Source organism: Arvicola amphibius, chromosome 8 (genome assembly GCF_903992535.2).
Source record: "Arvicola amphibius chromosome 8, mArvAmp1.2, whole genome shotgun sequence".
NCBI lineage: Eukaryota > Metazoa > Chordata > Mammalia > Rodentia > Cricetidae > Arvicola > Arvicola amphibius.
In genome coordinates, this window is record NC_052054.1 from 74,247,798 (window position 1) to 74,391,463 (window position 143,666).

Genomic DNA, 143,666 nt, shown 5'->3' on the forward strand with positions numbered 1-143,666 from the left:
ATGCTGTTGTATCACCCCACGTGACACATGAGAGCCCTACTGTAGAAGAGAACATCCTGGATTCTCGGGCTATTCAGTTCATACATTTTACTTCCATACATATTATAAACTTCACACAGAGACAGGGCCATAAAGATGGCTCAGAGGTTAAGAGCACTTGCTGATCTTCTAAAGGACCTGAATTTTATTCCCAGCACCTACATTGTGTCTCACAACTGCTTCCAACTCCAGTCTCGGGGAACCTGATAGCATGCATGTGGCACACAGATGTACATGCAGGCGAACATACATACACGTGTAATTGAAGGCTTTTAAAAAACAGACTTATCCATTCATAAGTGCATCTCTCACCCCTCATCAAAGAAGCTCCTTTTTGCAATAATCAAAGATCATTACAGAAAGACAAAACTAGTCAAATGTAGAGATCAGCTCACTGTGGGCTGCCTGTCCCCGGTAAATAAACTTACAAAATAACCAAACAAATTCTCTGAGGTTCCAGGAACATCACAGAAACACTGCAAGAGCCAGAGGACCAGACAACTGCTTCAAGATAATCTCCTTTAGAAGAAGCGGAGAAAGAAGAGGAGCAGGGAGAGGAAACAACTTTGAGATTTCATCTTAATCCAACCAGAATTGTCGAGATTAATAAAGCAGATGACAGCAGACACTGGCAAGGATTCAGGACACTACTCAGAGCTGATGGGAGTGTAGACTGGAACAGCCACTATGGGAATCACTGTGGAGGTTCTTCACAAGCTGAAAGTAGATTGGACAAAAGACTCCAGCTCCACCACTCATGGGCATATCCCCAGGACACAGCATCTTACTACAGAGATACTTGCTCATCCATGTCCATTGCTGCTTTATTCATAACAGCCGGAAATTGGAAATAGCCAAGATGCCCATCGAGCGATAATGAAAATGTGGTTCATTTACAATGGAATAGTATTTGTCTATAGAGAAACATGAAACTACAAAATGATCAGGTAAGTATATGGAAGTAGAAATGATCATCCAGAGCAGACCCAGAAAGACACTGCATGTTTTCTCTTCTATGTGGCTTTTACACTTTCAATATTGGTATTTCATTTAGAACACCCACAGAGTTTAAGTAGCTGGTAAGGGATGGAGTGGGGAATCTTTCAGGGATGGGGACATAGCACATAGTGCTATAAGAAGTAAGTGGGAATTAGAACAAGAGGATTAAATAGGGAAGGGGTGACAGCAAAGAGTAGAGGGGGAATGAGAGGAAGGATAACTAAAACTGAAGGCCTTATGAAAAGCCACATAGAATCCTACTACTGTTGAAGTGTCCTAAAACATATACATGGATTAAAGGAGTTTAAATGGCATTGCCATATAAGGAGGAAGACAACACCCAAACAGGCATCATACGCCACCCTTCTAAACCCCCAGATCAAGAAGCTACATCTTCTTGAGCTGGCTCAATAGGTCCCATAGACTGTCCCACCCCAAACATCACAATCTATTTCCAATGCCATTGGTTGCCTTTCACAACTTGACGGATTTTATGATTTAAAAATGCTGGCGAGTCCCAGGCGGCAGCTGACAGTGGCGGGAAATGCTGGCGGGTCCCTGGTGGCCAGCAGTAGGCAGGCCGGCCCACAGAGCAGCCAGTCCCAGGCAGACTCACGGGTCGGGGAGAGCCACCCAAGCGGGCGGGTGTGAGCGGGCGGGTGTGAGCAGGCGGGTGTGAGCAGGCGGGTGTGAGCAGGCTGGTCCCAGCTGCTGGCTCCAAGGTCCCGGGTGGGGCGGGCTGCTTGCCATGACGACTGAGCAGGTTCCCAACAGCAAACGGCCGTGGGTAGGGACATGTAACAGATACATTGTATGGATCAGAACTGGACATTTATTACTTAAGAGGAGAGAGGAGAGAGAGAAGAGAGAGAGAGAGAGAGTAGGGAAAGAAGGAGAAGAGAAAGGAGAGAGACAGAGAGAAGGGCCTGAGAGACAAAGAGACAAACGCCCAAGGGACAGAGAGAGATTCAAGATGGCCCAGCAGGGCAGGGGTTGCCGGGAGTGGGCATGGCTTGCCTCTTAAAGAGCCAAAACCATAACAACGGTAAACCCGTATTGCTGAAGACACCACATTCTCAGGGTACAGAAGAACATGGAGCAATCTAGCTGGTACTCATCTGGAAGCCTCACCCCAACTTACTAGTGTTCACAGTGCTAGAAGGTTCTATGCATGCTACTGGAGGAGAAGAGCAATCATCAATTTCACCCAGCTATGAGCCCTGAGAGTTACAGTAATGACCCCCTGCAAGATATGCCCACTGGCGCAATAGTGGCACTAATGTCGGGGGAGTAACCAAGCACATTTTTAAAATTTGGATTTAAGGCCCACTCTGCGTGCGTGTGTGCGTGTGTGTGTCTGTGTGTGTGTGTGTGTGTGTGTGTGTGTGTGTGTGGTATCTTTCTCCTTTACCTCTCTTCTGGAACAACCATAGACACAGACGAGAGAAACAGAGAGAAGGTCCGACTATGACTTGAGATCCAGAGGAGGATGCAGAACAGGTAGAGAAGACAGTAAAGCAGGGATCTGATAACACAGGACACAGCTTTTAGGAGACGTGTCCGTGGAGTCCTGAGTCTCTCTGACTGAGGTGGTCACTCTCTCCCTGTCTTGTTCTGCCTATGTACCTCAATGTCTGAGAGCCTTTTTCTGCCCCTTAGGGTATAGTGCTCTCTGTTTCCCTTTCTCTCCATCCTTCAACTCCCCAATCCCCTCACCCTCATTCCCGCCTTCCTTTCTCCTCTGCATCTCTGTCCTTTCTCCATCCTCTGACCTCAAGGACTGAGATGTTCCTAGTATGTAACTGGTGTCTGGCAGGAAGGGATCTGTCTCCTTTATCATGATAAGCCTGTATCCTGCCCATCTCAGCAGGACTCGGGGGCCCTAACACCCTGTTGTGTGGTGAATGTCTTCACACTGTTGCCTCTTTCTCTGTTAAAATGAGCAAACAAGAGCTTGCAGCAGCAAACAAGTCTGTGTTACTGACAGTCCTGATTTGGGTGGGGGTGGATAAAACAGAAGTGGGGAGGTGAAATAGAGACAAGCTGTTTCTGAGTTTAAAAGTCAAGGCTTCCAGAAATTGGCACACACAAACTCCTCTGGCCCCATGGGGGAAGACCAGCAATACACCTGACCTTCGCACACTCATGAGCTTGGCAAGACATCACCATAGACTTTATGAACCTACAACCTAGTTCTTACTGGGCAGCTCGGGACCTCATTCTACCCCCAGAGAGCATAGTGATTAAACCTTTTACGTATTACATGTGAAAAACAAATGTTTCCAAAGATCAACCTACATTCATATCTGAGCAACTTGTTATACATTAACAGAGTATAACCAAGCAAGAAATTTTTCTCAGCCAGTTCTTTTGCTGGCAGGCTGCATTTTAGTGTTACAAGGAAAAGATTGATCGTTTTATTATTTAACTCAAAAGGTAATTTTATTAAAAAAATCTTATAAGAATCACAAATCTAGACGTTTATATATGAAAACAGCCACTATTACTTTAAGTCCTCAGGTTGTATACCCATTTGTCAACAGATTTTTAATAAATCATATCAGGAAGCTGAGGACGGAAATGGGTACAAGTAATTAATCATCACCTTTGATCATGAACCCATCCTAGCAAGAAAGGTTCATCAGCGAGCAATAGCCAGGCTGCCACTGTTTTTCTTCCCTGACCTCAGTTAGTGCCTTGTGTATGTTTCTAAACTTTAAAGTGCTCCCCAAGATTTTCTACAGCAAAGCCATAAACATAAATATCTTAACCTAACTTTACTAACAATCTACATGTCTAGATTCTTTCCAAGCATGGTAATTGAATCATTAATCTGTCCCGGCAGCAGTGCTTGGGAAAAGTCGATAATTATTATTGTAAATATCAGTAATGCCCAGTGAGGGGCTAGGAAACTCCTGAGAGTGTTCATACAACCCATAGATTATTAAGGACATGGTGACTGTCAGGGAAACAAGCAGATCTGTGCTCAACAACAGCATGAGGTCCTCAGGACACACAGTCCTAGGGCTCTGCTTCGCCAAGGCTCTCCCAGCCTGTTTACACTGACCCCCATGTTGTAATCCAGACATTCCAGAGCTGTTTGCTGTTTCTCTCCCATGGTTTCCTGACACTGCAACCCCAATTTCAAGGGATCCAATCCTCTCTTCTGACCTCCAAAGGACAAGAACATATACATGGTATAGGTCCAAACTATACAAACATAAATGCACCAAACTCTCAAATACATAAACTATTTACTCAAAGTTAAGAGCTAGAAGTAGTACCACACACCTGTAGTCCCAGAAATTGGGAGGCTGAAGAATTGCTGCAAGTTTACAACCAGTCTGGACTACAAAACAAAAACCTGTCTCAAAATCAAAACAAAAGCATAGAGAATGGGATGATGTAGATCTGAAGTAGAGCCACTACCTAGAATCCCCCAGTGAGGGTCTGGGGTGTGGCTCAATGGTAGAGCCCCTGCCTAGAATCCCCCAGTGAGGGGCTGGGGTGTGACTCAGTGGTAGAGCCTCTGCCTATAATCCCCCAATGAGGGGCTCGGGTGTGGCTCAGTGGTAGAGCCCCTGCCTAGGATGTGTCACCTGTGGGTTCAATCCTCACTACTGATTTTTTAAGCAGAATGAGAATACAAAATGAAAGCACAAGCTCTCTCCTGAGGGTAAGATCTACAACCTAGAGGCAAATATGATTTAGGGTTTCATTTGTGTCCTTCTTAATCCTGTCTAAGTAAATATACACATGAATATTTCAACTAGTTATTCTGTATGCATGTTTACGCGTGTGGGGTACATGGGTCTGTACATATGAACATTATATGGAGGCCAGGGGTTGACCTCAGGTGTCTTCCTCAACTACTTCTCACCTCATATCTGGTGCCACATTTGCCACAGCGCAGACCCATTACCAGATGCTAACACCATGTTCCTGAACTCCCCAACCGTAATCCAATAACTTCTGGTATGATAAGCATACATCTAAACACCCTGGATAGGGCCACCAGCAACAGACCAAAGGAACAACTCCACCTAGTTTAGCTTGGTGAACCAATGAGTTTACCGGGGTGACTTACAGGCAGATAGATGAGTTATTGACAGCAGCGTGGAGAACAACTGCAGCACTAAAATGTCCACCCCAGCACTGACTCCGGGAAGCCGCACCCCCGGAGCTCTACACGGGCTGCAGGTGGCTCCACAAAGAGTCTCCTCCGGCAGCAACTGTTTGCTGCTTCTATAACTTTGGCTAGGGGCTTTGTGACTCTGACAACTTTTGGAGCATCTTGGGTGTAGTAAGTTTCAGTAGCTTTGGGCATCTTCGTTCCATAAACCTTCCTCCAGGAGCGTTTGAATTCAGAGGCAAACACTATTCAGCAAGCTCCACCTTTTTCTGTGACCCCCTCCTTCCCAACTTCCCCTTAGTCTCCTCAGATCCCTACTTCCATGGTCAGCAGGGAACTGAGCGTGTCCTAAAGAGTCTCTGTTTCCTGTCTATCTCTTTCCTTCACCAACATGTTGTGGCACTTCTCACCCACCTCTTTGCTGCCTCCTGGGACTCTGGATCTACAGCCCCACTGTGGTGGTTTGGAAACTTAGGAAACAACCTTCCTCAAGACCCAGAAATACCACTTTTGGGTATATATCCAAAGGATGTTCAATCGTGCCACAAGGCCATGTGCTCAGCTATGTTCATAACAGCATTGTTTGTTATAGCCAGAACCTGCAAACAACCTAAATGCCCCTCAACTGAAGAATTGATAAGGAAAATATGGTACATTTACACAATGGAGTACTACACAGCAGAAAAAAATAACGACATCTTGAATTTTGCAGGCAAATGGATGGAGCTAGAAAACATCATGTTGAGTGAGGTAACTCATACCCAGAGAGACAATTATCACATGTACTCACTTATAGATGATTTTTAAACATAAAGCAAAGAAAGCCAGCCCAAAAATCACAATCTCAGAGAACCTAGACAACAATGAGGACCCTAAGAGAGACTTACATAGATCTAATCTATATGGGAAGTAGAAAGTAGAAAAAGACAAGATCTCCTGAGTAAATTGGGAGCATGGGGACCTTCGGAGAGGGTTTAAGGGGAGGGGAGAGGCAGGGAGAGGAGCAGAGAACAATTTAGAGCTCAATAAAAAAATCAATAAAAAAGAAAATAAAAAAATAAAAATAGTCGTCCCTATTGCAACAATCCCATTTACTTGAACAAGTATCACAGGCAGACACATGAATGGGGATATGAACTCACAATGCTGCCTCTTCCCGTCCTTGGCTGAGATGCCAGGGTCATCAGGCACAGTGACATATCAATATCAGGACAAAAGCACAGTGAACTGCATAAATGCTTGTGCCTTCAAACATGGAAACAGTTGGTCCATGAGGTCTAGGAAGACAAGAGAAAGTCTCCCTGGTTGAAATTCATGGATAGTTGTGTTTAGACAGTAATAGACATACTAGGAACAGCCTAAATGGAAGATGCTGTCTAGTCAGTTATACAGCAGGCCTAGACTGGCACAAGCCAGGAAGTCCCCATGCTGGGGGAAGGCTGTCTAGAAGAAAAAGAAAGGAATGACATGACAACCAAGCTAACCATACTGAAGCTTATCTCTTGCCCAGAAGTTGTGGTATTAGTAGTGGTTATGTAAGAAGTAATAAGTAATAAAACTTGGAAGGCTGGAGCTTACCTCACTGCAAACATTAAAAAAAAAAGAAAATGCCCCCAAGGGAGCACCACTATTAGAAGGTGTGGCCTTGTTGGAGTGGGTGTGGCCTTGTTAGAGGAAGTGCGTCACTGTGTGGGTAGGCTTTGAGGTCTCCTTTGCTCAAGCTATGCTCAGTGTTACAGTTCAGATCACTTCCTGTTTCCTATGGGTCAAAACACAGGACTCTCAGCTTCTTCTCCAGCACCATGTCTGCCTGCACGCCACCATGTCACACCGTGATAATGGACTAAACCTCTAAAAATGTAAGCCACCCCAATTAAACGTTTTCCTTTATAAGAGTCGCTGTGGCCACCGTGTCTCTTCATAGCAACAGAAACTCTACAAGCCATCTATCATTGAAGTTTATTCTGCAGGTCAGGGAGACCCAAGCCCACCTCCCATGCTAATGCCAACCTCCATCTGGCTGGGACCTGGCTGTAGCACAAAGGCTGCAAAGGATCTGCACCCTGTTTTCATAGGTGATATTTGGGGATGGGTCCTTCCCTCCCACATCCACTGTCTATGAAAGAATACGATCCCAGCAGAGCCATCCAAGGCACCAGCCATTTATCTCTTTACATAGACGAGTGATCTCCTGCTGGGAACAGATCACTGGGAACAGAACCAAGATGACTGAGTGCTAGGCACAGCTATCTGAATGAGACCAACTCCATACAGAGCGAACAACAGGTGCAAAAACCCAGCCCCACTGATTGAGTCCGGAGAGAGCCAGAGGGTCAGGGTTGCTGGCACAAAGTGAATGTGCGTGGGCACCAGGGCAATGGAGAATGGATTGGTCGTAGAGACTGGAGCATGGCTTGGAGAAGATATTTGACTGAATATGGGTTTTGGTTTAGGGCGCTAGGCGTCGAACCCAGGGCCTCACAAAGTTCAGTAGGTACCACTGAGCTACGTGCCCATACCTGATTTGCATTTGTTCTGGTAAAGTTAGAGTTTTTCTTTTTGTGGTGGTTGGTGGCGGGGCAGGTGCTGAGGCAGCGTCTTACATATTACATAACCCAGTCTTATCCTCAAACTCATGTAACAGAGGATGACCTTGAACTTCTGTTTATACTTCTTCCACCTCCCAAGCTCTAGGACCAAAGGCAGAAGCCACCACATCTAGTTCACGCCATGCTGGAGATGAAACCTGGGCTTCAGGTGCACTGGACAAGCGCTGCTGAAAACTAAGTTACATCCCTAGCGCGGTTACTTTGCTTCTGAGAATGAGTCTTGCTCTGTAGCCCAGGCTGGCCCTGACAGCACCAACACTCTTCTTCCTTTCTTTTCCTTTCTTTTTGTTCCCTCCCTCCCTCCCTCCCTCCCTCCCTCCCTCTCTCTCTCTCTCTCTCTCTCTCTCTCTCTCTCTCTCTCTCTCTCTCTCTCTCTCTCTCTGTTTTTCAAGAAAGGGCTTCATCTCTGAAACAGTCCTGTCTGTCCTGGAACTCACTCTGTAGACCAGGTTGGCCTTGAACTCAGAGAGTTACCTACCTCTGGCTCCCAAGTGCTGGGATTAAAAGTGTGTGCCGCCACCACTGTCCAGATGCCAGCACCAACCCTCTTTTGATTTATGTTTTAGAGAGAATCTTTGATCTCTCTGTGCCCAGGGAACTGAAGGTACATGCAGAAGAAGAACCCCATAGTCACTCCTAATGTCTCCCTGAGACCCACCCCCTGAACCCCACTGAAGCTAGGTGCCAGGTCGTGGCTCCCACACATGTTCTTGCTGTGAGCCAAGGAATGTTCAGAGACACAACTTGACCCTGCCTCTTATGTAACTCAGTTGCCTAGCAAAGGGCACCTGGCACAGGACGTGACTTGGAAACCAGTTTCATAACATCTGCACTCTGCTGGCCCCTGTCGGCCGTGACTTTATTGCAGGAATGACTTTTAGATTGTCTTCCTGCCTTGGCTTTAATTACTGACAATCCATCTTTCAAAATAATCCCAGTGTGGCCAATTATACAGCCCCTAGTTAGTGCAGTCTAGTTTGATTTTACACCGTGTGTTCTCTTTAAGGAAAAGCGGGGCTGTGAACTTGGAAGAGTTCACAAGCAGGCCGCGTCTTAGAAGCACAGGCTCTCCCAGGACACAGAGAGCCCACCTTTAGTAACTGTTCATTCTGGGCCAGATGACGCGGAAAATGTTTTGTGGTCATCCGATCCTGGGATTGTTTTCATGTTTTTATTTTGTGTTCCAATTATTTATTGTGTGCTAAGGTTACAGGCAGAGATCAGAGGACAAACTGGACTCTACGCTCTCCTTTCACTGTGTGTTCCGAGGGCTCGAACTCAGGGAGTCAGACTTGGCAGCAAGCGCCCACACCCACTGAGCCATCCCGTCAGCCCCTTTCCATCATGTTTAAGAGATCAGTTCTCAGACTGCGTGTTACAGACGCAGAGCGTGAGGTCAGAAAGCAGGGAAGTCAGATTGTGTAAGGCCTTGTCACAGTTCTGCGCCGGGTCTTGCTTTGCTGAGGGCTAGCCTTTTAAAACTCCAGAGACCACTGTGGAGAGACACTAGCATTTCTAGCACCGAGGATGAGTCAGGGGGAGCAAGAGTTCAAGATTACCCTTGGCTATGAAGCAAGTTCTAAATCATCCTGGGCTACATGAAACCCCATCTAAAAATAAATAACCATTGACAGAAAATGCCTTGTTCTCACGGTTGTTTGGAAACAGACAACAACCAAGATAAGGGGTGCCACAGATCTCAGAAAGAAAAGAGGGTACACAGGCGATGGTGAAGGCTGAAACGGTGGGAACACCTAGGGGAAGCCTCCCTGACAAGGGGAGGAACGGAATGAGGACCTAAGGGACGTGACGGTGGGAAAGTATTCTTTGAGGGAAAGTGTTCTGTGAAGAATGAACAGCCCGCACAAAGGCCCTGAGATGAGGGCCAGAGCTGTGGTGCGTGCAGGATCCAGGCTGGACTTGAGTGGCAGGGAGAAGAAGGGAGGGGTGAGACAGACAGAAGGACTCAGGACCTCTATCAGTCATCGAGTAGTAGGCTGCAGGGTGTAGACATCAACGGGGTCCCTCAGACTGCAGAACCCACTTTTGTTTTTAAGATGAGGGTCTCATGGGGCCCACACTAGCCCCAAACTTGCTATGTAGCTAAGGATGGTTTTGAACTCCTGCTTCTGTTTCTCAAATGCTGGGATCACAACAAGAGCCCCCAAGCCCTGCTTACAGGTGCAGGGTTTCATCCACGGTAGACGAGCATTCTCCCAGCAGAGCCCCAGCCCCAGCCCTGGAGCTCAGTGTCACTACAGCTCATTTTGTCTTCCAAACAACCCAGCAAAAGGCCCTCTTCACCCTGTGTAAACACCGTACCACACGCGCAGAGTGTTTGCCCACACAGTGTGTGGCCACTATCCTGAAATTGCTAGAGGTGGGTAATGTCACCCTGCTTAGAATTCCAGGGGACAGTTCTGGGAGGGGGAGGAACAGTGACTCATCATATACTTGCTGCCAAGTTCACGCAACAAAGGTAAGAAGAGGAAAGAACAAAGGTGGGGGCCTCTGTGTTGATGTTCCTATGGGCGGGTCTCCTTGGAACAGTCTTTGGAGAGTAGATAAACACCCCAGACAATAAACCTTTAATCTGCTGGGGAATTTATCTTGGAGCAAAGCCTTGAGGTCAGAATTGTACTCTGGGCTCGTCCACACTACCTGAGGCTGACTGGACTGCGCCATGTTATCTTCCAAAAGACTTCAGCCGTCACTCCTTGCCTTCCTAGGAGGACACTATGCTTTAAGAGGTCTCGTTCCCAAGAGGGCCATGTCCTGGAAGTTTGGTCCCCAGTGTAATGGTATTGAAAGATGGGAGACCTTTGGGAGACAGTTAGGAGAGAGCCTAGCATGGTGGTACAACTCTGTAGCCCAAGGACAGGGATGTCAGAGGCAAGAGGACCATCCATGAAGTTGAAGCCAGCTAGGGCTGCATAGTAAAACCCCATCCAATAACAGGCAGGAAAGCAAGGAAGACAGTTCAGTTACAAGCAGGTTCAGTTCCCAGTCCCTACACAAGTTTTCTCACTACCTCCTGTAACTCCAGCTCCAGAAGATCAAATGCCCTCTTCTAGCCTCTAAGGGCACTTGCACTCACTTGCATACACATGCACACACAAGCATGGGCATGCACGCGCACGCGCACGCACACACACACACACACACACACACACACACGAATAACTTAAAACAAGAAGCTGGAGAGCTGGCTCAGCGGTTAAGAGCACTGGCTGCTCTTACAGAAAACCCAGCTTCAGTTCTCAGCTCCCACATGATAGTTCACAGCATCCATAACTCCAGTTTCAGGGGATCCCGTGCCCTCTTCTGACTTCCTAGAAAACCAGGCATGCACACAGTGTGCATAATATATGCAGCAACACACACACATAAACTAAAACAAGAAGACCTAATAAAATATAAATAACTAAATCTTAGAGAGAGGAGGAGACAAGTAGAGGAAGAGAGTCTCTTGAGTTAGCACAGCAGTGGAGTGGCTGTGCAGAGTGGGGCTATGGTTGGCTCCCTTGTCACCAACCAGCTCTCAACCTGCACTTGAGGGGACTTGAAGTGTCCTTGACACCAAACCTGTGGAGACCACATGTGACTCAGCTACCTACTGGAGTCTATTCTGACTTATAAGTCAATTGAGTCTCAGCTTGCCTGTTTCAGTCTCCCTGAAGAGCTGGGAGAATGTTCTGATTAAGCCCATGGGATAAAGCATTTTGCCCATGAGAAATAACACATTATCTTAGAAAACACAGGCTGGTGAATGCCAGCTGAAGGCATATCCAGATAGAAAGAGAAACTACTTGCTGCTAGCAGGACTCACATGATAGACGCGAGCCTGCTTGCACTTTTCTCCCAAGGACAGTGCAGGGAGGCAGTTATCTGATAATGCTGCTCTTTGTTCAGCCTTCTGCCTTTAATCTGTGTAAAAGCAAGTTCTGAAATAAACTCTGGGCTGGGCAGTATTTGCTGACAGACCTCCCGAATCTGTCCTGTGTTTGTCTCAGTTCCTTTCAATCTGCCATTTCCTCAACCTTGTGCCCACTTCCAGGTACCCTGGCTGATTTGATGGAGCAGGTGCAGGCTCCAGCACACCCTCACAGTCTGACCAGCTGTGTTGTGCTTTGGTTTCGTGCACAATATATTAACTGATTCCTTTTTGGTTGGGTGTGAACTGAAAAAGCTTCTGCTGTAAATTGAAATACAACGTTGGAACCTCAGTTTCTGAGAGAGGGAGAAACGGAAGGATGGAAAGAGAGAAAGAGGGAGAAGAATATACATGAGAATGAATCAGGTCATGGCAGCTCCCACCTTCAAAACCAGAATAATAACGGAGCGTGGTGGCCTATATCTATAGTCCCAGCACTGAGAAGGCTACCGCAGGAGAATTGACTTAAGTTAAAGACCAGCTAAACTACATCGTGAGTCCAAGGCCTTGTATCAAAGACAAGCAGAGGGGAGATGGCTTAGTGATTAAGAGTGTGCACTCCCCTTCCAGAAGGCCTGAGCTGGGTTCTCAGCAACCATGCCTGGCAGCTCACAGCTGCCTGTAACTCCAGCTCCAGGAGATCTGGTGCCCTCTTCTGCCCTCTATAGGCACCTGCACACAGGTGCATATACACATTAATAAAAAAATACACACACCGACACATTAATAAAAAAATAAATACTTTTGAAAGACAGCAGGAAGAAAGGAAAGACAAAGGAGAAGAAGGCGGAAAAGATAAGTGTTTCTCTCAGGAGACTAAATTAGGCCTCTCGGGGCTGGATTACTTGTTGCAGAAACAGGCTGTCATAACGCAAGGCTACCCCAGAGGTCTGGCCTCTTCCCCACACACCCACTTGCTACTTTCTCATATTCTCCCATGGTGTGGAGGACTATGTTATGACATGCCATCATATGATTGAGACCTTGGCGTGTCGTGTGGTGTTCCATCACAGCAATAGTAACCCAGAATAAGATCACAGGATCATGCATGTGACCTATGATGGTCTGGCAGCAAAGAGTCAGGAGCATTTTCTACATAAAATTTTAGATTTGCCTATATAGACAGACTTGCATATATATATATATGTCTAGTGTGTGTGTGTGTGTGTGTGTGTGTGTGTGTGTGCACGCACGCACGCGCACAGATGCAAATCTTTATGAATGGTTTTTTTTTTTTTTTTTTGGTTTTTCGAGACAGGGTTTCTCTGCAGCTTTTTTAGAGCCTGTCCTGGAGCTAGCTCTTGTAGACCAGGCTGGTCTCGAACTCACAGAGATCTGCCTGCCTCTGCTTCCCGAGTGCTGGGATTAAAGGCATGCACCACCACCGCCCGGCTTTATGAATGTTTTTTAACTGTTCCTGTTTGAATCTGCTGACACAGAAAATACAAGTATGGGTTGGTGACTCGTCCAGAAAGCACATGACCCAGCAGCAGGGAAGAAGAGAAAACAGGAAGAATGGGCTCAGGGGGTGGAGCTTGTCTCCTTTTCAACATTGAACAGCTGGGAACCAAGGGAAGGTGATATACTGAGGTGAGGCAGGGGTTGTGGTCAGGGATTGTGGATAGGCAATCCATGGTCATCCACATGCATTATTACAGCTTCGAGAGGGCTGTGCAACCTCCTGACTCTGAGGAAATAGAAGACAGAACCATGCCGTTCTGGGAAGAAAGACTGAGTGCCCATTCAATCCAGAAGGCCCTACATAATATACTCTTCCACTTAGGAGACTCGCTGAGGTTTTGACTTGGGGGAAGGGAGATTCTGCTATTTCCTGATATCTCATTTATTTGTGGTGGAAGTGGGGATGATACCTGCCATAGCATGCAGGTGGAGGTCAAAAGACAGCTAGCTACAGAAATTGTTTCTCTCCTTTGACCATGAGAGTCCCAGGGATCCAACTCAGGTTGTCAGGCTTGGTTGCAGGTGCCCCTACCCATTGAACCATCTCACAAGGCCCTGTTTGACTTTGTTTTGAGACAAGGTTTGTTGTATATTTCTGCCTGGTCTGGAACTCATTATGGAGTTCAGGTTGAGCTGAAACCCACAGCAAGCCTCCTGCCTCAGCCTCCCAAGTGCTGCCACCACAGATGTGCATGCCCACTCCTGTCTGAGACTCGCTGTGTAAGTGGGTCAAAGTGTTCACTTAGCCTTCTAGAAGCACTGTGTGGGTGGAACTGCTACAGGGTGGAAAGCCGACAGGAGGCAACTTTCCTTTGTAAATAGCAAAGGTGTGTGCAAATGAGAAATATAGCTGAGATCATGGGACACCAAGTGTCCTGTTTGCTGTCCACTTGGGCCTCTACCCTCTCAGGATCCCAGGAGGCTGTTGTGCATAAAATGTCTGAACTCCCTGCCCTCAGCCTCAGGTCAGGCTTGCCGGGAGGGTCCTCCACAAGCTCTTATGTTTGGACACTTGGCCTCAAGCTGGTGTTATTGCTTTGGGAACTTGTGGGACCTTTAGTGTCCCATGTCTCTCTTTGCTTTCTGATTGTTCCATCCTGGTAGATGTAACCAGCTGTCAATGCTCTTATGCCACACACTACTCTGGAGCTACCTGGCTAGCATACATACCTTCTCCACCATGGTGGACTGAGGATTGACCTCAGCAGCAAAGCACCTGACTAGAATCCCCCAGTGAGGGGCTGGGGTGTGGCTCAGTGGTAGAGCCCCTGCCTAGAATCCCCCAGTGAGGGCTGGGGTGTGGCTCAGTGGTAAAGCATTCATCTAGTATGTTCAAGGCTCTAGGTTCATTTCCCAACGTGGAATGATAAAAGAAGATCTCCCAACCTTGACGACATCTGAATCTTGAACTTTGATCTCCAGAAGATGAGCCAATATTTCTGTGATTGCCACCCAATCAGTGGCAGTTTGCTGAAGCAATTTTGAGACAGAGCTAGAGAGTTATCCCAGGTTATCCCACTCAGCACTCACACACATTCCTTCACTATTCCACAAGCACTTATGTTATCTCTTGCCTTTGGGGAGCTTATATCTAGTGAAATATGTATGCAAATGCAGGTTACACATAGGAAGAGTCATGAGATCATTGAGAGGCAGTACACACTTTGGATTTCAACACCTGAGAGGCAGAGGCAGGTAGATCCCAGTGAAGTCAAGACCAGCCCAGTCTACACACATGTTCCATGCCAGGGCTGGGCAGTGAGACCCTGTCTCAAAGAGAGAAGAAAGGTCATGAGAGGAAACAGAGAAGGCAACAAAGGAGAGAGGAGACCAAACCTGCCACCACCTGGACCTGAACCTTGGACCTTGCCTCTAGAATTATGGGAAGAAACTTTTTTAGTTTCTGAGCCACTGTGATATTTGGTAATGGTGGCATGAGCGAACACTGTACCATGACACATACCTCATTCCCATAGTGGAAGTATCCATGACTCTCACTGACCATGACCAAGGTCCAATTTCTTTTTCTCTTTTGGTTTGGTTTGGGACAAGATCTCTCAAACTTACTATGTAGCTAAGGATAATCCCAAATATGTGACCTTTCTGCCTCCACCTCCAAAGCACTGGGATTCAGGCTCACACTACCACACCCAATTTAGAGGTCTAATTTCTTACCATACCATTTAGTACAAGCTGACTATCTCTAACCCCAAAATTCAAAGTACCCCCAAAACTGAAGCTTCTTAAGTTCTGACAGAAGGCCTCAAGTGAGTAATTCCACATGTAGCTGCATATTATTGATCATGTTTAAGAAATGGATATAAGTAAAATATTGCATAAGATTATCTTCAACCAGGCAGTGGTGGCGCATGCCTTTAATCCCAGCACTCGGAAGGCAGAAGATAATGATCTCTGTGAGCTAGAGGCCAGCCTGGTCTATAGAGCAAGTTACAAGACAGACAGAGCCATTACACAGAGAAACCCTGTCTCAAGAAAACAACAAAAAAGAGATTATTTTCAGGCTATCTATAAATATATGTGGAACATAATAAGTTTAGAAATGAGCCTCATCTCCCAAACATCTCATCATGTGTGTGCAAATTTTATAAAATCCAGATAAACAGGTGGCTATATTTGTTACTTCAGACAGATCTAAGTCCTATGAGAAAAACAAAGCTAAACCAGAGGGCAGAGAGAAGGTGCTTGTGTAGTACAAATTCTAATTAGTCTTAATAATAAAACCCGGAGTCAGAAATGGGGATTAATGCTAAAGATCAGAGAAGCAGAGCAGCCAACCACTAGTTCTTACCTCTACCGAATTCTCAGATCAAAGGAGCGATCCTGTCCCTAACACTCCTCAAACTAAAAGCCCAGAGCTCCTGTCTCCTCCCGCTTTATATTCCTTTCTCCGCCCAGCCATATCACTTCTGTCTCCACCTCCCTAGTGCTGGGATCAAAGGTGTGAACTCTGTTTCTCCTTTAGGCTAATTCAGACTCACATAGCCCAGGGTGGCCTTGAACTCACAGAGATCCTTCTGCCTCTGTCTCTCCACCGCCTGGGCTCTATGGCTAACTAGTGCAGCTAGCTCTGCACTCTGATCTTCAGGCAAGCTTTATTTGTTACAGCATAAACAAAATATCACCACACACATCTGAGCTTCAGACGGGCATGAAGCTGACCTGTCAGCAACAGCCCAGATACACCAAGGTCACAAGATAAAATACCTGGGGACTGGATACCATAGGTGACCTGTAGGGGCCAGATTATACAGGCCCATATTCCTACATTGTCAGAATTCTGAGCGACCTCCAAGGCACAGTTTGCACCTTCCACACAGAAGGTGGTCACCTAGCCTTTGATAGTGAGACAACCTGACACCATCCTAAGCAAGTGGTCAGGATATGCTAATGTCCTTCTGCTCCTTCTATGGTGGAGGAGTTCTTTTTGTTTGTGTGTTGCTTTTATTGGTTAATGAATAAAGAAACTGCTTTGGGCCTGATAGGGTAGAACTTAGGTAGGCAGAAAAGACAACTGAATTCTGGGAGGAAAAAAGAAGAGTCAGGAGAGAGAAGCCATGGATCTTCTGCTGGTTAGAATCTTCAGTAAGCCCCTGCCACGTGGTGATACACAGATTAATGGAGATGGGTTAAACTAATATGTAAGAGTTAGCCAATAAAAAGTTAGAGCTAATGGTCAAACAGTGTTTTAATTAATACAGTTTCTGCGTGGTTATTTCAGGTGTAAGCTAGCCGGGCGGCCGGGACAAACTAGGAACCCTCTTCCCTACAACATGTCCATTGTAATTTAGGAGGTCACCTGGGGAAGAGGTGTTTTTCAGTCTATGTAACAGAAGAGGCATAGGTATGGATGTGACTTATGTCATTCTCCCTGCTACCTAGGAAGCAGAATACTAATGGAACTTCCCCCTCAGTTTATGTTTTGATATAAAAACTGTTTGGAGAATAAATGCAGGTGATCATCAGGATTTGAATGAACCCTGAGACTCTCTCTCTCTATATTGTAACTGCACCTCAATTATTCCCACGCCTCCACTCTGGTATGAGAAATGGTTTATGTCTGGGCTGGTCCTCAACAGTGACCCACCAATGTCACCAATAAAACTCTTATCCCAAAAATCAAAGGGTGGAAACGTGATCAGACATGCTTTTTTTGCTTTTAAGACAGGGCCCTGGGAACCAAAGAGATGGCACAGCAGTTGAGATCTGGTACTACTCTTAAAGAGAACCAAAGTTTGATTCCCAGTGCATACATGTGGCAGGTTTCAGCTGCCTACAACTCCATTTCCTGGGGACTCTAATGCTTCTAGCCTCTGTGGGCACCTGCATTCACATGAGCATGCATACATGCACATACAGACATCATAATAATAATAATAATAATAATTATTTTAAAAGTGGATTATGCAACGATGATTAAAGAAGAGGTCATGAATTTGAGATGGTGAGGGGAAATGGGAGGAATTGGAGGGGGAGTGAGGCAGGGTGATGGAGACAGTGCTCATGTATGAAATGCTAATACTTCAGAGGCATTGACAGAGGCATGCCTGTATTATCTATATGAGTTCAAGGTCAGACTAATGTATGTAGTAACTTCCAGGATAGCCAAGGCTACACAGTGAGACCTTGTCTCTACAATAAAGCAATAAAGGAACAACAATAAAAAATAAACCAATAGGGATTGGGTAAATAGCTCAGTGATTAAATGCATTTGATGAAAAGTTTTTGTGGCCCAATAAACCTCTCCACTGATGCAGTCAGACCAAATCAAACTGAATTAGAAAAAGCCCAGGTTTGATGGATATCATTGCTCCCAGGTGGCCTTCCAGCCTCCCAGAGAGGAGACAAGGAAGGAAGACTGGAAAACCACATTTGTTCTCTGGGAGGCAGTTTAAATACCCTGTGGGGATGGTCTTGAGCATCTCTGGGGAGGGGTCACCATTTGGTGGGCTTTCTTGGAGGAAGAGTCTGGACTGAGGCAATTCCCAGGGGAGAAGCTTGGGATGGAACTCCCAAACATTTATTCATGCAGAGGTGCCAGGATTGGTCCCTAACACCAACATCAGGTCACTAAAAACATCTACAACTCTGGTTCTAGGGAATCTGATGCCCTCTTCTGGCCTCCACTGGTAATGCATGGGTGTGGCACACAAACACATATACACATAAATAAAAATAAATATTTTTATGACAGGCCTTCACTATGTAGCTTAGGCTGGATCTGAACTCAGCTGTCCTATCTTAGCTCCAGAATACTGAAACTAAAGCCATGTGCTGCCACACCGTGCCCTGTGGTGTTTGTGGTGGTCAGCCAGGCTTCATGAACAAAGGGTCACAGACTGAGTGCCTTCAGCAACAGGAATCACTGTCTCATGACTATGGAGGACAGAGGTACTGAGGAGTTCCTGCAGACTCCCACAGCTAACCAGACTACAGAGTATTAGCACCGAGCCTTGATCTGCCTTTTGTGGCTGCTACCTTTTGTCTCCAGTGCCTTCTGTTTAAAGTGTGTAAATCTTATTTGAGTTTCCTAAAGGGTCTAAGCCTATGCAAAACTTGGTTGAAGAAGGAATTGGCAAACCAAGATGTCTCTTAACTGGAAAACTGCATTGGCATTGTCTCTTTGGGGAGCTTGGATAAGAGGTGTGGGTAGAGGGAAACTGACTTGCTGAAGGTGTGACCTGTATAACAAACTGAAAAATGGCAGTGAATCAGTCTGCCAGAGGCTCGTCCCTCCGCAGCTGGAAAGGTTAAAAAATCATCCATAGGGTATCTCTGTGTCTTATTTCCACAGACCCATGTGAACCCACACCTGATGTATACCTAAAGGTACACAAAGAAATAAAATTTGGCAAGTGGACATATTTTATTTAACAGGATTTGGAAAGTTAAAGTATATTCATCATACCATTGATACATACTCTGGATTTCAGTGCACATCTGCCTTAAGTTCTGAAAACGCTGATTCTGTAATTACATGTTTATTAGAAACAATGGCTGCAACGGGCTTGCTGATAAAAATTGAAACTGATAATGCCCCATTGGAACCCAGAATAAGTGTCATTGGTATGATAAGCATATTTTAATTTTATAAATTCTGCTGAACGAAATACATTCTTTGCCAAATTTCATTCCTTTGTGTACATTTAGGATTAGTTCCAGACAAGGTGTAGCCCAGGGGAAAGCTCCCAGATGATAGTCTTGGATAGTACTGACTATAGAGAGCCATACTTGAGAGGTTATATTTAGAGATTAAAATGCATTTCCCATACAAACAGGAACTCTTTGTACTCCCAAAGTATAAATGTTACTCTCTTTACCCTCCTCCATTGGCTGAGCAGGACCTCAGTTATCATAAGGACCAGGCATCCAAGATGTATTAACTACCACAGGAATATCCATATCTCCCCCAACTTACTGCTAAGTTAATTGGAGGATTAGGAATAAAGACCCAGTATCTATAGTTGGCCCTGTTATTTATATAGTTATCACAGATAGCATGCCAAGGAACAGATTTGTAGCATTCTTCAGATATCCCAGGTGGGAGGGTTAGCTGTCTGTTTCATAAGCCTTCTGTATCCTTTTCCCCCAGAGGCATGTCATTAATCTCACCAACCAAAGCATCCAAGAGGCTCTTGCTCACACGGGATTTTTATCAGCTTCGATAGGATCCACAATCTTTTACGTCCTGTGGAAACATAAGCCCCATCTTAACACTCTCCCTAGACCCCATAAAAATATTACATCTTTGTAATATAATGCCTGACCCAATTCAGCAGGGTTTTTTTTTCCCAAAATCCATTGTTTAGCAGCTATAGTGGTATATTCTTTGTGTTTTAATAAACAAAGCCTGCCTGAAGGGTCAGTGCAAAGCAGCCACATAGGCCAGGCAGTGGCTGCACATGCCTTTAATCCCAGCAGCCACACTGTTTAACCATAGAGGCCTGGTGGTGGTGGGGCACACCTTTAATCCCAGCACTAGAAAGAAATATAAAGCAGGATGAGACAGGAACCCACTCTTTCAATCTGAAGATTTCAAAAAGGCCTCTAGTGGCTTGCCTGCTTAATCCCTTATTAACCTTAAATTTTCTAAATGTTAATAAAACAGAGACAACAGCATCAGAAAGGCATTGGACCAAGGAAAAATTGCTGATTTAAATCAACCTGTGTACTACAAGGATGTCGTGACATCTGCTTGGAGAATGGGAGAAGTGTTACGATGGGGTCAAGTGTTACAATAATCCAGGCAGTACCCTGTTATGCTTATGTTTCCACAGGAGATAATAAATAGCGGATCCCATCAAAGTTGATAAAAATTCAGCGTGAGCAAGAGAAATCTCTCTGAGGCTGCAGCTGCAGAGATGCCTGTGCAAAAGAGACACAGGAGACCTTTGGAGCAAACAACTAAGCCTCCCACCTGAGGACAGCTGCGGAATTTGTGGCATGGTGCGGGACAATTCTGTATTCTGTCAATTATGCTTTAAATAAACACTGATTGGCCAGCAGCCAGGCACGGTGGGACAACCAGATAGGAAGTAGAGGTGGGGCAAAGAGAACAGGAGAATTCGGGGAAGGAGGAAGTCCATTCCTCCACAGTCCTGTCCAGACACCAAGAAGGAAGATGTGACTTGCCCTGCCAAAAAAGGTACTGAGTCATGTGGCTAATGTATACTAGAATAAAGGGCTAATGTAAGTTATAAGAGTTAAGTATATAGTATACTGAGCTAATGGGCCAATCAGTTTATAACTTAGCATCTATAGTGGTATATTCTTTGTGTTTTAATAAATAAAGCCTGCCTGAAGGTCAGTGCAAAGCAGCCACAATCTCTGTGTGATTCTCTTTGGGATTTACCAGCTGTGGGAACTGGGCAGGACAGAAATCCCAACAAGCAGGCCACCATGTTACAAATGGTGCCATCGTGTGGACAACTGCATCCACATAAAGCCTGAGACAGCTTGGGACATAATTCTAGAACAAAGTAACAGCATTACATATAGTTTCTAGGTAACAGCAATTTCTCGGATCTGCTCTGCTTGCTAGAGGCAAGCACTCTCATTTAAGAGAGGCTTCCTGACTCAGTTTTAGCTGCAAAACCTTGCAGCTCTTTTAAGATATCCTGCCACGAAACACTTAAATGGTGTTGATGAAAAGTTGACCGCATGCTTTTTGGTTTTCAGCTATAGTAAGAAAAAAGGTGTGCCATTTTAAAATGCCAGCTCTCTGGCCTATCCTGCCAGGGCAAACTCTCTTTCAATCGGGCAGTCCGACTACAGAGCATTTGAATGTGGTTTGTGAGCACACTGCTGCAGCTTGCTTGCTGGCAGGGACCTTGAAACGCCATAGAGTTGTGGCAATAAACATGGCTATAGCCGGTACCTCTACCATAAGGCTGGAATCGCAGAAAGCTAAGGAATGTGCTGGATCCAGCCATCAAAGCCATTGGCTTTAATCCTACCCATATTGCTTGGTAAATTAAAGACTCATTTAGTTGGAAAAAAGAGAGATATACAGTAAAGAAAGATTCAAAGGAAAAAAAAACCTCTAAATGGTTTACTATGTGTTAAAAATATATGCTGGCTTGGGAGAGAAAAGAAAAAGGTTAAAGTCCTTAAAATTAAAAAGAAGAGTAGTTGGGTGTGGTGGTACACACCTTTAATCCCAACACTTGGGAGGTAGAAGTAGTCAGACCTCCGTGAGTTCAACGTGTGGTGGCATATGCCTTTAATCCCAAAATTTGGGAGACAAAAGCAAACAGACCTATGTGAGTTCAAGGTGTGGTGGCATACACCTTTAATCCCAGCACTTGGGAGGCAGAGACAGGCAGATCTCTGTGAGTTCAAGGACAGCCTGGTCTACAGAGTGAGTTCCAGGTCAAAGATACACGGAGAACCTGTCTCAAAAAATAAAATAGAGGTTTTAAAAGCCACGTAAAGATGAAAAATACACAGAGAATCTTGATAGTGTATGTTATTATGCTCTCTTTGAATTGTTTGAATGCTGAGGAATGAGCAACAGCTGCTAGAAGATATTTGCTTATAAATGCTGCAGAATTAATCCAAAATAGGTATTTTGAAAACACCTTGACTTCAAAATTGAAGTCAAAAGGTATATTACTTTGGAGAAGAAGTTTTGCTTTTGTTTCCACAGGAAATGAGAGGCTGTGGATACATTCTGAGTTAAGAAAAATCAGGTTTGATCAAGGAAGACCACCTGAGAAATATCCAGAAGGAACAGATGGCCCAGATGTCAGAGTTCTACATCCAGAACAGGTTCAAGACTGCTGCCTGAGATGATCAAGCCTCACAGGATACTTCAGTCAGGACTTGATCATAATTCTAAATTTTCTTTAGGTCCCCCTAAGATTATCAGTGCCCCCAACCAGCAGGAAGTAGCCTGGAAAACTACTCCCACATTCCCAAAAAATGGACTATGGATATTTTCTTTTTTTTTAAAGAGGGGGAAATGGTGTGGGACAATTCTGTATTCTGTCAATTATGTTTTAAGTAAACACTGATTGGCCAGTAGCCAGGAAGGAAGTAGAGGTGAAACAACCAGACAGGAAGTAGAGGTGGGGCAATGAGAACAGGAGAATTCTGGGAAGGAGGAAGCCCATTCCTCCACAGTCCTGTCCAGACACCAAGAAGGAAGATGTTACCTGCCTGAAAAAGGTACCAAGTCATATGGCTAACATATACTAGAATGGGCTAATCTAAGTTATAAGAGCTAGTAAGAAGCCTGAGCTAATGGGCCAATCAGTTCATAACATATAGATCTCGGTGTGATTCTCTTTGGCATTTACCAGCTGTGGGAACTGGGCAGGACAGAAACCCCAACACGCAGGCCACCATGTTACAGTGGCAAAGGTGAGGCAATTCTTCACATAACTCACAAGCCTCTAAATGCTACAAATTTATTTCTTGCCATGCTTTCCGTGGAAATGGTGCAGGTTGAAGAGATGGATCATAATTATTGGGTTTTTATTTCCAATCCTCCAATTAACGCATCAGTGAGTGGGGGGGATGTGGATATCCCTGTAGTGGTTAATGAATCTTCATGGCTACCTGGTCCAGACAACAGAGGTCCTTCTCAGCCAACGGAGGAAGGTAGAATGATTGACAATTACACTGTGGGAGTAAAAGGAATTCCTATTGCATGGGAAATGGAATACAGTGCCTAAATATAACCTCTCAAATATGGCTATCCATAGTAATACTATCCATGATTATCATAAGTTTTATGTGCTTCAAGAATCTGGCTTCAAAGGACACATTAAGGCTACTAGTTCCATAAATCTATTGTTCTGTGAGATGAGGGTGCACTGGCAACAGTGTAAGAGTGAGAAGCCTTGCTGGGCATGAGTCTGGGACCTCTGAGGGAATAGGCAAGAACCAGAAACCCAGGACTAAATGGTTTCAGCTCGGAATTCTACAAGATTTTCAAAGAAGAACTAATTCTGATACTCCTCAAATTGTTCCACACAACAGAAACAGAAGGAACATAGCCAAACTCGTTTTAAGAGGCTACAATTACCCTGATACCCAAACCACATAAAGACATTACTAAGAAAGAGTATTACAGACCAGTCTCACTCATGAACATTGATGCTAAAATACTGGCAAATTGAATCCAAGAACACATCAGAACCATCATCCACCATGATCAAGTCAGCTTCATCCCAGAAATGAAGGAATGGTTCAACATACGAAAATCTGTCTATATAATCTACATATAAACAAACTGAAAAATAAAAAACAACATGATCATCTCATTAGATGCCAGAAAAGCTTTTGACAAAATACAACATCCCTTCATGATAAAGGTCTTGGAGAGTGCAGGGATACAAGGAACACACCTAAACATAATAAAGGCAATATACAGCAAGCCAATAGCCAAAGTCAAACTAAATGGAGAGAAACTCACAGCAATCCCACTGAAATCAGGAATGAGACAAGGTTGTCCACTCTCTCCATATCTATTCAATATAGTTCTTGAGGTCCTAGCTAGAGCAATAAGACACCAAAGGGGAATACAAATCAGAAAAGAAGTCAAATTCTCACTACTTCTGATGGTATGATAGTTTACATAAGTGACCCCAAAAGTTCTACCAAAAAACTTCTACAACTCAGAAACACTTTCAGTAATGTAGCAGGATACAAGATGAACTCAAAAAAATCAGTAGCCCTCCTTTACACAGATAGTAAATGGGCTAAGAGAGAAATCAGTGAAACATCATCCTTCACAATAGCCACATATAGCATAAAATATCTCAGAGTAACTCTAACCAAACAAGTGGAAGACTTGTATGACATGAACTTTAACTCTTTGAAGAAAGAAATGGAAGAAGACACCAGAAAGTGGAAAGATCTCCCAATCTCCCATGCTGTTGGGTAGGCAGAATTAACATAGGAAAAATGGCAATCTTACCAAAAGCAATCTACAGATTTAATGCAATGCCCATCAAAATCCTTGCAAAATTTTTCAGAGACCTCAAAAGAATGACACTCAACTTCATATGGAAAAGCAAAAAAACCCAGAACAGCCAAAACAATCTTGTACAATAATAGAATTTCTGGAGGCCTCACAATCCCTAACTTCAAACTCTACTACAGAGCTACAGTACTGAAAACAGCCTGATATTGGCATAAGAACAGACAGGAGGACCAATGGAACCAAATAGAAGACCTGGATATTAATCCACATGCTTTTAAACACCTGATTTTTGACAGAAGCAAAAAAAATCAAATGGAAAAAAAGAAAGCATATTTAACAAATGGTGCTGGCATAACTGGATTATCAACATGTAGAAGAATGAAAATATATCCATTATCGATGCCATGCACAAAACTCAAATCCAAATGGATCAAAGACCTCAACATAAAGCCAGCCACACCGAACCTCGTAGAAGAGAATGTGGGAAGTACACTTGAATTCATTAGCACAAGAGATCACTTCCTAAATATAACCAAGTACTACAAACACTGAGAGAAACAATTAATAAATGGGACCTCCTGAAACTGAAAAGCTTCTGTAAAGCAAAGGACACAGTCAACAAGACAAAACGACAGCCTACAGAATGGGAAAAGATCTTCACTAACCCCACATCAGACAGAGGTCTAGTCTCCAAAATATACAAAGAACTCAAGAAATTGGACACCAAAAGAACACATAATCCAAAATAAAAATGGAGTACAGACCTAAGCAGAGAACTCTCAACAGAGAAATCTAAAATGGCTGAAAAACACTTAAGGAAATGCTCAACATCTTTAGTCAACAGAGAAATGCAAATTAAAACAACTCTGAGATTCCATCTTATGCCTGTAAGAACAGCCAAGATCAAAAGCACTGATGACAACTTATGCTGGAGAGGTTGTGGAGAAAAAGGAACACTTCTGCATTGCTGGTGGGAATACAAGCTGGTATAACCCCTTTGGATATCAGTGTGATGATTTCTCAGAAAATTAGTAAACAACCTTCCTCGAGACTCAGCAATACCACTTTTGGGTCTATACCCAAAGGATGCTCAATCATGCCACAAGGACATGTACTCTACTATGTTCATAGCAGCATTGTTTGTCATAGCCAGAACCTGGAAACAACCTAAATGCCCCTCAACCGAAGGATCGATAAGGAAAATGTGGTACATTTACACAATGGAATACTACACAGCAGAAAAAATAACATCTTGAAATTTTCAGGCAAATGGATGGAGCTAGAAAACATCATTTGAATGAGGTAACCCAGACCCAGAAAGACAATTATCATATTACTTACTCATAAGTGGCTTTTAGACATAAAGCAAATTCTTCTTTTCAATTTCTTTACAATAAAGTTTTAATTTAAAAAAAAAAAAGAGAAGCCTCAAGTGCTAATTAGTATCTCCCAAGGATGCCTCATTGACTGGAATCCTTATGGCTCCCCTCAAGGAAAATATTCTCTGAGTTAAGACGGCAGCTGTATAGTTTGAATAGAACTTTAGGAATTAGTTCCTCCACTAATGAACCTATCTGAAGGCATGGAGTTGGAATGTCAAGTCCTCTCCTGCAATCTGCCATCTAGATTCAAACTAACTTGTGGAAACCGGCAAGTGCCTTCCACCCTCTTAAGGCATGGGAGGGAAAATTAAACAGTAAAGATGATAAATATACTTCTGTCTTTTAGACAAATCAAATCCAGCCTTTGATGGCATGTGTACCATTACCTTACATGCTAATGAAGGGGCTTGTACAATGGCACCCGAATAATTACAGCATCACTTGTGAATGCTGTACCCTTCATAACTGTGTTAATTCTAGTATGTCCTTAAACTTAACCTCTGAAAATTTATGCATTCTTAGAGCAAGGCCAGCAATCTGAATACCGGTAAAGTTGCCGAGGCCATGGCAAGACTTACTTACCTGTGATGATCCTGGTACAGAAGCTCGCTGAGGGAATATTAAAAAAGAACATGCCAAATGGTTGGACTGGTTATGGCAGTTATTACGGGAATATTGCATTAACTGCTGCTACTACAACAGTTGGAGTGGTGTTTCATGAAGAAATGCAAGCTGCTGAGTTCTTCGGAGACTGGCTGATGGAGGAGGGTCATCTGTCTATGTGTTACTTTCATTAGTTAATTAATAAAAACTGCTTGGCCTGATAGGTCAGAACAAAGGTAGACGGGGAAAACAGAACAATGCTGGGAAGAAGGGAAGTGAGGCAGTAGCCATGACTCTCCTCTTTGATACAGAGGCAGGCTAGAATCTTTCCAGGTAAGTCACCACCTCGTGGTGCTACACAGGTTATTAGAAATGGGTTAATCAAGGTGTGAGAATTAGCCGATAAGAGGCTGGGACTAATGGGCCAAGCAGTGTTTAAAAGAATACAATTTGTGTGTTGTTATTTCGGGTGTAAAGCTAGCCATGTGGGAGCTGGGTGGCGGGATACAGCCCGCCACTCCCTCTACAACTGGCATGAGCATTCTACAGAACTTTGGACTCAGCAAAATAAAATAGTGAGATAGTCAATGAAATAGAGATTTGAGACAAGCTTTTATACTGTTGGGAGATCAGTTAGAAATATTAAAAGAGCAGATAAAATTAAATGTGATTGGGATGCAACATCCTATTGTATTACACCTTTAACACCCAATAATAGCAAGTATGACTGCAGAACGGTTATAAGCACTTGACGGGTCACTCTAATTCTTCTCAAATGCTTTATGATTTACAGCAAGAAATTAAGGAGACTTTTACAAAAAGGTCACCTGATACAACAGGAATGGATACTACGGAAAGCCTTGCAGATACCACAGCCTCATTTAACCTTGTGAATCACTTTAATCGATTTCTTGTTTTAGGAAGTGTTATTCTTGTTCTAGCAATGTTAACTTTATTGGCTTTAAACTGTTTGGGCTTACTTGCATAAGACATTAAAACAAAGATAGAGAAAAGGATGCATAATTTCCAGTATAATTAATTGTAGCATATACAAAAGGGGGATATGTTAGGGGATTTCCTCACTTCTACACCTGGCTTGATTCTGGAGTCTTGGCACCTAGCCTTAACTGTTAACTTTTGTCTCTAGTATCTTCTGTTTGAAGGATCTAAATCTTATCTGAGATTTCCTAAAGGTTGAAAGTCTATGCAAAAGCTGGTTGCAGGAGGCAAGACGTCTCTTAACAGAAAATTTGCATTGGCATTGTCTCTTTGCGGCGGGGGGGGGGGGGGGCACCAAGATAAGACGTTTTGGTATATGGAAAATGATGTGCTGAAGGTGTGAACTGTGTAACAATACAAAGGCCCTTTGTGGATTGGAGAAATGGCTCAGTGGTTAAGAGCACTACCTACTCCTTTGGAGGTCCTGAGTTCAATTCCCAGCAACCACATGGTGGCTCACAACCACCTATAACGGTATCTGATGCCTTCTTCTGTCATGCTGGCATACATGCAAATAAAGCACTCATATGCAGAAAGAAATATTTTTTAAAAGGCCCTTTGCAACGTGTCATTTTTTACTCTAACCCCACATTGGAAGGCCAAAATGTTTTCTTTTTTTTTTTAAATTACTCTTTAGCTTTTTGGGGGGCCCACTACCCAGCTCCTAAAAAAAAAAAAAAAAAAAAATCACACACAAGGAGACTTATTCTTACTTATGAATGACTGGCCTTAGCTTGGCTCGTTTCTTGCCAGCTTTTCTTAACTTCAATCATCCCTGACTTCCTTTTGTCTCTGAGTTTTACCTTATCTCTAGATATCTCGCTTTCACTCTAACTGCCTGGCTGGCCCGGTGGCTGGGCCCTGATGTCCTGCGCTTTGTTCTATCTTGCTGCTCTTCCCCCTCCTCCAGATTTCTCCTTCTATGTATCCTCTCTGCCTGCCAGACCTGCCTATTCTTTCTCCTGCTTCGCTATTGGCCATTCAGTTCGTTATTAGATCATCAGGTGTTTTAGACAGGTAAAGAATCACAGCTTCACAGAGTTAAACAAATGTAACATAAACAAAAGCAACACATCTTTACATCATTAAACAAATTTTCCACAAAAAGCAACACAGCTTAAAACAGTATTCTACAACATTAAAGTGGCAGTGAGTTGGCCGGCCATAGGCTGGCCTGCAGCTGACAAGGCTAAATTCATCCTTAGAGTGCCTCTGTGTCTTCTTCTCACGGACCCGCATGAACCCACACCTGATAAAACAGGGAGGTTCAGAATAAAGGTGCCCAGTGCAACTACTCGATTAGAATCAGGACACACTATTTTGTGCCAGCCGGGACAACTGGTGACATTTAAATAAGCTATTTTGGCTGTACAGTGTTGTGTATCAATATCCGACTTGGTTGAATATTATATTACAGCTGCTTAAGGAAAACACACTTAGTATTTGAAGTAAGGGATGAGACATCTGAACAGTTGTATACGTAGGTTTCTTTAAAAACACACATCTAGCTTTCACACTTTATATACCCTGACCGACATGCATAGCTAATTCTGCCTCTCCTCGCTGGATGCTTGCAGAGTTACCACTGGACTGCAAAATAGAAAGTCCATTTGCCAGCCAGCCAATTACGAAACAACGATGCCATGAACATCTTACATACGGTTATGGCTGACACCAATTTACCTTTGATGATCAGAGATGCATTATGGGTACAGCCTTTTTCATTGCAACCCTCCATACTGCATGAAAAAAAGAACCCACAGGATAAGTCCTTAGCTACAGGAAAGTCTTAGTCAGCAGTTTTATTTTCCACATCTTTAGGCTTTGGTGAAAACAGTGCCCACTGTTAGAGAGAGCGAAGTCAGCACTTGGTGAGTGCTGGTTCACCACCTGGTACCTTTTGGCGCACAGTACACTGAAGGATGATTGCTGATATTCATTCAGTCTTGCCAAGATGACCACTGCCTGTATTTCTTCCCTAAAGATGAGTTCTAGTTATTATATAGATGAGTTCTGATATTATCGTTTTAATGGAGTAGATGGACATATCCACAAAAGTTAAGGAAGTACCCTGCTCTGGAGCCAAGGCAGGCCACAAATCTATCATCTTCCAGCCTCGGCCTCCTGAACACTGGTTCACAGGCATCAACCACACCAGCTCTGCTGCTTTCTTTAGGTATGGATTTTCTTATGGTTTTGAAGGCGGGTACCACGACTGAAGCCTTTCCCACATGTCACATCTGTGCGGCTTCTCTCCAGTGTGAACTCTCTGGTGTGTTTGAAGACTTGAGAGCTGACTGAAGCCCTCCCCACACTCCTCACACTTGAAGAGGTTCTCCTTCATGTGAATAATCATATGGACTCGAAGCTTTGAGGGGAAACGGAAGGCCTTTCCACACTCCTCACATTTGTGAGGTTTCTTTCCCATATGATCCCTCTGATGGTGGCGAAGGTCCGTGCTCGTGTCAAAGAATTTCCCACACTCCTGACATCTGAAAGGTTTCTCTTCAGCGTGGTATCTCTGATGGTAGGTAAACTGAGAACTGTATATGAAGCCCTTTCCACACACATCACACTTGTATGGCTTCTCCCCAGTGTGGATTCTGTGATGGTAATGGAGGCCAGAGGAGCGACTGAAGCCTTTCCCACATATATCACACTTGTATGGTTTCTCTCCAGTGTGAACTCTCTGGTGAGCTTGAAGACGCGAGCGCTGGCTGAAGCCCTTCCCACACTCCTCACACTTGAAGAGTTTCTCCTTCATGTGAATGCTCTGATGGACTCGAAGATTGGAGGGCAGACTGAAGGCCTTTCCACACTCCTTACATTTGTGAGGTTTCTCTCCTGTGTGCATCCTTTGATGGTGGCGAAGTTCTGTGCTCCTGCCAAAGCCTTTCCCACACTCCTGACATTTGTAGGGTTTCTCTCCAGTGTGGCATCTCTGATGGTAGATAAACTGAGAACTGTACCTAAAGCTCTTTCCACACACATCACACTTGTATGGCTTCTCCCCAGTGTGGATTCTCTGGTGGGAATGAAGGCCAAATAAGCGACTGAAGCCCTTCCCACACACCTCGCACTGGTGTGGCTTTTCTCCAGTGTGAACTTGCTGGTGTACCTGATAATCAATGAGCTGACTAAAGCTCTTATCACACTCTTCACACTTGTAGAGTTTCTTCTCTGAGTGGACTCTCTGAGAAGCGTGATCTGACCCGCAATTGAAGCCTTTCCCACACTCCCGACTCTTAGACAGTTTCTTTCCAGTGTGTGTTACTTGGTGTTGTTTAAGATTTGAACTATAGCGGAAGCCCTTCCCACACACTTCACATTTGTATGATTTCTCTCCAGTATGAACTCTCTGGTGGGCGCGAAGCCTCGAGGACCGACTGTACCCCTTCCCACAAGTTTCACATTTGAATTGCTTCTCTTCAGTATGGCTATTCTGATGGACTCGAAGGTTGGAATCCTGGTGGCAGCCTTCCCCATATTCCTTACGCATACAGGGCTTCTCTCCAGTGTGAGCATGGGAATGGACATGAAGATCTGCATTTCGGGCGAAGCCTTTCCCACACCCCTCACACTTGTAAGGTTTCTCTCCCGTGTGAGATGTGCAGTGAATGATGAGACCCTTGCTACTGCTGAATCTCTTCCCACAGCTCTCACATCTGTAGGGCTTCTGTCCCTTGTTGCTTTTAAGCTGCTTACAAAGCGATGATTTCTTCCTCGAATCTGCAAACACACAAAGGTCACACTTCACACAGACTGGCTTGTTTCTGCTCTGGTTCAGTGAATTATGCAGACACCTATTTTGGCAATAATTATGAGTTCTTGAGACTGAAAAGTCTTCATGCTCAAGGCAGCTGGAGCTATCTCCTTCGTGATTCCCTGTATTGCCATTGTTGTCAGAAACCAGAATGGAATCGTCTTTCAGTGGTTGAGAACGCCTCCTCTGAAAACACCTGGTCGATTCCCACGCAACCTGTTTCCAGATGCGCCAGCAAGACAGCTCTTCCTGGGCAAGGTGTGTTAGTGCACGTCGACCAGCAGTCACCGACTCATGTTCACTCCTGCTGCCTGTAAGAAAGCAGTCGTAGAGATGAGGACAGATTATGGGAGAAGGCCATACTAAGGGCATGGGTGAGACCAAATCCAGGCAGGGCAAAGGTCACCCTGTCCTTACAACATCACTTGTCCTTTCCTCAGGTCTTCCTGGATGTGGAGCAAGGGTGACTCGCAGTGCTGGGTGGAACCCATTTACAGACTCTGTCTGGTGTGTACCATCAGTGCTACAAGAGATGGCGCAGTGCTTAAAAGCACTTGCTGATCTTCCAGAGGACCTGAGTTTGGGTTCTGGTACCTACATTAATGAACTTACAATTCCCTGTAATTCCAGCTACAGGGAGTCTAGCTCCACGCACACCATATGCATGGGGCATACAAACACCAACATTTTTTTAAAATTTAAAAATGAAGAAACACAAAACAAAACCACGAGCGCCGTGGGCACAAAGACTACCCACGCACCCATGCTCTCACACACAATGACATCAGCTAACAGTGTGCTCACCTTTTTCCTTAGAACTTATGCAAATGGGACTCTTTCAAATTTCAGTTACAAAAGCTTCAAACTTTGTTAGGCCAGTGGGCAGGAGTAACAACACGAATACACTATGGAGCGGACCTGGGAAACCAGTAGCATGGGTTCTCACCAGGATATCTACTCCTCTGGGCTTCCGTTTCCTTCAGCCAAAGCTTTTCTTCTGCTTCCAGTAGAGGCACCACATGTGCTTTGGGGGGAAAATGCCCTAAGAAAAGACAAAACAAATAATTTAAGGTGAACACAAAATTGAAGCATGTTTTTGTATAAATTACAAAGTCCTCAGCACCTGTGTAATAAATTTTAGAAATGTTTTTATCACAAATTGTACTGAGAAGCCAAGGGCTTGGCAGAAACAACTCAGAGGCTAACTGCACTTGCTATTAGCATGAGGACTGAGATCGGCCCCCAGCACCCATGGGAACAGGCCATGCATGGTCTCCTGATGGCACATAGTATCTCTGGCGCTTTGGGGGTACACAGGATGATCACTGGGGCTTGCTGGCTGACAGCCACAGGTTTGGGATGAACTGTGCCTCAAAGAAATAAGTCAGACAGAGATAAAGGAGGACACCTGATGACCGCCATGTGCACACAGGCACCAAACACACCAAGATTTGAAGGGAACTTCAAAAGTTAAAAGAAATCAAGGTCATGGCTATGCATGTATGACAGAATCTGTTCCATCATGTCTTAACCTTCTCCCACATCCCTCACTGGAAACCTCCAGGCTCTGCTGCAGGAGGTCCTCCAGAACAGATTCTGACATCCTATCCTCATCTCGTCTATTGTAAAGAAAAATCTATGCCAAGCAGTGGTGGCACATGCCTTTAATCACAGCACTCAGGCGGAAGAAGCAGGCAGATCTCTGTGAGCGCGAAGCCAGCTTGGTCTACAAAGCGAGTGACAGGACAGCCAGGGCTACACAGAGAAACCCTGTCTCTAAAGAAAAAAAAGAAACAACTACTACTACATTGTACCATGCTTGTTTCTTTACCTATTAATGGATCACAGGCAAAATTAGAAAGACAGAGTACAGGGCTGAGGCATGACTCAGTAGCAGAGCACCTGCTTAGAATCTCCCAGAGAAGGGACTGGGTGTGGCTCAGTGGTAGAGCCCCCGCCTAGAATCCCCCTGTGAGGAGCTGGTCATGTGGCTCAGTGGTAGAGCCCCTGCCTAGAATCCCCAAGTGAGGAGCTGGGGGCGTGGCTTAGTGGTAGAGTCCTCCGCCGAGAATCCCCCAGTGAGGAGCTGGTCATGTGGCTCAGTGGTAGAGCCCCCACCTAGAATCCCCCAGTGAGGGGCTGGGATGTGGCTCAGTGGTAGAGCCCCTGCCTAGAATCCCCCAGTGAGGGGCTGGGGGCGTGGCTCAGTGGCAGAGCCCCTGCCTAGAATCCCCCAAAGTAAGGGACTGAGGATGTCAATCAGTGGGACTACACTTGCCTAGAGGTCACCGGAAAGCTGGGAACGTGGCTCAACAGCAGATTCCTACCTAACATACACAAGACCCTGTATTCTAGTCTCAGAAAAATCCACAGTATTGAGCTAAGCTGCTCATTTGTGGTTCATATGAAACAGAGTGTGTTGTCCGTCATCTGTCTCTCCCCCCCCTCCCCCCGGCAGTATATGGACACTCTGGATGGTTGATTATCCTGCTGTGGGAGCTGTCTTGTGCCTGGCTACTAACTGCTAAATGTTAGTAGCAGCCATCCCTGAACTGTGAGAAATATGTCTGCTGTGGAATAATTCTTCTGTTCACTGTGAATACATATTACTCTCATTGGTTAATAAAGAAGCTGACTGGCCTATAGCAAGGCACAATAATGTTAGGCGGGACAATCAGAGGATTCTGGAATGAAGAAGGGCGGAATCAAGGAGAAGTCAGTCAGCTGTGGAGGAAGCAAGACATATAGAAAATGAGGTAACAAGCCATAAGCTATGTGGCAAAGCATAGGAAAGAAATAAGGGTTAATTTAAATGTAAGAGTTAGGTAGTAACGAGCCTGGGCTATTGGCCAAGCACTTATAATATTAAGCCTCTGTGTGGTAATTTGAAAGTGGCTCCAGGGACAAGAAAACTCCACCTGTTAACATGAGTCCAGACATTGCCGAATGTTCTCTAACAGAAAATCTAGCTGAGAATCAGCGGTTTAAAAAGATTTTGACTGAGAAGAAACATCAGAAAAGTCTTTTTTGTCCTAGGAAATCTGTTCAAATGGTCCAGAGCCTTGGGCATCTGAGGACAGAGAGTCTCTGGGAGGCTGAGGTTCGGTGTCACAGGACACCTGTCCTCACCCACAGCAACCAGGTTCTTGAAGTTCTCCAGCATCACGTCTTTGTACAGCTTCCTCTGTGTGAGGCTCAGCAGCCCCACTTCTTCTGTAGTAAACACCAATGCCAAATCCTTGAATGTCACCGCCTCCTGTGACATCAAACAAAAGTAACTTTGATCCAGCTCCCATGGAAGAGGAGAAGCAGAGAGGACACGGTCACACGGGTGCTGCAACTCAGAGGGGTCCAAGCAGACTGAGCCAATAGTTGTTTCGCACTCACACCCTTCCCCAACAATAGTCTAAAGTGACTCTGCTACTCCTCCCTGTGTGTGTGTGTGTATGTGTGTGTGTGTGTGTGTGTGTGTGTGTGTGTTTTCTTCCTTGCGGGTGAGGTGAGAAAGGGTCCCCTACAGCCCAGGTTGTACTCAAATTCAGTATCACAGAAGATGAATAACCTTGAACCTCTGTTCCTCCTGGCTTTACCCACCGCACTCGAAATCTGGCCATGCACGCCAGGCCTGGTTTTTATTTTGACCATGCATGCCAGGCCTGGTTTTTATTTTAGCCATGCATGCCAAGCCTGGTTTATATAATGCTAGAGATCTAAGCAAGCACTCTATCCAGCTCCAGCCCCACAAATAGCTATAGCAACCAAAGTAACAAGTTATTTTTCTCAACAATTTTGTAAATCAGTAATAAACGGTAACACACAGAGCACCAAATTCATACTCAAAAATCTGTTGTTTTCTAGAACACCTCAGCCCCCCCAAAAAGACAAAACGGCATATAAAATTACTAAGAAATGCCTGACCTGAAATTCAGCCATTTTCTCTTGTTCCTTTGGAGGAAGGTCACTGTCCTGAGAAGGCATAACTAAGGAAAGATGGAGAAGCCATGAAACAAATGTCAGAAATGTCATTAGCCCAGTTGAAACACTGACCCTCCTGCTTCCATACACACACCACCACACACAGCTCAGAAACCAGAAGCACACACCGGATTTCAGCTACTAGCAAACCCTCAGCTCATCTGGGTAGTGAACAACCTATACTACCAACCTCCTTATTGCTACCGTAGAGTTTCAGATTCTGGGAATGGGGGACATGAGAGCCAGGAAAACAATGTACAGCTGATGAGCGAATGAATGATAGGAAATAAAGGGGGAAAGTAGGATCCAAGTGCCTGGCTCCGTTTCTGGAAGTACTGCTTACAATCTCCACAGGGGGTTAGAAAACCTTTGTGTCTCACTTTTACCACAGCATCATTTCTGCCTTCCTCACGGGGCCGCCGAGAACTAAATGAAGAGGGGATGGAGATTTGAGTTGCTGGCTGCAAAGGACCTGGGTTCTGTTTCCAGCACCTACACAGCAGTTCACAAGTGTGTGCAATTCAATCCAAGGGTCCAACACCCTCTGTTGGCCTCTGCGGGTACCAGGTACACACATTGTATACACATTTAGATTCAGGCAAAGTACTTACGTACGTAAAACAATATAAAAATAAATCAAAATGTTTTTAAAGACTAGGAAATCCCTTTTCTTATGAGAAAAAAGCAGATATTTTGCAACATAAACTATATATACAGTGTGCTCCTATGAAAGTCACCTTTAATTTCTAAAAAGCCTAATTCTGACCTAAAATATCTTAACTAAATATTTTTACCCTAGAGTAATATTTTATTGACACTGGTATCTAAAAGGCATCATTTTATTAGCTAAACAAAAATGAAGTAAACAGATATGAACCTGAAAAAAAAATGGACTTTAAGAGGTTATGGGAAAACAACATGCATCTATTTAGTACCTTTGGTGTTTTGTTTCCTTGGAGACATTAGCTTAGCATCTTGGCTGGCCTGAAATTAGTTATGTAGACCAAAAAAGCCATAAAGTCAAAGAAATTGACCTGCTTCTACCTCCCCAGTCCTGTGATCAAAGGCTTTCACCATGACATCGGGCCACTTATAACGACAAAGTATGACTGTGGTTCTGATAAAAGTCAGGCCTGTAACCTAAGCCCCTAAGACACAATTTAAAACAAGAAAGACACTGTTGGGAGGTTGGGAAGTTAGCTCAGTGATAGACTAATTTGCCTCACGAACACAAGGCCTTGGATTCAGACCTCACTGACAGTTAAAAAGACATTGTCAAATTTTAAGTATCTTTGTATTCTCTGTGTCTTTCAGAATGAGAATACATGCTGATTCAGTTTTATATTTTTGCAATAAGTAGCCACCCCCCATTTTCCCAGTGTGTATGATGTGCATGTGTATGGATATTTTAGCATGTGTGTATAGCGGGAATCTAGCAGAGTCATTGTATCTAGGGTAACATTAGAATGTAACAGCTGTTTCTCACTGGGTCTAGGGTAGGAGTAGAATGTACTAGTGCTTGTTGGAGGTTCCTAGACCTTGAGGAAACTATTGTAGAGCACAGGCATTGTTTTCTGTGGTTTATGGAGTTGGTTTTCCATGTGTTGCATGACTGTGGTCTCCAGACTATCCAGGCACACCTGGAGCAAGTTGAATTACTGGGTACTGCAAACGGTGCACAATAAGGACTAATGCTGCAGGGGTCTGATGATTTCCTTCAGGGAGCAGAAGTAGATCAAAGGGACCCTGGTATGAGGAATTTGTTGTAATCCAAACACAACCTTTGTGTGTCAATTAACAAATATACTTCTGAACAGAGGTTTGAGGTCAAGTTCACAAAAACTATTCCTCCCTGAGGCCAGCAAGCCTAAAATTACATTCTGGAGTGACTCTCCTTGGAACACCCCACAACATACAACACCCAGCATGTATAGGCACCCATGGATGTGGAGGCCTGAGGCTGAAGTCAGGAATCAACCTTCCTTTTCCATCTCATTCATTCATTGAGAGGTAGGGTCTCTCAATCAAACCCAGAGCTTACTGATAAGGGCACTCTGGCTAGGCAGTTTGCTCTGGGGATCCCATCTCAGCTGCCTAAGGCTAAGCTCACCTGACATTTACATGGGTTTCCTGCGATCTAAATAGTCCTGGATCACTTTAACCCTGGAACCACCTCCCCTGCCCTAGATACCAGTTTGTATAAGAATGACACAGAAAACATAAATTCCAAACCAACTGACAGTAACTAAAAGGGATAAAACTAAGGCATGAAAGGTGAACAAGAGGCAATGCTGGACCTGGCAAGTTAAAAACATATATACATGGGGCTGGAGAGATGGCTCAGCGGTTAAGGGCACTGACCATTCTTCTAAAAGTCCTAGGTTCGATTCTGAGCAACCACATGGTGGCTCATAACCGTACATAATGAGATCTGGTGCCCTCTTTTGCCTGCAGGTGTACATAATAAATAAATCTTTTAACATGTATATATAAAGATGTATGTAATACAGAGGGGGAGGTTATTTTCCTAATCATTCAATTTAAGAAGTGGCTTTGTACTTGAACTCAAGTAATTCTAATATAAATACGTATCGACGAGACGTTTTAACGAGTAGACTGATCACAGGCTTAAAAAGAAATGCCAGCTGTATTCTTTCTAATTACACAAGGCCCTACTAAACGAAGTGTGGAGACTCACCTGTAATCCCAGCACTGGGGAGGTGGAAACAGAAAGATGACAAGTAAGAGGTCGTCTTTGGCTGCACAGTGAGTTTGAGACCACCTAGGTTACATAAGAGCCTTCCCGGGGGGGGGGGGGGGGAGGCAATGAGAGAGGCTGGAGAGGTGGCTCCGACATAAGAGCAGTTTGAGACCACCTAGGTTACATAAGAGCCTGCCTCAGGAGGGGGGGGGGGACAATGGGAGAGGCTGGAGAGGTGGCTCCGGCGTTAAGAGCACTTGCAGACCTTCCAGAAGGGCAGAGTTAGTCTCCAGCACCCATGTCAGCACTACAACCGTCTGGAACTCTCTTTCCTGCTCCACCCCCCCCACCAACACGCACCAAAAAAAAAAAAAAAAACAACGCCTGGAACCCGTGCTCTAGGGATCAGATGGCCCCTACTACTAGCTTCCTCAAGCACCTGTGCGTTCTCTCTCTCTCTCTCTCTCTCTCTCTCTCTCTCTCTCTCTCTCTCTCTCCCCCCCACCCCCGAAACACGCACTAAAAAAAAAATTAACAGATTAAATGTGATCATGTTTCTGGTGGCCCGATGAACTGAAGGGACACCCCAACAGGAAAGCGCCTTTGGCGCAGTACCTGGGGCAGTGACGGCTGTAACAAGTTCCCGCCTCCTTGGAGATGCTTTAGGGAAAGGATGCGGGGAGACTTTCCTGAGGGAAGTGAGGGATGGCTCTCGTCACGGGGCTCCCAGGAGGAGGACGCCCGAGGACACGGTTGGGACCAAATAAAAACAGGCTGGCTAATACGTCCCCGTTAGATCCTAACTGCGCAGCAACCCAGCATCAACGGGAGATGCTGAGAGGCGGAGAGGGGGGGGTGAGAATTGAACTTCCGGTTTCGCACTTCCGGTTTCCAGGAGCGCCGTTTCGCAGGCTAAAAAGACTTGAAAGGGGCCGAGATGGATGCGGGATGCACTCGCCTTCCTCGTCCGAAAGAAGACAGCGGCCTTGCTCTCCATCGGCGGACACGGCTTGACTTGTTCTAGCGCCTGAACTGCACTTCCCAGAAGCCATTGGGAAAAAAAGCGCCCACCCTCCCCGAAGAGTTTTGGGACACACTTCCCAGAATTCCCCCAGTGCAAGGAAGGACTTCTGGGAGCTTTCGGACTACAGCTCCCAGAAGTCCCTTCATCTTCCGATCACTTTATCCGCCTCACATAGAAAGAACGTAGACCCTTGGGATAAGTGTTGGTCATTCCCTAACTATTAGGTAGTTTGTATTGTTTTGGCGGTCACAAAATACCTGACAAAAATTACATTACAAGAGGTTATGTTTGTTGAGGGGGCGGGGTGTAGGGACCGGCCAAGTTTTAAAGGGACATCAGTTCATCGTGGTTCGAAAGGCGCGTTGGGAACAGCTCTGTCTTGGGCATCTGTAAATGCAGTCTCCCACTTGGTGACTGGTCCGAGAAGCAGAGAAGGAAAGCCAGCACCAGAAGCGAAGGTCTGCCCTCGAGGCCCCATTTCCAAAGTTTCGATAACTTGGGATCAAGTGTCCCATACATGAGTCTGGAGCCATTTCCCATCTACTCCATACTGTACCGAAGAATCCATGGCGCAGTATGGAGCATCTTGCTACTGCCAGGCTAACAAAATTCACCATCAGAAAGGATGATTGAATCTATAAAGCATAATGCAAGCAAAACACAAAATCCAAGAAGACGGGGCCCAACTTGACAACAACGGATGGGGGAAAGGAGAGATAGTAACCATAACAAGACCAAGTGGATACTGCAGTTGATTGCCTTTCTGTTTCGTCCACACTGGGGATTGTACCCAGGATCTGGCATGCTAGAAAACACTGACACATCCCCGGGCCCAAAGAGAGTGTTGCCGTTTTAAAGGCTGTTAGGGTACCTGTTCCAAACAAACATCTCAAGCTTCAAATGTACTTCCCCTCTCCTTGCTTAAAAAAAAAAAAAAATCTTTTCAGTACTCAGCAGGAGGTTCATGCCAATCCAGCAGCCCTTTTCCTTTTATAACAGACACTATGACACTTCCAAAATGCCCTGGTAAGTCACCCTTCCCAAAGTTCTTGTGACACTCGACGAGGTCAGGGTTGCAACCAAAGCCTTCTCAGGTAAATAAGCCTGGAAACACTAGGATGTGAGGAGCAGAAACACTAACCTGAATACAATAATTATACTTTTTTTTTGAAAAATTAAAAGAATTCACACAGGCCAGTGAAATGATTCAGTGGGCAAAGGTGCTTACCACCAAGTCTGACATCCTGAGTTTGATCCCTGGCTCCCCACATGATGGAAAAAGGGAACCGGCTCCCAAAAGATGCCTTCCGCTCTTGACACATATGCTATGGCACGCCTCAACTGGCATGTGTGTGTCCCCAAACACATTAAATTGTCTTTGAAATAAGTTTTACTTATGTTTATGAACTCTTTGCCTACATGCATGTATGTGCACCATATATTGGATCTTCTGGAACTAAGGTTAAAAATGATTGTGAACCCCCGGGCGGTGGTGGCGCACACCTTTAATCCCAGTACTTGGGAGGCAGAGGCAGGAGGATCTCTGTGAGTTCGAGGCCAGCCTGGTCTACAAGAGCTAGTTCCAGGACAGGTTCCAAAGCTACAGAGAAACCTTGTCTCCAAAAAGAAAAACAAAATGGTTGTAAACCACCATGAGTTCTGGGAATTGGATCCTTTGCAAGAGCAACAAGTGCTCTTCCTACTAAGCCATCTCCGGGTCTAAACTGTTTTAAAATGTAACTGAAAGCAACAAAGAATGCACAGGACGCGAATCTTTCAAAACATTATTTTACAGAATGTTTTTCCTGAATGGATTCCCTGATGTTTTTGCCATCTCTTGTGCTCTTAGAAGCCCTATCACTGCTGTGGATTCGGTGATGAATTAAAAGATTTGACCGCCAACCAAAGCTCTTACCGCAAACCTCACACTTGTAAGGTTTCTCTCCTGTGTGTACTCTCTGATGAGACTGTAGTTGTGAAGAGCGGCTAAAGACCTTCCCACACACGTCACATTTGTATGGCTTCTCTCCAGTGTGGACGCGCAGATGGACTTGAAGATTTGAATTCAGGGTGTAGCCTTTCCCACACACAGTACAAACATATGATTTCTCTCCGGTGTGTATGCCCTGATGGGCCTGGAGACTCGAAGGGCGACTAAACTCTTTCCCACAGTCCACACACTTATAGGGCTTTTCTCCGGTGTGGACTCTCTGATGAATGTAAAGATTTGAGCTACAAATGAAGCTCTTCCCGCACTCCTCGCATCTGTAGGGTTTCTCACCTGTGTGTACTCTCTGATGGGACCGAAGGTGTGAATTCCGACTGAAGCTCTTGCCGCACGCGTCACATTTGAACGGCTTCTCCCCGGTGTGGAGTCGCTGGTGGTCCTGAAGGTGGGAGGCCTGGCTGAAGGCACTCCCACACGCCTCACAGACATACGGCCTTTCCCTGGTGTGGACTTTGAAATGGACATTAAGTGCAGATCTACAGCGGAAGAGCTTCCCGCATCGCTCACATTCGTACGACTTCACCGCCGCTGCAGGGACCTCCTGAGGGATGTGTGGATGCGGATCACGGCCAAGTCCCTGATGTCTTTCTCTCGTGTGACCTCCCTGACGAACACAACCATCTGCGCTATATCGGAAACCTTTCCCACATTCCACACATGTGCAAGACTTCTCTCCCGGGTCTGACCGTTTGTGAGGGTCAAAGCTGGAGAAATCAGTATTTTTCTGTCCAGCGTAAATGGTTCTATTCTGATCAAAGGTTGCCGCCTTTCTGTTCTCTCTCACACAACCACTGGGGCTGTGACCATCTTTACTTTTGTGTACTCTGTGATCACTGAGGGAACGTGAAATCCGACCTACAGAGTCCATATCCTGTTTACTCTGACCCCGTTCACTTCTTGTGGAAATCGGTTGGTATCCATTCTTAGGACTCTGTGGCTCAGTCAGGAAAATTTTCTGCCAAGAACCCTGGGTTCTCAACGTTGGAAGTGGGAGCCTTCCAGTATCAGCAGGAACCTTTGCCTTATGACTCTGGGTATAGTTCTCATCTTCAGAAACGTGAGCAGATGACCATCGCCCGCCCCAGCAGGGGGAGTCACCCTGTAATTGCGTGCTAGTCACCACGGAGTCCTGACACCTGGTTAAGTCGTCCATGACCCGCTGCCAGATGTGCCAGCAGGAAAGGGCTTCACGGGACCGTCCATCTTGGACAGCCCTCAACTCGCTCTGACTGTTAATTCCTATGAAGACAGAGATAAAGAGAAGTGAAACCGTTTACACTTCAGGGTTTCACACTCAGGACACAACACTAGACTGTAATGCAATTCAAGAGGATTCTTCACCTTCCCTTTTTTATTACTAATGAAGTTCTCTGCTTTAAATACTGACAGAAACCAAGATATAGCCTACTGAGTTCCCAGCTATTAAGAGCTAATAAAACCGGGGCTGGAGAGATGGCTCAGCAGTTAAGAGCACTGGCCACTCTTCTAGAGGACATGGGTTCATCCACGGCAGCTCACAGCTGTCTGTAACTCCAGTCACAGGCAATCTGACCCCCTCTTCTGGCCTCCGTGGGCACTGAACATACATATGATAAACATAAATGCATGTAGGCAAAAACCCATACAGATAAAACAATAATTTAAATTTTAAAAGAGAGAACTAATAAAAGTCATTCAAATCAATTACCGACATACTTCCTGAAATTTTTTTCTTTTTAAAATTATGTATCTTTCCTATCACATGACAGTGTCAATAAGAAGGAACATTTTATGGTGCTCAGTTTTCCAGTCACTACCTAGATTCCTGCCTGGCATGTGTTCTGGCAAAGTATGTACAGGTGGCTCCTTGGTTCACTCTAACTCCAAACCCAAATCACACAAGCCAAGGGCATTTTAAAGTAAATAGATGAAAGTGATCTGGATCCAAGTTTGGCTAAGAACTTGCAAAGCTTTGTCTGGGGTGGGGGTACATGGTGGGAGTGCCGAGGATTCAATCAAAGGCCAAAGGACACACCGAAGCCAAAGGGAGCATGAAGAGCGATCCCCCAATGCTCACGGAGGCATCTGGTCCGCCTCTGCTTTCACTTTCCCAGGAGTTCAAATTCAGAGGCAGCGAGGACTGTCATCATCGTGTGGGAGCAGGAAAACAGTGCTTTGGAGTTATCCAAGCGTGGTGGTGGTGGTGGTGCTGCACACTTTTGATCCCCAGCGTTCAGGAGGCAGAGTCAGGCAGATCCCTGCAAGTTTGAGGTCAGCCTGATCTACAGAGTTCCAGCCTACCAAGGCTGCAAGTGAGACCCTGTTCTCAACCAAAAGTCTTCCAACTTGATAAATGCAGTATATCAGGGAATTTGGAACTAAAATAACTTGTGGTAAACATTCAGAAGAAGTAGGAGACAAACTACCAGAGAACCACTACAAGCAGTAATGGCATCACTAAACTACTGGAGATGTGTGTGTGTGTGTGTGTGTGTGTGTGTGTGTGCATTATATCTAATTTATTATAGATTTCAGTATATATTATATATTTAATTTCCCCCATACATCTGTTGGGCTAACAATGGAATATTCATTTCTTACTGTAGATGTGAACTCTGGAGGAATCTAATGGATTGCAGCTGGGCAAACCTCTTAAAGACAAAGTTCACTCTGGCTACTTTCTTAGACTTCTCCGACATAAGGAATAAGGAGACAGAATTTTATTTTTCCTATGGATAAAGCCTAAGAACTAATCATGGGAATTCAAGATGACAACAGAACTCAGTGGTAGAGCGCTTGTCTGGCATGCACAAGGCCCGAGGTTTGATGCCAGTGCTGGGGGTGGCGGCGGTTAAAGCCATATTGAAACATGATTTACTATTGAAGTGAAGCTACAACTGCTCAAACCACGTCACAGAGAAATCTTACTCAGGCTCGTCCTCTCCACAGAGCTACAAGTCCTTTAAGACATGCGTGAGTCAGCCCGAGCGAGCCCACACTCCTGAGACGGCAGAACGAGGCTAGGGATTAATCTGAAGACGAGTTCCACAAGAATGTCGCAATGACCTCGGACCAAGTCTGGACATTCGGACAGCATGACAGCGGCAACAGTGACAGTGAACAGCAAGTCCTGTGGATGAGTCACGTAGGACTTCGCCTAAATTTCTCTCCCTCTTTGCTGCCCTCTTCATTAGAGGCTTCACTCCTCTATGTGCAATTTATCTCACTTGAAAAGCTGATGCTCTGCAAAATCACAGATGTCAAAAGGGTGTGCTAGAGCAAAACTGCAGTGGGAACTTCAGTAGCAACTGAGTCGTCACCAATACAATGAGAATAGTGTCTTTCGAAACTTCTACACAACAGCCCAGTGAAGAAATACCGTTTATTCCGTGACCCTCCCATCATTAACATACACTGAGTGACCTTTAAGCTCCCATCACTTCTGCTCCCTCCTCACTGGCTCTACACCTCCTCACGCACCTGGCCAGCTTTCCATACAACGTGGTCATTTTCTCCGAGAAAAGCTAGTGTTTTCTATTTCATTAATTGCCATTTCAGGTGCTGGAGAGACGGCCCAGTGGTGGAGACCACCTGTTGCTCTTCCAAAGGACCAGCGTTTGATTTCCAGCACCCACACCTGCCTAACTCCAGCTCCAGGGGATTCAATGCCCTTTTCTGGCCTCTGAGGACTCTCACACCAAGGTGTCTCTCTCTCTCTCTCTCACACACACACACACACACACATATAAAAATAAATATCTTTAAGAAATCATCAGTAGAGGGGCTGGAGAGATGGGCCAGCAGTTAAGAGCACTTGCTGCTTTACCAGAGGACCCCAAGTTCAGTTCCCAGCACCCACATCCCGTACCTCACAACCACCCATAGCTGCCGATACCCTCTTCTAGCCTAGGCGGGTACCCACATTGATGTACACATACACAGAACAAGATGTAATAATTTTTAAAAATAATAAAATGTGGGGCTAGAGAGATGACTCAGTTGTTAAGAGCACTGGTTGCTCTTCCAAAGGACCCAGGGTCAGTTCTCAACACCCACATGGTGGCTCACAACCATCTGTGACTCGTTTCAAAAGACCCAAGACCCTCTACTGGCTTCCACAGGCACCACAGGAATGAGCAAATTCAGAGAACCATTCTGAGAGCCCCAAAGCTTCCTCCCAACTCCAAGGCCACAAAGATATGTGCTAGAAAGCATCCGTTCTCACCCACTGAGAGCAGGTTCCTAAAATTCTCCACCATCACCTCTTGGTACAGCTTCCTCTGGGAGGAGTCCAGCAGCTTCAGCTCCTCCTCAGTGAAGGCCACAGCCACATCCTTGAATGTCACCGCCTCCTACAAGAAGCACAAGTGACCTCAATCTTACAACCAACCACTGTTAGCACTGTGAGCAGCATCTGTCCCAGGGGAAGCTCAGAAAGACTCAGGAAGTTCTAAAGTAAGGTTTCTTGAGATTCCGGAAATAAACAACTCAAAAGTCTCAGGAAGTCCTTGAAACTGGCCAGATGCACAAAGCCCCTCTGGTAACAGGGTGAGTAGTAAGGACTGCTGAGGGCAATCAGATCAGCAGAGTTTTCCGGAAGGGACACCTCTACCTCCTGAGGTGTCTGCAGGTCGTAAAGTTCCAGGTGAGTGTGGCATCACAGTCCTGGGGGTAACCCCAAGAAACTCACTGACTCACCTACTTGAACTTGGGTGGGATTGTTACTTGATTCTGTCATGGATTCCCTACTTGGGGTGAAAAGATGTTTGTTTGTGTCTCCCCAGGAAAAGGATCAACACCAATGTCCATTAGAGACACAATGGCCCTGAGAAGGCAGGGAGGAGTTAAACGAACCGGGACAAACGGGCACCTGGCACATCCTAAGGACCTCAAATGCTTTCATACATCCTATTTTTAAAATCACGTTATTCATTTAGTGTGTGTGAGTGCGCCCACGTGCGGTGTCACACAGGAATGTGTGTGGCATAGTGCTTGTGTGAAAGCGAGTGACTCGTGGAAGTCAGTTCTCTGCTTCCACCATGGGGGTCCTGGGGATCAAACTGAGGTCTTCAGGCTTGGAGGCAAGCACCGTGACCCCTGCACCATTTTGTCTGAGGATTACCTCAGCACTCTGAGGGCGGAAATGGCAAGCTCTCCTTACCTTGTGAGTGCTCATCATTTAGTGTTCCTTCCAGGAGGTGCAGAGCCTAAGCAGGCAGAAAGAGGAAACGAGAGAGGTCAGAGGTCAGAGCCAGCATGCCACTGACCACAAGGCTGACCCTTGTCAGACAGTCAGGTGCATGTTCCTCCCACGTATGACATGTACTCCTCTCAGGAAAACATCTCAGAACAGTGTGCCCAACCACGACATTAGATTTCCTTATACTAATTTTGCAATTTTCTCTAAGTTTTAAATTACAAGAAAAAAATATTTTTTTGATACAGGGTTTCTCTGTGTAACAGTCCTGACTGTCCTGGAACTCGCTTTAATGATCAGAAATTGTCAGAGTCGCAGCTGGTAGTAATGGTGATGACAGTACCCATGAAAAAACCTTTAAAGCTAATAATCCACAGTGGCCAGTAGTCAGTCTTCCCACTCCTGGAGGAAGTACTGTAGGACGAGAAGGCAAGGAATCCACCCCCCAGAGCCCACAGTGAATGGTGCTCTGTGAATTCTAGTTTGACCCTACACACACCAGCGCCTTCTGCTCCTTGGGAGTCTGTAGTAAGATATGACTGTTGACAGTATTTATTTTTTTAATCCCAGCACTCAGGAGGCAGAGGCAGGAGGTGAGTTCGAGGCCAGCCAGAGATACACAGAGAAACCCTGTCTCAATGGAAAAATAAAAAGAAAAAAGAAAAAAAGAAAGGAAGGAAGGAAGGAAGGAAGGAAGGAAGAAAGAAAGAAAGAAAGAAAGAAAGAAAGAAAGAAAGAAAGAAAGAAAGAAAGAGAAAGAAATGCCTGCAGGAATCCAGTTAGGTGGGCAGGGCTCCCCAGGTAAGGCCAGGGCTGCCAGTTCGGGGTGAGTTTCTCAACTGCTGCAGGGGAGAGCCAGTCCCCTGGAACACGGACACCACTAAAGAGAAACTTACCCAAGAATCTGACAGAACCATGCTAAAACAGTCACCATTCCATTCACAGGCTAGAGCAGGAACAAGTTTTTTCTTTACATAAGTCTGTATTTTCCAACATTTCCATGTCTGCACGGTAAACATTATTTGGGAAGAGTGGGAAAGATGAAACACGCTTTTTGCAAACCCTACCATGAGGAACTGGGGCTTCATTGGTAGAGCTTGCTGGGCAAGCAAGGGGACCCAAGTTCCGTGTCGGTGGCACAAGTTTGTAAAGCCAGTGCTGAGAAGAGCAGCTAATAGCATTATCTTCCCTGCTTGTCGGCCAGCCAGTCAGCCTCACCTAAATTGGGCAAGGTGGGCAAGACACCCACAAGGTGACTCGGTGGGTAAAGGCGTTTTGCCACCAAACCAGACTGAGTCTGAGCCCCAGGACCCACACGGTGGAAGGTGAGCAGCATCTCCCCAAACCGGGCCTCTAATCCCCACATGCACACCACACTCCCATGCCCCCCTCCCCATAAATGTTAAATGGAAAAAAGGGGGCAGGGTTTGGCTCCTGGGGAAGCCGAGTTGATCTGCAGTGTCCACACACACAAATATACAAACCCTGCTCTAATTCCCACATGCACACCACAACTCGCGTGCCCCCCCATAAGTGTTAAATGGGGTAAAAAGGGGCGGGGGGTGGCTCTTGGGGAAGCAGAGTCGATCTGCAGTGTCCACACAGAAATATACAAACCCTGCTCTCAAGACCCCTGCGAGACTGCTCTAATCCATTTTCACGTGACACTGGCCAGTTTCCTCTGGGAGCGTGGACCAAAAAGACTGAGCAGTCAGCGTGAGTTCACACAGCCTAGCTTCTGAGGCCAGTCTCCCTACGAGTCGGTGACTTCCTTTGCGTAAACTAACATCTAATTACAGTCATGTACAAGTGTAAGACCCCCCCCCACACACACACACACACCCTCTAGAGTCAATATTACTCACCTGGGGGCTCCGCACGGTGCTTTTTGGGAAATCAGGACTGCGGGCAAACTGAAAACAGTGAAATTGCAAAATTCCATCTCGTGGTTCACGCCCCTCTACCTGCGGCAAGCAGCCAGCTACCTATAAGGTTCATAGGTGGGGACAGCCCAGAGCTTGCGGGCTCACAGAAGCCATGAATTGGAATATTACAATGGTCTCCATGACACCCAAATGCCAGAAAGTTTTTAAGCATTTTATGATCCATTTTTTTTTTCCTTTACATAGTCTACTAGGAAGGTCTAACTTCTCTTTTGCAGAACAGCCAGAAAATGCAGAAGGATCAGCTACAGCGGAAGAAGCAGAGCCAGCTGCGGAGCAGAAGAGAGGCGGGTGCAATGGGGGGGGGGGGGCTATAGGCGGGGAGAGGGGGCAGAGGGCGGGGAGGGGGCTGTAGGCAGAGAGAGGGAGTTGCAGGCGGGGAGAGGGGGCTACAGGCGAGGAGAGGGAGGCTATAGAGAGAAGAGAGGGGCTGCAGGCGGGGATGGGGGTGCAGGCAGGCAGAGGGGGCCTGCAGGCAGGGAGGTAGGCTGCGGGCGGGGAGAGGGGGGTTGAGGGCGGGAAGGGGGACTGGGATGGGAAGAGGAGGCTGCAGGCGAGGAGTGGGTGGCTGCGGGTGGGGAAAGGGGCCTACAGGAGGGAAAAGGAGGCTGTGAGCAGAGAGAAAGGGCTTGCGGGCGGGGAGAAAGGGCCTGCGGGTGGGGAGAAGGTGGCTGCGGGTGGGGAGAGAGGGCTTCAGGCAGGGAGGGGGGCGCTGCGGGCGGGGAGAGGAAGGCTGCAGGCCGGGAGAAGGGGCTGCGGACGGGGAGAAGGGAGATGCAGGCAGAGAGGGGGGCGGCGAGCAGGGAGAAGGGGGCTGCGAGCAGGGAAGGGGGCTGCAGATAGGGAGAGGGGCTACTGAAGCGGCTTGCACCGAGGGCCCGCAGACCCGGGTACGCCCCGTCCCACGGAATGCCGCGGCTCCTTACCTTTCAAACTTCACTTCTTCCTTGTCTCCCCAAATGCTTTTGGGAACTGTCGATCTCAAAAGCATCTAGGGGACATTCTAGAGGTCCCCTGGCTAAAATAACTCAAACCCAGGGGGACAGATGGCTAACAAGCCAATCTGAAGCTGACGAGTTCCCATAATTCCGCGTGGAGAAACTGTGGCGCCGGCTCTGTGGTAACGGAAGTGAGGATGCAGAGGCACAGACGCAGTCCCAGAAGGCTGGCGGAGGACCGCCCTCCTGCATCGAATTTCTCTCTTGATTTTCATTCCTTAAACTCCCTAAGAAAGTCCTGGGTAAAATATCTTCACATGGTAATATGTGTACCTTGAAAGTGCATAACTCCAGTTCCGGTTCCAGAGGACCCGTCGCCTTCTGGCCTCCTCGAGCACTGCAGGAATGTACGTGATGCACAGACATAATGCAGGCAAAACATCGATACAAATAAAATCTTTTTAAAAACTAAAAATGTACAAAATAAACCCTATTTATCTATTGGTGTGCTCATGCATGTGTTAGACATGTGCGTGCTACAGCACAAGCGAGGAAGTCATAGGGCAACTTCCAGGAGAAAATTCTCTCCTTGCACCATGAGAGTCCCGGGGATCCAACTGCCTTGTCAGGCTGGGCAGTAGGGGCCTTTTCCTGCTGAGTCATCTTGCCAGCCCTGGGAAATAACCAACCTTCAAAAATGGGCAAAGATTCAAACATGGGTTCAGCGATTCAAATAGGAATGTCACTATAGCAGACAAGGACATGTAAAGACAAATCTTTTTAAAAAAAAAAAAAAAAAAGAAAAGAAATGGATATAATCAAAATGAGCTAGCACCACAAGCTTGTTAGACGAAAAAAAAAAAAAAATGGAACAAAAACAAAAGAAAATGTTAGCATCCCAAGTGTCGGTGAGCAGAACCTAACTGTCCCACACTGATGGTGAGGATGCAGAATGGACAGCTATGCTCAAAAGCTCTGGTTTTAGCAGTGTTAAATATGTTTCTCACCATTCATCAACATAGTAATAATTCTAAGTCTGAATGAAGGCAAAGGAAATCCTAAGTTGATAAGGAAATGGTTTTCAATTGTTTATAACTGCCTGCCCCCATTACCAAACCTGAAAACCCAAACAAATGTGGTCTATCCATACAAAAGAATACTATTCAGCAATGAAAAGGAATGTCCAAGGCCTAGAGACTGAAGGCGGTGGTAAAACACTTGCTTATGTATGCAGTCATATGTTCAATCCTCAGTAAGCACACCCCCCATCCACACAAAATGGATGGCTTAAAGAATTATACAAGTAACTGGGCGGTGGTGGCGCACGCCTTTAATCTCAGCACCCAGGAGGCAGGGGCAGATGGATCTCTGTGAGTTCAAGCCCAGCCTGGTCTACAGAGAGAGTTCCAGGACAGCTAGTGCTGTGGAAATTCCTTCTGCTCCTTCAGCCAATAGCCTTGAAGATACCAGCCCACCTGGGTGTGGTCTCTTATCCTATAAATGCAGCTGTAAAGCCTGCACTGGTTCTCTTGCTTCCAGCTCTCACTTCTGGCTGCTAGACCATTCGTGCAGAGGACTGTGATCTAGGACAGTGATCTGTAAGTCTCCCCTAAATAAATAACCCTTTATTATATGTAATTCTGAACTAGTGTGGGATTATTTTGTATCTTCCGCCATCACAGCTAGAACTGTTACACAAAGAAGCCCTGTCTCGGAAAAAATAAAAAAAAAAATTATACAAGTGAAAGAAGCTAGCTGCAACAGGCCACACAGGATAGGGTTCTGTTTATGACATTTTTGGGAAAAAATGGACAATACAGAAATCGCCAAGGGCAAAAGAGGGAGACGACCTCAGCGAGGATGCTAAACTGAGATGTCTAGGTGGGAGCCACCCCACAGTAAACATCTGCCAAGCCCACCATGACATAACAAAGTCAGCCTTACTGCCTATATTACCATTAAAAGCATTTTATTGAAACTCCATATTTACCTCTTACCTCACTGTGTGTTCTTTTAATCTTGAATGAATGCTGAGTTTTGTCAAATATTTTCTGAATAAATCAAGAGGTCAGACTCTACATCAACACCCTGCACCTATATGAGCCCTGAGAACGGCTGTGATTTGCATCTGCAGCTCAGAAGCTGGAAAGCTTGTTGGACTGAAGGTGGGGCTGACTGGGAATGCCACGGGCACATTTCTGTTGACTAGAAACACACAGCTGATGATGATGGCCACAGAAGTGTAGACACTTGTCAAAATTCAGGAAGCAATGAAATTGAGGTCTGTGTATGTGTGACGACCTACAAAGATATTTCAGTGAGCCGGGTGGTGGTGGCGCACGCCTTTAATCCCAGCACTCGGGAGGCAGAGGCAGGCGGATCTCTGTGAGTTCGAGACCAGCCTGGTCTACAAGAGCTAGTTCCAGGACAGGCTCCAAAGCTACAGAGAAACCCTGTCTCGAAAAACAAAACAAAACAAAACAAAAAAAAAGATATTTCAGTGAAGGACAAGAATGCCGAAATTCTGACCACAATCCCCTGATTGCTGAAGCCACCAATGTACAAAGCCCTTCAGTTTGATAGACATTGGTACACAGGTTCCACGGGGTTGGGAAATTGGTCTGTGTGTATAACTAAAATGTCCTTCAAGCCTCCTAGGAACAATTTTACAGAAACTTTATTCAGAGATAGATTGGATAAAAAATTTCAAATGACTGCTCTTCTCAAAGCTGACTTAAGAGTTACTGAAGGCAGGAGGTGTCTCGGGCATTGCTTATGTACAGAGGCACACAATGTAGGTGGACACCTCAAATGTTTACTGTTAATCAGGAAGAAATGTATTTCAGAACAGTTTCAATAAGTGATACTTTATTAATGGTGAAAGCAGATTTGCATAGTAACACTGTGGACCACTTTCTGTTAAGGAGCTACGCGGCTGGTTAAAACCACGCTGGCTGGGCACCCAGCACAATCTGCAGCTAAACTCGTCTGACACTTAAGTGTGAGGGGTGAGAAGAGGAAAATAGTGTAAGTAAACAATTATGCTTCTGTACGAGCAGAAAATGTGCGCACAGTAAGAAGCACTGCGATTGATAGCAACGTCGGCCCTGAGCAGAGGGACTTCAGGCAGCCTGCGGGCACTGTGTGTGGTGACAGGGAGGTGCCAGGGCTCGCGCTGTGAGTCGCGGCTTGGGTAAGAGCTGCCAGAAGCCCATCAGATTTATTAGCTGTTGAATTCTGAGGTTTTGGCCACTGGGTATATAGAAAGCTTGTAGTGTTTATAGAAACACCTTGTGGCCACCACATTCAGTGGCGGTAACCAGCAGCTTAAGAAATTTTGCTCCTGTCAAACAGACCTGGTCCCTTCTGTCCTAGGATATTTAGAAACCTCCGGATGACACTCCACCTTTGTGCGGTTACTGTAGCAGTGTGTTAAAGATCAAGGTTCTGAATGAAGTCTGCATGGCTCCAACATACAGGCTTCTTTGCTCTGTGGTCTCCTAATTGTTGTTGAAACACCGACCCTTTTATGATACAACTCCTCTGTCTCCCACGACTGCTCTAAGAACTGGAACGTTTCGGCTTCCATCTGTAATATCAAATCATAAAACCTTATAGAGTGTGTTTCCTCGGGGTGTCCTCTGGTGCGGGGAAATCCCTGTGGCCCTCATCGTCAGTATGGACTCGCTGGTGAATCACGAGGCTTGAGCTCCAGCTGAAGCCTTTCCCGCAGGCCTCGCACTTGTACGGTTTCTCTCCAGTGTGAACCCTCTGGTGGGCTTTGAGGTACGAGCTCCAGCTGAAACCTTTCCCACACGCCTCGCACTTGTACGGTTTCTCGCCAGTGTGGATCCTGTGGTGGTCATGGAGGTAGGACCTCTGCCGGAAGCGTTTGCCACACACGTCGCATCGGTAAGGTTTTTCTCCTGTGTGGACTCCGCGATGAGCTAGAAAATTGGAGGCCCGACAGAAGCCTCTCCCGCACTCCTGGCACTGATAGGGTCTTTCTCCGGTGTGGGACCTCTGGTGGGCTTGAAGATGTGACTCTACCGTGAAGCCCTTCCCACACTCTGCACACTGGTACGGTTTCTCTTCGCTGTGAACTCTCTGGTGGACTTGGAGAATTGAGACGCGACTGAAGGCTTTGCCACACGTCTCGCATTTGTAGGGTTTCTCTCCGGTATGGATTCTACAGTGAACGTTCAGATCTGAACTCCGACTGAAGCTCTTCCCACACGTGCTACATTTGTAGGGTTTCTCGCCGGTGTGGCCTCTCTGGTGGGCCAGAAGGTGCGAGGCCTGGCTGAAGCCTTTCCCACACTCCTCACAGATGTAGGGCTTTTCGCCCGTGTGGACTCTCACATGATTGTTAAATTCTGAGCTGTGACAGAAGCCCTTCCAACAAGCATCGCACTGATAGGGCTTGTTTCCAGTGTGGCCTCGCTGATGGTCCAGAAGCGTCGAGGCCCGAGTGAAGCCCTTCCCACACTCCTCACATTTGTACGGCTTCTCTCCCGTGTGCCTTACTTGGTGAGCTTGAAGACCCGACAGGCGGCAGAAGGAGTAGCCACACTTCTCACATTTGTACCGCCTCTCTCCCACGTGGGTTTGCCCATTCACGCCGAGATGACAGTCCCAGCTAGCGTCTTCCCCATTCACTCCCTTTTTAGAAGGATCTTCACCACCATTCATTCCGCAGTGGGGCTGAAGCCGCGAATTCCGACCGGAATGTTTACTGAAGCCGGCTTCTTCACACTGGACATCATCCTGTTTCCCCAAAGGAGAGCCAGTTTCTCCAGCGTTCCCCATGCAGTCTCGACCCTGGGTTAACTCCCTTGTAACTTGGTGCCAGATTCGTGAGCAGAAAAGCTCCTCTTGCGGCAGGTACCTCCATCCTACCTCCTGAAGCAACTCCATCTCATTTAGATTCCTGGCTCCTAAAAGCATAAAGAGAGTTCAGAGAGAGGTAGGGTGTGTGAATGAATGCTCTGTTGGCTGGAGTCGGAGTTACATAGTTAAGACCTCTGCCTAAGGCTTCACTGGACCAGAGGATGGTCCCCTTCCCTTTAGCATCCTGTATCTGTCATCTCACCTCCACACCCTAGAAGCCAGGGGTCAGTGCATGAGTCTCCCATTCATCACATAATAATGAGAACCATCAAGGGCCCTAGAGAGCATCACAGGAGAGTGACAAGTTAACACTCTGTTCTCACTGGAGCAAGGAAAGGATTCCCATCAGAAAACAAACAAAAAAAAAAACAGGGTTTTTTTTTCCCCTGAACATGGTAGTGCACACTTTTAATCCCAGCTTTTGGGAGGCAGAGGCTGGCAGATCTCTGTGAGTTCAAGGCCAGCCTGGTCTATGGAGTCAGTTCCAGACAGGTTCCAAAGCTACAGAGAAACCTTAGAAAGAAAGAAAAAGAAGGAAAGAAAGAAAGAGAGAGAGAGAGAGAGAGAGAGAGAGAGAGAGGAAGGGAGGAAGGGAGGGAGGGAGGGAGGAAGGAAGGAAGGAAGGAAGGAAGAGAAGGAAGGACAAGAAAAGAAAGGATGGAAAGAAAGAAAGGGAGGAGAGAGGTGGATGGCCAATCGCTAACCATCCCTACGTTCCTGGACCATGCACCATGCCCATCTTTTTACAGAGATGGTCTTGCCTTGCAAAGGGAGGATCACAGAATCCTGTGGAATCTTTTCTGAGAAAGGGTCTTAGGCACCCCAGGCTTGGCCTTTTTACACATTTTCAGACAGTCTACCAAATTTCCTCTGATGGGCTTTGAAAATGCCGTCTGAGTAGCAGAGATTACAGGGTTGGGAATTATCAACAGGTCTTGCTACATCTTATCTGTTTTAAAAAAAAAAAAAAAACGCAAGATGCAGTTTTAAGATGTTCGGAATTGGGCCACTTCTGGTGACATGCCTATGATCCCAGTATCTGGGATGCAAAGACAGGAGGCTGATGCAAGTTTGAAGCCAGTCTAGTCCTGTCAAGGGCGATAGAGTGAAGACGATAATGAACAAGCTGAGCGTGGTGGCCAGGGCCTGTAATTCTACCGCGTAGGAGGAGGAAGATGGGTCACACATTCAAGGCCAGCCTCGGCTACACAGTGAGTCTGAGACCTCTCTGGATTCCTCCTAGGACAGTGTCTCGAAAAACAAAAGCAAACAACAGAAAAGGGAAAATTAAGTTATTGGGAAATGAGAAAAATTTAGCTGCCACTAAAGACTTACATCAACTGGAGAGGTGGCTCAATGGATAAGAGTCCTGGCTGTTCTTCCAGAGGACCTGAGCTCAGTTCCCAGCACCCACATGGCAGCTCACAACCATCTAACTCCAGGCCCAGATCTGATGCCATGTTCTGACCTCTGCTAGTACTAAGCATGCACTTGGTGCACAGACATACATGCTGGCAAGCCATGTATACACACAAAAAAAATTTAAATTAATATTTACATGATTAGTGTCCCTTTAAATTGATACTTCATCGCCCCCTGGATGCAGAAATATGAGGAAAATAATGTATATGCGCAGTGGTGGAACATGGCACAATATCCTTTCTTTGATTTAATCACCATATTTATTTAATAAGCATTTTTTCTTAATTTTTTTTCTAAAGTTGTCTTTATTTTTTTAATGACCTTTAGGAGCTTGGAGAGATGGCTCAGGGATTAAGAACACTGGCTGCTTTTCCAGAGGACCTGGGTTTGATTCCTTCCACCTGCAAGGCTGCTCACAGCCATCTGTAACTCCAGTTCCAGGGGAATCTGATGCCCTCTGCTGGCCTTAGAGGGTACTGCATCTACCTGATGCACAGATACACAAGCAAAACAACCAAGCACATTACGTAATAAAACATTTTTTTTAAATGACCTTCAAGGAGCTGAAGAGATGACTGACAGCTAAGCGTGTTCTTCAATTCCCAGCACCGACTTGAGGCAGCACAACCGCTTGTAACTCCAGCTCCGAGGGCGCTGGCCTCAGGTGCACAGACTCTCACACATAAACATACTTCATACAAACAAACCTTAAAGCTGAGCTTCGAAAGAAACGTTAAAAAAAAAACAAACTGTGCTCCCGAGAATTTTTTTTAATTTATTTATTTATTATGTATACAATATTCTGTCTGTATGCCTGCAGGCCATAAGAGGGCACCAGACCTCATTACAGATGGTTGTGAGCCACCATGTGGTTGCTGGGAATTGAACTCAGGACCTTTGGAAGAGCAGGCAATGCTCTTAACCTCTGAGCCATCTCTCCAGCCCATCCCGAGAATTTTTTAACAGAAACATTGCGTCCTCTTTGTGGGAGGTTGGAAATCAAACTCCACACAGTTCTACCTATTGCATGGCCAACTGTGTTTTGTTATACAGACAGGGAGTTAGCAGGTGACCTTTGTCAGTACTAAAGCAGGGTCTTGGTTGGCATGTGACTTTTGTCAGTGCTAAAGGACAGGGTCTCAGTGGTGTTCTTTATTGGCCTGGAACTTGGTAGTAGATCAGGCTAGCCTCCGACTCACAGAGAGCCCTTAGCCCGATGGCTTCCCTGCCTGTTTCACCAGAAGGACTCTCCAGTGCTAGCAGGGTGACCACAGAGGCACGTCCAGAGGAGCCCAGAAAGGACAGAGGACAAATCATGCTCCAGAAATGGACCCTGGGACTCCATGGGTTAGTTCTGAAACTTCATTCTCTCTCCCTGTGTGTTTAAAAAAACACTTTTAAAAGTGTTTTTTTTTTTAAAGAAATCAGTAGACTCAGGAAAAACACTGTGTCAGAAAACAAACAGTAAAAATGATGGATGGCAGGAAATAGTCCTGCCGGCCACACCGCTGAGCTCCACACTAAGGGTTGGGGCCCCAGGACTTATGTTTAGTGGTTGGTGGTGAGCACTGACAGAACTGGAATATTTCAGAGGTGTTCTGTGCACTGGGAAGGTAGTGTTGTTGAAATTCTTCAGGCTATATTCACTCACAAATATCTATACACACACATGTACTCATACTGCCTTAAGGAAATAGAAAGGTAGGGAGGGAGATAGATAGATAGATAGATAGATAGATAGATAGATAGATAGATAGATAGATAGATAGATAGATAGATGAGGAAGATAGGTAGATAAATAGGTAGGTATATAAGAGAGAGAGAGAGAGAGAGAGAGAGAGAGAGAGAGAGAGAGAGAGGAAAGAAGGGCAGAAGATAGATGAGGAAGGTAGGTAGGTAGGTAGATAGATAGATAGATAGATGGATGTTAAAGTTCATTATCTGATCACTGTAGTCTCCAGCTGCTGTAACAAAACATTATAGGCATAAATCCTGGGTTTAGGTCTCAGCACTACAAAATAATAAGTAAAATAATAATAATATAAAACCCCTAGGTGTTTTATATTATGTGGTGTGTGGTGTGTGTGCATGTGTGAGAGAGAGAAAGAGGGAGAGAGAGAGAGAGAGAGAGAGAGACTTAATTTTTGGCAATCTGAGCAATAAATACAAGGCCTCGTGTATGCTAAGCACATCTGTACTGCTAACACCCAGGCCTTAAGATGTTTTTATTCACTCAAGAGACAGTAAGAGGTGGATCTCTGCGAATTCGAGGCCAGACTAGTATTTAGCAAGTTCTAGGTTGGCCAGGGCTAAATAGTGAGATCCTATCTCAAGGGGAAAATTATTACTTAATACACACATAAACCAAAAAATTTAAAAATGTACAGGATGTAATAATTCTTCAGTCAAACAGCTGAATTGTTTAGGTGAAAAATTCTGCAGTGTTGGCACATCCCTGGAAAAGACGGGGTGCATCCTGAGTTCTAGCACATAGCCTGCCATTTCTGCACACATGCTGCATGCTGCACATGATCATTTCTGAATGTGGCATTTTTGTGCCGTCTAGAATGTGTGTCAGATCCTTCCTGTCAGGGTCTGTTTCTCGCTGTAAATGGCATCAACTGGCCCCTGATTTAAACTGAACGCCACCTTCCCTAATGTGTGTTGTTTAGTAAAACTGTGTTCCTCCCCACCCCCACAAGGTCTCACTATGGCTAGTAGGTTTCTCCTATGGCATTTACTTCTTTCTGTAGACAACAAAGACAGGGCCGTACAGACAGTATTTTTCAATAAGACTAAACAACAGGCGATATTCTTCCCTGAGGCTTCTGGAACGGTGGCCCTGAAGCAAAGACGAACTTGAAGGCTACGTGTTTCTGCTACTACTTCTAAAACTACTTCTGTCCTCATGTGAAAGGCAGAGGTCACTTTAGGGTCCTGACTAAGAAGAGGCCTTTTAAAAGCCTGGGATGCCGCTCCGTGGCAGCAGCCTTGCCCAGTATGAACAAGGCCTTGGGTCCATCCTCAGCACTGCCCTAATGAACTGGAAAGCCCCCAACCCCACTGAGTGTGACTCACTACAAACACCCATAGGAAAGTCACAGGGAAAGACATGTGCTCTAAGGTGCGTGAAACCCTGGCCCCAGGGAAAAAGCATCAGGGAAGCCATCAGGTCATGCAGTTGCTGGAGTGACACACGAGGGCCACATGATATGGGTAAGGACCAGACTCAAGTCCTCTGCAAGAGTAGCAGGGGCTCATTTCTCCAGACCAGGTTTCAGTTGTTTATAAACCACTTATGCCCAGGGTTTATAGTGGTGTTGCTGCTGTTGTTATTCTTATTATTCTTATTATTATTATTATTATTATTTGTTTCGCAGCTGGAGACTACAGTGCTCAGATAATGAACATTAACATCTTTCTATCTACTACCTATCCACCTACCTACCTACCTATTTATCTATCTATCCATTTATCTATCTGCAAAGGCACCTAGAAAATTAGAATAAGACAGCCTATAAAGTTGTCTCGACAATAAAATACTGAAAAAAAACCCAAAAAACTATTCTAAGCTGAGCAGTGGTGGCGCATGCCTGTAATCCCAGCACTCAGGAGGCAAAGGCAGAACGATCTCTTGAGTTCTAGACTAGCCTGGTCTACAGAATTAGTTCCAGGCCAGCCAGACCTACACAGAGAAACCCTGTCTTAAAAAATCAAACAACAACAAAAAAAAAACCTATTCTAGCCTATGGTTTGAGTATACATTTTTAAGTTTACCAACCTTCATGTATCCCCCTGACTAGCTGAAGAAAATCTATGTAACCATTATTAACTCATTCATTGACTCAACACACATTCATGGTGCAGCTACCCCCCCCCCCCCCACACACACACAGGTCTGTTCTGGGCACTGAGCATAAAGCAATGGAAGCAACCAGTTTCTCCTCTCCTGATTCCATACTGCAGTGGGAGCACAGTGAGACAAATGCATGGCAGAAGTGCACACAGTGACCACTGGTTGGACAGAAAACAAAACAGGGCAAGGGAAGGGAAGAGGACCAAGGAGGCCCCTGGCATGGTGTTAGAGCTGAGAAGAGACCAGCATGATCCCAGGGAGGGGTCAGGAGGACTTCAGGTTAAGAACACTCTTGACAGTTTAAGAGTAGGCAAGGAGGCAGGAGCACGGGTGGATACGGCGAGGAGACCAGCACGAGAATGACTGCTGGGAAGGAAACTCCAGGCCACGTTTGCATAGGTATGGGAGGGGAATCGACAAATGGGACACTCTATTCCACTTAAAATATCCAGACTTAAGCCGGGCAGCGGTGGCGCACGCCTTTAATCCCAGCACTCGGGAGGCAGAGGCAGGAGGATCTCTGAGTTCGAGGCCAGCCTGGTCTACAAGAGCTAGTTCCAGGACAGGCTCTAGAAACTACAGGGAAACCCTGCCTCGAAAAACCAAAAAAAAAAAAAAAAAAAAAAAATTAGTAAAATATCCAGACTTGATGTCTCCAAGTAATAGGTGACGTAGGTACAGCAGTCACAGATAGCCGTGATGTGGCTCAAGTCCAAAGGAGTCGTGGGAGCACAGAAGTAAGGGCGAGAGGGCAGCATAGCACTAGTGGCACAAACCCCGACAAGGCCCCTGCGGCCTTGGCACAGACCCACAGTGGCGCCAACACTGTGTCCAAGATGACAAGCAGGACAGACTTGGAGCCTCGGGTCCCCACCTGCAGAGCCCCCACTCTGGCTGGCCATCTTCACAATTCAGAGCTTATGTTCTGTCTGGGTGGATGGGTGGTCCGAGGCTCTATGGAGAGGATTATTTCAAAGTAACTCTTGGGGGCTGGAGAGATGGCTCAGCGGTTATGAGCACTTACTGCTCTTGCAGAGGACCCATGTTCCGTTCCCAGCACCACACTGGGTGGCTTGCTACAGCCAGTAACTCCAGCTCCAGTAGATATAGTACCCTCTCCGGCCTCCATGGGTACCCTCAGATACACGCACAAATAATAAACCTTAGTATGATAAAGTAAATTCATGAGCAGGTCGGCAAGATGATTCAGAAGGTAAAAGCACTTGGGGCCAAGGCTAATGACCTGAGTTCCATTCCTGGGACCCACATGGTGGCAGGAGACAGTTTTGTAATGACACCGACAAATTGTCCTCTAATTTCCATAAGCGTATTGTGGTACACATGTATATGCACACACCCTCCACAGTACATATATACATATAAGCAGACACTACACACACACATACCACATTCTATACACACGCCACACACACACACCATATATATCACACACATATCACATACACTGCACACACACACACACACACACCATGCACACCAGACACACACATACCACATACACCAAACACACACATCACACATCACACACATACACACACACACACACACACACACACACACACACACCAGTATGCATTTTCCAGACTTGCTGATTTGGTCTGTTTTTGTTTTTGAGACAACAGTTTCGAGTCTGAGGATTCATGGAGTCAGGACTGTCCCTTGGGTCTGGCATTGGTAGAGGCACTGCCCTGAGGGCTTTTATCTTCTTTACAGATGTGAGAGCTGAGACTTGCAGCCTTCCGCCATCTTCCTCCACTGCACTCTCCTTGCTGAGCCCCCACCCCCGGCAATCTCCGTAGCAACTGATGCTGCTATGGCAAACTCTTTGATGTTTCTTTTAGACCAGCGCCTTTACATTGTAATCAGTTATCGCTGGAATGTCTCTGCCTTAGGACAGTTGTGCCCAGCCTGTGGACGGTGAATATGGCCCAACGTATTTGTAGATAGCAACGTTGTTTCAGTGTCTGAAGTTTGGACACCTCTAGCTGCTCTGACACGATACCTGAGACTCAGTGACTTATGAAGAATAGAATTATTAACAACCTCCACAGGAGCAGGTAAAGGGAGCCACTGCTGAGGGAGCAGGCCCGAGCCAGAAACCTCTGCGTGACCGGGTGTGAATCAGCGACCTCCACTGAAGCAGGCCCAAGGCAGCAACCTCAGCAGAAGCAGATTCAAGCAAGCAGCCACTGTGGGAGCAGGCCCCAATGATCCCCAGTACTACAGAGCCACCCCAGGGAGCACTGAGAGACCCCAGGAACACAGAGTGACCTTCGGGGTGACTGGAACCATGGCCCTGACTGCACCACGAGGAGCAACCATTGGCACCTGGAAGATTGATCGCCAGAGACGCAGACAGTCCCAGCTACACCAACCAGAGGAAAGGTGGGTAGACAAGGTAAGAACACACGCAACACCACAAAGAGCAACACGACACCAACAAAAACTAGTGGCCCTGCAACAGCAAGACTTGAATAACCAAATATAGATGAAGCAGAAGAAAATGACCTAAAAAAATCACTTTTGGAGACAACAGTTTCACTCTATGCCCCAGGCTAGTCTCAAACTCCAAGTGATCCTCAGGCCTTTGCCCTGCTTTCCAATATTCTAGTTGTGTCATAACAAAAGAAATACATTTTGTGTAAAAGACACAAAAGATGCAGACATTAGCATAAACTATTACAAAGTTTCCCTTTTCACCAGGATGGGTGGCGCTAGCCTGTAATCCCAGCATTTGGGAGGCTAAGGCATGAGGGTTATAGGTTCAAAGCCTGTCTGGGAAACTGTGAGTGCAAGGCCAGCCTGGCCATGTTAGGGAGCCCTTGCCCAGATAAAATGTGAGAACAGTATTAGAGTTACATCCTCCTGGCAGAGTGCATGCATGCGCGCGCGCGCGCGCGCACACACACACACACACACGCACGCACGCACGTTTCCCTTTACAGTCTCACACATTTTTGGCAACAGGTTATAGTTTTGCAGCAATGAGAACTTACCACCAAGGGCTCTGATTATCCCTACCCTCCACCCCCATTTCTTATTTTTTTGAGATAGGATCTCGAAGTTCCCGGCTATTCTGGAACTCACCATGTAGATCATGCTGGCCTCGAACTCACAGAGATCTGTCCACCTCTGCCTCTAGATTGCTAGGATCAAAGGTATGTGGCACCACATTTGGCTTTTCTACCCTATTTTTTTATTTCATTAAAAATTGCTCATAGCGGGCCAGCAAGACGACTTTGAAGGGAAAGGCACCTGCTGCCAAGCCTGAAGACCTGAGGAGAATCAACTCCCCACGTTGCCCTCTGACCTTCATACATATGCTATAGCACGTGTGCACCCACATACATACAAACACGCACACAAAGTAAACTTTTTTAATTTATGATTTATTTATTTTACGTGTATAAATCTTTTGCCTGTGTGTATGTCTGTGCACTGTGTGCGTGTCTAGTGTCTGTAGGGGTGAGACAAAGGAGTTGGGTCTCGTGTGACTGGAGTTACAGGTGATTGTGAGCTGCCATGTGGGTGCTGGGAACCAAACCCAGGTTCTCTGCAGGAACAGCCAGTGCTCTTAACCCTGAGACATATCTCTAGCCCCACAAAGTGAAAATTTTTAATGTTAAAAAAACATGTTCATCTATTCACTCCATGTGTGGCGGTGATTAAAATTAGAGAAGGCACAAAAACACAGCGTCACACTGCCCTCCTGTGCTCCATGGACAAATCACATTATTAGCCAGGGGAGAAACTGCAAAAACCCAGCTCTGAATCTCGCAATGAGACCCCTTCAAGAGCTTCAGACACAGCCAGGGCCACAGAGACGTTGTGGGAGCCACCGTCTGCTACAAAACCATCCTCACCCACTGAGAGCAGCGTCCTGAAGGTCTCCAGCATCACGTCACGGTACAGCTTTCTCTGGGTAGCGTCCAGCATCCCCAGCTCCTCCTCGCTGAAGACCACAGCCACGTCCTTGAATGTCACTGCCTCCTACAACACCAAACACATGCCCCCTAAATCTTGAGACAGAAGGTAGCTGAGGCTGGGATGGGGCACAGGCATGGAATACCTGCCTGGCTTCCACAAAGCCCTGGGTCCCACCCGCAGCACCACAGACACTGGGTGTGGGGTACAGTGTCCCATGCCAGTACATGGGAGGCTGAGAGAGGAGGGTGGCTTGTCAGTTGGAAGCCATACTGAGTTTCAGGACAGGATGGAACCTTGTCTCAAAAACATAAAACAGACAAAAAGACCACTTTTTATATGGAGCTCAATTGTCCATTTTCTTATACATTAAAACTGCAACATTAACAAATATTCCATTTTGGGCTGAAGAGATGGCTCAACGGTTAAGAGCACTGGCTGCTCTTCCAGAGGACCCGGGTTCAATTCCCAGCACCCACTCGGCAGCTCACAACTGCCTGTAGCTTCAGCTCCCTAGAAGCTGACACCTTTACACCAATGCACATAAAATAAAGTTAAAATAAATTATAAAAAACCAAATATTCCATTTTAAAATCACAGTGCATGAGGCCGACTTCCTTTTCAACTTTTTTTGCTAGCATATTCTTTCCCTCAAATGAATATAAAGACCCTTGGTTCTTCATGCCATAGACAACATTGAACCTATAAGAAAAATCTGGGCTAACAAGAGGCAGCAAATTTGGGATTTGCTGCTAAGCCAGACATCCCAGGTTCAAGTCCTGGGAGCCGCATGGTGGAAGGGAGAACTGACTCCAGCCAGTTGTCCTCTGAGCTCCACATGTGCTCTGGCAAGCACACGAGCACACTCATGCTCAAAATCAATGTTAATATATTTTCACAAGTTTACTAACCATGTTTATTTCTCTTTGTGTTTTTGTTGGTGGTGGTGGTGGGTGTTTTGTTTTGTTTTGTTTTTGAGACAGAGTGTCTCTGTATAGCCTTGGCTGTCCTGGAACTCACTCTGTAGGCCAGGCTGGACTCGAACTCAGAGATCACCTGTCTCTGCCTCCCAAGTGCTGGGATTAAAGATGTGCACCACCAGGCCCCTCTCCTCTCTGTATTTTATTATTTCTTCCGAGACAGGGTCTTGTAGCTTAGGCTGGCCTCGAATTTGATATAGCCCAGGAGGAGCCTGCACTACTCTAGTCCTCCTGCCTCTAGTTCCCGAGTGCTGGGGTCACCAGTAACACCATGACTGGTGTATGTGGTGCTGGGGATTGAACCTGGGGCCTCAGGCATGCAAGGCAAGCACTCTACCCATTAGGCTAGGCCCCTAGCCCCATGTTCATTTCTCTTTGGCACTTTGCCTGTCCCTCTATTTTAACTAGTATATAGCTTATGGCTATGTAAAATTCTATTGCCCACGTTAAGCTTAGTGTTTGTTCTGCACTGCTGGGGATCAAAGCCAGGCACTGAAGGAGCGGGGCAAGTGCTCTGCCCAGGCTAATTTCTAGCCCGTATTGCCAGCCCTTAGCACCCATGTGGTAGATATTCTCCCTCCTATTCTCGTCTTTTTGTGTGTGATAGCAGAGTCACAACCTGAATGATGCTGTCGCGGGCTTCTCTAGTCTGTGATTGTTCATCCAATCATATTTACATTTTATCTTTATCATTTTTAAAAACCATCTTTATTATTTGTAATTGTGTGTATATGGGGTGTGTATGCGCTGTGTGAGTGCAGGTGTCCTCAGAGGCCAGAAGAGGGCATCGCATCTCAGGGAGCTGGAGTTACAGGCTGTTGTGAGCTACTTGATGGAGGTGCTGGGATCCAAACTTGGGTCCTCTGGAAGAGCAGCCGGTGCTTTTAACCGCTGAGCCATCTCTCCAGCCTTTGTTTTTATTGCTTTATTCATCCAATTATAAAGCGATAAAAAGAAAACAGAAATTAAGTGACGCGGGGTGACTAACATCTGGCATCCCAGGGCCTCTTCTCAAATGTCAGCAATTCTCCTTCATACTTCCTAAGAAGCAAGGAGATATGTGGAACTTTTGAGAAAAGAGATGAGAATTTAGGGGCTAGTGAGACAGTCGTGGGTCAAGGTGCTTGCCACCCAGGCCTGGGACACTGAGTTCCAGCCCCGGGATCCACGGGGTAGAAGGAGAGAGCCACAAGTTGTCCTCTGACCTCCACATGCACACCACACTGTGGCAACGTACACCTGTATACAGCCACACCCACACAACACATAAATCAATGAATGTAAGAGAGAGAATTAAAAAAAACAAAACAGTCAGTCCAGCTCACCTGGTACTTGGTCATTCTGTTCTCCCAGCGAACGGCTGCGTCTTAGGAAGGTGCACTGATGGGACAGAAAAGAGCCAGAGTGTGACCAGCCAGCTCCCATGGCAGCATGCTGTGGATAGCAATCGTGCTCCTCCTCAGAGAGGCTGATTCAGACAGCACTCGCCCCTGCAGCTGAGAACCCCTGGCCCAGGAGAGACAACTGTTTGCTCCAAGCAGTCACTCCCTTCCCGGTCTCTGAGTCAGACTTTTGACACTGGGACAGTGGAGAATGGCGGTCAAGTCAGTCCTCTGGGAATCAGTGCATGGATGGCTGGCTTTTCAAATCATGCCGTTTTGCAAACTCACTGAGCTGAGAGGAGAGCCATGGACGACTTCACTATGGAAACAGAGACAACTAAATGAAGTCCCGCCTCTGGGAAATAATGTAGCCACATTTTTAGAATCAACGTAATTAAAATTACCAAACTACAGGAATCATATTTGCTAGGCAGAAACAAGAACTTGGTGTGATGTCACACACCCGCAGTTCTGGTACTCAGGAGGCAGGAAGATTGTTTTCAGTTCAAGTTGGCCTGGATTCCACAGTGAGACCCTATCCCAAAAGGTACCATAATATCTAGACAGCTAAAATGTTATTATTTGGCACATCAGGGGCTACCCAAGTAGCACATGCGTGCTAGCACACTGCTCCAGAAGGTTCCTCACGCTTACCTGCGATGAAGCCGCTATGTGATCTCGGTCCCAACACCTAACCCGTTGTGCGCATCTTCAGCTATAGAAGGGACAGAAACAGAAGTGGTCTTACGGTTATGATGGGGAATAAGTGAACACACGCGGGCAGCACCTTGGATGAGGCACCTGGTATTTTAGGGCATTCTTACCAACAAAGACGACAGCTATTGCACCCATGAACACACAAGGTCAGAGGCAGGTGGGGTCCCCGATCCCAGCTTCATCCTGCAGCCAGCATTCCAAGCTTTGTCTCTCTGTTGCTTCTAAAGACAAAAATAGATGGACAGGAGTCACAGAGAGAGAATGAGCGCTGGCAGAAAGGGCGGAGGCAGATACGAGCAGGGAGAGGGGTCAGAGGTGAAGGAACTGCTCTGAGCCAACCTAAGCTGGCACCAGCGCTCTCATCTGAAGGCACCACGATGAGTCACCATCCCAACCAGCCATCACCTTAATTATGGATGGACCGGGTGACACTAGCTGTTCCAAGATAGGAACAGTTGGCTATGATAGAGAAGGGACACTCCGTAACAAATCAGGGGTCCCCTGGGACAATGCCAGCAATTAACAATGTCTCAATTCACGTTTAGGGATCAGAGCCAAAACAAGGATAGAGAGATGCAGCAGGGCTGATTAATTATGTACACATTTGCCCTGATGCTTCCATATTTGTTTATTTTATTACACTTTTTCAGAGCAGCGGTTCTCAACCTGTGGGTCGCACACCAGACAGCCTACATATCAGATATTTATATTATGATCAGAACAGTAGCAAAATTACATTACAAAGTAGTGACATAATAATTTAATGGCTGGGGGCCACCACAACATGAGGAACTGTACTAAAGGGTCGCAGCATCAGGAAGGTGGAGGACCATGGATGTAGAGTGTGTGAAGGGCGCGTGTGTGGCCACCAGAAGACAACCTGCAGCAGGCGGTGACTCTCTCCTCCCACCATCTACATTCTGGGGGTTGAACATGGTCGCAGGCTTGGCAGCAAACACTTTTACCTGCTGAGCCATCTTGCAGGTCCCTGTTCCCCTACTTAAACCTAGAGTTCGGGTCAGTACCACAATGTCTGGACCCCTTCATCTGTAAGTCCCAAGGCGGCCACTACGATTCAGTCTCCTTTCTCTACTCTGCCACTACTTGTCTCTTTGGTCGGACTGGGACAGGCAGCTGAGCCTAGCCAACTGGGTTTCCTAAGGACTTTGGCTCTAAAACCCTGGTTACAATTCCAGGCAGTTCTATGCCTTGATTTAATATATTCAGGAAGCTGTGGACCTAGGCCATGGACCTGGGCTCTACAAGTTCCAACCCAGCCTTGAAGCCCTAATTTACCCTACCGAACCCAAGCCCTTCATCATTAAAATAAGAAAAATATGCCAGGCGTGGTTACATAATCTTCAATACCATCACTTGGAAGGAGAGGTGGGTAACTCTCTGAGTTTGAGGCCAGCCTGGCTGATATACGGAGTTCCAGGACAGCCAGGGCTACACAGAGAGACTCCTCGAAACAATAGAAGCCAGGTCAACTCACCGGGAACTTTGCTGTCCACGCTGAAGGAATCACGACCTCACCTTCCACTCAATCCATGCTGAGAGGTCAGGCTGTGGGAGGGGAGAACATTGTGAAACACCATGAAAATCATCCCCAACAAGCAGTTCAACCGTCCCCTCCTGCCCACCAACCTGGAAACAATCTTCCCCCTTCCTAAATAGTGCAGGGAAGGTGGACAGGGTTAACCAGTATTGATGGGGACAGAAAGGAGGTTTGAGAGCACCCCTGCAGCTGAAGAAGGTCCGGGAATGCTCCCTGCAGCTGATGGAGGTCCGGGAATGTAGAAGGAGTGGCGGGGCTGTGTCCCGCCATGCGGCCACCGGCTAGCTTTACACCCGAAATAATTACACGGAAACTGTATTCTTTTAAACACTGCCTGGCCCATTATTTTCAGCCTCTTACTCACATCTTGACTAACCCATATCAAATAATCTGTGTAACACCATGAAAGGTGTCTTACCAGAAAAGATTCAGCACATCTGACCTGGTGGCTGGCTTCATCGCATCTGTCACCCTGAGGAGAGGCAGGGCAGTCTGCCCCAGAGAGCAGAGGCATGGCAATTTATTAACTTCCCTTCCCAGCATTCTGTTGTCTACTCCGCCCACCTAAGGGCTGGCCAATCAAATGAGCCAGGCAGTTTTTTTATTAGCCAATGAAATCAACTCAAACAGAAGACTCTCCCACATCACAGGAACACCCCCTACAGCTGAAATTGCCCCCAGTGAGAGATCTGACAGCTTAGAGAAAAAAACACTCACAAGAAGACCTCGGGATCACATGACATGAACAGTTCAAGGCTTTCATTTCTACACTAACAGAGAAGATTAAAAAGTTAAAGGGCCAGGTGGTGGTGGCACATGCCTTTAATCCTAGCATCCAGGAGGTAGAGGCAGGCGGATATCCAAGTTTGAAGCCAGTCTGGTCTACTAAGCAAAATCCAGGACAGCCAGGATAACATAGAGAGACCCTGCCTCAAAAAAAAAAAAGTTAAAGAAAGGGGAAACCCTTGTGCCGATGGATGAGTGGGAAAAGGTGTTTGTCACCAAACTCGGTTCAATTCCTGGGACTCTTCAGTGAGTTGTTCTCTGACCTCCACATGCACAGGGCAGCATGTGAAAGTGCATGCAGGCTCACACACCTGCATGTGTGCATGCACACACACACACACAAAACCTCATTGTACAAACAATTAATTGAAGATAGGGCGTTGACATGTGCTTTCTAGGCAAACATGATAAGCTGAATTTAGATCCCCTGCACTCATGTACAAAGCCCAGCATAGCTCACACACCTGTGATCCTTGCACTGAGGAGGCAGAGACAGGAGGATCACTAGCAGCTCCAGCCAGTCTGGGGGTTCCACGAGAGACACTGCCTCAAAAAAGAAGGTGGCGAGTGATGGTGAAGACTCCTTTGGCCTCCACACACGTGCAAACACAACCATGCGTGTACTGGCACACACATATGACATACACACAAAGTCACAGAAAGAAAGAAAAATAAAGTGAACTTATTTTTTAAATGTTATCCCTTAACTGGGCATTGGTGGAGTACATCTTTAATCCCAGCACACAGGAGGCAGAGGCAGAGGAAATTTCTATGATTTCGAAGCCAGCCTGGTCTACAGAGTGAGTTGCAGGACAGCCAGGGCTATGCAGAGAAACCTTATCTCAAAAAGTGATATTGCCTAAAAGCAAACGAACCAAATCACACTGGAAACATATGTAACTCCCTCACCAAGGGACCTGAATGCAGTAGGCACAGGGATCAGTCACTGCATCAGGAGCCTTGTTCAGTGAAGGGCTCTTGCCTTTGTTCTCAAGTCCAGTTCGACTGATTCTACCTGTGACAACCAGCTCATTTCAAAGTAGCCCTCAAGATGCCCCCCCCCCCAAAGGCCCACACATCATCTGTGCCTTCACCTGTAGATCTGTATCTGGTCCCCTCCCCGGCTCTTTCCTGGACCTGTACAAGCTCTCTGTCTGCGACTTCCGGGAACTTCTCTGAATGCTGAAACATCTTTAACCCTCTCATCAGCAACTCTATAACCTGTGCACGTGTGTGTGTGTGTGTGTGTGTGTGTGTGTGTGTGTGTAACTGTGTGCGGAGTAACGCACGCTCTGAGATTTATCATTAATTATTAAGATGGGAATAAAAGAACCCGTGATTAATGGTCAGCTACAAAGTGAAATTGAGATTCCCTGGCAGGTGGCAGCCAACGAAACTGATATAGCTTGTGACTTTCTCAACGTCCAATAAATCGACATCGAGGCCGGGTGGTGGTGGCGCACGCCTTCAATCCCAGCACTCGGGAGGCAGAGGCAGGCGGATTTCTGAGTTCGAGGCCAGCCTGGTCTACAAGAGCTAGTTCCAGGGCAGGCTCTAGAAACTACAGGGAAACCCTGTCTCGAAAAAAACAAAAAATAAAATAAAAAATAAAAAATAAACCGACATCGAGGAAAACCACAGACGTATCCGTCTATCCGTCTATGCGTCTATGAGAGCTCGCGATGTACCTCCTCCACCCATCCGGGTTCCCTGCATTGTGGGTGTGATTCATAAAACCTTCAGGGCCGGGTGACACTAGCTGCATCAATCCCCCAAACAACCCTGTCAGCATGGCCCTCGCACCCTAACTCCAGGCGACAGCAATGAAGCAAGGTGTGATGGCTCACACCTGTCGTCGCAGCACAGGGGAGGCGAGGCAGGAAGATGACCCGGCCACACGCAGAGACCCCGTCAGTGAAATGATCTCTGCGGGATGGAGGGGAGCTCACTGGCGGCTCACTGCACTCCCGCCCAGCCAGCCTGGAGCCGATTCCCCTAGGCTGCCCGCCGCCGACCCCGCAAACCTCCAGATCTAGGGCTCAGTCGAGGAAGGTGCGGGAGAGAGGAGACTCACGGTAGGACGTGCGGAGCGGATGCTAACTGAAACCACCGGGAAACACTTCCCAGAATGCTACGCATTGCGCACCCCCCCCCCCCACCCCCGCTCAGCCGAAGCTCGGGCCACAGGCAGAGAATTTGAACTACAATTCCCAGAATGCGCCGATACCGCCGGCCTCCGCAGAAGCGCGCCCAGCGCCGGAGAATCTGGACTACAATTCCCAGAAGCAACCGCGTCAGCGCGCCCACTTAAAAGCGGGCCAGACACTGTGGAACTGTAGAGGTGAGGAAACCCGATCGTGGACTCGCTTTATCGAGTGTAGCTACTCTGTGCTTTCTGTGCGCGCCACACAGCTATTTCCCTACTCCTCCCCGGAAATTCTTATTTGATCTGTGAGACACTGGTCCGCACTATACAACCCAGACTGAACTCACGGTAATCCTCCCGCCTCAGCTTTCCCCACTCTGAAGTGCTGGGGGCGTGTGCCACGACGCCACGCTGCCTCTGAAGTTGACACGTCCCACAGGACTCTGAAGGAAAAGTTAAGAGTCCTCACCTCATAGTCAGTAATTTGTTCCTAGCGTTCCCTTACATACCTGAGACCTAAAGGGAAATAGTCCCCAGACAGCACGCCTGACAGTTGGACGCGGGAAAGAAGTAGGAAAGCAAACCACTGCGGAGATAAAAAAAATCTTCATGGAATTACCGGGTAATAGAATTAAGACTTGTGCAATGTGATACTGTGATATTAAAACGGATAAAGAATAAGCAGGACAGAATGTCTGTAAATATAGTCCTAATGTACACTTCCTGCAGGTACGGAAGAGTTATTTTTTTATTTTGAAGGGTTCTTATATTTTGTTTTTTTTTTTTTCAATTGTCCAGGTTAGCAGGACATTATGCCACTGGTCTACATATCGAGTTCCAGGCCATCCCAGGCTACATAGTGAGACCCTGACTCTAAGAAAAAAACAATCCTATTTTAAAGTCACTAGCTCTATCTAGCCAATTTTGTAAGCATGGTCCTTCTCAAATATCAGAAATGTTCTTATTTATAGGAAACCTCAAGTTGTGGTAAGCCAGAACCAGGGGTGACATAAGGATTTGACCAACACCACACCGCCTAGATATCTGGACAGATCCACCCACTACCTCACAGACACTCCACCTCTTAACCTCCTGCCACACTGCCTCTTTTAAAACACAGGCACACTGCTAATTCAAGCTCTCCGTCTCCCTCTCCTCTCTGATAAACAATCGCTTTGCCGTTTATTATCAGGCAAAATCCGTACACAAATATTAAAGGACGAATGGGAACCCAGAACCGAGTCACAAGCCACTGCTTACACCTGCCGCTGCTGCTGCTCACTCCTTCCTCTAAAGGGCCACCTTCCCCTAGGTCGCATCCATCCCCCCAATGAAAACCCCGCCTCTTGAACAAAAAAAAAATGCTCTTTTCAGTTGACCAGTTGACCAGTGACAGAATTCCTGTAACACCCCTCCCCTTTCCCTCTCCCTGCCCCCCCATCTTCTGATTATCAATCCACAGGATGAACTTTTTAAAAATTATTCCAAAGGACCACTATCAAAAGTGTTTGGTTTTTTTTTTTTAATCCAAATCAAATCTTGGAGTATGTGTGTGTTTCAGTGGAGATGCTGTAACAGGCACACAAAGCAGCAAGGGAAAAAGAGTAGTTTTCACATGATATGATTGTCCACAGGGAAAATCCCAAGAAACTCATAGAATAGTTGTGGCAAACAAACCCAAAATAAAACAGTCCACTGGAGTTCGATATCCAAGCAGCAAACAACTGGAAATGAAGTTAGAAAAACTGTATCGTTTAATTTATCACAAAAATGTGGGATGCTTATGTATAAATTGAATAAAATATTGCAGAATCTCTATGCTGGAAACTGCGCATCTCTATTGAATGGAACCCAGAGTCCTGGGCAAATCATACTGTACTGATTGCTGAAACAGTCAATATTGTTAATATGTTAACTGTCCAGAAATTAATTATATATCCAGTGCAGTCCCAAACGAAACCAGAGCTTACATTTAAAAATCAGAAAGCTGATTCTAAACATTACTGAGAAGCAAACTGAGAAAAGGGATGGGAAGAGCCAGGGACAAAAGCAGGGACAAAGCTCTGGATCTGAGAAGATGGCTGAGCTGCCCACGGCGTCACCAAAGAAACCCAGCATACGCTGGTAGAACCAATTCCTGGCCTTAAACAGAACCAGATGAGAGCAAGTCTGTTCCTTTCTTGTGGTCATTGCTGGGCCCAGGATTTTTCTCTGAGGGAGGGACTTTTAAACTCGAACTATCAGCACCTACGTTTCATTTCATGACCAATATTTGTCATCCTAAGGTAGACAAGTTGGAAAGAATGTGTTTAGATATTTTGAAAAGTAGTGGTGCCTGGTGTTGCAGATCCACACAGTTCTGCTATCAGTCCAGGCTTTGTTTAGTGCCCCCATTAGCAAATGATGTATGTTGTGAAATAGAATATTTGTCTAACTAAGTAAAGCTGTGTTGTATTTGTTTATGTAAAGATGTGTTGCTGTTTCACCTTGCCTGCCTAGGGTACCTCAATGGCCTAATTAAAAGCTGAATGGCCGATAACTAAGCAGTAGAGGGATAGATGGGGCTGGAAGGCAGGGAGACTAAGTAGAAGGAGAAATCTAGGCTTGAGAGAGAATGAAGGAGAAAGAGAGGGAGACACCAGACAGACAGACACAGAGGAAGCAGGAAAGCGGGGCATACAGAATGAAAAAAAGATAAAAAGCCCTGAGGCAAAACATAGAGAAACAAATTAATATGCTATAAGAGCTAGTGGGAAAACCTAAACTAAGGCCAACCATTCATAATTAATAATAAGTCTCTTTGTCTTGATTTGGGAGCCGGCAGACCAAGAAAGCCTGCTACATTTGGCACCCAACATAGGGCACATATTTCTATGTAGGGCCTAAGAATGATGGGGGGGAAATGAAAAGAAAAATCAAACAAAAATTAACATGGCTTCCTGGTAGCCTGGTGCTCGTAGTGTAAAGAGGTGCAGCTCTGCCATAGAGTGAGCATTTGAGCACTTGGGCCATAGAGTGAGCATTTGAGCACTTGGCATGTTACATAGAAACAATCAGTTAAGTAAAAATGCCTGCCATAGTGCAGGCACCAGCCTTCTGGAGCTGGGGTTGTTAAATACACCTCCTGGTTAAACACAGCTCCCAGTTAATTGCAGCTCTCGCCCAGGCCCATCAGACATAAAGCTCGGCTCTCACAGTCCCAAGCAAGGCAGAGATAGCTGCCAGCACAGAGCCACTTAGCAGTTTAAGGTCTGGCTCACACAGTCAGAAAAGGCTGCAGGTACATAGTAAAGCAGGTCCAGACTGAAAAAAAAAAAACTCTAAACAGGCTACAGTGTGTTTTAAAATGTGTGTAGGTGCTTAAGAAAGAAAAGAAAATGAGTATAGACAGACATAGAAATAATATTTTATAATAATAAATAGAAAAAATAGTTTAAAATAATTAAGTAAAGGAAAAAAGCCACAGAAAGATGAGAAATACACAAGGAGTGGGGATCCTGTACGATGTTGTGTTGCCTTTGGATTTTATTTTATTTTATTTTATTGGTTTTTTTCAAGACAGGGTTTCTTTGTAGTTTTTGGAGCCAGTCATGGAACTAGCTCTTGTAGACCAGGCTGGCCTCGAACTCACAGCTCCACCTGCCTCTGCCTCCTGAGTGCTGGGATTAAAGGTGTGTGCCACCACTGCCCGGTTGACTTTGAATTGTTTTAATGCTAATGAACAAACAACAGCTGCTAAGAGACACTGGACTCTAAAAGGGACTGAATTAAATGAGCCTGGACACTTTAGGGATGCCTTAACTTTAAAATGGAGTTCAGAAAATGTATGAAGTTTGGGGGAGAGGCTATGCTTTTGTTTCCACAGGAAACTGAAGGCTGTGGACTCATTCAAGGTTAATAGAAATCAGGTTTGATCAGAGAAGACCTCCTGATAATCTTGGCTACAGACATAAAGAAATAAACCAAGAAAAACTATAAGATAGGAGACGTATATATTGAACCCTCTTCATGGGAACAGTTCTGATACTGGAAAACAAATGTTACTATTAGTTTTCCCAGGACTTAACTATTATCTCAATTTTCTTAGGGCCCCCTGGGTTTGCTGTCACCCTCAGACAACAGAAAACAGATCAAACACAATGCCCACATTCCCAAGAGGTATGGTGGGTGGGTTTTGTCATTCAGTGAGTTCTGGATGTTTGCCATTGTTTATGGGGGGATACAGGATAAAAAGACAACTATTAACCTCAAATATTTTACATTTGTATGGATTTTGGTATATTGATACAGATTTAAAGTTATTTTTGTTATACTGTGCATATGTCTCCACTCTTACTTGGGGTGTTGTGCTTATGCAGCTCATTTAAAAATGTAATGTATAATTAAGAAGCACAGGTTAATGATTAGTCATCTATAATAATCAAATCTGTAGTTATATTAGTCATGTTTTCATAGTTAAACAGGTAAATTTTAGATAGATAGATGATCTTCAAACACTTCAGAGACCTACAGAATAAGGCACTTAAGATGTTTCAGTAACCTAAGGCTTTTCATGACATTGAGAATGTCTGCTCCAGGCAACACCAATCTATTTCATAAAAGGATGATAAAGGATGACAGGCATTAAAGAACCTACACATGGAGTTTACTTTCAATGTGGCAAAGCTAGCCAATTGAGCAAGAAACTGCCTTTGCCTCAACTGCTGACAGTATACCATCTAAACTGGACATGCAGAAAACAAAGAAAAATGACTACCAGACTTTACCAAGACAAGGCAGGGAAATCCTTCAAAATTCCTGCTTCACAGAAAAGTCTGTCAGATATTCTAGACCTGTAGGCCAAAGACAGATGCCCCAATGTTGCTGAGGGACTTTGGATGACTATCCAAACAGCCAGATGTCTCTGTCATTTCTATAGTTTTGCAAGTGGCTTGCATTGCACTTCCTGTTTGCTTAGGCAATATGATATACTTCAGGGGTTGTTGATGTAGTTGAAGACTAGATATAGTTATAGTTTTTCTTAGTTATGATAGAAGGTAAATTAGTTACAAAACTTTGGACTCATCAAGATAAGATAAATAATGGAGCATTTTCTCTGAATTTGCCAAATGCAAATGGACTGGATATAGGAGGAAAGGGCCAGCCAAAGAAACACACCCTGACTCTGAAACTAGAGTCAGTGAAAGCAACACTCTGACCCTGAAACCAGAGCCAAAGAAACACTCTGCCCCGACCAACTGAGAACAAAACCAACCAATCCCTTCTGCCCCTAAGAAGCCCTAGATAAACCTTGTGCCTATTCAGTTGGAAGTTGCTCTTCTCAACCCTGGCAAAGGCAGCCACTCTCCTAGATTCCTCTCAATAAATCTCTTAAATGAGTTTTGGGTGAAGACCTTCTTTTGCCAAAGTGGAGTAGAATCTCTGCTGGGAAACTCCCTTAGTAGGGTGTAGAGGAGAAGTAACAACTTCTGAAGAAGCAGAAGCCAACTGCTACATTTCTATGGGGGTTTCCCCTTTAGCAGAGTGAAGCAATTAAGTAACAACTTTCGCCAGAGCAGAGAAGCAACTGAGATCTCTTCTGGAAAACTCTCTTAGCAGAATGGGGCAGAGCTGGACTGTAATGGCTCTCTAGGAGAGGAACAGGATTGCTACATCCTATGGGGAGATTATCCCCCACTAGAACACGGCAGTCAGGATACCTTTCTCTTCAGAGCTATAGGTATCCAGGATACCTTTCCTTCACAGAGATAGATATAGCCTGGCTTTCAAAAGTCAGAATACCTTTTTCCCTTCAGAGTTGTAACACTTGCGCTGGATATTGTAAATGTAATTCCTACTTGATAATTGTCCTTATTGTTTATAGTTTTACTGTGTTAAGTAAAAACCTTTTATTTAGACAAAGGGGGAAATGTTGTGGAATAGAATATTTAATTATGTAAAGATGTGTTATATTTGTGTTGCAGAATAATTGTTTCAGTATGTAAAGATGTGTTACATTTGTTTATGCTGCATTTGTTTAAGGATGTAAAGAGGTGCTGTTTCACTTTGTCTGCCTAAGCCATCTGATTGGTCTAATAAAAAGCTGAACAACCAATAGCTAGGCAGAGAAGGAATAGGAGGGGCTGGAGGGCAGAGAGAAAAGGGGCCAGCCAGCTGGGGGCCAGACAGACAGAAGATGCAGGAAAACAGGATGGACAGTACATACATGAGGTAAATGAGCCTCAGGGAAGCACATGGATTACTAGAAATGGAATAATTTAAGTTAAAGAAAAAAGGCTAGCTAGAAACAAGCCTAAGCTAAGGCTGAGCATTGAGAATTAATAATAAGTCTCCATATTATGATTTGGGGGCTGGCAGTCTAATAGAGCCTGCTACAGATGTAGTCAAGCAGTGGAAGATGAACAAAGCCCAAGTCACAGAAACATCGAGAGCACGAACTAGGCTATGTATCAAGAATAATATTAAAGTCAATCAGATCACCAAGTGTCCATCACTTCTCCTGTTCTCTCGAGACTTCTTCCCTTTTTTCCTTGCATTCAGTGGGTATGGTCTTAGAAATATTACAGAATAAAAGCCCAGGCACCTTCATCTTTGGTGAGCAGAGGCTAGAAGTATCATTTTTAATCATGAAATGTTTAAAAGCTGTGGATCTCTGCTTGGATTCGTTTCCTCATTATGGTTTAAATATAAAGCACTGTGAATAAAGGTAGTTGTCAGGGTTAGTTGCCAGTGGTATGTGGGATTTTATTTTACGTTTTAGGGGGAAATAGTTTTATTTTAATTTTTTTTTTTAGTTTCAGGCTAGCCAGAGATACAATGAGATCTAGCCTTCCCCCCAATTTATTTTCGGGTTGGTGTGTGTATGTGTGTGTGTGTGTGCGCGCGCGCGCGCACACGCGCGTGCATGTGCGTCCACGTGTGTGTGTGTGTGTGTGTGTGCGCGCGCCATGGTGTACATGTGGAGGTCAGATTCCAACTTAGGGGGGGGCAGTTCTCTCCACCATGTGAGTCCTGGGGTTTTACTCAGGTCATCACATTTAGCACCAAGTACCTTCACCCACTGAGACAATGTCACTGGTCCTGTGTGTGTGTGTGTGTGTGTGTGTGTGTGTGTGTGTGTGTGTGTGTGTGTGTGTGTGTCAGGAATTTCTCTGTGTGTCTACCCTGGCTGTCCTGGTACTCACTCTGTAGACCAGGCTGGCCTTGAACTCACAGAGATCCACTTGCCTCTGCCTCCCAAGTGTTGGAATTAAGCCACCATACCCAGCTTCCTGTTTGATTTTTTTAAAAGACAAGGCCCAAACTGGCCTCACATTCACTCTATAATTAAACCTGGTGCTGAGATTGCAGGTGTGCACCACCATATTTGGCCCTACCTCCCCAGTGCTGAGATTGCAGATGTACACCAGCATATTTGGCTCTACCTCCCCAGTGCTGAGATTGCAGGTGTACACCAGCATATTTGGCCCTACCTCCCCAGTGCTGAGATTGCAGGTGTGCACCACCATATTTGACCAGGACTCCACACGCAGTTTACCTCACTGAGAACGTTTATTCCCAAGAACAGATGGAAACTTCTGTTCAATGTTTTTTTTTTCATCTACTGAGATAAGATTCCATAGTCCATATTTAATCTACGAGAAACTCAAGAACAAACCCACACAAAGTGCAATGTGGGAGCTGCACTTGTTGCCACTGAGGACGGGACTGCCTGGAAATGGACATAAGGCACCTGCTTAGCAGGAGCGTTCAGACACTGGTGCTGGAGAGAATTACATGTGAATTCATTTGTCCAAACTCAGGAAGACAGAAATGTGACTTGTGCATGTTGGCACTGTTAGCATACAGAAGCGCTGTCCACGACGCTGCGTCTGCACACAGGAGCTTCAGTCTGACCGATACTCCCTGTAGATTTGGGGAAAGGAGCATAGACATCTAATTCATTTGCTCTGCAAGCCTTATAGAACACTTCTGAGAACATCTTTATAGAAACTCTGAGAGAATTTAATAAAACCTTTCAAACGGTTGTTCCTCACACGGCTTATTGTTAGTATTTCTGTGTGTTGAGATGGGGGTCTCACACCATAGCTCAGGCGGATCCTACAGAAAACCTCTCCCCTCGGCCTCCTGAGGGCTGCAGTTACAACTGTCAGCCATTATGTCTGGCTTTCTTAACAATTATTGAAGGCACTAGAAAGGCAGGGAAATTTGACTTTGAATGATGTCTCCCTTCTATGGGAGTGTAAATCCTACTGAACAGGTTTGTGCTTCTAGTTAATTCCAGGTCAGGTTTGTCTTTTCCGGGCATCTCGTCTGTGTGGATCTGATTAGGGTCAAGATCTGAATGAAACAATCAAACGTCCACACTAGTTCCCTCTTATATCAGGTCTCCCAAACACCATGAGAATCTATGATAACTCTAGCGAATCTACACTCCCAATTATGAGATGACTTTTCTGTGCTCTTTGACAGTTTGGATTAGACGTAAGTTTGTAGAGCTTATTTCCCATATGAATCCTCCGATGTAGAAAGACCCTTTCCACATTCAGCATCAGCATGGACTCGCTGGTGAATCACGAGGCTCGAGCTCCATCTGAAGCCTTTCCCGCAGGCCTCACACTTGTACGGTTTCTCTCCAGTGTGAACCCTCTGGTGGGCTTGGAGATAAGAGCTCCAGCTGAAGCCTTTCCCACACGCCTCGCACTTGTACGGTTTCTCTCCAGTGTGAACCCTCTGGTGGTTTTGGAGGTAGGACCTCTGCCGGAAGCGTTTGCCACACACGTCGCATCGGTAAGGTTTTTCTCCTGTGTGGACTCCGCGATGCGCTAGAAAATTGGAGGCCCGACAGAAGCCTCTCCCGCACTCCTCGCACTGATAGGGTCTTTCTCCGGTGTGGGACCTCTGGTGGGCTTGAAGCTGTGAGCCCACACTGAAGCCCTTCCCACACTCTGCACACTGATACGGCTTCTCTCCCGTGTGGACCCGCTGATGCACCTGAAGACTTGAGAACTGACTGAAGGCTTTTCCACACGTCTCGCATTTGTAGGGTTTCTCTCCGGTATGGATTCTACAGTGAACGTTCATATCTGAACTCCGACGGAAGCTCTTCCCACACGTGCTACATTTGTAGGGTTTCTCGCCAGTGTGGCCTCTCTGGTGGGCGAGAAGGTTTGAGGCCTGGCTGAAGCCTTTCCCACACTCCTCACATTTATAGGGTTTTTCGCCCGTGTGGACTCTAATATGAATATTAAAATCAGAACTCCGACTGAAGCCCTTCCCACAAGAATCACATTGATATGGCTTCTCTCCAGTGTGGCCTCGCTGATGGTCCAGAAGATTCGAGGCCCGAGAGAAGCTTTTCCCACATGCCTCGCATTTGTACGGTTTCTCTTTAGTGTGGCTTATCTGATGAGCTTGGAGGTGCGAGCCTACACTGAAGCCTTTCCCACACTCTTCACACTTATAGGGCTTTTCTCCTGTGTGCATTCTACAATGGATGTTAAGGTGTGAGCTGTAGCTAAAGCCCTTCCCACAGGCATCACATCTGTATGGTTTCTCTCCCGTGTGGATTCGATGATGGGCACGCAGCCGTGAAAACCAGCTGAAGCCCTTCCCACATTCCTTACACTGAAATGGTTCCTTTCCAGAATGGACTCGCTGATCCACTTGAAGATACGTGCTCTGACTGAAGCCCGCCCCACCCGCCTCACATATATGGGGTCCCTCTCCTGTGTGGACTAACAGAGGGGTCTCACCACGTGAGTTTTTCCCAAGAGTCCCACACTCCTCATATTCGTTTGCGTTTTCTCCAGTGGGGACGCTCTGGTGGTAAGGAAAACGTGGCCTTTGACCGAGTTTTATGAACAGTGTGTTAGACCGCGGTGATCTCTGTCTCTTGCGCACTCTCTGGCGGGACCGGAGACTTGAGACCCGATGGAAGGTGTCACAGTTCTCACACGTGTAAGGCTTTTCTCCTGGAAGAGCGTGAAGATGGTGGCTGCAACCGGAGATTTTCACACATGTCTCTTCTTCATGGCATTCTGCATGGTGACCTTGAAGAAATGAATTCCGACCGGAATGTTTACTGAAGCCGGCTTCTTCACACTGGACACCATCCTGTTTCTCCAATGGAGAGCCAGTTTCTCCAGCGTTCCCCATGCAGTCTCGACCCTGGGTTAACTCCCTTGTAACTTGGTGCCAGATTCGTGAGCAGAAAAGCTCCTCTTGCGGCAGGTACCTCCATCCTACCTCCTGAAGCAACTCCATCTCATTTAGATTCCTGGCTCCTAAAAGCATAAAGAGAGTTCAGAGAGAGGGAGGGTGTGTGAATGCTCTGTTGGCTGGAGTCGGAGTTACATAGTTAAGACCTCCGCCTAAGGCTTCACTGGACCAGAGGATGGTCCCCTTCCCTTTAACATCCTGTATCTGTCATCTCACCTCCACGCCCTAGAAGCCAAGGCCCCCATACTTATTAATGAGACCCATTTAGAGTCCTACAGAGCATCACAGTGACACTGCTCACCACACACATAAATAATTTTTAAAATGTAAGGTAGAAAGTGACCAAGGAAGACAACATTGGCCTCCCTGCATGTGTGTGCGCATGCACATGCAAACACATATGTACACATCCACGAGTAGCCATTCAGATACAGAGGAAGAGCACGATGTTAGTAAGTCCGAGGGAGTCAGTGCAAGTGGAGACGGATGCTGAGAGCAGGATGGACTCACAAGAGCAGTACAGAGCCCTGGCTGACACCAGCCCCAAAGCTGTGCACATGCTAAGAAGCAGGGTAGATGAGTCGCTCTGTTCTCACCTGTAGACTCACTGCTGCAGCTAGTCATCAACATCCAAAGCACATCTTCCCTCTTGAGCTGGGGTAAAGCATCTGGAGTCATGAGCTGATGCCCTGTGAAGAATATATATATATTCGAGACAGGGTTTCACTGTAGTTTTAGAGCCTGTCCTGGAACTAGCTCTTGTAGACCAGACTGGCCTCAAACTCACAGAGATCAGCCTGTCTCTGCCTCCACAGTGCTGGGATTAAAGGCATGTGCCTCTAGCACCCAGCTTTGAAGAATATATTTTAAATCAACATAGTGGAGGCCCCAAGTCCTCAAGATATGCATTCTATGGCATCTGCTTCAGGACAGCAAATCTCTTCTTTCCCAAACTAATAACAGAAGTCGTGGAAGACATACATTGTCTGAGAAGCCCTAAAACACACAGACACAGACTTTAGTACAAATCAGTTGACACATGCCTATGTTCATTATCTCCCCTCCCTTTTCTCCCAAATAGCTCTTGGCCAGGTCCTAGATAGACAGGGTATTTTCTTTTGTGTTTTATTACATTTATATTTAGTGTGTGGTTGTGCACACCACTGGTAGTCACAGACAACAGCTGGGACTTGGTTCTCTCCCTCCACAATGTGGGCCCCAGGGACTGAACTGGGATCATCAGCCCTGGTGCCAGGTGCCATTACCTAATGGCCATGTTTTAGCTTTAACCCTATTTCATTTAATTTTTTTAATATTTATTTTTATTGATATATACGTGTGTGTGCGCACGCGTGTGTGTGTGTGTGTGTGTGTGTGTGTGTGTGTGTGTGACTGCAGGTGCCCATGGAGACCAGGAGAGGGCAGCAGATCCCCTGGAGCTGGAGTTACAGATATTTGGGAGCCACCCCATGTGGGTGCTGGGAACCAAACTCTGGTCCTCTACAGTACAGAAAGCATTAATTGATGCGCTCTCTCCAGTGCCTCAACTTCCTTTAGTGAAAATAATATTGGTAGATATGACTCAGAGTGTGCCACCACCCACTAATTGAGACTGATTTGAGAAAGATGAAAACATACTACCATGCTTTTAATTTTCATTTATAAAACTCCCGAGATTCCAATTCTATATCACATGAAGACTAAAAACTATTTCAGGAGCTCCGATCCCATCTAAGGCTATACTGCATGAACCTGATCTTCAGTGCCAGTGTCTGCCCTCACCCAGTGACACCACATTCCTGAAGGTCTCCAGCATCACGTCGTGGTACAGCTTCCTCTGGGCAGCATCCAGCAGGTCCAGCTCCTCCTCGCTGAAGACCACAGCCACGTCCCTGAACGTCACCATCTCCTGTGACACCAAACACTCAACTTCAACCTCAGTCTTCTGCAAGAAGGACAACTCTGAGAAATGCGGGGAAGATGAGCGGGGAGCAACCCTGAGTTAAGCGCCCAGAGTCCATGTTTCCATGCTATTCGCCCTCTCTTTGTTACTGTTCCTTTTTGGATTTTGAGACAGGGTTTTGCTTTGTAGCCTTGGATGATCAGGAACTTGCTTTGAAGACCAAGCTGGCCCTGAACATTTGTTGATCTTCCCACATCCACCCCTGCCTCCCAAGTGCTGGGATTACAGGTGTGAACCACCATGCCTGATAAATTCATCTGCTTAATCACATAATTTTTAAACCTTTTTTGATACTGGGAAATGAAAGATTGAACCCAGGGCCTCATGCATATGAGGCGACAGCTCTGCCAGTGAGCTATATCCCCTGCCCTGTTCTTCTTACACGGCTGTATACAGGACAGAGTCCCGACCGGAACACTACTGGCATTATATGCCAGATACTCTGCAGCTGTGGGGGCTGACTAATGCACTGTGGGATGCTCACCATCATCTCTAGCTTATACAATAAACACCGCTGGATTCCCCCAAAGCAGGGTGGCAGAACTGTTTCCACTTGTTGTCTGGGGGTGAGTTCCATGTGCTTTAGACTCGTCATAGCCGACAGGGCTGCTTTAACTTTCCATCTGGGGACCCAGAACATTCAGGGTCCCCAGACGAACCACAGCTGTCCCAGGTGAGAGCCCACTCAAGAGTAAACCAGGAAGAGGTCTCAGCATCCTGCACCCCACCCCCCAGGATAAGGCCTTGCACCTTCAGTCACAGGAGTTCTTTGGAGTCTGCTGGATGGTGACCTCCTGGGCAGACCTCAGCTGTTGTCTAAACTCCAACCCTCCCAACGCTTTGGAACGCACTAAACCCAGTGCTGCCTCACAGGGTGGGTCTGAGGAACCTGGCAAGTTGCCTTGTACGACTAGACTTTTCAATCTGAACACATTATTCCGCCAGTACAGCACATTCACATAGTAAATGGAAACATGGAAATCAGTTAGTAAACACAGCCAGGGTATGACTCAGCTATGAGAAAGGAAATCCTAGCTTATGTAAAAATGACTATCTTCTATGATTAATTAGAACACGTTGAACGATATGTGCTCCATGCAGAGCAACCAAAGTATCCTATGTCAAAAGCATGTTTTAGGAGCTGTACAGAAGGCTCAGTAGCTAAGAGCACTGGCTGCTCTTCCAGAGGACCCAGGTTCAATTCCCAGCACCTATAGCTGACTGTAACTCCACTTCTGAGAGATCCGATGCCCTCCATCTTTTGGCCTTTGTGGGCATCAAGCACATACATGGAGCACAGACTTATATGCAGGCAGAACACTCGTACAAATAAATTACTGTAATGCGTTCTAATTTAGTGTTCCTAAATAACAGGGACAGTAAGGAAACTTACTTGAATTTCTTCTGGTGGTGAATTTCACTTATATAAATATCACTAGAACATTCCTTAACACATTAAAACTGCTAAACTATTTAAATATCTGTAGGTAGAGAAGAAAACATCTGTTGCAAGTACCTCTTTCATGACAGATCATGTAGATTTATGGGAGCATGATGTCATTGAAAACATGGAGTAAAAGCCAGAAATCTCAGCACTGAGGGTTCAAGCAGGAGGATTGAGACTTTGAGACCAGACTTAGCTACACAGTAAGACTCGGCCTGTTAAATAAAAAAAGAAAAGAAACCAGGATTTGAAATACAGCTCAGTAATAGAAGCCCCACCTAGATTTATGAGGGGCTGGAGGTTTGGCTTAGTGGTAGAGCCCTTGCCTAGAATCCCCCATTGAGGGGCTGGGGTGTGGCTCAGTGGTAGAGCTCCTGCCTAGAATCCCCCAGTGTGGGGCTGGGGTGTGACTCAGTGGCAGAATACCTCCCTAGCACAGGGTAGGCCTTGGACTTGATATCCAGTTCTGAAAAAAAAAAAGAATTAAGATGTATAATATTGCTTGAAAAGGTATAATTTAAAAGTTTTATCTATACTATTATTATAAATAAAGCATGTGTCACGGAAAAAAAAGAAAGGAAATTTGCTGGGGAATAATATTTTAAGGTGTGTGCTTTTTGTTTATGCTGCATTTGTTTAACCCTGTGAAGCAGTGATTCTTTGCCTGTCTAAAACACCTGATGGTCTAATAAAGAGCTGGACGGCCAACAGTGAGGCAGGAGCAAGGACAGGCGGGGCTGGCGGGCAGAGAGGATAAACAGAAACGAAGAAGAGGACAAGCAATGAGAGAACAAGGGGAGGAAGATGTCAGGGGCCAGCCACCCAGCCAGACGTAGAGTGAGAGTGAAGTAAGACCTCAGACGTCAGAATTGACGTCAGAAAAGCAAAAAGCCCCGAGGCAAAAGGTAGATGGGATAATTTAAGATAAGGAAAGCTGGCTAGAAACAAGGCGAGCTAAGGCCAGGCATTTGTAAGTCAGAATAAGCCATGTGATTTACTTGAGAGCTGGGTGGTGGGGTCCCCCCCAAAAAAGCCAAAAGAGTAAAACATTCCAACGACAGAAATTGGGTGTTTTACAAAAAAAATGACAGTAAATGTGGATTTATTCAGCATTTCCCACTTTTCCATACTGGGCTCATTTATCCAATTTCAAGGTGATTACTAGATTTATTTATTCTTATTATATATATATATATATAATAAGAATAAATATATATATATTGTGTGTGTGTGAATGTGTGTGTGTGTGTGTGTGTTTTGCTTGCCTATATGGTTCTGTACCACATGCATACTTGGTGTCCATGGAGGGCAAAGATAATGTCAGGTCCCCTGGAACCTCAGCTATGGAGAATTGCAGTCATGGCATGACTGCTGGGAACCAAACTTGGTCTTTAACAATAACATTAACTGCTGAACCATCTCTCAGTCCCTTGAGGTGATTTTTAGAAATAAAAATAAATTAATATATATTAAAATAAAAGGTTAATAAGCATTTAGCAACAGGTTCTTGTTTCAAAAACAAGTTATTTTATGTATATGAGTCTTTTGCCTACACACACGTCTATGTACCACATGCAGAGGCCAGAAGAGGGCAGCAGATCCCCAGAACCTGGAGTTACAGATGTTTGGGGTGCTAGGAATAGAACCTGGATCCTCTGCAGGGGCAACCAGCACTATTAACTGCTGAGCCACCTCTCCAGCTCTGCCTAACAGATTCTCAAACACCTACTGTTCCCCTCAATTCTTCCCCAGAGAAAAAAGCAAGATGTCAGAATCCTTAAGAAATTAGACTATGCTTTTTTTGGTGGTGGTGGTTTTTTTTTTTTTTTTTTTTTTTTTTTTTTTTTGAGACAGTGTTTCTCTGTGTAACAGTTCTGACTGTCCTGGTAGTCCAGGTTAGTTGCAAACTCACAGAGATCCGCCTGCCTCTGCCTCCCAAGTACAGGGATTAAAGGTGAATGCCCCCACCAGTTACACAACACTTCAAAACTTAGAAAAAGCCCAATTTGGCCAGGCAGTGATGGCACACACCTTTAATCCCAGGACTCGGGAGGCAGAGGCAGGCAAATGCCTGTTTGTTCAAAGTCAGTTTGGTCTATGCAGTAAGTTCCAGGCCAGTCAGGGCTGTGTAGTGGTACCCAGTCTCAAAAGAAAACAAAACAAAAACAAACGAAAAAGCTCAACTCACCTTGACCTTGGTCATCCTGTTGTCTTCCTGGGGCACAGCTGTGTCTGGGGAAGACATAATCAGGGAGAGAAGACAGCCCGTGCGAGTCTGGTCAACCGTGCTTCCAGCCCAGGTGGCATCTGCTTCTCAGTGTGGCTTTATGACAAGAAGGAGCTGGATTTCAGTCAAAACTCACACTGTCTACTCAGGACCCTATAAAGGAGACCCATGCCAGCCACACACAACACATGTCCTATGGGTCTCAGGACTGCGGTTCTGTTCTAGGGCCAGCAGAGACAGCAGAAAATGCTGTCTGCACTCAGAGCATTGACCCAAGGGGTGGAGTTGGGTTGAAAAGTATGTGACCCAAATAAAGAGCACTGGCAGAGGGGGGAAGGGAAGGGGCTCGCACTCATTTGCGGTGTTGGTGGCTTGGTTTAGGCCTGGATTTCTCATTCTGTCTGGTGATCATTATGCACAGACTTTGCTGTTAATAAGAGGTAACATACTCCCCAGATTTCGTTCTTTGCTTGAGTACAACAAGTACCTCAGTGCATCAATTCTGTCTATGTCTATTCTGTGTATGACAGGGTTTCAGTATTTAGCCTAGTCTGGCCTATAATATGTATATATCCCAGGTTTGCTTTGAACTTTTGATCCTCCCTTCCTGAGCCTCCAAGTCTTTCATCCACAAAATGAATATGGTGACCAATGAAGAGAATTAATGTCACAGGGTTGTTCTAAAAATTACATTATGAACCAGGCGGTGGTGGCTCACACCTTTAATCCCAGCACTCGGGAGTCAGAGGCAAGGCAGATCTCTCTGAATTCGAGGTCAGCCTGGTCTACATAGTGAGTTCTGGGACAGCCAGGGAAACCCTGTCTCAGAGAAAGAATGTTTAAAAAAATATATGTACACACAACTATGGTTTTTAAATATATAACAAGGAATATATTGCTCTGGGCTGAAGAGATGGCTCAGCAGTTAAGAGCACTAATTGCTCTTAAGTTCTATTCCCAGCACCCATATGGAGGCTCACAACCCTGAAATTCCTGTGCTGGGGGATCTGATGCTCTCTCGTGGCCTCCTTGGGCACTGCTCACACACTGTGCACATATATACACGCAGGCAAAATCCTCCTGCCCATAAAATAAAGTAATAATAATAAAAGGACTCACAAAAGAGCCCAGAGCAGCAAAGATGCACATGCTGTTCCTCACACACACCTGGGAAGAAACTAGTGTTTAGCCAGTAGTATGATGTCGGTCCCAACACCTAAATCAGTGTGCGCATACTCACCCAGCTCTTAAAAGGGCAGAAGCAGAATGTCATTCCCAGAATTACTGTGGAGACTAATGGACATATGTGCGTACCACCCTTTAGGTATTTTAGGGACTTCTCAAAACCTAAAGACAAGTGTTGCACCCAGAGACAAACGAGGTTGAAGGCTGGTGGGGCCCCTGGACCAACTCTCATGCTGCAGCTAGCATTCCAAACCTTGTCTTTTCTTTTGCTTTTTTCTTCTTAGTTTTCTGAGACAGGGTTTCTCTGTGTAACAGCTCTGGCTGTCCTGGAACTCGCTCTGTAGACCAGGCTGGCCTCGAACTCAGAGATCTACCTACATCTGCCTCCCGAGCGCTGGAGTAAAGGCGTGCGCCACCACCTGCTAGCGCCAAGCCTTGTCTCGCTGATGCTTTTGAAGACAAAAATAGACAAATGAAAGTCATGGTGTAACACATGCAGCAAGGGGTAAGGGAGGGTGGTTTAGAAGGCGAAAGAACACTGAAGGAGTAGCAGGGATGGCTCAGAGAAAGGGCACTCACTGCTGGGGGGATCTGAATCACACGGACCCTAAGTCTTGGGTATTAGGAGGTGTAACTTGCTGGAGGAAGTGTGTCACTGGGGGAGGGCCTTGAGGTTTCAAAGGCCATGAGCCATTCCCACTTAGCTCTCTGCTTCCTGTGTGTGGTCTCTCAGCCCCTGCTCCAGCGCCATCCCCGCCTGCCAGTACTTGTCCAGAATCATAACCATATGTCAATTTTTTAATATTTTAATGTTGATGCATTCTACAGCTCACCAAAAGTAAATAAGCCAAGGAAAGGATTTCTGGCCAGCTCAAGCGTGACAAGCATGGCTCTGGCAGGCCTTGCCCTTCTCCCCATTCCCTCTGCCTTGCTAAAAACCATTAGATTACATTCTTAAAGCTGGCCACCAAGGTCCATTCCCTTATTTGGCCACTTCCTCCTCCTGAGGCTGACTATCAAGTTAAAATTAAACACCTCATCCTAACACGGGGTTTCCCTTTTACCTTTAGTCTCCTCTCTATCCAGAGGCAGTCCTTTGTCTCCCACTTGGGAACACATACCCCTTTCCCCTTTCTCTTGTCCCCTTCCCCTTCTCCCCTATCTCTGTCACCACCACATCCTAGCCCATCCTAACACAGACCTCCCCTTTTCCTTCTCTTAAAAATAAAAAAATGCAAATAAGAGTCACACTTTAGTGACCGGTACACCTGCAGAAGAGCAAAGGAAGGCAAGCGCTATTTTTCTAATTGCTTGAGTCAGGGTCTCAGTATGTAGGGTAGCCTATACTAGGAGAGTTTGAGATCATCTTGGCCTACACAAGACTCATTCGCACACACGAGGATTGCTGAACCGTCCACTCTGTGTGTTTTTGAACGGCAGCCCTAACAATAGAAAAGTTCCTATTTTTCTTCTTATACATATGTCATGTATACAGACATGTATACTTATACATATACAGACACAGTAGATTTGAAATCCTACTGAGTAACATCCCAAACAGGAGGCTCCTTGCAGCTCACTGACCTGCTAATCTTACAGGATGGAGGAGCACCAGGTTCAGAGGGAGAGGGTGAGAGAGAGAGAGAGAGAGAGAGAGAGAGAGAGAGAGAGAGAGAGAGAGAACCTATCACCACACACACCTATCACCCCCATGCATACATACACACAGGCATGCACACATGAACACACACAGGCACACACACGCATGCGCACACACACATGCACGCTATTCAAGGGCAAAACACAACGCATTAAGAGAGGAAGGAAAGCAGGAAGACTTTCGAAAACAAGACAGTAAGAGAGTGACTGTTACACGGGAGTTCATTTTACCCTATCTGAGAGTATCTGGCAATTTCCATAGTGAACAAAAACACTGTGAATACTCTGACAACCGTTTCCCAGACTCACCTGTGAATGCCACACTCTTCCTTTTCGAAATAGGTCTGGGGCTACGGAGTAGGCTTATCAGGGAAGAACACTGGCTGCTCTTGCTGAGGACCCGGGTTCTGTTCCCAGCACCCACTTGGCGGCTCACACTCATCTCTAACTCCAGTTTCAGGGGATCCCATGCCTTCATCTGAACACTCCAGATACCAAGCATGTACACAGTACAAGACTTGCATGCAAGTAAAACACTCCCACACATAAAGCTAAAAATGGAAAAACAAAACAGGTCACAGAGGGACTGAAGAAATGGCTCAGCAGTTAAGAGCACATATCGCTCTTGCAGAGGGCGTGAGTTTGGTTTGCAGCACCCACACTGGGTGGCTCACAACCACCAATAACTCCAGCTGCAGGAGCTCCAACACCTGTGGACTCCATGGACACCTGCTGCCCACTGACAGGAGTGTGTTTGTGTGTGTGTGTGTGTGTGTCTGTACAGGAGTGGGTGTGGGCATATGCACATACTCATAATTTTAAAAAGTAAAAATATGTCTTTGACAATTAAAAATTCCTTAAGCAGTCAGGCAAAAGAGTCGGAAGAAGCAAGGTGTGTCGGCACACACCATAATTTCAGTTCTGAGGTGGGGGGATTGCAGGGAAAGCCACTAGTGGGTTCTAGTGCATCCGGGCTACAGATCGAGATCCTACCTCAAATAAATAAATGAAAATTGTCATAACATCTCTGACACAAAGTGCTGCATCCACATGCAGGGTGACAAATATCCATGGTCACGAGAACACTGCATGTATCGAGAACTATACAAGCATACAAGATGTGTGTTTGTATAGTTACCAAACCAGATACCACACACAACACACATATTTAAATAGGGCTCATGTATATATACATGCATGCACTTTTTGTACTCTATAATTGATCCTAAAACCAAATGTGTATTACAGATGCTCTTTGCATTCCTTTTTTGCACGAGGAGAAACTAAGGCACAGAAAGATTCAGGGTGTGAGAAAGGTGAGGGAAAGTGAGCTTGTCATCACCAACTCGAGGAGTTTCTGCAAACTCTGCCAAGTCCAGGTCTTCCATGGGGCCAAACCCCCAGAATTGCTAAACTTTCCCCCAAATCAGAAGGCAGCCGCTATTGCCATCCTGCAACATCAGCAACAATGTCTCATTTCGGTGACCCGGAAGTGATCTTCGCCCATACCGTTACCAGACCGTGGAAGTCAAAAGAGACCAGGAGGTACTCAAGTCCACCCCGACCCTCTCACCTTCCTCGAAGGAACGCATTCACAGGATCTCCAATCTCTGCAGGCAAAAAGCCACGGTAACGCCAAGCTCCAAAACTACAACTCCCAGGATTCCCAGGGGCAGGAGCCCGGGGCAGAGTTTGCGCCGTCACCCCATATGCAAGTGGCGTTTCCTGGAGTTCTCAGATTAATAGTCTTTACTTTCTAGCCTTCAGGCAACCGAAATCTCACCAAACATGTGGATTATACTTTAGTTTATCCCATAAAACATTTCCAAAGTCAAGCTTTCCCGTAGACGTGCTCTGAACCACAGAAAGCGTCTGGACTACATGTCCCAGAATTCTCTGTAAAGCTCTTTTCCCACCCTCTTACAATTTTCCTTTCAATAAACAGGTGGAAACTGGGCATAGTGGGCACTCCTGGCATTTCAGTGCTTCGGAAGATGAGGCAAGAGTCCTGCGTGGGTTACTATCTTAGTTAATGTTCTATTGCTGTGAAGAGACACCATGCCCATGGTAACCACTATAAAAGAAAGCATTTAAATAGAGGCTTGTTTGCTGTTTAGAAGGTCAGTCAATGCTCCTCGTGTCAGAGAGCAGACAGGCATGGTCCTGGAGCAGCAGCTGAGATCTTTGCACCTGACCCACAGGCAACAGGCAGAGAGAAATACTGGGACTTCAAAACCCACCCTCAGTGACACACTTCCCCCAACAAGGTCACACCTTCCAGCCCTTCTGATTCTCAGACAGTTCCACTCCTTGGTGACTGAGCCTTCAGATATATGAGCCACTCTCATTCAAACCACCATGGTTACATAAGGAGAGCATGTCTCAAAAACACAAGGAAAAATTATCATGTTGTGCCTGAATCAACTTTTCTTTTTTCTGTTTCACACACTGATCCACACACTGGGATGGCTATACTTGGCTGTTTCACACACTGTGTGTGGAATGGCTATACTTGGCTGTTTCACACACTGATCCACACGCTGGGATGGCTATACTTGGCTGTTTCACACACTGTGTGTGGAAATACTTGGCTGTTTCACACACTGTGTGTGGAATGGCTATACTTGGCTGTTTCACACACTGATCCACACTCTGGGATGGTTATACTTGGCTGCCAACTTGACTACATCTGGAGTTAATGAAAACCCAAGTGAATGGGTACACCTAGGAGGAGTTTTTTTGGGTTTTTTGTTTGTTTGTTTGTTTGTTTGTTTGTTTTGCTTTTCTTTTTTCTAAAGTTTTGTTTTTTATGTACATTTGGGGTTTTGCCTTCATGTTTGTCTGTGTGAGGATGCTGGATTCCCTGGCATTCTCTTTAACTATAGAGTTAGAGACAGTTGTGAGCTGCCATGTGGGTGCTGGGAATTGAACCCAGGTCCATTTGGAAGAGCAGTCAGTGCTCTTAACCACTGAGTCATCTCTCCAGCCCGGGGATTTTTTTCTTAATTAAATCATTTGAAGGGGGAAGGCCCACTTCTAATCCAGATCTTTTGAGGTGGGAAGATCCATGTTTAATCTGGGCTGCACGTTCTTGGACCTTCCGTTGGTAGACAGCCATTGTTGGACTAGCTGGACCACAGCCTGTAAGCCATTCTAATAAATCTCCTTTCTATATACATTAGATACATTCTATAAATTCCATTCCTCTAGAGAACCCTAGTGCACAAGGTGTGGTGGTTTGAATGAAAATGGCCTCCATAGGGTCATAGGGAATGGCACTATGAGGAGGTGTGGCCTTGTTGGAGGGGTGTGCATTGTTGAAGGCAGTGTATCACTGGGAGTGGGTTTTGAGGTCTCAAATGTTCAAGCTAGGCCTTGGGTGGCTCACTTGCTCTTCCTGCTGCCTATGGATCCAGATGTAGAACTCTCAAATCCTTCTCCAGCAATATGTCTGCCTGTATGCTTCCATGCTTCCTGCCATGATGATAATGTACTGAACCTCTGGAACAGTAAGCCAGCCCCAACTAAATGTTTTCCTTTATAAGAGTTGCCATGGCCATGGTGTCTCTTCCCATTAATAAAACTCTAAGACACACACGGTTGTTGTGGGATATTATTTTATGATGTGTTACATTTGTTTATGCTATGGACTATGTGTTTAATGATGCAAAGATATGTTGCGTTTGTTTAACTCTGTGAAACTGTGTTACTTGGTCTGCCTGAAACACCTGAACAGCCAATAGCAAGGCAGGAGAAAGGATAGGTGGGGCTGGTGGGCAGAGAGAATAAATAAAGGAGAAATCTGGGAAGGGAGATCAACAAACGAGAAGAGGAGTGAGAAAAGAATGTGCCAGCAGCCACCCAGCCAGACACAGAATAAGAAAGAAAGAAAGAAGAGAAGAAAGAAAGAAAGAAGAAAAAGAAGGAAAAGAAAAAGGAAGGAAGGAAGGAAGGAAGGAAGGAAGGAAGGAAGGAAGGATATACAAAAAGGTAAAAACCCAGAGGACAATTTAAGAAAAGCTGGCAAGAAACAAGCCAAGCTAAGGCTGGGCGTTTATAAGTAAGAATAAGACTCTGTGTGTGGCAGGTCTCTGGAAGATCAAAAAAGTTAAGAGAAAGAAAAAAAACAACTACACATGGCCTATGAAAGAGAAGATGAGCCCTGTGGGCCTGAGAGGGCTCAGCAGATAAGAGCTCTTGCACCTTTGGGGTTTGGCTCCCACTACCCACATGGTGGCATCTCAAAGAATGCCTTTAACTCCAGCACCAGGAGATCTGCTGCCCTCTTCTGGCCTCTATGGACACTGCACACACATAAGTAGAAATACATCTTTTTTAAAAAAAAGAAATAATGCTTCTTTTAAAAAAACAAATAATTATAATAATAAATGAGATATTTGAGCTAGACTGAGTAAAAAAAACTATACAAACCTGCATTTACCCATGCCCAAGAAGCAGACTGCTCTGTGACTTGACCGCTCTCAACTTACGGTACCTGGCTCCTCCATGCTCTTCATCACATACACTATTCCGCACCAAACTGCATGATGTAAAACTTCTTGCCACCTCTAAAAGGTGTTTCCTTTGTTCTGAGGATTTGGTTTAGAAAGACTCCTTGGGGGAGGTGGCTTATAGAGATATTCTGAAGAGGCTCCTCTTGCCCCCCCCTTCCTCCTATGGTCTAGCTTCGCTCCCTCTTTTATTAGAATGGTTTCCAGGCTGTAGTCTGGGTATTCCAACAGTGGCTGTCTACCAACAGAAGGTCCAAGAATCCAGCAGTTGTTCAGGGCGTCTCAGCCAGTCTCCAGTATACACTGGAATCCCAAAGAAGTCGGCTCTAATGCCAGTGAAGGAATGGACTCCAGAAAGAGCATGGAGCAAGGAGCAAAAGCTTCTTCATTCTGTCCTGGAACTCGCTCTGTAGGCCAGGCTGGCCTCAAACTTAGAGTTGTACCTGCCTCTGCCTCCCAAGTGCTGAGCTTAAAGATGTGGCCACCACCACCTGGTTGGAAGCTTCCTAACTACATTTCCTTCGTGGGCTACCATGAGAAGGGGTGACCCAGATTTATGGTGGGTCTTCCCACCTCAAATGATCTGTATATAAAGTGGGTCTTCCTAATCCAAATAATCCAGCTGGCTAAAAATCCCTCCCAGGTGTGCCCTGTGTCTTGGGTTTTTAGTTAATTCCAGGTGTAGCGAGGCCGACAGATAAAACCAGCCGTCTTCGCTTTCTACTGTGCTGTTTCTGCCCAATGTTCTCCCTCCTGCCTCGAGGGCCAGTCATGACTTCGATGTCCTCTCATTCTGATAAACCTCAAAATATGTGTCAGCTCATATGTAACAGATATGTAAGCATATTTAGTAAGTGTTATACTGTGTTAGTATTAGTAATTAAGACTGAACTAAAAGAGCCCCAATTAGCCAGATTTGCAAGGTTGGCAGAGTTATCTGGCAAGCTGCTGTCATGGAATGTACTAAACCTTGTCGATTTGTTATTAATGGATGCTTTTATTTTTTTCCAGAAAGGGCTTCTCTGTGAAGCCCTGGCTTTACTGGAACTCACTCTGTAGACCAGGCTGGCCTCAAACTCACTCACAGATCCCCCTGCCTCTGTCTCCCAAGTGCTGGGATTAAAGGTGTGCACCACCATCACCAGACTAGTCAATGGATTCTGCCACGGGGAAACAGAAATGCCTATGTTTCTGGAGTAACGTACTTATGACATGAGAAAGTTTGAAGGACTGCTCCACATCACCAGGAAAACCAAGGGTCCCTTTTGTGTCCCTTCGTCTTGTTAAGAAAATAATTTAAAAATGGACTCAGAAGGAAGCCTGAGGACAATTTTATTAAAATTTGAGACAAAATTAGGGCAATCACGCTGAGAAACTTGGCAGTGACCTATAGAAGAGGGGGAGGGAAAGCCACACTTTCCAAAGTTAGGGTACGAGAAAGCTGGCAGATGTTTGGCAGCTCCGTGGGCAGTTGTGGTGGTGGAAGGGTGAGGGCGGGACTTAAAAAACCTGAGAAACTACAAGGAGGAGGAATCTGGGCTGGAGAGAAAGAGAAAGAGGGGGGCTGACCAGAAAAGCAGGACATCCAGAATGAAAGAAAAGTAAAAATCGCTGAGGCAAAATGTGGATGAAGAGAAACAGGTAAAACTAAGTTATAAGAGCTACTGGAATCAGATGGGGATGCCGCACACCCTTAATCCCAGCACTCAGGAGGCAGAGGCAGGCAGATCTCTGTGAGTTGGAGGCCAGCCTGGTCTACAAAACAAGTTACAGGACAGGCTCCAAAGCTACAGAGAAACCCAATCTCAAATAACAAACAAAAAATATAAATAAAAATAAAGCTAGTGGAACAAGCATAAGATAAGAGCAAGCATTCATACACTCATAACTAATATTAAGTCTCTGTGCCTTTATTCGGGAGCTGGTGGCCCAAGAAGACTGCTATTATCTTAACCCCATTCCACCCTCTCATCCTGGTGCATGCATGCGCACAAACAGGCACACACACTATGTAGTTTGGAATGTCATGTCTCTACCCAGAGCTACATCTCAATATTCCATTTTAGCCAGGAGGAAGTAGATTTGCCTTAATGACCTCAACAAAACCCAGATACCTAGACCTTTTTATATGGCAACTTAAGCCTTAAGGGACCGTACTGCTGCTTCTATTTTTAGAAGGGAAATGAGCATTGAGGGAGGAGAGGACATCTTCAATCTTCCTACTGGCTACCTAGCTACCAGTTTCACCAGCGTCTGTGTTCTTGTCTGAGTCAGTTGTCTGTGTGAAGCCTGCATCTTTATATGCACAGAGTCTCGGTTCTCTCGAGTTGATAGAAGTACATGCAAAGGTCTTTCCATATTGTTATGATACTGTGCAAGTTTGCACCTTAGAGGCAGGTTCCATGGTGGGTAGGTCCGAACCACGACGGGTGAGGGACAGACAAATACACCATACAGAGTTTGAACTTGGAGATGAGGGAGAGAGAAACAGGGAAGATGAGGGAGGCAGGGAGGGAGGGAGGGAGGGAGGGAGGGAGGGAGGGAGGGAGGGAGAGAGGGAGAGAGAGAGAGAGAGAGAGAGAGAGAGAGAGAGAGAGAGAGAGAGAGAGAGAGAGAGAGAGAGAGAGAGAGAGAGAGAGATCGGAGTGGGCGGAGTTTGTCTCTTAAAGGGACCTTTGCATCTGCTACAGTCAGGGAACTGCTTGCCGTGCGCAAAGGGGGCGGAGGTGTGCCTGGATACTAACACACATCCCTCAGGCTGATGAGGTTTCCCAGCAGGATGGCATCTCTGAGGAGCAAGCAATAGGTTGGTGGTCACTACCAAAAGCCTCCCTGCGGTCTTTGCCTTCATAGAGCTTCCCGCTCCTGTGGGCTTTTAGGACTTGAACCACACTTAACAACCTTGCCAGTTCTTCACATAATTAAGATATCTGGGTCCAACTGTGGCTTAACTGTTCATTTTTTCTGTTCTCCTTCTTTAAGGGAATTCTTTTTTTGTTTTTAGTAAACAGCAAACTGATTCCTTTTTCTTTTTATTTTACGTGCATGGGTGCTGGGTCCCCTGGAACGGGAGCTGTGACCTGACATGTGGGTGCTGGAAATTGAACCCAGGTTCTCTGGGAGAGCAGTCAGTACTCTTAACCACTGAGCCAGCTCCCTCTGGAAGTTCTTGTTGCTTGAGGTGATTTGGTTCCCATGAGATGACTTGTTTTCTAGCAGCAATCTCACTGGGGAGAACTGCCTAAAAAATGTGCTGCCCCTGATAGGCTCAAGAAGGTAACCAGAGACTGCTGGACACAGCTCCAGAGGTCTCAAACAGGACACCATAAAAACAGACGGACAATAATCTGTTTATGACAATGTCCCTGAAAAATCTTGGAAAGAATGTATACCCCTATCTTAGCGTCTTCAACCTTGGAAGGGGAGGGTTATCAGTGTTGTATGAACACTTCGTGAATGAGTTGCATGCCTTTGTACAGAACTGAGCAAGACTTTGGACCAAAGGTGACACACATCCAGTTCTGCCTGGTTTTTGTTACCTGCTGGTTATCTGTGGGTCCACCTGAAGAGGCAGTATTGTTTGTAAATGCAGCCTCTATCCGTCAGCAACTGTGACTGATCCCTGTAAGCAACCTAGGTTTTCTAAGTTTTTTCCAAACATGTAGTTTGTTTTCTTTTTTCAATCTCTATGTCTATGTGTCTGCATGTGTGTGGCGTGTGTGCGTGTGTGTGCGTATGTGTATGTGATGTGCATGTGTCATGTGTGTGCACGTGTATGTGTGTGCATGTGTATGTGTGTGCATGTGTGTGTGTATCATCCTCATGTCTGTGAGATCAGGCACATAATGTCACAGGATGTGTGTGTTTGTGTGCACTTTCATGTGCATAAATGCCCATAGCATGCATGTGGAGGCCAGTCTTAAGTGTCTTTGTCTTCTGTCATGTTGGTGGCAGGATCTCTTTGCTGTTAGCCTCTGCTGTACCAAGCTATCAGACCCTGAAGCTTCAAGGGATTCTCCTGTCTGCCTCCCAACTAGTCCCAGGAGTACTGTGATTACAGATATGCAGTGCCACATTGTTATGGAATATCACTTTAACTATGTAAAGATGTGTTACATTTGTTTATATTGTGGAATATTACTTTAACTGGGCAAAGATGTGTTACATTTGTTTAATCTGTATTTGTTTAATGATGTAAGGATGTACATTTGTTTATGCTGCATATAAAGATGTGCTGTTGTTTTACCTTGCCTGCCTAAAGCACTTGATGGGTCTAATAAAAAGCTGAACAATAGCTAGGCAGGAGAGAAATAGGGGACTGGCAGGCAGAGAGAATAAATAGGAGGAGGAAAAAAAGAGAGAAGAAAGACGAAGAGGATAAGGGAAAAAGAGAGGGACATGCGGCCGGAAGCTGTGCAGCCAGCCATGGAGACAACAAGAAAGTAAGACATGCAGAAGGAAGGAAAGAAAGGTAAAAAGCCCTGAGGTGTAAAACATAGATGAAGAAAAATAGGTTAAATTATAAGAGCTATCAAGAAACAAGCGCAAGCTAAGGCCAAGCATTCTTAACTATTAAGTTTCTGTGTCATGATTTGAGAACTGGCTGATGTTCCAAAAGAAAAAGCCCATGTTACCACATCTGGCTCGATGTGGGCTCTGGAATCCAAACTTGGTCCTCATCCTTGCATGGCAAGTCATTTCCCCATGAAGCCATCCTCCCAAGCCTTATTTTCTTTTCTTCTAGCCAAAAGCCTCCTGAAAGTGTTGAACTTAATTTCCACTTGGTATCTGAACTAATCTCTTGTCTGTTTGGGTACTTACTGGTAGGCACATTCCCCACTTTCTAATTGGTTGATGTCAGAGTCCAGAGTAGCTTTTTCACAGGAAACCAAAGTATCCCTCTACACCATGAGATGTTGTCTCTATTTTTGATTCTACAGATCTTAGTCCACAGCAAGATCACACATTGGCGATTCTGCTGGCTTGACTCTGACTGTATTGTTGAAAAGATGGTTTCCATCTCTCTACATCATGGCTAAGGATCCCTTCCAGCACAGAAGCAACCCTGTGTCTGCTCTGATCTGAAGGAAAGGTCTGGGGGCCAGAGGTGAGTCTCAGTGGGTAGAGTGCTTGCCCCCCATGCAGAGAGCCCTGAGCTTGGTTCCTAGCGCCACATGCATCCAGCATAGTAGTGCGTGACTGTACTCCCAGAACTCGGGAAGGTGAGACAGAAGCAAGGTCATCTTAGGCTACACAGTGAGTTTGAGGTTGGCCTGAGATACTTGAAAATTTATCCCCAAAATTTAAATAAGTAAGCAAACAAATGACACATGAAGCAACTAACTGCACTTCAGAGAACTCAATCTCTCATATGCATATTCATTACTATATTCATCGCGCATATTCATTAGTATTCACTCATGCATATTTGTTATTCTCTTGATTCATTAATATTCATCATCCCTTCACTCATGCATATTCATCACAGCAGCAGCCTTTCCTTAGTTCCAATTTAGAACTCCACTAGGTATTTTGGCAGATTTTTAAATTTTAATGTTTTCTCAACTAGAACAACAAAGAGAAAATTACTGTATGAGACTTTTAAAGACATCTCAGGAAGCCCTTGTGATAACAGGTCTGCAGAGACCAGCAAGCACTCACATAAATTTGAGAAGGGGTGGGGATGGGGCTCAGTGGCAGAGCACTTGCCCATGTGTGAGACCTCTATTCAATTCTCATAACTGCAAAAATTAATGAATAAATACAAAATAGGATACATTTTTTGTAACAGAGAAAAACTAGACCCTTTGTTAAATCTGTAGCTTTTTCAAGACTCCTCAGAGGAACCCAGCCAGGTATGCTGCCTTTCATCCCAGCACTTAGAAAGCTGGGGCAGGTGGATCTCTGTGAATTTGAGGCCAACCTGGTCTACATGGCGAGTTCCAGGCCAGCCAGTGCTACATAAAGAGACCCTGTCTCGACAACAGAAACAGAACCTGGTGAGTATAGCTCGCACCCCTCCCTTATCAAAGACAGAGACTGTCACAGGGATCCACAGCTGGTCAAAATGAAGAGAATTAGTGATCACAGCCATCCGTCCCTCCACCCCCATGAGATACATCTACAACACAACCCTGCACCTGAGGCTCTAGGAACATCTCAGAAGATTCTAAGATTCTAAGAGCAAGAAGACAAGGATACTTTGAGAGAGTGTCTTTGAGACACGGGCAGCTGCACCCATGAAATCACAACAGCTTTGTCATCTGAACAAGATGAGCACAATGACAACACCAGCTGATGTCCTAGTGTGGATTAGGGAAACTCCACAAGACCCCAACCACAGATGAAGAGCTATAGGCAGCCAATACTGCTGATAGAGGGGGAAACGGTTTTCCCCAGGGTTGAGCCACACACACCCCTGCCCCCCACAGGTTACCCAATCCCAAGTGGCCAGCCTTAGACTCATATACATAGGACCAACACTAAATGGGCTCAGTTGTATTTATATATACATATATAATAATAATAAAGAACTGGGGGCAGGGAGAATGGACCCACAGAGACAGGAGAATGGACCCACAGAGACAGCTGACCCAACCTCGTGGGAGCTCACAGACTCTAGAGTGACAGCTGGGGAGTCTGCATGGAACCCATCTAGATCTAGGCATGTGGGTGACAGCTGGTCTGTTTGAGGGACTCCGGCGGTAAGGACCAGGATCTATCTCTGATGCGTGAGCTGGCTTTTTAGAGCCCATTCCCTGTGGTGGGATGCCTTGATGCACGGGTGAGGGGCTTGGTCCTGCCTCAACTTGATGTGCCAGGCTTTGTTGACTCCCCATGGGAGGCCTTATCCCTTCCGGGGAGTGGATGGGGGGGCACTTGGGGGAGAGGGAGTGGGAGGAGTAGAGGAATGGAGAAACTGTGGTTGATATGTAAAATGAGTAAAAAATAAAGTTTTTTTTTTAAAAAAAAAGAATCAGATAACTTTTGCAAGATGATTTTGCAAATTGGGAAACTACGACGAGAATTTGTAGCCAGTGGCATGCACCTGTGGCCACAGCTGCTTGGCAGTAAAAAGAGGACTCCTTGAGCCTAGGATTGGGAGACCCATCTGGATAATACCTCTTATTTGAGAGAGTTTCTACGTTGTCAAAATCTGCATCTGCAGAGAAACAATAAGAGGACATAGTTATTTTTGTGCTCGATACTGTTTTTTGTTTGTTTGTTTTTGTTTTTGAGACAGGGTCTTACTGGGTAGCCCTGACTGGCCTGAAACTTTCAATGTAGACCAGGCTGGCCTCAAACTCAGAGATCCGCCTGCCTCTGCCTCCTTGAGTGCTGGATCAAAGGCAAGCGCAACCATGCCCCGCTCTTCTTTTGATCATTTTTATTCTCAGAGATAAAAGCCGCCCAGGTCCCACATACCCTGTAGCTGCTACAGGAGGCTGCAAGGCTCAAGGGGTGATGGTGGTGGGCGGGGCTAGCCCGCAGTTCACTGGCATAAGGCCAAGGCTCCTAGGTTCAGGAAACTGACTTGCATCTTGACCTCCAAGTCGATGCCCTGCCAGGACTTGACGAAGTCCTCAAAGGTGATGCCCTGGTACGGCTGGCCCTTCTCCAGCGGCTGGTCTGACGCCCTGGCCGCCTCATTCAAGGCGCGGTGAGCAATGGAGTTGGCAACGGAGCGCACCCATGCACGCTCCACCTGCGGGTTCGCCGACAGCAGGTCCTCCACCACCCTGCGGTACTCTTGCAGCGTGATGAGCCCGTCGCCGTCATCGTCGTACAAGTGGAAAAGGAAGCGCATCTTCTCACGGCGGTACAGCTCCGCCTCCTCTTTGTTGAAGTGGGAGCGCAGCGGCTTGAAGTAGGCGATGATGGTCAGGAAGTCCTCGAAGTTAATCTCCTCCGCCAAGCCGCTGGTCCCCTTGCCCAGGTTCCGATTGTCGAAGAAGGCGCGGATGATCCTGGAGCGGATAGGGTTGAATTCCAGGTCCAGGACGTTGTCGAAGTTCTCGGGCCGAATGGTGGGCTGGTCTCCGCTCAGCAGGCGGAACCTCTGGTGCAGCTGCTTGATCTGGTCCCAGTTGAAGACGCTCTGATTCTGGAACCCGTCCTGCATCTGCGTCCACAAGAAATCGGTCCTGCTCTCGCGCTCCCACTCCTCCTGGGACGAATGCGAGACACCCATGGTGCCCCCGTAGGCTCCAGACGATCTATCTCAGCTGCCCAGTGAAAGGGACCTGGGTCCCTGGAGGCTCTCACCTTACTGCCATTCTGATTTATTAGGTCATCAAGGCATCCTCTGTTGGGGCAGGCCCGTCACAATCCCCGAGGCCTCTTTCCTTCCCAAATTCTGTAAAATGAAGCTAATTGTAACACATATTATATATTCTACCTTTGGTTTTCCTAGGGCCTCTCTGGGAAAGCACAGAGATGTGTGTCTTCGCCTTACAAAACTAAACATGCTAGAACAGCCGGTAATTTCCAGAGTTCCGAAGGCTGGGGCAGGAGGATATCCTTGAGTTTGAGGTCTACACAGCTGAGTTCCAAGTCATTCAAGAGAGGAAGTAAGAAAGGGAGGGAGGGACAGAGAAAGAGTAAAGAGAAAAAAGATGGAGGAGGAATAAATGAAAGAAAAGAAAGAGAAAGGCGAGAGAGTGAAGGGGGAAACATACTAGCAATAGCTAGGCTAGTTAACATGGACAAGAAGTAAGTCCCAAACAATTGTGACAATGTTCGTGCTTACATAACCGGTGACAAAACCCCCCCAAAAAAAAAACCCAACAGATAGAAGTTTGACTTTTCTAGCGTAGTTATATGTAAGTAACGTGTTAATAAACCATACATGTCTTGATAATCATCTGCTTGACCAGTAGAAGCTGGGTGCCTGCCTTCATGAATAGAAGGATAAACCTCTCGGAAGTGGAGTTTTGGGAGTTTGTGAAACTCGTTGTCTTTGCTACTCTTCTATTTCTGCAACAGAACACCAAGACCAAAGCAACTTGGGGAGGGAGGTTTATCTCAGTTGCATTTCCATATCACGATCCGCTGGCTGTCTCTCACATGAGGACCCAAACGGCAGCACGTGATTCCCATCTGGAACCCCACCTTTGGGGTATGATGTGGCCATTGATGTCTTGGGATCAGAGAATCTCGTGGCCCTCATGAGACGTGGCTATTACTGTTCCCTTGTCAGGACCAGAGGTTCATGCAGTTCCTGAGATTCCAGCGACCCTCTCCCTCCTGCCCCACCCGCACTGGCAGCTAGAGCAGGCAGGAGGTGAGAGGTTGACTGGAGAGTGGACTCCTGAACTCAGGATGCAAGGCTTGCGAGTTGTCACCCACACTCCTGTAAGTTAAGTCATGCTCCTGTAACTTCAACAAACTCAAGTTGGGCTCTGTCAGGATCGTTTATCATGAGCTATTTTGGGCCATGATGCAATTACAGCTTGGAGCAATTGATAATTCAGATGTCAACCCACCAGAGGAATTATTTTTCCAATGGGGCAACCCGTCAGCAAGACTTACGGGCCACTGACTCTGAAAACTGTTACTTTCACCTGTAATTTCACGTGTGCAATAACAGCTTGATAGCTCCCCATTGCCGTGCATTTTAATGTAATGTGTACATACAGTCTCATAATTCCATCTCAATCTTAAGGGCACACACATTTGTGGGTGGTCAGGAAGAAGACTTCTATATAATCTCTCATCATCCAGACTTTGTCCCATTTATGGAAAGAAACGTTGATGCCTGCTCTCTATCATTAGCTCTCAGTGACAGAGCAGCTTGGCCAGGTGAGTGTCCTTGTGGACAGATCATACACAGAACTTTCACAGACTTTACTTATAAAATCGCAGGTGTCTGGCCTTGTTACGTCATAGTCCCTCAAGAGATCAATAGCATCTATGCAGTCCTAAGCTTCCTTCATCAACACCTCCCTGCTCTGATTCAAAGTAGCAATTAACACTTTGTGCCAGCTTTGGTGCAGTAGACTGTTTTTGTTTAGGTCCTGAGATTCGGTGATGAGAAAGGCTGCTGACAACTAGGTCCAGATACTATTCCTCTCACTTAAGACATGTAAAACAGCGCACATAGTCTTTGCCTTCTACTTAGATCTCTCGGTGGTTTCGTTTTCTCCCTTTGTAACCTGTAGCAGCCTCTTTAAGAGAGGCTGGAACCTCCCCACAGCTGCAGCTGAAGTTAGCGGGGTGCCAACTAGCGGGGTGCCAACTAGCAGGGTGCCAACTAGCGGGTAAGTTTCGTTAGGTGTCTGCGAAGAACGCCTGTGTCCCTGAGAATCTTCCTTCTAGTGTTTGTTTGTTTATTTGTTTTTATTACTAACAAGTCGCTAATGAATGGAGGTATTATAAGCTTGGGATTTTGTACTGGTGAGAAGAATAAGAATATAGAGATAAAAAATAAGAATGCAGAAGAGACAAGATTGGAAGAATAGGAATGTAGAATGTAGAAAAATAATAAGAAGGGAGAAAGGAGAAGGTAGAGGAATAAGAATGTAGAAGATAGAAAAGGAAAGAGTTTAGGAAAACAAAGAATGTTAGAATCGGGACAGAAAATTAGAGCTAAGAAATTATAGACAATTAGGATAGCATTAAAGAGGATACAAACCCTCAGACACTGTGTGAAGTTGTTATAGAAATCTTTCAATCCCCACTCCTGGGAAGCATTTTTCTCAGAGCAACCCTGGGTAGGGGCTGAGAACTGGTCTCGGCCTTGAAAGGACTTGAGTGGGATTCTTTGTTCTCTTGTAGCCTTCTCCATCTGGGGCTAACAGAACAGACTCCCCAGGAAGTCGCTCTGCACTCTCTCGGTCCTGGCCTGTCTCTGGAGAGTCTGTCCACTTTAGTTCTCTGCCTAGGAAGTGAGATGGCAGGGACTTCAGAGTGCATTGGAGTTTGTAGGACGAGATGAAGTCAGGGAGTGGGAGTGGTCAGAGAGTGGGAGGGGTAGAGAGAATTACAAGTTCAAGGCCATCCTTGGCTACCTAGTATTTTCAAGACCAGTTTGGGGAACATGAGACTCTGTCACTAAAATAAAAAGTTGTGTGTATGTGAATGTTGTTCCTTTGCTAACCAGGGTGATTTATAAAATTCACTGTGAACAAGTTCCAGCAGGTGGCGATAAAGCATCTCGTGTCCAGCAAGGCTCTCGGCTTCTACTCCACAGCCTTTGACAAGGGGAAAAGCCTCTTTTATCCCATGTCATCCAAAACATGTCCTCCCTTCTTCATTCACAAAGAAATGCTTTCTCACCAGACACAGGATACCCTTCCCCCCAAATTCCTAAATACAGTCTAACATGGACTATATTTAGAATTTCTTTTTTAAAGATTTTTTTTTTTGAGACAGGGTCTCATAGCCCTGGCTGTACTGGAAGTCACTATATAGACCAGGCTGGCCTCAAACTCACAGAGAACCACTAGACTCTGCCTCCCTAGCGCTGGGATTAAAGGTGTGAGCCACCACCATGCTCATCTCTCTTGTTTCTTCCTTATATTGATCTGCTTGTATCTCTGTGTGTGTCACATGAACAGTTCCAGGGAGCCACTGAAGTTGGAGTTAAAAGATTGTGAGCTACACCGATGGGGGTGCTGGGAACCAAACTCAGGCCCTCTAGACAAGGAGCAAGTGCTCTCAATGGGAGCACCTCTTTGGCTCATGGAGTTCTGTATTGGTTTCAAAAAAAAGTTATTTGTTGTAGCAAGTCTTCCTCTGTACCACCAGCTCCCAAATAATGACATGAAGACTTATTAATTATGAATGATCAGCCTTAGCTTAGGCTTGTCCCACTAGCTCTTATGACTTAAATTAACCCATTTATTTTAATCTGTGTTCTGTCTCGTGGCTTGTTACCTCATCTCTCTTTACTGCTCTGCTACACATTGGCTGGTAACCCCACCTCCTTCCCAGAGTTCTCTCTCTCTTAGTCTCTCTCTCCCTCCCTCCCTCCCTCCCCTCAGCTGCATTTTCACACAGTGTTCAACTATCCCACAACAATTTACCATTTTTCTATGTTTATGTGTGTTTTTCTTGCATGTATGCACATGTGTTCCTGGTGAGCTACCATGTGGGTGCTGGGAATTGAGCTCAGAACCACTGAGCTCCAGGTTTTGTTGTCTGGCTTGGTCTCCCGTACCCCAGGGAACTCCTGATCCTCCTGCCTCCACCTCCTGAGTTTTGGGGTCATAGAAATGCACCACCACACCCAGCACTTAGCTAATTGTTCACTGTACCCAGCTGGATTTGTTGAATTACAAATTTAAATCCACAAGTCTTTTCTTTGGCACGAATCATCATATGTTAACGAACGCACAATTACCATTAAGAATCACAAAGAATGTGAGTGGGCAGAAATTGCAGGGTATCCTGTACCTGCCAGTCAGCTGTGATGTGGCTGCAGTTGGTTGTTATTGCTTTGGACATTTCCTCAGCATAAAAATAAACAATTACTCCAACCCCGTGACCCGTTACCTGGGTATTTAAGTTGTTAAAATCCTGAGATAAAAAGTCAACTCTACTTCACACCTGTCACGATGTCACTAGGTCAGAGAGCTCATGATCTCAACACTCTGGAGGGGTCAGGAGTTCAAGATCAACCTCAGCTACATAGGGAGAATGGGGCCAGCCTGGGCTACCTTAGATTCTGTCCCCAAGACCCTCCTCAATTCCCCTACAAAAAAAAAACAAAAGTTGTCAAGGTGAGAAAATTGGAAATTATTGTGGCAAAGGAAAGAGTGAACCTCCAGCATTCATTTTGTTTTTTATCATTTGTCTGGGAGGCTCGTATGTGTGTGTGTCTGCCTGTGTGTGTGTGTGTCTGTGTCTGCCTGTGTGTGTGTGTGTCTGTGTATGCCTGTGTCTGTGTGTATGTCTGTGTATGCCTATGTCTGTCTATGTGTGTATATGTCTGTGTGTGTCTATGTGTGTATGTCTGTGTGTGCCTATGTGTGTCTGTCTGTGTGTGTCTGTGTCTCTGTGTGTGTGTCTATGTATTGTGTTTGTGTGTCTGTGTCTGTGTGTGTCTGTGTGTGTGTCTATGTGTGTCTGTGTATGTCTATGTGTGTGTATGTCTCTATGTATGTATGTCTGTGTCTGTCTGTGTCTATGTGTGTGTCTGTCTGTGCCTGTGTGTTTTTGTGTGTCTGTGTGTGTATGTCTGTGTCTGTGTGTCTCTGTGTGTGTCTGTGTGTCTCTGTGTATGTCTGTGTGTATATGTCTGTGTCTGTGTGTATGTCTGTCTGTGTCTATGTGGTCATCTTTCAAGACTCTGTTCTCAAACCTGATGGTGGTGAGTCCAAGGCTAGCCTGGTCTACAGAGTCTTCCAGGCCAGTTAGGGCTACACTCAAAAATAAAATAAATAAAGGGGATCCATTCCAAGTGTAACCTGAGTTCACAGCCCCTGGCCTACAGAACACCATGAGGCCCAACGGAAGCTCTCAGTGCCGACTGCAGGGTTGGGGTACGTCTCAGTCCACATCATAGCTCTGTTTGATGGCTGAATCTTAAGTGTTCCTCCAAAGTCATGTGCTCTTGGGAGATGCTATCATCAGCTAAAGCAGCAAACTTGGAGGCAGAGAGGTGGCTTGATGGGTAAAAGACGCTTGCTGCCAGTTCCAATGCCATGTGTTTAATCCCTGGACCCATGTAATGGTAGAAAACTGAGTTCTTTGTTTTGGTTTGGTTTTTCAAGACAGGGTTTCTCTGTGTTGCCCTGGCTGTCCTGAAACTCTCTCTGTAGACCAGGCTGGCCTCTGTCTCCCAAGTGCTGGGATTAAAGACATGTACCACCATCCAAGCTTTATTATTGTTGTAATTATTTTGTGTGTGTGTGAAGGTTTTGTCTGTGATCCATGTGCATGCTGTACCCACAGAGGCCAGAAGAGGGAGAAAGATTCCCCTTAACTGGACTAACACATGATTTTGAGCTGTCACATAGATGCTGAGAACTGAATCCATGTCCTCTGGAAAAATAACCAGTACTATTAGCCACTGAACCATCTCTCCAGCCCATAATTTAAAAAAGAAAAACCTCAAAAGATAAAGAGTAGAGGATGGTGAACACAGTGATTTGACCCCCAAGGTCTTTCCAGATGATCTTAGTGGGGAAGACTGTCACCCCAGCATTGGAAGTCTGGGGCCTGGAGGATCGTGACACAAAAGTCAGCAAGCCTGGGCTTCAAGATGAGGCTTTCTCAGTGCTGGGGAGAGAGCTCAGGTCAGGAGTGCTAGCCCTGTGAGCATGGCCACCTGAGTTGGAGCTGACACCACGTGGAAAGGGGATGGTGGTGGTGGGCGTTGTTACCCCGTCACTGGGGAGGTGGAGACAGCCAACCCCTGAGGCTCACCAGCCAGCTGGTCTAATCGTGAGCTCCAGATTCAGTGAAAAAGCCTGTCTTTTTAAAATTTATTTTTTACATTTATTTATTCGTGTGTGGACTTGAATGAGGGAGGGAACCAGTTCTCTCCTTCTGTCATGTCATGTCTGGGGAAGGCAGTCAGGTCACGGAGTTTGGTGGAAGGTTTTACCCGCTGAGCCATCTCAGCAGCCTGAGAGAGTATGCATTAAAAAAAAAAACAAGGTGCTTAAGACAGTTGTGGTAGCAGAGGCCAGCCTGGTCTACAGAATGAGCTAGCTCTAGGCCAGCCTGGTCTACATAGTGAAAGCCTGTCTCAGCAATCCAACAAAACAAGGTTCACACTGCCTGAGAAGGAAAGACACCAGTTGTTAGCCTCTGGTTTCTGTGCAGACATCTACATATGGCATATACACCAGCATGCACATGCGTGCACACACAGACGCACACACACACACACACACACACACACACACACACTTCTCAGGAAGAAAGACTCTTAGCTACTGTAGGTAGGGTTTCCCCATCCTGGGAACCACTTCCAAATACCACATAGAGACTTGTATTAATAGTAAATGCTCTGCTAATAGCTCAAGCTTGTTACTAGCTAACACTTACACTTAAAGTAATCCATATTTCTATTTATGTTTTACCACATGGCTCATGATTGTTGCCACATTTTCTACACATCCTGCTTATTCTGCAGCTGGTCTGCATCTCCCTGACTCTGCCCTTCTTTCCCCCAGCATCCTCAATATGATTGCCCCACCTATACCTTTTACCTGGCAGTCAGACAATCAGCATTTTATTAACAGCATTTTATTAATAATCCACACATTTCCCCCTTTTGTCTAATTAAAAAGGAAGGTTTTAGTTTTAACATAGTTAGATTATATATAACAAAACAGTTATTAAGTAAGAATTACAGTTACAATATTTTACATTGGTATGGATCTTAATTTTATTGATACAAATTTAAAGTTATTTCTGTTATGCTGCATGCATGTTTCTACTCTTGTTTGAAATACTGTGTTTGTGTCGTTCATTTTAAAATGTAAGGCATAATTAAAAGATACCGGTTAGCAGCTAGTCACTTATTTCAGTCTTACATAGAGGAGAGGTTTACTTGTCCCCAAATGCTGGTAGATGAAGATCCAGGATGGCACCAGAGTCCTGACAAGTTTCTCCATCCTCCCTCACTGCCATGCCATCTGTGACACAGTGTGAGAGCACAAGCATGTGCGGTAACCTTGCCTCATGCTGTCACACCCTCATGAGAACTAACCAGTACGGTGACACAGGGCCTGACCCACTTTGAGTGTCAGTGAGAGCCCATTCATCAGAGTGGAATCCCCATGATGCAAGTCATTTGCATCCGTCCCACCTCTTTAGATTTGCACCACCTCAGCACCACGGCCCTGCCCCTCCAGCAAGCCTCCTGGGGCCAACAACCACATCCAGCCTGTGGCAGAGAAACAGCACTGAACCCACATTGCTTAAAGAGGAGAGGGAGGCGAGGTTTGCACCTAAAAGTGTGCCACACCCCAAACAAAGACCTTGGCTGTGTACCCAAGATAATTCGAAGGACATCCCTAGTAGACATCTGTGTGTCTTGGTTCATTCATAATAGCTTTACTCGCAAGAGCCAGCACGTGGAAGCAGTCCACATGTCCACTGATGGATGGATGGGCAAAGCAAATGTGGTATGTCCATACAATGGACTATTACTCAGTCTTAAAAGATAAGAAAGCCAAGTGTGGCTGTAATCACAGCACTTGGAAGGCTGAGACAAGAGGACCGTTAGTTCTGAGATCTTGTACCAAAAAAACAATGTATGAGTTTCAGGACAGCCAGAGCTACACAGAGAAATTCTGTTTAAAACAATCAAACAAAAACCACTTGAGAAACAAAAACAAGGAAATTCTACAGATTTTAAAACTTAGATGAACCTTAACAATACTGGCTCAGTGGAATGAGCCAGTCCCCAAAAGACAGGGAATCCACAATCCTACCTTGGGTGAGGTTTGCAGTAGAGCTGGAGCCACAGAAATAAAGTAGCATGCCAGCTGCTAGGTACTGCGGGTTCCCTGTCTTCTCCCAGACTTCAAGTGTCAGAAGTTCACCCTCAAGTTCATATGTGGATGGCATTGCTAGCAGTGCCTTTGAGTCATGAGGGCAAGATGCGGTCACCAGGATGGGTGCCCGTAATTGTATCAATGACTTTCTAAAGATGATAAATGGGGGTCAGGGATGTAACTTAGTAGGTAGAGTGTTGGCCTGCCATTCATTAAGCCCTCGGTTCGACCCTCAACACTGCATAAGGCAGGTCTGGTGTCACACACCAGTGATCCCAGCACTTCTGAAATGGAGGCAAGGTATCAGAAGTTCAAGGCCAACCTTGGCTATATAGTAAGTTTGAGGCCAGCCTGGGCTATCGGAGACCCTGTCTCAAAAAAATAAAAATAAAAACAGAGGCCAGAGAGATGGCTTCGTGATTTGGAGCACTTGCTACTCTTGCAGAGGACCCAGGTCCTGTTCCCAGCACTTATATGGCAGCTCACAACCCTCTGTAACTCTGGTTCCAGGGGACTCAAAGCTGTTGCCTGGCCTCAGGGGCACCACACATGCACGTGTGTGTTGAACTTGCAGGCAAACACTTGTAATAAATGTATTTGGTGCTATGGAGATGGCGCCATGACTTGCTGTGCAAGCCTGAGTACACACACACACACACACACACACCTACATTAAAAGCTGGATGTGACTGCAAATGTCTATAATACAGCCCTAGGGACCCCAGAGGAAGGAGTCAGTGAGCTTCAGGCTCAGCGAGAGAGCCTGTCTCAGAGTTCTGAAATCAGGAACAGTAGGATGTCTCAGCCAGTGACCATGCTTGCCAAACAAGACTAATGAGCTGGGTTCAATCTCAGAGCCCACACAGAGGTGGAAGGAAGGAGCTGATGCCACAACTGACTGCCACACATGCACTGTGGCATGGATGCACCCACACACCTCTCTCTCTCTCTCTCTCTCTCTCTCTCTCTCTCTCTCTCTCTCTCTCTCTCTCTCTCTCTCACACACACACACACACACACACACACACACACATCAAGAATTAAGAGGGAGGACAATGTGACAGTAACCACCTCTGACCTCCACATGCATGCATGCACACATGTGTGCACCTGCACCCACATCCATGTAAACATGTATACATGAATTACACACACACAAATCAAAATAAAGGGAGGGGGACTGGAGATTTGGCTCAGTGGTTAAGAGCACTGGCAGCTCTTCCAGAGGTCCTGGGTTCAGTTCTCAGCACCCACATGGCAGCTCACACAGTCTAACTTCTGTGACACCGTCACAGACTCACATGCAGGCAAAACATCCACGTACATAAAATACAAATAAATAAATTATAAAAATAAAGGGAGAGAGACACCTCATGTGTCTCACCGTGGGTGTCTTTTACCATGTTAATACAAGAGAGCCAAGCCCGTTCTTCGGGCTTCCTGACTCCAGAACCACCAGCTAAGCAACCTCTGTGCTTTATAAACTACTCAGCCTGTGGCATTTTAGTTATCGTAACAGAAAATGAACTAAAGCACCATGGACTGGGGTACGGTGGCGGGAGAGAAGGGGGACTTGTCTTACGGGCCTGGGATTCCTCCTTTGCAAGATGGAACCTTCTGGGTACTGGTTGCTCAACACCGAGAACACACCGACACCACTGTGCTAATTTTATAAGTTAAAATCTGCTCCGAGGAAGAAATATTGACGCTCCAAGCTGAGTGTGCGAAAATAACAAAAGAAAATATTGGCGCGCAACATACGTGATTCGGTTTCTGACGAGGCAGCGAGCTGAGTCCTCCGCAAACAGAACAGTCTCGCAGCAGCTAACATATGGGAACAAAAGAGACCGAGAGAAACGATGCGTGACTTGGGGGCTAACTTTTGAAAACTCATTACGATTACCACACGCTCAATTAGTGGAGTCGTTTGAAATAAGGAATCCTAAATATTTTTCAAGCATTGTGTCAAAAAGACTTTTCAATTAACAAGTGTCTCTGATTTTTGTTTGGAGTAGGGGCGGTACATGAGCCTTTAATCCCAGCACAACGGAAGCAGAGGCAAGTGGATCTCTGTAAATTTCAGGCCAGCCTGGTCCACAGCACGAGTTCCAGGACAGCCAGAGCTACACAGCAAGACCCTACCTGACAAAAGGAAAAATGAATTGGAGGAGGCGGCCGGGGGGGGGGGGGGGGGGGGGGCTGGTTGGTGGTGGCTGATGAGATGATTCAGTGGCTTGCAGCCAAACCTGATGACCTGAGTATTCAATCCCCAGGACACACATGCTAGAAAGAAAGAATCTTCTCCCTCTCTTTATCCTCTGGCTTCTACACACATACCTTCACACACAAATTATATGCTTGATAAGCAAAAAAACAAAAAAAACAAACTAAAATCATGGTTTGTTAGGTGTGACAGTGCATGTAACCCCAATACTGGGGAGGGTGAGGCAGGAGAATGTCAAGTTTGAGGGCAGCTTGGGTCTACCTAGTTAAGACTCTCTCCAAAAATCAAATCAAATCAAATCAAATCATTGCTGGGTCTAGCAAGATGGTTCAATGGTAAAGCTCTTGCTATGTAAGCTTGGAGACCTGAGTTCAAATCCCCAGCACCCATGAAAAGCTAGGTTCAGGGTGTGCATCTGTAGTTCCAGCACCTCAGTGGTGAGGTGGAGACAGAAAGGACTCCAAAGGCCACCTCAGCTGGAACACCACAGTGAACAACAGAGGAAGTAGAAGACAAGGATGCATAGCCCCTGACCTCCATGTGTGCACTGTTGCACGTATGCACACACACACGAGAGAGAGAGAGAGGGGGGGGGGAGGGAGGGAGGGAGAGAGAGAGAGAGAGAGAGAGAGATTAGAAAAAACTTCACTAGATTTCCAAGATGTGCTTTTTTCTGTGCATCAGTACCGTGGGGGGATTCTGGCCAGAGAATGGCAAAGCTGGAACCAGATGGTAGATATTAAAGATACTGGGTAAACTGCTTATACAACATTCTTTCAATCTGAGAGAATTCTCGGGAGAACAGACATTTGAAAATATTCATGGCATGTGACTGACTTCCCAGGGAGTGACATCACTAAAGGAAACCATCTCCCTGTCTCCCAGAAGCTATCGAATGCCCATTGCTCCTCAGCTAGGGCTTGGAGTTTGTGCCAGCCCTTCCTTTCTGTGCTGAGATTCTTGTTGTCTGGCTTGAGCTTGTTATACCACTGTGAGTTCGCATGTGCCCTGCCAGGAAACACTGCTTCCTTGGCCTAGTCTGCTATCTCTGGCTTCCTCTCCTGCTCATTCCTCAGTCTTTGGGGAAAGAGATGTGACACACATTCCTACTTATGGTTGCACACCCTAGGGTCTCATTCTGAGTACACTGGCCCATTGTGGGTGCATATTGGGGTCAGAGTCAACCCTACCGTCTTCCTCAAGTTGATCTCCATCGCTTTAATACTTTCTTTTTTTTAAAGATTTTATTTATTTATTATGTATCCAGTTTTCTGCACATATGCCTGCATGCCAGAAGAGGGCACAGCTCTCATTACAGTTGGTTGTGAGCCACCCACCATGTGTTTGCTGGGAATTGAATCCAGGTCCTCCCGTTTTAACACTTCTTACATCTATTCATTCAATTATTTATGAGGTCTGGTGTGCATACCACACTGTTGGGGTCAGAAGGTCAGAGGCTACCTATAGGAGTTGGTTTTATCCTTCTACCACGTGAATTCCAGGGATCACGATCAACTGAATTTGTCATAATTTTTGTCTTGTGACATGAACCCTGGTCATTAGGTTTATTTTGATTTGTCTGACAGCTTCCTAAACATTTCATTTGATGCTAGGGATGTGGGGTGGGGCTCCCACATCATCAGAGGGCTACAGAGAGGATGAGGAACTCCCCAGGAACCCCAAGAGGATACTTTAGAACCATTGCCTTCTGTAATCATTGCCTCTCATAATGGGGAACTCTCCAGTGACACCTTACTTCTCCACAAGTACTTGGAGGTTATCAGCCAAGATCTCTCGATCTCTCTCTCTCTCTCTCTCTCTCTCTCTCTCTCTCTCTCTCTCTCTCTCTCACACACACACACACACACACACACACACACACACACATCAATCATCTGCTTACCCTTTAGACCTTCATCCTTCAATTCTGCCACCTTCCACATTAGCTGCAGAAACACAGTGCCCTTCCCAGCCAGTCTCCACTCCTCAGAGGGCCCAAGCTCCACCCTACCCAATAGGGACCACCCCCAGCAGAGCCTGTGCTCTGGGAACCAGAGAAGCAGGATGAACAACATGGATGCCAAACAAGTTCTGGGAAGTGAGGCCTAGTGGGAGGGGCAGAGGCCAGGCAAGAGGAGAGCCCAAGTCCTTGATTGCCCACAAGAGCTCTGTGGGCACAGAACTGTAATCCCAGCACTTGGGGAGGGGGAAGCAGAAGTTCAAAGTCATCCTTGGCTCCATTGGGAGTCTGAGGCTTAACACAGAGCTGGGGAGATGGTGCATAGGTAAAATGCTTGCCACTCAAGCACGAGCACCAGAGTTCAATCTTCAGAACCCATTGTGAAAAGGGGACTGGGTGTGGTGTGTGGTGGCTCATGATCCCAGCACTGGGAAGGCGGAGACAGTGGGTGTCTGAGGCTCCATGATGAATTCTAGAAGAAATAAGGGGATGACACCCTTGTCTCCACATCCGTGAGCATATATGTGTGTGTGTGTGTACACTTTCTCTGAGCTCATGTGAACAAATGCACATGTGCACGCACACACACAAACACACAGAAAGTAAATAGATGTAATAAAAATGTCTAGCCAGTATAGTGTGCACACCTTTAATCCCAGCAGTCTGGAAGCAGTGGCAGGTGGATCTCTGAAGTCTGAGGCCAGCCTGATCTACACATCGAGTTTCCTATTCACCCTAAACTTGAACTACACAGTAAGTCCCCATTTAAAAAAAAAAAAAAAAAGGAAAAAAAGGAAAATCTTTTTCAATATCACTGCCATAAGTTGGGGTTGAACTCGACTCCCTCGAAACAAAAGGTGGAGGTTCCTAGCACTGGACGTGGTTGGAGGATGCCAACGGAAGGTTGCTCCAGATCTGCTGAGTACACGCAGATTTTCCTGAGACTGCAAAAGTTCTCTTTCTGATTAGGACAGCTGTGTCTGCTCATCGTGGCTTATCAACATCAGAATCCCGCCCTGCAGCAGAGACTGGCAGATAAGGGCACTATCTCTTCTGATGACTGTCTTTCAAAGACACAGCTCCAAGGTCCATGGAAATAAAATTCTTAGTCAGAGGCCAGAGGAAAACTCACCTTCCCCTCAAACGGGTTGGGACAGAAATTGAAATTACAAGGCTTTTGTGGGGCTGAAGAGGTGACTCAGTGGTTAAGAGCTTATACTGTGGTTGGGTGTGGTGGCACACATCTTTAATCCCAGCACTTGGGATGTAGGGGCAGGTGACTCTGAGTTCAAGGTCAGCTTGGTCTACAGAATGAGTTCCAGGATGACCAGAGCTACACAGAGAAACCCTGTGTCAAAAAAAAAAAAAAAAACTCATAACTATTCTTTCAGAGGACCCAAGTTCTGTTCCCAACTCCCACACTGCCTGGAACTCAAGCTCCAGGGGATATAACGCCATCTTTTGGCCTTCTTCAGTATCTATACACATGTGGCTTATGATCTTAAATAAATCTTAAAAAATATAAGGTCTGGCCTGGGGAGATGATTTAGTGGTTAAGAACACTGCCACTCTTCCAGAGGACCGGGGTTCTATTCCCAGCATCCACATAGCTGTTCACAAACCGTCTGTCACTCCAGTTCCAGGATATTTGATGCTTTTTCTGGTATCCACTTGATATACACAGCTCTTTTCTGGTTGTGTGTACACAGTGCAAGCCAACACCCATCCATATTGAATGAATGAATGAATGAATGAATGAATGAATGAATGAATGGACAAAAACCCCACAAAGTCTCATATGTATATGTGTGTGGAAGGAGTGGAGGGTAGATATATGGTATGTGTGATATATGTATGTGTAGATGTGAGTGTGTGTGAGTGTGTGTGTGTGCGTGCGTGTGTGTGCACGTGTGTGTGTGTGCACTTGTGGAAGAAAGCGTCTGGGGAAGGTAGGGCATCCCCTCTTCATCTTACGTCTCCCACTGAACCTGGAACACACTCAATCAGCTAGGTCAGCTGCTCTGTGAGCGTCAGGGGTCCTTCTGCTTCCTGCTGTCTGGCACTGAGTGACAGACACATGCTGCTGTGTTTTGCATGGACACTAGAGTTGGTACAACCACAGTGGACACTTCATAGACTGGCACATCTCCCCAGCCCCGTGCTATTTGTTTTTGTTCTGAGACAGAGTCCCCTGGAGCACAGGCTTTGAACTCCCTACATAGCCAGCATGACCTTAAATTCTGATTCTCCTGCCTCCACCTGAGGAGGAAGGATGAGCTGTGAGACTCTGCCTACCCTCACCATCCCTGAAAGGGTCAAAGGTGTAGGAGCTGTCTGCTCTGTCAGTCCCATCCCCCTCCAGCCTGTCTCAGTCACTAATTCAGGAACTTTCTCAAGCAGCCCTTGCGCTATCAAAACTCCATCAGTTTTAAGTATAGGTATTGTGGAAGCAGGCGGTCCTCCATTTATTTAATTAGCATTTGCCAACGCCTTCTGGGGCACATCCTGTCTACCTCTGAGCTTGTCTGTGTGTCTGCATTGACATATGTCCACACTGAATTGTGTCTTCTTGTATCTCTCTTTAACTTAAAAATGCTTATTCATTTTTCTGTGTGTAGGTTGGGAGAGGGTGTGTGCCCTGGTGTGTGCATGGAACTCAGAGCACAACCTGCGGGCATTCTCTCCTCCCACCACGTGGGTCATCCGTCTTGGGGCCAGCGCCTTTACCCTCTGAGCCATCTTACAAGCCTTCTGTATTGATGTATTATTTATTTATTTATTTTGATTTTTTTGAGACATGCTTCTCCGCGTAACATGTCCTAGAACTCAATTTGTAGACCAGGCTGTTCTCAAACTCACAGAGATCTGTCTGCCTCTGCCTCCCGAGTGCTGGGATAAAGTCATACTCCACCACTGCCTAGCTCCTCTATTATTTCTTTAAGACAAGGCCTCATGTATCCCAGACTGACCTTGGGGCCATCATGTTCAGTTTTATGTGGTGCTGGGGCTTGAACCTGGGACTTCCTGGATGCTAAGTAAATGCTCTACCAAACGAGCCACAGCCCTAACCTGTCATTCTGCATCTTGTGTGTGATCATTTTTATTTCTCTCCCTCTTTTGATGCTCATTCATTCATTCATTCATTCATCCACCCATTCATTCATTCATTCGTTGTCCCAAGCATCCCTAGAGGCTGCAGAGGCATCTCCAAGTCCAATGGAAAAGATAAACAGAGGCCTGTCCTGTGTAACCAGAATTGGCAGCGGGAGCGTAGCAGGGAGATGCTGGAGAGACGGTACTGTCAGGAGCTGGGGTCAGAGAAGCCTCGGGAGAGAGAGGATGGCTGGGTGTCTCGCCTGGAGATTCGATCCTGGTGTTCCAAGCCTGTGTCTGTGTGGGTATTGGGAGGTAGAGTGGAAAGGAGTGGGGAAAGAGCAGGAATCCAGGGACCAACTGCGGACCAGCACAGAATGCAGAGAGGATACAAAATATGCATCACCCCCCCCAAATCAAGGTTCCAGTCCCCTAATGTCTTCCTCAGCACCCAGGAGCCCGAGTCCCCACCCCTTATTCCAGTAGCCCCACCATGATTACTTAGAAGGAGGCAGCCCACGTGAAGGAGGGCGGAAGGGCGGGGTGGAGAATCTGGAATCCTGGCCAGGCTGGTAGCCGGGATGCCTGGGGATGATCAGGGAAAACCAGCCCGACAGCAAGTCAGAGTGGCAGGAGCTGTCCTCGGTGTCGCATCTCATCTCCGCAGGCTGCCATGGAGATCCCCAGGACCTTCCTGCTCGGCCTCCTCGGAATCGGGCTCTACCTGACAGGTACCCACCTGCGCTGACTCCAGTGGGAAGAAGGATCTGAGCCAGGACTCTTGGATCTGAGGGAGGAGGGCTGGGTCTGGACCCCTGGGTCTGAGGGAGGAGGGCTGGGACTTGGACCTCTGGGTCTGAGGGAAGAGGGCTGGCCCTAAGACCCTGGGTCTGAGAGAAGAGGGCTAGAGGCTTGTTCTCTCGAATCTCTGGATGGTGGAGACCATTTGTGCATCCCTTCTCATCCCTCTGTACCCCCACATTGTCATCTCCTCTGACATGGGTCTTCCTTCCTCTCCCACCCTCCCATTGAGGGAATTTCTGTGGAGCAATCGGGGCTCTCCCTGGAGCTGGCAAGGACCTCAGCTCTTTTTTGGTTTTTTTTTTTTTTTTTTTTTTTTTTTTTTTTTTTTTGTTTTTTGTTTTTTGTTTTTCGAGACAGGGTTTCTCTGTAGCTTTGAAGCCTATCCTGGAACTAGCTCTTGTAGACCAGGCTGGTCTCGAACTCACAGAGATCCGCCTGCCTCTGCCTCCCGAGTGCAAAGATATCTTTTTTTTTTTTTTTTGGTTTTTCGAGACAGGGTTTCTCTGTAGCTTTGGAGCCTGTCCTGGAACTAGCTCTTGTAGACCAGGCTGGTCTCGAACTCACAGAGATCCGCCTGCCTCTGCCTCCCGAGTGCTGGGATTAAAGGCGTGCGCCACCGCCGCCCGGCTCTTTTTTGGACCCTCTTCTCCTATAGGGACGGACTCACTTGAGCATGGATGGGTCATGAGGGGAGAATTAGATATTGAGCAAACCTTGCACGAGTCTTAATTTGTGTGCATTTGCTCACCATGGGACACAGTTTGGTTCCGGATGTGTCCCTGAGTTAGCACCCGCTTGTGCTTCTCTGTACCAGATTTCAACGTCTGAGTAGCAGAGTGCGTGTGTGTGTGTGTGTGTGTGTGTGAGAGAGAGAGAGAGAGAGAGAGAGAGAGAGAGAGAGCAGATGATTGCTCTTTGTGGCTGGCAAGGTGGCTCAGTAGGTAAAGGTGCTTTCCACCAAGTGTGACAGTCGGGTTTGGTCCCTCGAACCCATGGTGTAAAATGAGAATTAACTCTTCAAACTCATCCTCTTGCCTCCACACATGCACAGGGTGGGGTAACTCATGCTCCCCTCCACAACACTATAGAAAACAATTTTGAGACAGAGTCTCACTGTGTAGCCCTGGCTAGCCTGAAAGTTTCAGTGTAGACCAGGCTGACCTCAAACTTACAGAAATCCACCTGTCTCTGCCTCCTGAGTGCTGGGATTAAAGGCATGCGCCACCATGCTCGGCAACAATTTTAAAATTTCAAATGTTTTCTCATGGTGGCGCAGGGCTGTAATCCCAGCGTTTGGTCAGCCTCAACTGAATTGTGAGTTCTGGGCCAGCCTACATGAGATTGTCTCAAAATAACAAAAAAAAATTCTTTGAGGGCCAGTTCCTCTCCTTCACTTTCTTTGAAAAAAAAAAGAAAAAAGAGGGGTATGTAATTTTGCACACACATGTCCACTGTCCCTGTGCTATTTCTGTGATTTACATATCCATATCTGTGTGTATTTGGATATTAAGACGTGTTAACTCTCTGTGTATTTGTTTGCATGTTTCTAAATATCCTGTGTCTATATATGATTTTAAGCCACTTTGATGGGTCATTTCTTTTCCTTACTCTTATTGTCATGTGTATGTGTATAGTATGTTCACACATGTGTGTGGAGGTCTGAGGTTGGCCCCTGGCATTGTCTGCCATTGCTCTCCGCCAAGTCATGAGCCCAGATCCCCTGCTGATCGAGTCCAGCTGGCTCGCTCGTTCTGGGGACCGCCTCTCTGCCTCCCTCACACCAGGGTGATGGGTGGCCTGCCACACCTGGGGTCTAACCCTGGCTCTCACACTTAAGGACAAGCTTAACACCCCCACACACAAGCCAGATTCCCAGCCAATGATGTCCTTCCTTCCTTCCTTCCTTCCTTCCTTCCTTCCTTCCTTCCTTCCTTCCCTTCTTTCTGTTTGTTTCTCTGTGTGTCCCTGGCTGTCCTGGAACTCACTTTATAGACCAGGCTGGTCTCAGACTCAGAGATTCACCTGCTTCTGCTTCCTAAGTGCTGGGATTAAAGGCCTGCGCTCCACTGCCTGGCAGATGGTGTTATTTCTAACTACATAATTGTGCTCTTTTTTTGTGCATATGATTTTCTCTCCCATGATTTTCAGCTTCTTTTTTTTAAAAAAAAATGTCGGCTTTGTGGGAAGTGGGGACAGAAGACAACTTGCAGGAGTTGCACTGGATGCTCTCCTTCCGTCATGTGGGTCCTGGGGATCGAACTCAGATGGTCAGTTTTGGTGGCAAGCACTTTCACTCGCCGAGCCTTCTTGATGGCCTTCTCTCAGCTTCTGTGTCCCCTTAGTCCTCTATTATTATGACACATGCAAAATATGCAGACATCGGAGTTTGTGAGTGAGATGTTTCCCCCTTTAAGTGGCTCTGCTGGGTCTAAGGGTGTCATATCTATCCTTGTGGGATCTTGGGGAATATGGGCTGCAACCAGGCTGCTCTGCATGCATTATTAAATAGGAGGCTTGCACAGACCTGTGTCAGCACTTAGGCCAGAGTTCACTTGTGTTGCTGGCTGTGTCTATGCGAGACTGCACTCTTCCTACGTACATGATTTGGGGGCGTCTGTTGGGAGATGGGCAGAGCAGGAAAAAATCGCTTCAGCCTCTTATGCAAATGACTGAGGTCTTTGAGGACCATGGTGGCACTTGGTGATGACACTACTTTCTCATGGTGACATGAGACACAGCAGCTGGTGTGTATCTGGAGCCCTCGGTCCTGTGACAGGATCCCGCCCCCCCGATCTGCTAACACACCCCATCCCTCTCCTAGGCTCCCAGGCCCTACAGTGCTACAGCTTCGAGCACACCTACTTCGGACCGTTCGACCTCAGTGCCATGACATTCCCCAGTGTCTCCTGTCCTCAGGGGTGCTCTGAGGCGATGCTGTTGCTGGATACTGGTGAGGACCTGAGGGCAGCAAAAGAGGGGCCAGAGAAGGGAGGGGGAGAGAGAGGAAGAGAAAAGGGAGGAGAAGGGATGGAGAGCGAGACAGTGACGGCTGGGCACGGTGGTCCATGCCTGAGATCACGGCACTCAGGAGGTGGATGCAGGAGCGCTGTGTGCTTTTGTCGCCAGCCTGGGCTACATGACAAGACCTGGTCAGAGGGAAAGAGAGAAACAGGCATCGTGGCTCAAATCCAAGCACTTTCAATCCTTGGAAGGCAGAGGCAGGAGGATCACAAGTTCAAGGTCATCCTTGGCTAGTAGCAAACCTTAGACCATCCAGGGGCTATCTGAAACCCTGTCTCAGAAAAACAAAGAAACCAAACAGGGCTGGTAAGACAACTCAGTGGCTAAGAGCACTGGCTGCACCTCTAGGTGACCCAGGTTTGGTTCCTAGCGCTTAAATGTGGCTCACACCCACTGTAACTCTACTTCCAGGTGATCTATCACCCTCTTCTGGCCTCTGTGAGCATTGCAATGTGCTACATGGAAACTAAAATTAATAAAAATTTTTCGAAACACAAAGAGACTGAGAGAGCTGAGGGAAGAGAAGGGAAGAAGGAGGGGAGGAGAGAACAGAGAGAGGGAAGAAAGGGACAGGGTAAATGAGGAACATGAAATGAAGAAGGAGGATAAGAGGTGAGGGAAGGACAGAGATGATGGAAACATGAAATGGACACTGGGCAGAAAAAAAGTAAAAGAAAAACAAAACAAGATAGCAGAAGGCAGAATGGAAGGAGGGAGGAGGCAAAACTGAGAGAAGGAGACAAGCAGGAGGGAGAATTCACTCCAGGCCTGATGCTCGCCTCAGGGTACCGCTCCCTGGTGACAATCGTCAGGAAGGGATGCTGGACCGGCCCCACCACTGGCCCCATGCAGTCCAACCAGGACGCGCTGCCGCCCGACTATGCGGTGGTCCGTGGCTGCGCAACGGACTTCTGCAACACCCAACTCAAGAACCACGATACCCTCCCCAACCTGAGTCAAGGTGTGCCAAGGGGCGGGGCTGGAGGGACGGGGTGGGACTGGAGAGATGTGGGTGGGGTGGAAGAGATGGGGATGGGACTGGAGATGTCGGAGGTGGGGCTGGAGAGGTCCTGGGCGGGGCTAGAGAGGTGGGGCCGGGGCTGAAGAGGTTGGGGAGGGCCGGAGTGGCGGGAGGCCTCCCGTTGAGTGCTGCTCAGGTTGTGGGATGCCAGGTTCTTCTTTGGCAAGAGAAGATGCAGTGAGCAGCCAGCACTGCAGCCAGGAGCGATCTATCTAACTTCAGGTATAACGTATCTACTGTTTTCTACAAGCACCTGACCCACCGACGCTCAGTGGCACCGAGTGCTATGCCTGCTTGGGGACCCGCCCTGAAGACTGTTCCACTGAGAGGTCCCGACGGGTTCAGTGCCACCAGGACCAGAGCGTCTGTTTCCAGGGCAATGGCCGGATGAACATTGGTGAGGGGCTGGAGCGGTGACATGGCCTAGGGGCGCTGAAGGCCTGAAGGCAGAGACGTAGCTCTCTGTGGCCTTGGTCTGAGGGAGGAGGTGTGGCATTTGTCTGAAGGAGGCACGGCTCTGATCTAAGGAAAAGGTCTGTAGACTGAGGGAGGAGGTAAAAGGCCTGTAGACTGAGGGAGGAGGTCTGTTGTGCTGTGAAGGAAACATGGCTCTGGTCTGAGGCAGGAGACTTGTCTGCACTCTGAGAGATGTGGCTCCAGTCTACAGAAAGACCTAAGAGGACGCAGACCTGCCCCTGCCTGCTAAAGCAGCGCTCATGGGAGGCCCTCCCGTGGCCTGACCCCCCCCTCCCTGTCCATCCAGGCAACTTCTCTGTGCCCGTGTACATCCGAACCTGCCACCGGCCCTCCTGCACCACCATGGGCACCACCAGCCCCTGGACATCCATCGACCTGCAGGGCTACTGCTGCGAGGGCCACCTCTGCAACAGGGACTCGGTGACACAGACCATCCCTGGCATCGCGTCCCCAGCCCCTCCCCAGGCTCCCAGAATCCTGATCTTGCTGTTTGTTGCTCCACTACTGGCCATCGCTCTGGGGGGGTCTCTTGGGCTCCCCGCATAGAAAGCGCCTCCAGAATCGCTTTGCTTCTCACTACTCCAGCCCCTAGTGTGGGTTCCCTTAAAAATGACATCAAAAAAAAAGAACCTCACTCCTCCCCCTCTCCTGTCACAGTCTTCCATTCCTCTATCCATCCTTCCTTACTGCCACTGCCCCAACCTCCTGAAGTCCCATTTATCTGAGCGCTAATCAGAGCATTGAGTGAGGCCCCTCAAAATCTAACCTGGCTTCAACACGTGGTTGTTTTGTGACACTTCACAGCCAAACCATGCCACTCACCTTAAAAACACATTTCTCACAAGGGTGGTGGCAATCCCAGCACCCAAGAGACTGAGGCAGGAGGACCACTACTTTAAGGCCAAGCTGGACTATGCTACAAGTTTAGGTCCAGCCTTGATCTACACTGTGAGACCCTGGCAGGCAGTGGTGGGCTCACATCTTTAATCCCAGCTCTCGGAGACAGATGCAGGTGGTTTTTTGAGTTTGAGGTCAACCATGTCTACATAGTGAGTTCCAGGACAGCCAAGACTACATAGTGAGACCCTCTTTCAAAAGAAAGAAAGAGGAAAGGAGGGAGGAAGTGAGGAAGGGAGACACAAACCCTGATTCCCAGTATCTCTGAAACAGAACTGACATCTAAGGATGTCAACCCAGCAGTCCCACTCTCGGGTTCACCACCCCAAAAGAAACTTGTCCACATGGCCACAAACTGAAAACAACACAAATAAATACCAACAGCCAAATGAGGAATGAGGACGCCATGACCTCTCACTGAAAGGACGGCTGCCCAGCAATGGAAATGACAGTGGACAGTTACCTGCAGTGGCCTTGGAAGAATCTCGCGAAGATCAAGTTGAGCAAAACAGGAAAGACACACAAAAGAACAGGTCATGTGACTCCATTCAAAACAAAGTATGAACGTTGGTTAAGAGAATAACAGTGTGTGCAATCAGAAGTCAGAGGAGTGCTTATCTCTGGGGACAAGTGAGCAGAAGAGGGGACATGAGGTCTAGACATTGAGGTACGGGGTCTAAGAACTCACCGGTTCTGCTTTGCTCTTTTCGCTAAACTTCCTGCTGTTGTTTTGGGAAAAGGACTCATGTAGCTCAGGCTGGTCTCAAACTCATTGTATAGCCTAGAATGACCCTGAATTCCTGATCCTCCCACCTGGACCTGCCAAACACTGGGATGACAGAGTCAAGCCGTCACACCTGTCTTTTCTCATCTTCCTAGATGTATATTATTTGCAATAAAAGGTTTTTAAAAATGAACAAATTTTCTTTATGGGAAAGGGCCAGAAGGGGATGCAGAGGGAATAATAAAGCCCACCCCTTTCTTAAAATTATCTCTTTAGGGACAAGTAACTGAGCAGAGGGGAGAGTTCAAGTCCTGCCTTCTCACATTAGCTGTTGCATTTTAAGTGGCGCATTAAATGGCAGCATTAAGTCAGATGAAGTGCCAGGAACCCATAGCCCCAGCCGCTGGGAAGCTGATATAAAGGGATCTTGAACTCAAGTCCTGCATGAGTAATTTAGTGGGACTCTGTCTCAAATTTTAAAGATAAACTGGGCAGTGGTGCGTGCCTTTAAGCCCAGCACTTGGGAAGCAGAAGCAGGTGGATCTCTGTGAATTCCAGGCCAGCCTGGGCTACAGAGTGAGTTTCAGGCCAACCTGGGCTACACAGAGAAGAGTGGCTTGGGAAGAAAACGATTTATTTCATCTTGCAGTCATCTCATCAGCCCAGGGAACCATCCATCATAGTGGAGAAGGCACAGTGACAGGATGGGGAGGTGGCCGGTCACTTAGTGTCCATAGTCAGGGAGCCATGGATTCTGGTGCTCGTCTAACTTCCTCTCTTCTGCTCTGTGTGGACCGTGTCACCTGCAGTTAGAGTAGGCCTTCTCAGCCGGGTGGTGGTGCACACCTTTAATTCCAGCACTTGGGAGGCAGGGGCAGGTGGATCTCAGTGAGTTTGAGGGCAGTCTGGTCTAAAAAGCAAGTTCCAGAGCAGCCAGGACTGTCCCATAGAGAAACCCTGTCTTGAAAATCAACAACAATGTAATAGTAGGCCTTCTCATCTTAATTAACTCAACATGGAACCTCCCTCACAGATGTTCCCAGAAGTTTGTCTCTTAGGTGACACTAGTTCCTGTCAGGCTGACAGTCACGGCATTGGAGGTGACTGTAGTGAGGAAGCAGACTCAGCCAGGTCCTGAAAGATAAATGGAAGCTTGCCAGGAGGGCGCAGTGGTAAAGCATTCCAGGCAAAGGGATTGGTCTATGCTGAGGACTCATGAAGCATTCACTGGGTGGCAAGAACACAGAGCAGAGGCGGGAATAAGAAACCGAGGGGCAGGAAGAGGCATCTGGCAGTCATTCGGAACCTGTTCTTCCGGGGTGGTGCATCCCCGGCCCCAGCAATTAGTCAGAGTCAGCCTGCCCTCCTGATCTGGAAAGATGCAGTCACAAACCTGGAGGTTGATGAAATTGGGGTGTGAGTCAGATATGGGAATGGGGCACAACCCTTATCCCAGCTCTCCAGAGGTGAAAGAAGGGGATGAAGAATTTACTGTCTACCCTGAGCTACATCCTCTGATACACAATATCTACCCTGAGCTACATCCTCTGATACACAGTGTCTACCCTGAGCTACATCGTCTGATACATTATATCTACCCTGAGCTACATCATCTGATACATTATGTCTACTTGGAACTACATCATCTGAGCAACATCCTCTGATACACAATGTAAGCTTTATAAAACCCTGTCTCAAAAATAAACAAGCAAGAAATAAGCAAAGGGAGTATGATCCAGTAAGGAAAGTCCAGAAAGGATCCTGAGAGGACAGTTTTGATGGTCATGGACGTCTGAGAAGAAGCTTATGTGACAAAGCAGTAAGAGAGACTTTAGAACCACTTGCACAGCATTGGGACAGGGCCAGAAAGTGAGTAAAGGTGTTTGCACAAAAGTTTGTCAACCTGAGTTTGATCCCTGGATCCCACATGGTGGAAAGAGAGAACAGACTCCCCAAAGTTGTCCTCTGACCCCCACATTCATGCCATGTCACAATCACACATGCACACACCTACGCAACAAAAATAAATAAAATGTAGAAGATGAATTTACAGAGTTGGGATGTATTAGTATATGGAAGTGAGGGAGATGGGCCAGGAAAGGGTGGCTTGGCTCTGAAGGACCTAGAAATATCATATGCCAACAGCAAGTCTTCTCAGTTTCCTCCTACAACCATTTGGAAGCCATGGAAGGATCTAGAGACAGAGAGGTGCATGGTGAAAGCCAAGATATAAGACCAGACCAGAGGCAGAGGAAGGAGGCCAGCAAGGGTGACTCTCTTCCAAGTCTCCAAGGTCAAGGGTTGTTTAATGTTGAAGGCCAGAGGGAGAAGGAAAGACGGGGATGGGGGCGGTATGTGAGGGCTATGGGAGTCAGCTACCCTTTACTTGAACACAGTATTCCCTGTAGAGGTGGGAAGAATGGGCATGATGCTAACGTCCCTGCATGGGGTCCTGCAGAAAGGCTGTACCCTCTTGAAGTTAAGAGACCAAGGGATCCACTAGCTGTTCTTATTTCAAAGTGGACCTTTGTGTCTTTTTAAAAAATGGTGATGGTGCACACTTTTCAACCCATCACTTAGGAGGCAGAGGCAGGTGGATCTCTGTGAGTCCAGGACAGCCTGGTCTACAGAGTGAGATCCAGTACAGCTAGGGCAATATAGAGAAATCCTGCCTTGAAAAAAAATGTGTATTGTACATTTAAGTAAAAAAAATAATTACATCATTTCCTGCCCTCCCTCTAGTCCCACCTTCAATGTTGTACATACATATAAATGAATAAATGTATAATTACAACCTACCGAACTCCTTCAGTACTGCTGTGTGCATGTTTCCAGGGCTGACTGCTTGGTGTTGAGTAACCAGTCAGGGGATCATCCCTGGGAAGGCTAAGTCTCCTTCTCTGAGCAGATATAGCTCCAGTAGCCCTTCATCTGAGGGTGAGGACCACATTAGGAGGTCAATTGCTGTTGGAAGTGCTTAGGTCTAATTTAGACAGCCATGCCATTGAGTTTTGTACCCCCTTTGAGACGAGGTCTCATGTAGTCCAGGCTGACCTCAAACTCAACATGTAGCTAACAATGGCCTTGAAATCTTAATCCTCCTGCCTCCAGCTCCTGAGTGTGTTTTCAAAGGACATAAGTCATCGAAAATAATATTGTCAAAAAAGGGTCTGGAAAGATGGCTCAGCAATTAAGAATGCTTGCTGCTATCTTGAAGGATCTAAGTTTGTTTCCTAGTATCCACATCAGCTTGCAACAGCTTGTAACTCCATCTCCAGGGGCATATAATGCCCTCTTATGGCCTCTACAGGTACTACAGTCACAATGACCCATATTAAAAAATAAATCTTAAATAAGATGTTAATTATGTCAAAGCCTCATGTGGTGGTGATGGACACCTGTAATTCCAGGAGGCTGAAGCAAGATTACTCATGAGTCTATGGCAAGCCTAGGCTACATGACAAGATGTTGTCTCAAAAAAGGAATATCATGAGCTTGAGGCTAGCCTAAGCAACTTGCCTATTTTATTTTTAATTTTTACTTATGTTCATCTATTAATTTTATAGGGTGTAGGGGTATTGTGGAATATTCCTTTACACTGCATGATGATGTGTCACTGTGATTAGTTTAATAAAAAAGCTATGTAGGATTTTCAAGACAGAGAGAATCTGGGAAGAAGAAGGTGGAGTTGCCAGCCAGTCACAGAGCAAGCAGAATGGGCAATAAGAAGATGAGGTAATAAATCCACAAGGCAGAAAGTAAATTAATAGAAATGGCTTAGTTTGTATTATAAGAGCTAATTAGAAACAAGCCTAAGCTATTGATTGAGCATTTGTAATGATTTTTCGAGACAGGGTTTCTCTGTAGCTTTGGAGCCTGTCCTGGAACTAGCTCTTGTAGACCAGGCTGGTCTCGAACTCACAGAGATCCGCCTGCCTCTGCCTCCCGAGTGCTGGGATTAAAGGCGTGCGCCACCGCCTCCCGGCGTCATTTGTAATGAATAATAAGTCTCCATGTGGTTTTTTGGGAGCTGACTAGCAGGACAGAGAAACACCCACTACAGAGGGGCACATGCATGCCAGGGAGGTGAGACCAATGTGTAGGAGGTGGCTAGTTGACTGCTTGTTCCAATCTGTGAGTCCCAGGGGTTAAACCCAGGCCATTAGGCTTGGTGATTGTTGGGGACTGCAGACCCTCAGACCCTGAATTTTTCATGATCCCTTGCCTGCCGGAATACACAACTTGTTCTCCTATGCTTGCAGCTGCTCTGAGCATGAGACCCTCATGAGTTCCTGATAACAAGGAAGTGGTTTCTGGTGGGCTTGCAGCTGTAAAATCCTAAGAGCTAGGGCATGGCCATTAGTCAAGGAGAACACTATATAAGCTGCCCTGGAACACAATAAAATTGGCATTCTTCTTTCAAGAGTGACCCATGTCTCTGTGTGTTTCTAATTCCCAGACTCTTGCCCAATCACGGTTTCACAACCACGTGGCAATACACAGATGACTAGAAATGTGTTAAATTAAGATATAAGTGTTAGCCAATAAGAAGCTAGAGCTAATGGGTCTAGCAGTGTTTAAATTAATACAGTTTCTGTGTAATTATTTCAAGTCCTGAGTTGCCAGGAAGCCAGGAAACAAACAAGTGGCCTCCTTACAACATGACTCTGTGGGTAATAGTGACTGCCAACAAGCCTTAGGACCTACAAGAGAGAACCAAAAACTGCAAGGAGTCCTCTAACCTCTACATGTAAACACACACACACACACACACACACAGAGAGAGAGAGACACACACACATACACACACCCAAGAAAATTAAAATAGATAGCCCCTAGGGAATAACATGCACATTTGATCTTTAGCCTCCACACATATGATTACAACATACCTGCACATAGGTTAACACATGCACCCATCTATACAAAAAGTGAATGGATGGATGGATGAGAGGATAGAGTGGGAACAGTGCTCATAGACTAAATGTTAACACTAACATATTATATAAAAATAACATGAGAACCCATGGGTCTCGATGTCCTGGGGCAGGCTGGTACCAAGCCTTCTGGATGCCAAGAAAGATCAGGATAGATCAAAACACACACATGATCACACACACTCACACACACACACACACACACACATTCACATGTGTGCATAAGACAGGTAATAGACACAGTGAACCCTCTTGTGATCACAGGGGCCTGTGCAACCTTCCCCTTCACACTCATACATCTGTCTTCCCTTCGTGACACAAGTGGTTCAATGTTTGCATCTAACACAGAACCTGGTCCCTCCCACAAGACGTTCACACCCTCCTGTGTCACAGAAATGAAGCCCCAGGGTCAGCACCAAGGACAGAGCCACAACATCAGGACCACAGACAGCAACTCATCTGACAAGGGGTGGGGCAAACACGAGGGAAATGGAAAAATGGTATCCCCCACCCCAAGCCCCATAGGATAATGTGGAGCAGATGAGAGCAGGACAAAAGCTGGTCAGTATCTCAGAGAAGGAACATTTGTTTGACGATTGTCTGCGGAGGGCTGAGGCATTGGCTCAGTGGTTGGAGTGAAGATGGACGTCATCCCCAGAAGCACATTAAAGCTGGGTGTGATGGTGCATGTCTGAAATCTCAGCACTCAGAATGTGGAGGCAAAGAATCAAAAGTTCAAGGTCATCCTTGGTTATGAAGTAAGTTCAAAGCCAGTCTGGGACACATAAAACCCTATCACAAAAAAAAAATTTATTGAGCATCTTTCCAGTGTACCTGACATTATTCTGTACCACTTGGATAGCAAGACCTGAATTAACAATTAGACAAATAATGAAGGAAGTTCATGGGGGCTGGAGAGATGGCTCAGTGGTTAAGAGCACTGGCTGTTCTTCCAGAGGACCTGGGTTTGATTCCCGACACCCACATGGCTGCTGACAACCATCCATAACTCCAGTTCCATGGGATCCAATGCCCTCTTCTGACCTCCAGGACATCAGGCACACTCGTGACACACAGACATAAATGCAGACAAAACACCCATGCACATTAAGTAAAACTAGATAATAAAAAGGGAGGTGAGATCCTCTCATTACAGCATTGACACCACAGCAATGACAAAGTGCTAGTCTGGGAAGACAGAACGATCAGAGTGGATGCTGTGTGAGCAACATGCCCTGTTTCCTTGTGACAGAATACTTGACAGAAAGTGCCTTAGGAGGGAAGATCAACTGTGCCTCATAGGTTGTAATGGCACAGGCCATCATGGGGGAGGAAAGCATGGTGGGAGTGTGGGGGCTGCCTGTTCACTTCTTGGTGGGTCAACAGCAGAGAGAGAGAGAGAGAGAGAGAGAGAGAGAGAGAGAGAGAGAGATGCAGACACTCTACTGGCTTCCCCTCCTCCAATTTGTTCATTTCAGAATCCCAGAGCAGGAAGTATCACCACTCCACACTCAGGGTGGGTCTGTACCCTTTCCAGCATGTCCTTCTTGGAAAATCCCTCACAGATGCAATGGCTGCAACGGAAATGGACCAGACAGATGGCTCAGAGGGTAAACGCAAATCCTCCGAGAAGATCTGAGCACAGTTCCAGGGGATCATGAGGTGGAAGACAAAACCGGTCTGCAGGTCGGCCTTGACAGTAACGGAGGCTGTGTGTTTGGAGAAGTGGTGAGATCTTATCAAGGGAGATACAAGCAAGATACGTTACTGTGTGTGGCTTTAGTGGTAGAAGTCTTATCTAGCTAACATAGCATCCTGGATTCCATCTCTGGATTAGAGAGAGAGAAAGAAAGAGACAGAAAGAAAGAGAGAGAGAGAGAGAGAGAGAGGGAGGGAGGGAGGTTATATATCTGCACAGAGAATCAAATACAGTATAGAAATAAGTGAATGGCAGCTAAGGAGATTGGAGGAGGAGACTGGTCCTATTCAAGAGGACAGACAAACATCAAGGACCTAAGGTCTTTGATGTTATTTGCAGATCAGCAAAGAGAAGCCAAGGACAGTCAACAATGTGATGAATTTTGACAGAAGTCGACACACAGAGACAGAAATAGGAAAAGACAGAGAAGTGTAAAAGAAAAGCAGAAGCTGATCAAGGAAGACTAAGGCAAAACAGTCTTGTCCGAGAGTCTCAGCTCTTCTAGAGCCCACACTGCTCTTGCAGATGACCAGAGTTTGATTTCCTACACCCACATGCAGTAGCTTCCAACTGCCTATAACTCCAGTTCCATCTTCTGGTCTCTGCTGGTACCTGCACTCATGTGCACATACTACCAAACAAACACACATATACACTCAGTTTTTAAAGATTATCTATCTATCTATCTATCTATCTATCTATCTATCTATCTATCTATCTACGGGGTCTTTTTGAGACAGGGTTTCTCTGTGTAGTTCTGGCTGTCCTGGAACTCGTTCTGTAGACCAGGCTGGCCTCAAGATCACAGAGATCCATCTGGTCTCTGCCTCCCAAGTGCTAGGATTAAAGATGTGCGCCACCACTGCCCAGTATCTGTGCCAAGTTTTTTTTCATATTGGCTACAATCTACATGGTGAAATAACCATTATTGCTTCATATATAAAAATTATTCCAATAGTAGAAGGCTTGAAATATATATATATATATATATATATATTATACACAAAAAAGTGTAACTGCTTGTTGCTATTACAAAAAGACTCATCTCTGTGCCAAGTTACCTGACTTATTCTGGCTCAGAGTTTCAGTAGGAACAGTCCTGTCATAGTGGGGAAGACACTGAGGCTGCCTGATAGACCTGGATGGACCAGGAAGCAGAGTGTTCCTGCTGACACCAGAAGTAGTTACCAGATATTGCCTTCAAAGTCCATCCCCAGTGAACCTCTCCAGCCGGCTAGTCCACAGTCCCAAAGCTTGTCCGCAGCCTCCGAGAACAGCACTGGCAGTTGGGGACCAAGCACGCAAACACATAAGTCTGTGAGACATATTTCACACAGCAACCCTACTATGTAGCAAACCACTCCAAAATGCAGCACCTGAGAACAGGTCCTGTGGTTCTGACTGTTGTCTGGACCCTTCTGCTGGTTTCCTTTGGGTCACATAGTCGGCTGTATTCTGCCGTTCTGAACCTTTTGCTTAAATTATCTGAACTCTCCTCCAACCTCCCTCTCCATGGGATGGACTTAAACTTCCTAGCAGCATGGTGGCTTTGAGATGTGGGAGGATGGAGACAGAAGTTCCTTTTGCTCTTAGCATGCTCCAAGCTATTCCCACAACACTCTGTGCATTAAAGTAAGTCGAAAGTCAGCCAGATACAAGGAGGAGAACCATGCCATCTACAGCCGGGAGGGGTGGAGGAGACCAGGGCAACACTGATGCTCTCTCTCCATCCTTCCCCCTCCCCCCCTCTCTCTCTGTAGTCAGATGTGATGACACACATTTGTAGAGGAGACAGATGTGGCAGTGCACACCAGATATTGCAGTACATGTGACCTGAGGCAGAAGGATAAGAAACCCTAGGAAAACCCTGGCTCAAGCACAAGAAAGAGGGGTGGGATATGATGGCCCAGTACCATGTAACCTATGTGACATCTGGAGGCAGGAAGGTAGGGAGTTCAGTACTATCCTGGCTTCATGAGTTCACGGTCACCCTGTGCTACGTGAGAACTTGTTTCCAAAACACTAGAGAATGGCTGGAGAGATCATTGGTTAAGAGTATTTACTTGGCCAGAAGGTGCGCACTTTTAATCCCAGCATTTGGGAGGCAGAGAGGTGGATGTCTGATTTCAAGGCCAGCCTGGTTTACACAGCCTGTTCCACTGGGTCTATACAGTGAGTTTCAGGACAGTCAGGGATATGTAGAAACCCTGTCTCAAAAATGAATGAATGAATGAATGAATGATGAATGAATGAATGAATGAATGGCTGGCTATAAAATTCGAAAACAGAAAGCTGGTAGAGATCGCTCTGAGGGTAAAAGCAGTTGCTGTTAAGCCTGAGGACTTGAGTTTGACCCACGGGACCCACACAGTAGAAGGAGAGATCCGACTCCTGATCACTCAGGGGAGTTGTCCTCTGACCTGCACACACGTGATGTGAAATATTTGCACGCCCATGCACTCCCATCAATGAATCTATCAACCAATGTCTGTTTAAAATGAAGAAAATCTACGGACTTTCTGTAAACTAACGGGGAAAGGATGGCAGAAAAAGAAAAAAGAAGGGAGGAAGTTGAAAGCTGCCGTGTAGGAATAACAAGCACGTGCACCCAGAGACTAAGAAAGAGACAGAAGTCCAATGAGGAAGGAAAACTTGGAACTGGTCAAAAACATCAGACTGAGATGGATGGGATCCTGAGCGCTCGCTTCCGTGGCCCGAAAGTGCCTCCAGGGCGGGATTGTCTGTTCTGTTTGTGGCAACGTCCCCTGCTTTTAGAACAATGTCAGTCATTCAGTAGGTGCTCAATATAGAACAAGAAATTTTTTTGCTATAAATCTGCAGAGCGCCTGCAGTTCCCAAAATCACCACTAGGTGGGAGTCTTCCAAACCCTGAAGCCTCCATAAGCCGTTCTCAGAGCAGGCTTTGTGTGATGTACTACAACTGGCCTAGGACGTTCAGGATGTCTTCCCTGGGGCTCAGCTTGCCAGTCCCAGCACATGCCCCGGGCACCAAGTGACCTTTCCTCCTGAGACAAAACCCTTTCTTTCTCCACTTCCCTACAGCACCAGCTAGTTAAACAACCCTTTGTCCTTGGTCCCTTCCGGCTGGGCCCTGAGGCTCCTGGTTCTTTTCCAGGTCCGGAGAGAAGGTTGGGACAAAGGTGGGGCATCTGGGAAAGGGCCAGGGAAAAGTCATGGGGACACTGAATCAGTTCTTCCAATCTTCCTGGATAGAACTGTGGGATCCAGCCCCCTTCCCGCCTTGTACCCAGAGCCCACCCTCTCCGGGAACCAGGCCCCAGGCCTCTCCCGCGAAGACTCAGAGCTTCAAGGCCCAGCCTCCTCCCTTAGATTTAGGGTCTGGGGCCAGGGCTCTGCATTTTTCTATTGTAGACGGCAATCCTCTCATTCTTTCTCCTGAGATCCCCATCTCCCTCTCCATCCCTTTCAGAGTTTCAGTATTGAGCCCAAGGCTGAGTCACAGGAAACCTTGGGCCCTGAGTCACTCCCCTCTCAGTTCAGCCCCTCCCGGGCGAGAGAGGCAGAAAATGACGGCTCTTTCAACTGCTCATGGCTTCAGTGGGGAGTCTGGTGTCTGTCTGGCACGACCGTCAGTCAGTGCTGCCCATTGGCGCGTCTCCCACAGCCATCCTTTCCAGGTATCTCTTATTTTCACTATATTTGGAGACAAAATTTCTGTCTAATGTCCATGTCTGGATTTCAGATTTGCTTTCTCTTCACTTCTGTGTGTCTTCTCTATCTCTGTAATTTTGTTGTGTTTTGTTTTTCTTGTGCTAAAGATAGGTCCCACTGAGCCAAGCCCCCAGCCCCTCGCTGGGAGGATTCTAAGCAGGGGCTCTACCACTGAGCCACGCCCTTAGCTCTGCCTTTACACCCTCCTCTTTCAGGTCTTTGTGTCTCTCTCCTAAGGCTTCTCTTGTCAGCCTCTATCTCTTCATGTGTGCCTCGAGCCTCAATGTTCTTTCTGCTTCCACTTCTCTCTCGTCCTTGTCTCTCTGTCTATGCCTCTTTCAGCCTTTTTGTCTTTGTGTGCCATGTATGTCACCTCTGTCTGTTTCATTCTCTCTCCTTCTTTCTCTCTTTGCCTCCCTCCTTCTGGAGTGGCCATCATTTGTTGTCTCGGCTCTCTTCAGGCTTGTTCTCTCTGTCTCTGAGCTCCACATCTCGTCTCTCCAGCTCTCTCTGTAGCTCTCCTGTTTCCCCATCCCTTCCTCAGTCTGCATCCCTGCCATAGCCGTGGATAGCAGGTCACTTCCGCTTCCATCTTAACCCCACGGAGGAGCTGGTAGCCATGTACAGGGACTGGGCCACTAGTAAGTTAAAAGCCAAGAACAGCTCAGGCCACTCCAGCTGCGCAGCTCCTGGGCCCCGGTTCAGGGATTCCTGAGAAATGTACACACAGAGAGAGACATGAGGGGGAGGAAGAGTGACAGAGGAACAGAGCTTGAGGAATCACAGAGGATCCAGAGTATCAAACATACATAATTCCAGTAATCTAGAGTCCGAAGCTGGTGATGAAGTGGTTGAGTCTAACTGGGATGTGTGGTGACATCCTGTCTCAAAAAAAAAAAAAATACAAAAAAAAGAAACTGAACCTCAACAAAGGTTTTGAACACAAAGGTGAAAAAATGGCTGTGGCTCAGTGGTAGAGCCCCTGCCTAGAATCCCCCAGTGAGGGGCTGGGGTGTGGCTCAGTGGGTAGAGCCCCTGCCTAGAATCCCCCAGTGAGGGGCTGGGGTGTGGCTCAGTGGTAGCCCCTGCCTAGAATCCCCCAGTGAGGGGCTGGGATGTGGCTCAGTGGTAGAGCCCCTGCCTAGAGTCCCCCAGTGAGGGTCTGGGGCGTGGCTCAGTGGTAGAGCCCCTGCCTAGAATCCCTCAGTGAGGGGCCCCAGTATAGCCCAGGGGGTGAGCCCATGCCAAGCACACAGACTATCCTGAGTTCCAATTCTGAACACCCAAAAAAAAAAAAAGAAAGAAAAGAAAGAAAGAGAAAGAAATTAAAGAAAAGAAAAAAGAAAACCATGAAGGCTTAGAATGAGGGAGACCGTGAGATAGGAGTTGTATGCAAGGCCCATGGATGGATCTTCCTGGAGAGTAGGAAGGTGGGGGGAGGGGGGTGTCCAGGCTCAGGCAGCAAGCAGCCAGGGATGCTGAGATTGTAGCATAAGGACTGCCCGGCTTCAGCATCTTCTCCAAGCAAACACACATGTAGTGTCCGGGTGTGTGTGGGTGCGTCTCCATCCTTCTCCAGCCGTGTGTCACTGAGTGGGATCATGCTGTGTGCTATGGGGTGGAGCACCCCCATGGGGTGTGTTTTTGTCACTGGGCGTGTCTGTGTGTGTGTGGTTGGGAGTCTCTGGGTGTGTCTGTTGGGCTGCATTAGTGTGCTGCCAGACATGCCTATCCGTGGGTATCTCATTTCCCTGTGGCTGGCGGGTCCATAGTCCTGAATGCCACAGGACACGGGGAGGCAAGGAGTTGTGTCTGAGAATTTCTCTGTGAGTGGGGACCATGCGGTGAGTCACCATGGCACAACATCACTTTGTGTTTGGTGTCCTGTGGTTGCCATGCATGGGGTGTTTAAGGTCCCAGGAATGGTGTATAGCCCCGTGTGTCTTTTTGTCACTGTGTGTTCCTAGGATCTCTGTGTCATACACAACATCCCATTCGCATGTCACGTTCACCATGTGCCTTTGTTTGGTCTCTCGTGTGTATATGAGAGTGTGTGTGCTCTGTGTCAAGTGGAGTGTGCAGGGTGTGTGTGGTGTGTGGTGTGTGAGAGGAGAGATAGAGAGAGAGAGAGAGAGAGAGAAAGAGAGATAGGAGAGATAGAGAGGAGATGAGAGAGAGAGAGAGAGAGTATTCTGTGTTGGAGTAGAGAGTGCCAGTGTACATGTGAGAGTGTTGCAAGTGTGTGAGTATATTGTGTGTGTTCCGTGGAGTGTGTATTGAATGAGAGTGCAGGGTTGGTGGGTGGTGTCTGTGGTGTGAGAGTATATTGTGTGTGTATCTGTGTTAGAGTAGTGGGTGCTGGGTGTGTTGTGTGTTGTCTGTTGTGTGAGTCTGTGTGTGTGTGTTCTGTGTTGGAGTGGAGTATGCAGAGTGTGTGTGTGCCTCTGCGTGTGTGTGTGTGTGTGTGTGTGTGTGGTCTGTGGAGTGGGCTATGCAGGTGTCTGTGGTGGTCAGAGGCTGATGCCAGGATCATCCTCAGTTGTGCACCTTCTGTCTGTTTACGGTGTGTGTGCATGGTGCATGCAAGGAGGTCAGAGGACCACCTGCAGAAGTCTGCTCTCTTCTTCCACCATGCAGGATCTGGGAATTGAACCCAGATTACCAGGGTTTGCAGTTGATGCCCTTACACCCCATGAGCCAGCTAACTAGCCCTGCATCTCCTTTTGTTGTTGTTGTTGTTGTTGTCGTCGTCGTCATCCCTGGGTCTCTCATACCTCCAGGAAGTTTGTTGACTCAGCTAGGATGGTTTCAGGGATCCATCCAGCGCACCACCTCCCCACTCAAGGCTGGGGTTACAGATGTACGCCTGGGTACCTAGGCACACATTTTAAATAGTAATTTAAAACTACTTATTCGAGTCTTGTGTGTGTGTGTGTGTGTGTGTGTGTGTGTGTGTGTGGTGTATGCCATGTGTGTGCAAGTGTCAGCGGAGGTCAGAAGAGGGCACTAGATTCACTGAAGTTAAGGCTATTGAGAGCCACCGAGTGCAGATGCTGGAAACTGAACCAGGGTCCTCCACAAGAGCAGCATGGGCTCTTGCCTGCTAAGGCATCTCTCCAACCCCTGCACCAGATTTTCACAAATGTGCTGGGGATCAAACGTCAGATCCTCACACTTGTGCACACTTTACCAACTGTCCATCTCCCGAGCCCCCTCTTGGGTTTTTGTGGTGTGTAAACATGCATGTAGACGGTGTCTTCACTCAGTGAAATGACCTTGTGGTCTCTTATCAGGATGCATGCCCACGCTAAGGAGTCCCCTCTCTCTCTTCTCTGCCTGTGTGTTGTGGGTGTGTGACCACACATGTTGGAGTATGGTTGGTGCAAGCATGTGTGTGACTTTGGATCAATGGTATGCCTGATCTGGATGCTGGCATTCATGTGTAGTCCAATCCAGCCCCCACCCCCTCCAAAGGCTGATCAATCCTGGGCTGTGGTTCTGTGGGCTAGAAGGGCTGTCAAATGTCCAGCTTTGGATAGAAGGCAGCTTGTACCCTTTCCATCTGGACTATTCTCTGACTGTAGGGTTAGATTATGTAGTGTGCTGGGGGACCACGGTGTGTCAGACGTGTCAGGATCATAGTTGGGAGTGCGTGGTGTGAGTCACCATGTACAGTGCGTGTTGCTGTCATGTTTCCAGTTCTGTAGGCACTCCCGTGTCAGCATCTGCCACCCTCAGGTGTTTTGCGTGTATTGGGTACAACCCCATGTGTGCTACACAGCTCCCACACTTGGGTTATCTGTTGACACATGTATGTTGCGCCTGGTGCCTTTTACAAGTCCTTGTGTCCACACCTGGTGTGTTTGTGTAGCTCTCAGTGCATGTTTCATGCGGCCGTTGGTGCTTAACTCTTTACATACTAAAATGCGAAGAGGTTTTCCTTGGCTTTGGTTTTGGAGACAGGGTCTCACGTAGCTCAGGCTGACCTTGAACTCACAGTTGAGGAGGACCTAGAACTGCTGATCTTCCTGCCTCGGGCTCCCTTACACCAAGGTGCAGACTCGTGCCACTGCCTGCTTTATGCCATGCTGGGGACTGAGCCTCAGGGTGTCGTCATACTGGACGAGAACCCTGCTGGCTGCACTCGTCCCTGGCTCCGTTTTAATTTTTTTATTTAAGATATATTTTTATTTATTACGTGTGCATATCTATGTGAGTGAATGCCACGTGTGTGGGGGTGCCCGCAGAAGCCAGGAAAGGGTGTCCGGTCCCCTGAGTTGAAGTTGCAGTTGTGGTTGCAAGCTGCCTGGTAAGTGCTGAGAACAGAAGTTAGACTTCTCAGAGTTGCACTGGCTCTGTACCACTGTGCGGTCTCTCCAGCCCCTCCCCCAGGCCCACTTTGAGCGGCGTGTGTGACTGACTATATGACTACAAACTTTGGGTGGCCCCGTGTGCCACGGGATGCTGCTGCCCTGCTAAATGCTGGCGTGTGTCACATACAGCATGTGTGTGTGTGTGTGTGTGTGTGTGTGTGTGTGTGGTGTCTGGGTGTGGCTGTGGGTTTCTGAACTTTCGGGAGTTGTGAGTCACTTCTGTGGAGGTTGTGTGGTGTGTCCTGGTGTGTTGGACTCCATCTCCGGTCTGCCGTGGGGTGCTCTGTGGTGTCTGGGTGTGGCGGGTTGTAGGTGTGTACCACCGAGTGCAAACCGTTAGGGAGTCACAAACTATTGTGTGTCAGAGTGTGTCTTTGCCCACGTGGATGGACTCTTCTTCCTTGCCTGGGGCCACAAGACACACCCCAGCCCCTCCTTAGTCTCAGAAGGGGATGGGATGGGAAGCCTCCCCCTACCCAGGGACCTCCCCGTCTCTCCCCGCCCTGCCCTGCCGCAGTTACCACTCCCCAGAGGGCACAGGGCTAGGCTGTGCCTTCCAGCAAAAGTCCCAGAGTGAGCAGAACGGGCCTCTGGCCTGGAAGCCAAGCTGGCTGCCATTTGCGTACTGAGAGGTGGGGGACCCTGGGCAGGAAGCTGGCTGAGCCCCAAGACCTCAGGGGCCATGGGCGGGGAGCTGGTGACTGGCCTGGGGGCCCTGCGACGGAGAAAACGCCTGCTGGAGCAAGAGAAGAGGGTGGCCGGCTGGGCGCTGGTGCTGGCGGGAACTGGCATCGGACTCATGGTGCTGCACGCTGAGATGTTGTGGTTCCTGGGTTGCAAGGTGAGTAAAGAGCCCTTCCACAAGGCAGGGAAAAGAGCCAGGGTCTTAGACCTCTGGGTGTGAGAAAGGAGAGCTAGTCTTATCTAGTCCTGGGTCTAAAGGGGTGGGGGTGGGGGGGCTCAGGTCTTGAACTTCTTAAGGTTTGAGGGAGGAGGGCTGGGTCTGGACCTCCTGGTTCTGAGGGAGGAGGGAGCTATGGTTGGACCCCTGGGTGTGAGGGAGGAGAGCTGGGGTCTTGCAATCCTGGGTCTGACTAAGGAGAGTCTGGACCCCTGAGACCTGAGCAAGTGTGGTACACCCTACACCTTCCCCCAGCCCTCCCTGCATGGAAAGGGAGATAGCTTCCAGGGTCAGTCTTTGAGCAAGTGTTGTCAGACTTCTGGGGGCACCCGGCCTTGCTGAGGCCCCTCCAAGGCTGACCCTTGATAGCCCAGCTCTGGCGAAGGGAGCGAGGGGGAGAAGAAGTTATCATTAGGCGGCGTCTCCTTGCTCCTTATCTAGCCTTTACCGTTTACTCGGTGCCACCCGGCAGTAACCGACAAAGGAAAGGTGGGAAGTGGTGCCTCCACCCACACACACTACACAGACACTTGATTTCCCCCAGAATGCACCTGTCATTCACTTGCCAGACAGTGGTTTGAACTCCTAGTCCCTGAAAAAGAGAAGGCTGGGGGTTCAGACTCAGGAGTCACAAGAGGAGGAGGCTGGGAGAATTGTGCCAGGCATGGCGGTGGCACACCTGTGATCCAAGCACTGGGGACATGAAGGCAAGAGTATTTGCAGTTTAAGGCCAGCCTGGGCTACACAAGACCTTATTGCAAAAAAAAAAAAAATTAAAAACAAAATACCAATGAGAACTAAACAACATGGGGAATTGGGGAGCACGCTGGATAGGGCCACCAATCGACCTTCGGAGGACCGGAGGTACAGGTGTGTCTGGACCACGCCTCAGCAAGCCCCTGGGATACTCCCACCTTGGTCAGGCTTGTGGCATTGGTGGCGTGAGAGAGTGGAGGGCAAGGGTTGGTCTGTGGCCCGAGGGTCAAACACTTGTTCAACAGGAAAGTTGGGGCAGGGGCTGTGGATCTGGTCTGCTGGTGGGAAAGCGGATGGGAAGTTCCTCAGGAGAACCTCTGGGCCCCAGTGCTCAGCCTGCATTTGAGGATTGGGGGTTGGGGGGCAGTTACTGAGAAGTGACTGGCAGCCACAAGGAGGGTCAGAGCAGGCCAGCTTCCTTCAGCCAAGTGGCCAAGGAGAGGGCAGCCACTTTGAGGGGGTGGGGCTGCAGAGAGCCATGCCAACAGGAAACATGGCTGGGGCCTGCCTGGCGCTCCCACGCTCCAGCACCGCGCCCAGCAGGGGAGGTAGGGACCTGGGAGTCCTGGCAGATGGGAAGAAACAGGGGTCCTTCCTTCCCCAAGATCTCACCCTTCTCATCTCACCTGCCCAGGCTCTTTCTTTCTTCCAGCTGTGATACCATCAGGGAATTGGTGCAACTCCCTGAACCTCAGTTTCCCCACCTGTTCAGATACATGGCTATAAGCGTCCTCCCATTTCTTCCTACCTTTGTTTGTTTGAGCCAGCCAGCCCCCTCCCCCAAGCTCAGTCTGGCCTTGAACTGGCTATGCAGCTGAGGACAACCTCGCTTCTGCTCCTCCTGCCTCTGCTTCCGCAAGTGCAAGTGCAGGGACCACAGGCATGTGCCAGCACACTCAGTTTACAGAAAGACAGGGTTGAACCTAAGGGCTCATGCGTGCTAAGCAAGCCTCTACCAAACGCACCACATCCCCACCCTATGCTCTCTTCCCATGGCTGCCTGGTGGCATTCATGTCTCCTTCGCCAACTCCATCTCAAGCTAGCAAACTTATTTTGAGAGAATGAAGACACCTGATGCTCAGGAGGAGGGCCAGGTGCTAAGACTTAGGGAGGAAGGAAAGAGAACTCTTTGGATGAGGTGAAGTGGAGAGGATGGGGTGGACAGGGGCACGGGGAGATAAAAAGACACTGGAGACAGACCACACAGGAAGGGACAGAGAGATGGAGCCTCAAAGACGGGGCTCCAGAGCCATTGAGAAACCCCAGTTGGCGAGATACACACCAGAGGGCTATAGAAAGGCCATACATACAAAAGCAGGATGTTGTGGCGCACGCCCTTAATCCCAGCACTCAGGAAGCAGAGGCAAGCCGATCTCTGTGAGTTCACCTTCACGCACACACACCAGGGCAGGGCAGTAGCCCTGTCTGTAGAGTGCTTGCTCAACATACAAAAAGCCTTGGGTTCGAATCCTTATCACTGGACAAATTGGGTGTAATGATGCATGCCTGAGAGCTGGATCTTTTTCTAGACATCACATGTACACACACATGAGGAACTACTTTCCCTAGGGGAAGGGAAAGAATGTGAGTTTCAAGACCCTCCCTGGGAGGGGGGAGTGGAGGAGGGGGGGCAGATCTGAGACAGGGCTGTCCACTTGGGACTAGAGGATTCATTTCCCTTGAGGCAGAGGCAGAAGGATGAGGAGTTTGAAGTCGTCCTAGACTAACTAGCAAGTGCAGCACCAGCCAGCGGGGCTCCATGGTACCCTGTCATGAAACACAAAATCTAATCCTCAGGAGAGAGGGAGGGAAGAGACCCCACCCAGGTGGAGAAGTGGAAAGGTGGGGCACTGGAGAAACAAATCATGTTGTGAGGAAGTGGCTGGTGTCTGATGGGGCAGCGGGTACAGACTGAAAAACTGAACCACAAGGAGCCTGGGAAGGGTAAAGGGGGAGGGGAAGGCTGGGGACAACAGCACCATTGTTCAGGCAGGGGTGGGGGGAGGCCCCCAGGGGCAGGAAACTGGCCCTTTTCCCCTGCTCTGAGGCGGGGTGCTGGCCCAGGCCCAGCCAAGGAAGCTGGTAGAGGGCTGGGGAGAAACAGGTGCAGGGTCAAGGAAGGAATCAGGGAACCCCTGCCTTGGAGAGGTGTCTCCCGTAGCCACCGCCCATCTTAGGGACTTCAATTCTCATCACCAGCTCTCAAACTCCTTCTTCCCTGGGTTTCAATCCCTCCAAGGTATTGCCACACAAAGAGAGAAAGAAAAAACTTCTGGTGGTTTATGTAGGCCCTGAACTTCCGCCTGCCCCGTGTGTCTGTGTGCTCTGGGCTTACAGCCAGGGGAAGTGGTGGGAGAGGAGAAGAAGGGGTTCAAGGAGCAAGATTGGATGCCCCTCTGCGAGCTAGGGCTGGGGATCTCAGGGACTCATTCCCAGATGAGAGCAGGGAAGGGCATCTCTCTGCTCTGGCGGACTGGGGTTTGGGGGTAAGTCCTGCTTGCTTGAGCAGGAAGGAGCATCCTCGAGAGGGTAGATGTCTTATTCTGGACATCACATGTACACACAAATGAGGAACTGCTCTTCATAGGGAAAGGGAAAGGATGA

The 143,666-nt window shown here is 46.7% G+C and overlaps 5 protein-coding genes across 21 annotated transcripts in view; 2 read left to right on the forward strand and 3 right to left on the reverse strand.

The window, feature by feature from the left end:
• Nucleotides 1–29,626: 29,626 nt before the first annotated feature.
• LOC119821463 (zinc finger protein 227-like) lies at nucleotides 29,627–38,148 on the reverse strand. Its single transcript, XM_038340485.1, is given in 6 exon segments — nucleotides 29,627–29,840; nucleotides 29,842–31,681; nucleotides 32,317–32,412; nucleotides 34,500–34,626; nucleotides 35,289–35,350; nucleotides 38,044–38,148. Coding segments are annotated over 5 exon segments (2,184 nt in total). The 5' UTR covers nucleotides 35,349–35,350; nucleotides 38,044–38,148; the 3' UTR covers nucleotides 29,627–29,779.
• A 2,694-nt stretch (nucleotides 38,149–40,842) lies between these two features.
• Nucleotides 40,843–91,117, reverse strand: LOC119821465 (zinc finger protein 45-like). Of its 17 annotated transcripts, XM_038340502.1 has the most exons (8): nucleotides 70,746–70,851; nucleotides 67,823–67,893; nucleotides 66,435–66,548; nucleotides 66,265–66,325; nucleotides 65,753–65,929; nucleotides 65,554–65,608; nucleotides 63,188–63,314; nucleotides 52,051–54,072 (listed from the first exon to the last, which is right to left on the reverse strand). In XM_038340502.1, the coding sequence occupies exons 6-8, from the start codon at nucleotides 65,566–65,568 to the stop codon at nucleotides 52,748–52,750; spliced, it is 1,467 nt and encodes a 488-aa protein (XP_038196430.1). In that variant the 5' UTR covers nucleotides 65,569–65,608; nucleotides 65,753–65,929; nucleotides 66,265–66,325; nucleotides 66,435–66,548; nucleotides 67,823–67,893; nucleotides 70,746–70,851; the 3' UTR covers nucleotides 52,051–52,747. The 17 variants fall into 17 exon arrangements, 16 of the variants coding, with proteins under 16 accessions (XP_038196432.1, XP_038196422.1, XP_038196421.1 ...); XM_042055485.1 differs by lacking the exons at nucleotides 63,188–63,314; nucleotides 65,554–65,608; nucleotides 65,753–65,929; ... (2 more) ...; nucleotides 67,823–67,893; nucleotides 70,746–70,851 and adding exons at nucleotides 71,637–71,640; nucleotides 79,395–81,103; nucleotides 81,635–81,727; ... (1 more) ...; nucleotides 86,634–86,768; nucleotides 88,111–88,148 and having other exon boundaries at nucleotides 52,051–53,670; XM_038340499.1 differs by lacking the exon at nucleotides 65,753–65,929.
• Nucleotides 91,118–101,519: 10,402 nt separating this feature from the next.
• On the reverse strand, nucleotides 101,520–102,218 carry LOC119820239 (calcineurin B homologous protein 3-like). The gene has a single exon (XM_038338356.1). The coding sequence runs from the start codon at nucleotides 102,216–102,218 to the stop codon at nucleotides 101,520–101,522; it is 699 nt and encodes a 232-aa protein (XP_038194284.1).
• A 16,213-nt stretch (nucleotides 102,219–118,431) lies between these two features.
• Nucleotides 118,432–123,627, forward strand: Lypd5 (LY6/PLAUR domain containing 5). Its single transcript, XM_038338319.1, has 5 exons — nucleotides 118,432–118,489; nucleotides 121,384–121,512; nucleotides 122,368–122,544; nucleotides 122,855–123,001; nucleotides 123,368–123,627. The coding sequence occupies exons 1-5, from the start codon at nucleotides 118,432–118,434 to the stop codon at nucleotides 123,625–123,627; spliced, it is 771 nt and encodes a 256-aa protein (XP_038194247.1).
• Nucleotides 123,628–134,898: 11,271 nt separating this feature from the next.
• Nucleotides 134,899–143,666, forward strand: part of Kcnn4 (potassium calcium-activated channel subfamily N member 4) — a 19,300-nt gene continuing 10,532 nt past the window's right edge. The window contains exons 1-2 of the mRNA XM_038338611.1: nucleotides 134,899–134,997; nucleotides 140,055–140,245. Coding sequence (XP_038194539.1) covers nucleotides 140,087–140,245 — 159 coding nt within the window. The 5' untranslated portion in view covers nucleotides 134,899–134,997; nucleotides 140,055–140,086. The remainder of the gene's footprint in view (nucleotides 134,998–140,054; nucleotides 140,246–143,666) is intronic.

Bases quoted from the DNA above. Each gene is read 5' to 3' on its own strand.
- LOC119821465 (XM_042055485.1), bottom strand. From the start codon at position 86,690: ATGTCTTCCCCAGACACAGCTGTGCCCCAGGAAGACAACAGGATGACC. The intron at 82,984-86,633 runs GTGAGTTGAGCT...TCCTTCTTGCAG, and splicing joins ACAGGATGACCAAGGTCAAG to AAGACTGAGGTTGAAGTTGA. The intron at 81,104-81,634 runs GTGAGAACAGAG...TTATGCTTTTAG, and splicing joins CTGCAGCAGTGAGTCTACAG to GAGCCAGGAATCTAAATGAG.
- LOC119820239 (XM_038338356.1), bottom strand. From the start codon at position 102,218: ATGGGTGTCTCGCATTCGTCCCAGGAGGAGTGGGAGCGCGAGAGCAGG.
- Lypd5 (XM_038338319.1), top strand. From the start codon at position 118,432: ATGGAGATCCCCAGGACCTTCCTGCTCGGCCTCCTCGGAATCGGGCTC. The intron at 118,490-121,383 runs GTACCCACCTGC...TCCCTCTCCTAG, and splicing joins AATCGGGCTCTACCTGACAG to GCTCCCAGGCCCTACAGTGC. The intron at 123,002-123,367 runs GTGAGGGGCTGG...CTGTCCATCCAG, and splicing joins CAATGGCCGGATGAACATTG to GCAACTTCTCTGTGCCCGTG.